The sequence below is a fragment of the Ruditapes philippinarum genome, unplaced genomic scaffold, assembly GCF_026571515.1.
Source record: "Ruditapes philippinarum isolate M1 unplaced genomic scaffold, ASM2657151v2 ctg4575_1_1_1_1, whole genome shotgun sequence".
Taxonomy (NCBI): Eukaryota; Metazoa; Mollusca; class Bivalvia; order Venerida; family Veneridae; genus Ruditapes; species Ruditapes philippinarum.
The window spans coordinates 1-108,136 of record NW_026857800.1 but is presented as its reverse complement, the minus strand read 5'-3'; the positions used below and the strand labels follow the sequence as shown (position 1 = coordinate 108,136).

General features: G+C 33.4%; 6 protein-coding genes across 7 annotated transcripts; 2 read left to right on the top strand and 4 right to left on the bottom strand.

The window, feature by feature from the left end:
* The first annotated feature begins 4,415 nt into the window (after positions 1–4,415).
* On the top strand, positions 4,416–21,090 carry LOC132751102 (N6-adenosine-methyltransferase catalytic subunit-like). The gene is made up of 15 exons (XM_060741215.1): positions 4,416–4,695; positions 6,747–7,005; positions 7,234–7,303; positions 8,623–8,669; positions 11,150–11,231; positions 11,534–11,660; positions 12,452–12,571; positions 13,081–13,136; positions 13,454–13,579; positions 14,198–14,385; positions 17,756–17,794; positions 18,411–18,519; positions 19,187–19,252; positions 19,794–19,906; positions 20,616–21,090. Exons 1-15 carry the CDS (start codon positions 4,527–4,529, stop codon positions 20,776–20,778), a joined length of 1,734 nt encoding a protein of 577 aa, XP_060597198.1. The 5' UTR covers positions 4,416–4,526; the 3' UTR covers positions 20,779–21,090.
* A 7,563-nt stretch (positions 21,091–28,653) lies between these two features.
* On the bottom strand, positions 28,654–37,694 carry LOC132751101 (uncharacterized). The gene is made up of 5 exons (XM_060741214.1): positions 37,247–37,694; positions 32,281–32,589; positions 31,582–31,728; positions 31,009–31,259; positions 28,654–30,661 (listed from the first exon to the last, which is right to left on the bottom strand). The coding sequence occupies exons 1-5, from the start codon at positions 37,323–37,325 to the stop codon at positions 30,257–30,259; spliced, it is 1,191 nt and encodes a 396-aa protein (XP_060597197.1). The 5' UTR covers positions 37,326–37,694; the 3' UTR covers positions 28,654–30,256.
* Positions 37,695–40,931: 3,237 nt separating this feature from the next.
* Positions 40,932–81,232, bottom strand: LOC132751100 (uncharacterized). Of its 2 annotated transcripts, XM_060741213.1 has the most exons (5): positions 81,143–81,232; positions 74,420–74,504; positions 68,953–70,941; positions 64,470–64,594; positions 40,932–52,317 (listed from the first exon to the last, which is right to left on the bottom strand). In XM_060741213.1, exons 3-5 carry the CDS (start codon positions 70,807–70,809, stop codon positions 45,558–45,560), a joined length of 8,742 nt encoding a protein of 2,913 aa, XP_060597196.1. In that variant the 5' UTR covers positions 70,810–70,941; positions 74,420–74,504; positions 81,143–81,232; the 3' UTR covers positions 40,932–45,557. The 2 variants fall into 2 exon arrangements, with proteins under 2 accessions (XP_060597196.1, XP_060597194.1); XM_060741211.1 differs by lacking the exons at positions 68,953–70,941; positions 74,420–74,504; positions 81,143–81,232 and adding exons at positions 65,814–66,480; positions 67,301–68,940.
* A 2,734-nt stretch (positions 81,233–83,966) lies between these two features.
* LOC132751099 (tyrosinase-like protein) lies at positions 83,967–94,328 on the top strand. Its single transcript, XM_060741210.1, has 6 exons — positions 83,967–84,155; positions 84,844–84,968; positions 88,276–88,512; positions 89,116–89,216; positions 89,504–89,771; positions 91,039–94,328. The coding sequence occupies exons 1-6, from the start codon at positions 84,143–84,145 to the stop codon at positions 91,720–91,722; spliced, it is 1,428 nt and encodes a 475-aa protein (XP_060597193.1). The 5' UTR covers positions 83,967–84,142; the 3' UTR covers positions 91,723–94,328.
* Positions 94,329–96,002: 1,674 nt separating this feature from the next.
* On the bottom strand, positions 96,003–99,816 carry LOC132751106 (tyrosinase-like protein). The gene is made up of 5 exons (XM_060741225.1): positions 99,528–99,816; positions 98,395–98,634; positions 97,944–98,044; positions 97,298–97,565; positions 96,003–97,053 (listed from the first exon to the last, which is right to left on the bottom strand). The coding sequence occupies exons 1-5, from the start codon at positions 99,687–99,689 to the stop codon at positions 96,208–96,210; spliced, it is 1,617 nt and encodes a 538-aa protein (XP_060597208.1). The 5' UTR covers positions 99,690–99,816; the 3' UTR covers positions 96,003–96,207.
* A 4,269-nt stretch (positions 99,817–104,085) lies between these two features.
* On the bottom strand, positions 104,086–106,025 carry LOC132751107 (uncharacterized; the record flags this gene model as incomplete). Its single annotated transcript, XM_060741226.1, has 3 exons — positions 104,086–104,522; positions 105,419–105,616; positions 105,839–106,025. Coding segments are annotated over 3 exons (591 nt in total), but the record flags the coding sequence as incomplete, so codon positions are not given.
* Between the last annotated feature and the right edge of the window lie 2,111 nt (positions 106,026–108,136).

Genomic DNA, 108,136 nt, shown 5'->3' with positions numbered 1-108,136 from the left:
TAATTTTATGAAACAGTTTAGCATAGCAGTTTCTAGAAAATTATGAGCAAATTTACAGGAGCACTTGTATGATTATATATGCAATTAGATGCCTTTTTTAATCAAGTTATATATAGATTGAGACAAAATGCACACAAAGATGTGGAAGACGGTACATTTTAAAATGATGCCTATAATTATGACTACTTACTTTTATGAAGAGAATTAGAAATTAGCCAAAATTAGATATTTTATTGTGTAAAAACAACAGTATTGTGATATCATGTATATTTCAAAATGAAATGGACAAGCTATTTCTATTTAATGACATTATAAAATGTGAACAAAAGTTCTGTTAATTACAATAAAAGTCATAATCTTGGCACCTTATCATGCATAGACTGCTTACCCACATACACACACCTTAACTACCAGTTTATATTATATGACTTGCAGGCGGGGGGAGGGGATGTAGCTTTAAATAGTGGTTGTCTTTTGGTCTTTGTCTGGTTTCAGTTTTTATTGAATATATTATATATTTATGTATGTAGCTATTTTTTTGTACAAGAAAATCCCTCCTTTAATGTTATGCTGTTGATTAACATAAGCTTCTTTATTACCATAGCTATATTTTGTATAATACTTTTTATATATTCTACGTCTGGTTGCTAGGACAATTTTGGAACATTATCTTTGTATGAACTTATATATATTGTATTGATGGTATACAATGATTGATGGTATACAAAGATTGATTAATGGTATACACAGATTGATTAATGGTATACATAAATTGATAGTTGATGGTATGCATGGGTCCATGGTATACATGGATTGATGGCATACACAGATCGATGGTATACATGAATTGATGGCATACATGGATTGATAGTATACATTGATGATAATTATGAAAATCTTTGGCTATCAAAAATGATCAACAATATTTAATTTTTAAGCTATATGAAACTGTGAAGCATTCAAATATAGTTTATGTGGCCAAAACAAACAAAAAATCAAAATCAGAATAACTGTTAATCTGCTAGTTGCCATGCACATGTCAGTTTTGTGAAATACACGTGTCATAAAAACACAGTAGTTTAAAAGTAAGATGAAAATTAACACCCTCAAGTATAGGAACTGTTTATCTGAAATGAATGGTGTGAGGTGACAAGTTAACTAGTGCTATAGAATCAAGATTTTAGCCTTATGTACTTATTGTTATTGCTTTCACCGTTGTTAAGATTGTTATAGTTTTGTATTTCATAGATCAATGAAATTGATGTTACACGTAAATTCCTTGTTTTTTTACCAATATAGACATTTTTCCTTGGGGAAAAAAACAACAACAACAACATTCGTGTTGCACTTGTGTTGCATTAGAAGGACATAAATGCTACTTTTTATTAAAGAAATCATCTGCATGGGGTAAAAATGAAATATAATAACATAGTGCCGTTTTTCATGTTTATACATGATTAAAGGAGTAAGGAAAATGGTTATACATGTACATTATTTTTAATTAATCAAGTAATTTTATGATAGTTTTCACTTGTTCACAGCTTTTACTTAAGTCTTGGTGTTATAAAGAGATCTGTTGAAGAATAAAAGAATCATCACTTGTTAAGCTAGCATTTTAATCAATGTGAACAGTCTATTTTTGTATGTGTTAAATTTGCTTGAAATATTTACTACTTGCTGTATTGTTTTCCCAACTGTGTTTGTTACCTCTTAGTTACCCAGCTGTGTTTGTTAACTCTGAGTTAGCCACCTATGTTTGACAAACTCTGAGTTAGCCAGCTGTGTTGTTACCTCTGAGTTATCCAGCTGTGTTGTACCTCTGCATTACCCAGCTGTGTTGTTAACTCTGAGTTACCAAACTATGTCTGTAACCTTTGCGTTATCCAATTGTGTTTGTTACCTCTGAGTTACTCAGCTGTGTAGTTATCTCTGAGTTACCCAGCTGTGTTTGTTACCTCTGAGTTACTCAGCTGTGTAGTTATCTCTGAGTTACCCAGCTGTGTTTGTTACCTCTGAGTTACTCAGCTGTGTAGTTATCTCTGAGTTACCCAGCTGTGTTTGTTACCTCTGAGTTACTCAGCTGTGTAGTTATCTCTGAGTTACCCAGCTGTGTTTGTTACCTCTGAGTTACTCAGCTGTGTAGTTATCTCTGAGTTACCCAGCTGTGTTTGTTACCGCTGATTAACCCAATGTGCTTGTTACCCTCTGTGCTACTGCTGTTGTTTTCCATTTTGTTAGTTACTACATATATAGTGTTGCCACTGTATTAATATAGTGTTTCCACTGAGTTAAACTTTAGATTGGTGTTACTATGGTATTACCACTGTTTTACCGCATAGTGTTAATGTGGCTTTACCACTGTGTTGACATAATATTACCAATTTATTACATTGGTGTTACCTCTGTTTGAGTCTGATACAAAATGGATGTGCAAAATGTACAATGTTTTTACCTTTCTGTTGATGTGGTGTTGACAGTTTTTTCTGTGTGACTGAGCTATTACTGGTACTAATTTGTAAAGGAAGTAATATCTTTTTACCTGTGTGTTATTAGGGTATTACCACTTTGTTTCAGTGAGATCATCACTGAGTTCTGGAAGTTTTGTGTAAGTGTGGTAAAACCACATTGTGTCTATGATGTTACCACTGTATTTCCATATTGTCATAGTAAACTGACATTAATGCTACAATGTATGATGTTTGTGTTTGTGTATGCATTATTACAAAATGCCTTTTGCAATTAAATTTTGATTTTAGTTGATTTTACAGACATTTGTGAATAAACATACAAAATTTTGATAAATTGATAATAAAATGCATTTCCATGCTTTAAATGACATTATCTGAAATGAAATAAATAAAACAATGAAATGGTAAATTTACTTTTTTTTATTGATCAAAAAAGGCAAGTATTTTGTCCTGAACAGAAACGTCCATTCTTGGGTCTTTTTTCAGGTATTTGATTGATTGCTGTGTGTTGTAAATTCTTTATTATTAATTGAAAAAAATAAATACTTATAAAGTTTTAACACCTTAGTGCTAGTGCCAGATTTTATGAAAATCTTTTTACTACAAAAGTATTTGGGGGAAAGTGATTTCTAACAAGATAAAAAAAATGTCTGTAAAATCATGTTTAGTCAGTAGCTAATTGTATTGTGATGTACATGTATAGTAACAGTAAATCATTCAAATAAATATGCTCTCCCAAAAATGACATTGTGAAATTCTATGAAGTAAATAGTATTGTAATTTTTGAAACTTGTTAGTTTTCTTTTCACCTGATGTGGGGATACAATGAACAGAGAGATAGTTCGAGTTGTTCTCTGCTGATCAAGATTGTAAGAAGACATGTATGACCATAATACTGTCAGTTTCACTAACATAATAAAGTGATTAAATGAAAGTCAATCACATGTGATATAAATGGTCTTCTTGTTAATCTGCTAGTGATATCACAATGGCCTGCTTGTTAATCACACAAGTGATATCAATGGCCTGCTTGTTAATCACACAAGTGATATCAATGTTTTGCTTGTTAATCACACAAGTGATATAAATGGTATGATTGTCAATCACACATGTGATATGAATGGTATGATTGGCAATCACACATGTGATATAAATAGTATGATTGTCAATCACACAAGAGATATAAATGGTATGATTGGCAATCACATAAGTGATATAAATGGTATGATTGTCAATCACACAAGAGATATAAATGGTATGATTGTCAATCACACAAGAGATATAAATGGTATGATTGTCAATCACACAAGAGATATAAATGGTCTGCTTGTCAATCACACATGTGATATAAATGGTATGATTGTTAATCACACAAGTGATATAAATGGTATGATTGTCACATGTGATATAAATGGTATGATTGTCACATGTGATATAAATGGTATGATTGTCAATCACATAAGTGACTTAAATCCTGTGTTTGTCAGTGACACAAGTGATATAAATGACATGCTTGTCAATCACACAAGTGATGTAAATTATCTACTTGTCAATCACTCAGGTGATATCAGTGGCCTGTTTGCCAGATACACAAATGATATGAATTACCTGCTTGACAATCACATAAGAGACATAAATTTCATGATTGTCAACAGACAAAACTGCACAAATGATATAAATACCTGCTTGTTAATCGTACAAGTGATCAATAATGGTCTGCTTGTCAAACCATGGAGTTTAATAGACTGGATGTATATAGATCTGTGGTCAAATATTGTCTATAATAAAATAAAATCTGATTTTTTTATACTTGTTACCGGTAATATATGGATATTATATTGCATGAATTACAAGATAAAACATATTTTAGGTCAATGCACCTTTGCTTAAATAAGATAACTCCGGGTCCGTGAATTAATACAATGATGACGATAACGATGGTGTTATTCGTTGAAATATTAGCTGACAATAATGGCGGCGCCCATGATGTGAAATTTGTCGGTTTGTAAATTAATCTTTTTTGGCAGAATCAGGTGATATTAAGAATAGAAACTCAAGATGACGGATGCATGGAATGAGATACAAGCATTAAAATCGAAACAGAGCAGCTTTAGAGCTAAATTAGCCGCCAGGAAAAAGGAACGAGAAGGTCTTGTCGCTGAGATATCGAAATCGACAACTTCCCCGAGTGTCCCGTCTTCAAAACCGTCATCAAGTGGAACTGAATGTATGTCATTATGAAACATATAGTTTTTGCTTTACTTAATAAAAGTTAATATGATTTTATGTCTTGAGATTGTGAGATACTTTCGTTTTGGTTTAGAATCTCAAATTATATAGGCCTATTCATAACTTTTATCAGTCAGTGTTATGTTCTTATGACATAAGAACATAACACTGACTGATAAAGGTTACATGAATACATCCTAGTCCATGAAGTCCATTGCTAACCAGACATCAGTCAGATTCTAGTCCTAATTATAAGACCTATACGTAACCTATTTCATATTTATCATTCATTAATCTGATATTTTACATTTTTCATTTTCCATGTTACGTTAGGTCTTAACAGATCTTTGCAAAATCGTGTAGCAAAAAAATTGCCATTAGACATCGATTTAGATCTAATGAATTTAAACAATTAAAACAGCAAGTATTTACATTAATTTTGACTTAGTTATGAACAAAACTAAAAAATGAATACCTTTTAACAAAATAATTGAACTGTCACATCCGAAAAGTCATTATTAAATCCTCTCATTAAATTAAATTCCTTGTACAGCCGATATACAAATGGCCGCCATAAAGTGCGCGAAATCTGATTGGCTAATTCAAATGCAAGCGTTTAAATGAGTCCAGAAGTTTCTAACGGAATATTTTTTCAACGAAATAATTGCCCATGCACCGTCAGTGTTTTCGAATATATTTTTCCGTTCAAAAAATTGGAATCAATCTGTAATACGCTTTACTTAACCAGTATGGCCGATGAGCGAAATAGACTGATATTTATATTTTATTTTTAATTGATAAGTACATTGTTTGAAAGTGTTTGTTAATGATAGACCATGCAATTGAAAGAACAGAAGATAAGCTTTTGAATAAAGCTTGAAAGGCAAGTCAACAGACATTTTTTTATTTTTTCAAAATGCTACGTGTTTATGAGCAATAACTATTAGACGTCAGGCTTGACCAACATAAAACAATAACAAGCCTGTAACGTCTAATCTATTGGACTAGTCAGATTCCAGCTTGAATATAGTTCCGAAGTATGTTCTCCCCCACACCAAAATACAATAGATCAAATTGAAAATGTTCAAAGAACAGCAGCCCGATGGAACAAGCTAAATTATGGTCAAACCTAGCTGTAGCGGCTGCATCACAGACTTGCAGTACTTCTTTAACTTAAGTCAAAAACTGGAACTGACATATAGATACTAGGTTATCCATTTTCTACAAGATTCACCATGGTCTGGTTGATATCCCCATAGATCACAAACATCACTCCGAGGCCATCCCCTGTGTTATATGTTATTCACAGCAACTTCAGACTATTATAAATTCTCCTTCTTTCCTTCCTTCCTAGAACTGTATACCACTAGAACTATCTAACCTCTGCAGTTGCCTGACTCCCTGCCACTGATCAGTTCAGTGCTGTCATTGCTTGCATTGAACATGTCTCACCCTAGTTTTCTAGCCCAACAAATTGTGCACTTTTAGGGCTTTTTATTATATAACGATGGTCGCCCTTGGCAATAAAGACAGACATCTATGAAATATCAGATTATAAAATCGGTCCGGTCTTGTAGTCGAAATATTTAGACTACCCAGTTTTCCAGCCCCGCAGTTTTAAACATTTTTAATATTCTTCTTTTATCCTTTTCTAATCAACCTTTTTGAAATTTCATGCAATTTTAACACACAAACTTGTCTACATCCCCATGTGGGGTTTGACATTAATGGAAAAAACATAGATATTCATTCTACTGTGGACATGTCTGTTTAATTGCTCAATTTATCTCAAATTTTAAGTCTGTGATCTATCTATCCAATACTATCCATCTAATCTTTTATTAATGTTAAACCCCTTTTGTGGGGATATTGACATGCCTGCACATCTAAATAACAAGAAAATTTAAAAGAGGATGAAAGAAGAATATAAAAAATGTAAAAAATATTAAAAAGGTGTATGTGGGGAAGGGGCTTTAGGTCTCAACTCCAAGTATCTGTATTTTCCCCAGACACAAAATAAGATATTTAGATGTCAGACCTTTTTTTCAGCTAAAGCAGAAGCACCCAAGAATCTGAGTTCTGGTCAATCACCTAAGAAGCTACCAGCATCTGTTGTGAAGCCTGTGCCTATCAAACATGACCCAGAAGTTGAGAAACAATTGTTGATTGTACTGTGTGATCTTGGTGTTGATACACCATGTACTTCAGATTATGTTTGTGAAATGACATCAAAAGCTCTTGGCAGAAGTGCCAATATAGATTTAGTTGAGAATCTCCTTCAGAAATTTGCTGCTCAGCAAATGATTGTGTAAGTTTTATTTATATAATGTTGTTAATATTAATTTACAAAAAAATTTAAATGTTTGATGGTAGAGATATATTAATCACTATCAGTTTGTAAAACAAAGGTTTTTGATGTTTTCAACTTTAAAACTTTTGGAAGATACGTAATACATCATAGGTTATTTAACTTTTGAGCCTGTCAGACTAGAACTGTTATATATATTTAAGGACTGTGATTTATATCTATTGACAGGGTTGTAAAAGATGAAAGCATAGCATCAAGAAAAGGCCATCTTACTGTTCAGTCAGTGGATTTGTCTAAGGTAATTTGATTAGTTAAGATGACAATTAAAAATAAATATTCTTTTAATTTTACAAACCAATACTCCCTTTTTGAAATAAGTACTGGTAAGTCAAATAATATATAATACTTACATATGAGTTGCCTTGTTAAAGTGGTTAAAGTTGCCAGCTTTTAATAACTTGTCTAAATGAATGATGATTTGTTTCAGGTAATAAAGTTGTTCAGCTAAGTCTTAAGTTGTAGTTTTTTTTAGAGAACAGAAGCATTCTGGTACTTAAAGTAATCTTGATCTCTTAGTGATAAGTTCAGTTTTAACCAACCAAACATCTTTAAAGTTACATTAAAGTTACATTAAATAAATATGTTAAAATATTTTTGCCGTCGGCCTAAAAACCAAGCATTCTACAGTTTCATTAACCTTTTTAACAGTATCGTTGTAAATCTCATCAAATATTGTTCATAAATTAGGATTTTAAATGGAAAACCCCACGGTAACACTAAAGTTCGTATACGAATTTTAACATGCAAATGAAGACTATAATCAGCTCGTGTATGCGCTACGTCACGGAGTTATAGTTGCTATCCGGAACACAGCAAATATAAGATTTTCTTGTGCAAACACACTTTTACCGTTTAAGCTTCACGGTGCACTAAGCCTGTGGTTCAGAAAAAATAATCATCTCATAAAAGAAATTAAATTTGTATGAAAATATCCGTTACAATGCGGAAATATACCGTTAAATTAGGACTGCTACTTATAGTCATGTTTGTTGATTTAATATTGATGTACGGATGATCTGAAGGCGGAGTTTCTCATGCAAACAGAAATTGTACTCCGAATTCGCCACAATGAGGTTGCACATTTGTATGCTCATTAAACTCATTTTGGTTGCCTGGACATCAAAATAAGATCTGGAGTCGATATGAAACCCAATTTATTAATGAAATGTCGCTATTTCTTTTTTTTATGAAATTTATTTAATGTAACTTTAACAAGTTACTTAATAAAGAATTGTTACATGTACATAAAGAAATGCTAAAAGTCCCTTGATGAAATAAGTTACTTAATAAAGAATTGTTTCATGTACATAAAGAAATGCTAAAAGTCCTTTGACGGGCCCACAGTGAATATTGAACTGCTCCATCTCTCCCTATATATCACATTAAAAACAACTATAGGTTTGCAAAACATAGGGAGAACATTTCTCAACAGTTATACTGACAGTTATTATCTTCTTGCTTTTAATTTTGTAAAAATTTGTTGATTATATATTTTACCACCTGTCAGACTGTGTCATATACATGCTTTTAAATTTGGAGATAATGTTTATTTTAAAGCTGTCGGCAGTTGCAGACCAGACAGGAGCTAAAAGAAAGAGAGATGAGTGAGTTTCAGTGTGTTTATTTACGTCCACCTTTGCTTTGTACTGATGCATGCTCTACTTAACTGCCAATGCAACTTAATTTCTAAGTAGGAACTTAAAGGCACATTATACCTCAGAAATCCATATTTTTTAATTCTTTAGAAATGTCAGACATGCGTTTAATGATGTTTCAAAAATAAATTTACAGTATCGTACGTGTTTATTTACTGAAGGAAGTAGCAATGAAAGTTCAGTAATGTGTCATAAAGGTAGCAAAATGTAAACAAAGTAGTATTTTGATTTCGATACAAAATTCTAATTCACTATAATTATACCAATTGCTGACAGAGTAAAATCAGCAAAAGATAGTTCAAGTTTATGGAAAATAATTTTTGACACTGTAAACAATATACTGTCCTAGGATGATAACTTGAGCCTTTGTTTACATAACAAAGACCAATAACAATGCGAAAAATAGGTTAGGCAGATCAATGCCACAACCTATAAAAATGAAAATAAAACTACATGTTATCATATGTCTTGTTAGCGCAGTAGGTAGAGCAACCGTGTCAGTAATGTTTTACCCGTACAGGCAGTTCGACTACATTTTTAGCTCGACTTTTCTATGAAAAGGGGAGCTATCCTACTCGCCCCGGCGTCGGCGTTGGCGTCACACCTTGGTTAAGTTTTTCGTACCACCCCACTTTATTTCAGAAGTATTACAAGTATGGCTTTGAAACTTACCATACTTGTTCACCATCATAACCTCCATCTACAGACAAGAGTACATAACTCTGTCAAGGTTTTTGACAGAATTATGGCCCTTTTTTGACTTAGAAAGTGTATTGAGCTTGGTTAAGTTTTTTGTACCACCTCACTTTATTTCAAAACCATTGGAGGTATTGCTTTGAAACTGACCATACTTGTTTACCATCACGACCTTCATCAACAGACAAGAGGACATAACTCTGTCAAGGTTTTTGACAGAATTATGCCCCTTTTTGACTTAGAAAATACATTGAATATGGGTAAAATCCACTTATTGCCTTAACCCTTTGAGATATTGCTTTGAAACTTTTAATGCTATTTCACATCATTACCCCCATCTGTACGCAAGAGAAGGTAACTCTGTCAAGGATTTGTTTTAAAAATTAAGGCCTTTTATCGACTTAGAATCTTGGTTAAGTTTTTAGTACCAGTCCACTTTTTGACTGAACTGTTTGAGATATTAATTTGAAAGTTGGAATACTTGTTTACAATCATGATTCCCAAACATGTCCAGGAGAAGGTAATTCTGTCAAAGATTTTATTTGAATTATGGCCCTTAACTGTCAATGTTTTGTATTATAGGCAAGCACTAAAAAACTTAAAAAATCTAAAAAAATTCATACCCTTGAATATTACAGCAATGTTTATATGACATAATTTATGGTAAAGTGAACAAGTGGATAGGCTATCCACTTGTTCACTTTACCATAAATTATGTCATATAAACATTGCTGTAATATTCAAGGGTATCAAACAACTAGTTCACTTTAAAAATACAGAGATTCTTGTATTGCCTTTTACTGCAAAAACTTTTTTTATTGGCAAGCAATAAAAAAGTCGAGCGCGCTGTCTTACGGACAGCTCTTGTTATTTTACCTCAGAACAGTCAATTATTCAGAAAACAAGTTTGAACGGTTTTTTCATATACATACATGAATATGAGATCGAATATTTTATTACACTGCGATCAAAAAATACAAAAACAAAATAGAATAGAAATAAAAAATATATATACTATAGAATATATATTATAAGAAGAAAATATAAAGGAAAACGAAAAATAAATAGATAATAATGATTAAAAAAAACAGAGCAAGAAGAAAAAACTGTGGTTATGAAATAGCACTACGTGGGGTTCGAACCTATGAGTACAAAACACTAAAAGTTACAATAATTTCGATCTACCGGCAGAGCCATAACGGTAATACACCAATATACTGTAAGAATAATGCTATATAGTATATGTAAGCGTTTACTTTTACAATATTGGATAATAATCAAGAAAACCCCGTTTTTGGACTTTCCCATGTACCGTTAAGACCAAATTATCATCCTAGGACAGTACCCCCTAAACAATACAATTGTGTAAACAATATACTGATACCCCCCCCCCCCACCCCCTCCAGAAAAAAAAAAAAAAAAAAAAAAAAAAAATGATGTCATTTCTGAGGCATAATGGGCCTTAAAGTTGTGTATATTGCTTTTTCAAAGCCTATATTATATGATTACTGTTATAGATATTTTTTCTATAATTGAAGCAAGTCTGACATTTGACATTTGTAGAACCACCATCTCCTTTTTTCTGAAAATAAAAAAAATCTTTTTTGAAAGTCGTATCTGAAGAGCATAGCGTGTTTGAGGTATTCATATGTTACTTATTATAATTATACATATATTGTGTGTAAATAAATTACTTTGTTAAATTATAAATGTACTAATGTATGTTGTTACAGAAATGCTGAGGATGAGGCCAGTCAACCAACTGCCAAACAAAGTAAACAAACATCAAAACAAGATTCTAGCTTTAGTGTGGAGGTATATATTTCTTCTGAATTATTTTTCTGAAATCATCTTGGGGTGTTATTCCATTGTCTTTCACAAGACGATGGAAATGATACACAGTAGATTGGGAAATACTTGCTATATTTTTTGTTTTCGCTAATATTTGTGAATTCACAATTTTTAACTGTCTACAATGTAATCAAAAGTTTTCATGAAGATTTTCTTTCAATTTTTTTTTAATTAAAATTATATAAAATTACTTGTTAACTGTGACTGTCCATAAAAACCAAAACAGAATAAGATTTTCAAATGATTAAAGTGAAAATATATTTCAGAGTTTATTATCAGTGCAGACAGCTAAAGAAAGAGAGAGTAAGAAGATGACAGAAGAGATAATGCAGATATTGAGTGCCCCAACAACTAAAGAGAAAAGTCTGATGGAGAGGTTTAAATCACAAGGAGGTGGGGTTATTTATATTTTGCTTGACGTTAAAGTAGTTTATTGTTGTTGTTTATTTTTGTTAATCTAGAAATTGACAAAAAAAAAAGATATTTTGTTGGCTGTAATGATATGACACGTTAAATGTTATTTGGCCAATTACTAAATCTAATTCAATAAAAAGAGTCCCAATTAAGTTATTTTAAGTATGTTAGACACCTAGGTCGGGCAGTTAAGCTGTATAGTCCTTATTTTGTATGCTAGCTTGTTATGTTATTCATCTAACAGAGTTTTTTACCTTTCTAGAATCAAACTAAAATTATAATAGATTATTGGCAATTATTTGACAGAAAGGAATCATTTTCCTTGAAGCAACAATAACTTACCTCTGTTACTAGTAAAGAGCGAGGCTAGCTGGCATGTTAACACAATCTGACCATATATTATACAAGTGGAAGCTCAGTTTTACTATTGTTTCTGTAGATATCAGTCTCTCCATGGACAGTTCTGATTTCAAAGCAATAATCAAAAAAAATAATAGAGTAATGGTAAATGTATCAATGATAAGTTATTGAAGGACAAGACTGATGGAAGTCATGCTCTGCAACTAATGAATCATTTTGACATACAGTCATGTTAAACTTTACTTGTAAAGATAATCCAACAGAAAATTGTAAAATTTATTTGTGTTTACAAATGGTCTTTTAAAACTGTGACGTTGAGCAGTAGTTGACCAAACTATTTGCCAGCATTTTACTGTCACATAAATTGTATGCACTGTTCAACCAATTAGGAGTCTTCTATTATTTTCCAGGTGCACAGTTACAGGAATTCTGTCAGTTTGGGACAAAGGAAGAATGTCTAAAACTTAATCAGGCTTCACAACCTTGTACAAAACTTCATTTCAGGAAAATTATTCATAAGCATACAGATGGTATTTTTATTTCTTTTTTTTTAATTGTTTTATATTCATTCTAATAAGATTGACTTATTTTTGCCCCACAGGAGGGCATGTTGATTTGCCTTTGTCCATTTGGTTATCCGTCAAGCCATTATTCATAGACGGACAAAAGAGTGGAATGTTGGGCATTAAGTGACCTATAGACACATTTTTAGCTGTAACTATTCAGGAAATGATTACAGTACATGAAAGTGAATGTCATTGTATTCTAAATGGTCTTTAAAAATTATCTGGGTAATATCTTATAATTAGTATGCACAGGTACACTTTCTGTGTTGCTTTTAATATGATAAGTGCTTCCTCTTCCAATAATTATAACTTACTGCGCCTTGATTTGTCATTTTAGATTGTTAAATGAGTCTGTTTAAACTCAAAGTGTTGGAAAAAAAGAAAACCTATTCATATTGGACAATGTACCTCTAGGTCCAACATTGTACTGTCCCTCAGTCTAAATACCCATGTTAATTTCATTTTGCTTTCAGAATCTCTGGGTGATTGTTCATTTTTGAACACATGCTTTCATATGGATACGTGTAAGGTGAGATTTTCTTACTGAATTCAAAAATTGAAAAGAACAGAATGAAAAGATTATTATGAGAATGACATATCTACATTATAGAACTGTCTGTGTGTCATAGATCAATCATCTTTCTTTGCATAAAGTAGAAACTGATATAGGCCTTTCTCCAAATGGACGAAACTGTTGAACATTCTTTATCTCCGAAGTGTTAAAAAATTATGATAAATTAAACACTAAACAATTCAGGTTAATAAAACTTGATTTACTTGTGACAATATTTCAATATTTAAGGGATGTTAGTTGCTTTGTAGATAGTGGATTATTGTTTTTTTCAGTATGTACATTACAAAGTAGATTTTCCTGAAGATTCTCAGAAGTCACAAAATTTAAGGAAAGAAGCAAACATGGCCCTGGCAATGTCTTCAGATTCCAATGAGCAAGTGAACATGTTTCCACCACAGGTATGTACATATGTACACTTAAACTTTTCTACCACATGTATCTATATATTTCCAACACAGGTATGTATATATTTTACATGTAAATTCATTTGAATAGCAGATTGTTTTATTTTGCCATCACATAAATATATAGCAAGTGTTGCTGGATTTTGTACCTTTTGGGTCTAATAGCAGACATATTACAGTAGAAAAGCAGACTGTGATAGAAATTCTGAGGAAAGAAGTTAAAATTTTGTCACCATATGTAGTATTATACAAAGTTTTAAGTTTGAATCTGAATGATAAAATATGAAAATAAAGATTGACAATGTAGTGCAAAATTTATAGAAAGCATCCGCTTATATATACAAATAAATATACACATAGTAATTACATGGAAACTAACACTGATATTACTAAGTGTCTACTTCTTACTAGGAGAATTTTATTTTAAGTAACATTCTTTTCTAAAAGCAAACATTTGTTAAGCAAGAGCTATGGATTTAATCATGTTTGTTAATGTTAAAGCATGTCCATTCTTCTTCATATGTAGCCTTAATTAAATTATTGATAAAGCTATGAGTGCAATCATTATTTGTATAACTGTTACAATAAAGTGGCTGAATTGAACAATTTCAGTGGATACAGTGTGATATTAGGTACCTGGACATGCAGGTGTTGGGTAAATGTGCTGTAATCATGGCTGATCCACCATGGGATATTCACATGGAGTTACCGTATGGTACCATGCAGGATGACGAGATGAGGAAGATGCCTGTACCATTAATGCAAGATGATGGATATATCTTCCTGTGGGTCACTGGCAGGTATGAGATACTATACATTGATTGTGGGGTTGGGGGAGGGCAATCTGTGGCCAAGTGGTAAAGATTGTTAACTTCAAAGCGCTTGACCTTCACCACTCGTGGGTTCTATTCCCTCCAGGGACTATATCTTATCTATCTTTCATCTAGGCAACCCTCTGATGTGGACCTAGACATAGGACTTTTTCATGTGAGGAAGCTCGCTGGCAGAATGTCTCAATCTCAATAATAAATAATCAATAAAGCTGGAAAGCCGCCATATGAAAATACTGTTGATAAAATTTCCTTGATAAATACTAAGCAACTGTGTTAAAAAGAATCATGTTCTAAAGGGTCACTGGTGTCTACCAAGTTTGTTAAAATAAAAGCCCTGGAGTCAAAATTGGCCCTGCCCCAGGGGTCATTGATTTTCCCTATATGCATATAGTAAAAACTTAAAAAATCTTCTTTTAAAGAACCCAAAGAGCTAGAGCTAAGATATTTAGCATAAAACATGTTCTAATGGGTGTCTACCAAGTTTGTTCAAATAAAAGCTCTGGGGTCAAAATTGGCCCCGCCCCATGGGGTCAATTATTTTCCCTATATGCATTAGTAAAAACTTAAAAAATCTTCTTTTAAAGAACCCAAAGAGCTAGAGCTAAGATTTTTAGCATGAAACATCTTCTAATGAGTGTCTACCAAGTTTGTTCAAATAAAAGCCCTGGGGTCAAAATTGGCCCCGCCCCAGGGGTCATTGATTTTCCCTATATGCATATAGTAAAATCTTAAAAAATCTTCTTTTAAAGAACCCAAAGAGCTAGAGCTAAGATATATAGCATGAAACATGTTCTAATGGGTGTCTACCAAGTTTGTCCAAATAAAAGCCCCAGGGGGTCATTGATTTTCCTTATATGTATATAGCAAAAACTTCAAAAATCTTCTTTGAAAAAACCCAAATAGCTAGAGTTTAGATATTAAGCATGAAACATCTTCTAGTAAGTGTCTACAAAGTTTGTTCAGATAAAAGCCCTGGGGTCAAAATTGGCCCTGCCCCGTGGGTCATTGATTTTCCTTATATATGTATAGCAAAAACTTAAAAATCTTCTTTGAAAAAACCCAAATAGCTAGAGTTTAGATATTAAGCATGACACATCTTCTAGTAAGTGTCTACAAAGTTTGTTCAAATTAAAGCCCTAGGGTCAAAACTGGCCCCGCTCCAGGGGTGTCATTGTTTTTAACTATGTGTACAGTAAAAACTTAAAAATCTTCTTTTAAAAAACCCAATGAGCTAGAGCTTAGATGTTTAGCATGAAACATCTTCTTATGGGGGGGGGGAAGGGGGAGAAAATCATTATTTTTTAGCTCACCTGTCACAAAGTGACAGGGTGAGCTTTTGTGATCGCTTTTCGTCAGGCGTCCGTCCGTCGTCCGTCTGTCCGTCGTCCGTCCGTAAACTTTTACTTTAAATGACATCTCCTCATAAACCACTAAGCCAATTTCATCCAAACTTCACAGGAATGTTCCTTTGGTGGTCACCTTTAAAAATTGTTCAAAGAATTTAATTCCATGCTGAACTCTGGTTTCCATGGCAACCGAAAGAAAAAACTTTAAATATCTTCTTTTAAAAAACCATAAGAGCTAGAGCTTAGATATTTGGCATGAAACATCTTCTAGTGAGTGTCTACCAAGTTTGTTCAAATAAAAGCCCTGGGGTCAAAATTGGCCCCGCCCTGGGGGGGGGGGTCATTGATTTTCCCTATATGCATATAGTAAAAACTTAAAAAATCTTCTTTTAAAGAACCCAAAGAGCTAGAGCTAAGATATTAGCATAAAACATGTTCTAATGGGTGTCTACCAAGTTTGTTCAAATAAAAGCCCTGGGGTTAAAATTGGCCCCGCCCCGGGGGTCATTGATTTTCCCTATATGCATATAGTAAAAACTTAAAAAAATTTCTTTTAAAGAACTCAAAGAGCTATGGCTAAGATATTGAGCATCAAACATGTTCTAATGGGTGTCTACCAAGTTTGTTCAAATAAAAGCCCTGGGGTCAAAATTGGCCCCGCCCCGGGGGGTCATTGATTTTCCCTATATGCATATAGTAAAAACTTAAAAAATCTTCTTTTAAAGAACCAAAAGAGTTAGAGCTAAGATATTTAGCATGAAACATGTTCTAATAAGTGTCTACCAAGTTTGTTCAAATAAAAGCCCTGGGGTCAAAATTGGCCCCGCCCCGGGGGGTCATTGATTTTCCCTATATGCATATAGTAAAAACTTAAAAAATCTTCTTTTAAAGAACTCAAAGAGCTATGGCTAAGATATTTAGCATCAAACATGTTCTAATAGGTGTCTACCAAGTTTGTTCAAATAAAAGACCTGGGGTCAAAATTGGCACCGCCCCGGGGGTCATTGATTTTCTTTATATGTGTATAGCAAAAACTTAAAATCTTCTTTGAAAAAACCCAAATAGCTAGAGTTTAGATATTAAGCATGAAACATCTTCTAGTAAGTGTCTACAAAGTTTGTTCAAATAAAAGACCTGGGGTCAAAACTGGCCCGGCCCCAGGGGTGTCATTGTTTTTAACTATATGTGTATAGTAAAAACTTTAAAAAGCTTGAGCTTAGATTTTTGGCATGAAACATCTTCTTATGGGTGTCTACCAAGTTTGTGCAAATAAAAGCCCTTGGTTAAATTGGCCCTGCAACGTTGGGGTGGGGGGGGGTGGGGTGGGGGTTGGGGGGCCTATATACAGGTGAGCGACCTCAGGGCCATCATGGCCCTCTTGTTATTATATGTGTGTAGTAAAAACTTAACATCATGAAACATCTTCTAATGGGTGTCTTCCAAGTTTGTTCAAATAAAAGCCCTGGGGTTTAAACTGGCCCCGCGCTGGGGGGCCTATATACAGGTGAGCGACCTCAGGGCCATCATGGCCCTCTTGTTCTTATATGTGATGTCCTTCAAATAATTTTTCACCTAAAACTTGAAGTATATGAAGACATTGCTGTGTTACAAAATCAGTGAAAGAAATAGCAGTCTGCCCATCCTATAGTGAGTGAACAAGCAAAAGTTTTCATTTTGCGATAATTTCTTTCAATTTTATAATTTACTTCACATGAATGATAAATAACTCACATGGCCCAAGGAAAGTTCTATAAATAGCTATCAGGAGTTACCTCTAACGTTCAATTTCATAAAAGTGTGAAACAGTCTTATATTTTAGGCAGATTTAGATTTTATCCTAAAATTTTTAATATAAGCAGTTGGTCAATCACTGTTAAAACAGTCATTCTTTTGTAATACATGTATATTATTGTTAATTCAGCTCAAGTTGACAATGAAAATATGAGCATAATATCACTTTAAAGCATTTTAATTTGTTATAAATTTTGTAGAGCTATGGAGTTAGGGCGAGAGTGCTTGGAACTATGGGGGTATGTTATATTTTATTTTTCTATACTAGTACTTTCCATATTGCTATACATCATATTAAAAGCCATAGGGCAAAAAGTTATCAGACTGAAAAAATATTTAGAGTAAAATTGCTTACTTATGAATATGGAACAATATCAAATACACAATGTTTTGTTCAGATAAACTTAAGATACTGATAAATTAAATTGTTCAGCAATTCTTTTGACAATTGCTTTGTGTCATAATTATACAAGTAAGAAAAGAGATATAATTGATGCATAATTATGCAAATTGTATGAGGTTAAAAAAAATTGGAAGATTTCTCTTTGTTTACTAGAATAGGAGTCATATTTTTATTTCAATTAACCATACATAACCTATACAGTGTTGGTGTGACAAGAAACCTAACAAATGTAATATTATTATTGAACTATTTGAGCCGCGCCATGACAAAACCAACATAGTGCGTCTGCGACCAGCATGGATCCAGACCAGCTTGCGCATCGCACAGTCTAATCAGGATCCATGCTGTTTGCTGTCAGTTTCTGTACTTGTAATAGGGTTTGTAAGTGCCTCTGGATCCATGCTGGTCACAAACGCACTATGTTGGTTTGTCATGGCACGTCTCATTTGTAGATATAAAAGAATAGATGAGATCATATGGGTGAAGACAAATCAGTTACAGAGAATTATACGTACAGGAAGAACTGGTCACTGGTTAAATCATGGCAAAGAGCACTGTCTTGTGAGTACAATCAGAAATTTTCTATGTAAATATCTGTGTGATATTCCAGTCATATATAGGTAATGTCATGAAAAGTAACTGATATTATGCTGGATTATCTACTTACTATGGAAGTTAAGTTGGGTCTACATTTAAATTTATGATAATCTAAATGGTACTGAAATCATGTGATGTATTTGTTTAAATTTGGTCTACATGATAAGAAACTATATTGAACTACATGATATAGAACTTGTCTTAACCTGTCTACATAATACAGATCTTGTGTTGACCTGTCTGCATAAAACAAAAAATATGTTTGAACTACATGGTACAGAATTAGACATAATATAGAACTTATTATAGTTTGATTACATGGTACAGAAATTGTTTGGTCTACATGATACTGAACTTTTTTATACTGTCTACATGATATTGCCTGTGTGATATAAAACTTTTACTTGGTCCACATTATACAGAGCTTATGTAAATGATGAATGTACATGATTCAGAAGTTACCTTGGGTCTACAATCAAGTACATTATTACTGTAATGCATGATGTATGCACAGTATTAAAACAAATGCTTACATGTCATATGACATTGGATATGACATTGATATCTGTTTCATAAACACAGTTTGATTTAATGACTTTGTGTTATTGTTGATAAAAATCAATGTTTGTAGGTTGGAGTGAAAGGGAATCCAAAAGGAGTTAACAAAGGTCTTGACTGTGATGTTATTGTAGCTGAGGTAAGCCAATACGCTTTCAGTTATTGTATTTGTTCAATCATTTCTAGCTTGACCATACTAAGTTCATATTATTATTGATTTTTCTTATTATTTTTTATGCATTTTGTATTTAACCAGATGAGCTTGCTGTCTTCCTGAACAACCTTTGTTTGTTTGTTTTAAATTATGATGTTAACTAGAGATTCTGTCTATGACAGCTTATCTTTGTATCATTGTTTAGCTGTGATCCTTGTGACGGCATTTTTCACCACTAATATTGTAGAACTGTGCCAATAAAGCTGATATATAGTGACAAGTTTTCTTGGGAAATTCTTTGATTTAAACAGTATTTCTGCTTCAGAACTTACCTTGGGTCTACAAAATTACAATACATAAATTTCATCCAGGATTGAGTAGAAAGCATAAAGCTCTTTTAAAACCTCTCTCCTGGTATTTTCTATATTATGAGATAGTGTATAGCACATTGTTTGAATATACATGCAAGGAATACTTTGTTGCATAGTTTATTTTTATTTTATTATATATTTTGAATTATTTGCAGGTGCGGGCAACAAGTCATAAGCCTGATGAGATATATGGTATTATTGAAAGATTATCCCCAGGCACTAGGAAGGTAGAGCTGTTTGGAAGACCTCATAATGTCCAACCCAACTGGTGAGCCTCATTAATTTTTTACTATTTCTGTTAAATGAAAGATGAATAGAGATAAAACAGTTGTGCTTATCAGTTTCAATGATACATACATTGTAAATGTACATTAGTTGAAAATTGCTAATTGTGAACTGCTCATTGTATATAAAAAGGATTTGTATATAAAAAGAATTTAAAATCAAAATGTTAAAATAAAGCAACAGCAGTGTCAGATAAGCTTAATGTTAATAGTGTTGGTGTGAATTTAAACCAAACAAAAAAATAATCTTGAAAGTGCTGTAAAGACATAAAAAATCCAGTTATGACTCAAAGATTCACTAAAAATAGACCAATTTCATTGGTTAATAGTTTACATTTAACGATTTGAATTAGTAAAACCGTCCAGTTAGTTCAATAGGTAGAGATGTTGCATTGTGAATAGGGCGACAAGGGGTTTGATTCCCAGACAATGCAGGTCTCTTTCATTTTGATTGATGTGAAATCCTTTCTACGGTCATACCCACTGTATGTCTGTTCTTGAATGTACAGAAGTTATCAGTTCCTTGCAGAAGTTAAGGACTAGTACTGGTAAGCTGCTTGACAGCCTGTCCTCGAACTGCTTGGCTGATCTATGCTCTGGTCGATAAAAAATGGCTTACTACCATGATCCCGAGTTTGAATTACTAGGTAGCACCAACTTATAGGGTAGTAATCTGTGTTTTTGATATTACAGGATTACACTTGGCAATCAATTAGAAGGGGTTCGGCTCGTTGATCCAGAAATTGTTAAACGTTTTAAGGAAAAATATCCAGATGGAAACTGTATGGGACCACCTAAAGAAAGTCCAGCAGATCGTGACCCTAGAGATAGAGATCCACGTGACTTGAAAAGATAGTGGAGTGTTACTGTATAATTTCTGGAAAAAAATCTTTCTTGATGTTTAAAAGCTTGATCATGTGATCAGTGTGAATAGATGCTTGATCATGTGATCAGTGTGAATAGATGCTTGATCATGTTATCAGTGCAAATAGATGCTTGATCATGTGATCTATTCATGAAATGTTTGAGTCCATGTGTGGTCAGAGGCATGAATTACATGTAATAAATGGTGACAGTAAATTTAAGGTCCATGTGCTCAAAAATTACTATGTATCGGATGTTTTATGTATAAAAATATTGTTAACTAGCTTGTTAAAGGCAAGTTTATGACTCAGCCTAGCCTACCCTTTTTGTAATCTTAATCACTGATGACATTTTATAGCATTTTTGTGCTTAGTTTTGATATTTTGAGAGTGAAAACTCAAAAATAAACAATTGATAGATCCAAGACTGGACAGTCCAGTATTGACTGTATATATTCAGTGGAGCGATTTGTATTTTCAGTTAATTGTATCTAAAAGATATACTAGCTGATCAATTTCTTTATCACATTATTATGGTACATTGGTAGGTATTTAATAACAACAAGAATGGCACCATGATTATGGAACACCTTGGTGTTACTTATGAGCAAAACACATTGCAAGTGAAAGAAACCAGTAAAAACAATTAAATTAGAAATGTGCAATCATTTTAAAAGAGGTTACTTCAAGTAAATCAGTGTGTATTCTGTGATTATGGACGAATATCCTGCATTAAGTTGTAGTATATAATTTTAATGTATATGTATGTCCTAACTCTGTATAGAGATTGACACACGAATATAATATAAAGAGCTTAAATAGAAATTCTTTGTATTTATTTTTAGCTCACCTGAGCACAAATTACTCAAAGGTAAGCTTTTGTGATGGCAGTCTGTCCATCCAGTGTCGTTTGACCACAGTTTCTTTGTGACGACTTTCCAGCTTTAATCTATTGGTGGAAAATAACCCCAGGTGCCCCATTAATAAGTAGAATCACATGAAAGAATCCAATGCCGCTGGCGTGATTCGAACCTTCAACGGGTTAGTGGTCTTAATGAGAAACAATCTGGTATTTTCTGGGATTGAGGAAGATGCTGATGAAACACCCGAGCGAACGGAAGTAATTTTACGTACGTTCTTCACGAAAGAAATGAAATTGGCACAAGACTTGGTCGATTCGTTAAAATTTGAGCGAGTGTATCGCATTGGAGAAAGGTCTTCTAATCACTCTGGTGTAAGAGTTCAAGGATTTCGGAATATAGTGGCAAAATTTACCTACTTTAAAGACCGCGAAAGACGCGCAAGCCCAGCATTGTAAAAAACGCTATATTACATTAACGAGCAATTTCCTAAGGACGAAAGGCACTATTACGAAAGCTTCGCGAAGCACGTGCTGCTGATAAGAAGGCATGAATCAGGTACGATAAGAAAATTTCAACACAAAAAATCAAAGCGCTGCACCGGTGGAATTATTGTCTTTATAAAACAGTGTTTACAAAAGGGCATTTCTGTTGTTAAAACATACCATGATGATATTATTTGGGTTAAACTTGATAAATACTTTTTTGGCCTAGACATGGATATTTTTTGCAGGTATTTATATATGGGCTGAAAATTCACGCGCTTATAACATTCTAAATACTGATTTGTTTGAATTGCTGCAACAAGCTTTTGTTACAGCTACTCTTAATTATGGCTGCAAAATTTGGGGATTCACTAAGTCAAAAGAATTGAACGGATCCATCCGAAGTTTTGCAAAATGTTATTAAATGTTAAATCTTATAGTACAAATATGGGTGTGTATGGTGAATTAAGGAATGTTAATTCTTGTAGTACAAATATGGGTGTGTATGGTGAATTAGGGAATGTTAAATCTTGTAGTACAAATATGGGTGTGTATGGTGAATTTAGGAATGTTAAATCTTGTAGAACAAATATGGGTGTGTATGGTGAATTAAGGAATGTTAAATCTTGTAGTACAAATATGAGTGTGTATGGTGAATTAAGGAATGTTAAATCTTGTAGTACAAATATGGGTGTGTATGGTGAATTAAGGAATGTTAAATCTTGTAGTACAAATATGGGTGTGTATGGTGAATTAAGGAATGTTAAATCTTGTAGTACAAATATGGGTGTGTATGGTGAATTAAGGAATGTTAAATCTTGTAGTACAAATATGGGTGTGTATGGTGAATTAAGGAATGTTAAATCTTGTAGTACAAATATGGGTGTGTATGGTGAATTTAGGAATGTTAAATCTTGTAGTTCAAATATGGGTGTGTATGGTGAATTAAGGAATGTTAATTCTAGTAGTACAAATATGGGTGTGTATGGTGAATTTAGGAATGTTAATTCTTGTAGTACAAATATGGGTGTGTATGGTGAATTAAGGAATGTTAAATCTTGTAGTACAAATATGGGTGTGTATTGTGAATTTAGGAATGTTAAATCTTGTAGTACAAATATGGGTGTGTATGGTGAATTTAGGAATGTTAAATCTTGTAGTACAAATATGGGTGTGTATGGTGAATTTAGGAATGTTAAATCTTGTAGTTCAAATATGGGTGTGTATGGTGAATTTAGGAATGTTAAATCTTGTAGTAAAAATATCGGTGTGTATGGTGAATTTAGGAATGTTAAATCTTGTAGTACTAATATGGGTGTGTATGGTGAATTTAGGAATGTTAAATCTTGTAGTACAAATATGGGTGTGTATGGTGAATTAAGGAATGTTAAAACTTGTAGTACAAATATGGGTGTGTATGGTGAATTAAGGAATGTTAATTCTAGTAGTACAAATATGGGTGTGTATGGTGAATTTAGGAATGTTAATTCTTGTAGTACAAATATGGGTGTGTATGGTGAATTAAGGAATGTTAAATCTTGTAGTACAAATATGGGTGTGTATGGTGAATTTAGGAATGTTAAATCTTGTAGTACAAATATGGGTGTGTATGGTGAATTTAGGAATGTTAAATCTTGTAGTACAAATATGGGTGTGTATGGTGAATTAAGGAATGTTAAATCTTGTAGTACAAATATGGGTGTGTATGGTGAATTAAGGAATGTTAAATCTTGTAGTACAAATATGGGTGTGTATGGTGAATTAAGGAATGTTAAATCTTGTAGTACAAATATGGGTGTGTATGGTGAATTTAGGAATGTTAAATCTTGTAGTACAAATATGGGTGTGTATGGTGAATTTAGGAATGTTAAATCTTATAGTACAAATATGGGTGTGTATGGTGAATTAGGGCGCTTTCTGCTTTACATTAACAGATATGTAGCATATTCCCCCCTCCCCGAGTTTTAATCAGATTGCCGAGTGTTTTGATGTTCTTTCTCTTTTGTATCATTGTCAAACATAAAAACACGTTCCCTGTTTCACAATATGAAACCCCAGAAAAAAAGAACATATGAACGAGCAGCTGAATATGACATTTCTGTCGCTTTCCCTTTCTCTGCCGTCACAATAAGTAAACCCCAGCTAAAATAAGCCAATCAATGGGCATGCTCTGGGGTGTGGGTAACTAATACCTGCACTTCAGTTAACGCACTTTGCATGTATATGCATACGATTTAACTCTGACACATTTTCAACAGAAAGGTCCCTAAACTATGATACAACATATGTTTGGAACAACCCATCCTGTGTTGATCTAGGTAAATTTCATCTACTTTTTAAAGCTCGGCTAATTTTACTTTTAAGCAAAACTGGTTCCAACGATTGCAAGAATGGGGAACATTATTTATGTATAAGCATTTTAAAACAGAATTTAGATTCGAACTATATTTAGATTTATTGCCATTCAAGTTTTGAAATGCTTTATCAAAATTTAGATTATCTTCACATAAACTGGCTATTGAAACTGGACGCTATTCTAGAAACAGAGTGGAACGAAGTAAGCGTTATTGTATTTTTTGTCAAAACAGAGATATTGAAGATGAATACCATTTTGTTATACGAACATTTTAGAAAACAATATATCAAAGCCTATTTTTATAGAAGACCATATATTATAAAATTTACAGAGCTTTTTAAGAGTGAAAATCAAGCTACAATAAGAAATCTTTCCAGATTTATTTACACTGCTTTTATACTTAAAAAGTCTTTGCTTTGTTAACTTTTATGGAATTTTATGGAAGCAATTTATTTTATTTTTATTTTGTATATGATATTGATTCATATATATGTAAACATCTTATTCATCCACAAACAACATGTTAACAATCATGAATGTAAATTGTGTTCACTATTTGTTAAATCACATGATAAAATTATGATATATATGTATATGCAAATGTACGTATGACAAAAAACTTTACTGTTTATGTCAATAAAATTATCTATCTGTCTGTCTGTCTGTCTATATGTCTGGCTGTCAGAATGTTTATTTAAAGACAAAATATTAGATTGTGATATTATTGAAAAGCTTCTATCAAATATATCATATACGGTATCAAATGTCTAAAATCTGTTTTAAATATCTCAATATTCTATAGTCAGTATGAAATAACTTAAGCTACCATAAAATTTCTTAATAATAAAAATGTAGATACATTGCATTATTGATAAGACTTTTTCTCCAGAGTTGCCATTTTTGTATTTTCTGATCGCAAGATCAGTAAATACAAAGCTAACATCCACGGTCTAACACAAAATTTCCTAACAGATCTAACAACGCAAAGTAGTTCTCACTCAAAACAGCTTAAAACCAGCAATTTAAAATAAAGAATGATTTTTAATGTAGGCATTTAACGAATTGCAGTGCATTAAAAGTTTAGATTAGTCAATAGAAATATGAGGTTACAATCACAAATTTCGCGGATGAATATCTTTTTTACCCAATGAAAAATGTTTATGGATTCAATGAAAATGCTATTTTTAGCTATGTCGATTACCGAATACTCCAGAGCGTAGTACACAAATAAATCTGACTGTCGAGTAGTGGAATATATACATGTCGGACTGTTTTGGCGAGAAGATTTTCGCTAAATTATTTTCATCAGTGTTATCGTGAACAAAATACCTCGAAATTAATAAGGTTTACAAACACGAAATGGAAATTACAATGTATCCCGAAACAACCAATTTTCAATCACAACCTAAACTCAAACACATTCTTGATTCTGTGGCGCTGATGTCATGTCTGACTAAAGTACATAAATTCACTTGTCGTATTAACTTCAACACTTGCAGGAATGCCATACTTGATTAATTGTCAGATGTTATCAGAAAAACAATAAGAAATTGTTTGTTTTAAGTGACACAATATAAATTGCCCAACTTAAACTATATCAAAATAGTCACTTGTTTAACATAGTGATAAAAAAATTTCCAAGCAAGTCAGTATTGGGTACAGGGTTTTACCATTTACCTCAGTTTTAGGTGTATTTAAAACATTTATTTATATGATGTACCACTAAATATTCATCAGACTTTACAGAGGGGTCCTTATTAATAAAATCTTAAATTTTAATCAAGATTTTTTAAGTGATGATTGTAAAATAAATCTTTTGTATGCGATACCATCTGGCAGATCTAGACAAGTTTCCATATTTGGTAATATTATAAAATGGGGAAGGTAAAATGGCTGTAAAGATTGAATGCATTTATCATTTTGCACTCGAAATAGCGTACTAAAAAGTGACTTCTTCTTCTTCTAGTTTATGCTTAATGAGGGTCCATCCGCCCTTTCGGGCACAAAATGCAGCTTGCGCTGTCGAGTACGGACCCCGGACATGTCACCAGTCATGTCCTTAAAGAGTTAATTTTGAAGCACAAAATGGTGATAATTTACCTCCATGCAATTTCCACGGAGTATTAGCCAAAGATATGAATTTTGAGCCAAAAGTAGGTCACTGTACGGCGGTCAATGAGAACCTAAATGTACAGTAACCTGTGACAATAGGAAAGGTGTTTTAGCCCTGAAAAGGGCTGTTGGTGCCAGCTATAGGCCTGCCTTACAAGCCGTCTATCTGTACTAGGGACTCACGCACCCTAGTACACCATCCTCGTCGTCTCAGCCTACTTTGTAGGGCCACTCCCCTCAGCATTAGTCAGGACAACGGCAGCTAACTTAACGAAGCAGCCGCCTTAAACGATTATAACTCGAACTTCCATCATCTGCCGATGCCCTGTGCCTTCTCAGCGACGTGCACGCTCCGAGGGGATGTGAGAAGCTAAAAAGTGACACCTTTAACTGCCCTTTATATACACATTAACAGTAGTCATACCAATGCATTGTACTGTACATATGTTATAACATTTAGTGTAAGTTTTTTAAAGTTGAAAATCGTTGAATAGACTGCTGTTAAATTTTCTACAATTTTTATTAGCCCTGATTTATCTTGAACAAATTCTTTAGTGGTGATTACACTGCTGTTTGAATTTAGGTTAAAATATTCCTGGGAGTGACCTGAGTGGGTCATATCGTTTTGATTGTTTTTCTAAGAAAGATCAAGACATGTTGAAAATGTTCCAACCTTAAAATGAATAAATGTTGATAGATGCATTAATATCTAAAATAAATTTAAAGCATAATTTCCCCTTTCATTTATTATTGGCTGAAAACAACTTAACTGATTGAATATTGGTTGTTCCGGGATATTTGTTTTTATTCAAGCTGCATACGCATTACTTCACCGTGGTGCAGAGATAGCGCTCTCGTTTAGGGTGTGAGAGGCCTAAGTCGAGGCAACTTTTTTTTGAAGTGTCTTTTTTAAGGAAGTAGCCACGATATGCAAGGATAAAGAATGAAAAATGATTTTTTGATGCAACTCATGCAAACTTCCATATGTATCAATCTCAAACTGTTAAAGAAAAAAAAATCTAAACGCAGTCGCTGCGTAAGATGAAATATAGTATATAAAAATAAACTTATACAGGAAAATACATACAGATAGTCAGTATGATTTAGATTGCAAAGATCAGAAAATACCACAGAGCTTGCAGCCTTTTGATTTATTTCGTTACCCTAGTTACAGTACCCACAGAAGCTTGCGATAGATTGATTGCACGTATTAGAGATACGATTTCAAGATGGAAAAAAAATATGTAAAAGGTAGAATAACAGCCAAATATAGGCCTAATAGGTTCTTATTAAAACATAAAGAATGAACTGTCCAAATAATTCTACTTCTAAAAATACTTAAAGAACTAGTTACATGAGGATTCAAATATGGTAGCAGTCCATACTGAGTATAAATTAACATTGTCTTTCTTAAAACAGATTGTATAATTATGCTGATAAAGCCAAGTCAAATTAGCTAGGGAAGGAAATAACATGCCAGACTGTTTTCACCCCTTAATAACGTAAAGTAGGGGAAAATGCTACCAATTTGAAAACACGTTTTAAAGTACAATCTTGTTCAAGACACAAGATAACAAGAGCTGTCAGGGAGACAGCATGCTCGACTATTGGAAGTAAAACAAGAGCATGGATAATGTAGAATTTTCTGAGTTCAATAAGGGTCATAACTCTGTCACAACCCATGTTAGAGTTATAGGCCTTGGGTAGTGACCTATTATGCTCTCAAATAAGTGTGTGAAGATTCAACCCATTTCCTTTAGTAGTTTCGGATATTCCAACTTGCACGACAGAACGCAAGGGTGAGTACAATAGCTCCCACTATTCTTCGGGTACTCGAGCTTAATTAACAGTGAAATAATTCAAGAAGTAGTTTCAAATTAATGTTTGAGATTCAGCGGCATCTGGCTGTTTATTGCTTTAATTTATAGATATGGATGGTCACCCCATAACGAAATTCTACCAGCCTTGCTATAGTTACGAAAAAAAGTATGTAGGCGTGCAGCTTTAACTTTGAATGTAATCAATCAGTGACAGATATATTGAAAAATGAAGATAAACTTTTCATTACTTTTATTGTACAAAAGACATAGAGAATGGATGAACACAGTGTAATTTGTAATTTATTGATGCAAATTTAATAAAAATAAATAATATGACCAAACTTCTACAGAATTAAACTGCATGTAATCTTTCTTAATTTAATAAGTCATATTCTGGTTACGAGTGATGGTGCAGTCTGAATCAAATAAAGGCTTGAATTGTAAAATATTAATCAGCAGTTTGAATCAATTTCGCGGAAATACAATATAAATCTGAATGCTTGCGATCTATTGTATATCCGTGAAATTGATCCGTATTTTCTTAACTGAAATGCCGTGTCTTTTTACAAATATGTGTAATTGGCAGTTTAAAGTTATTAGTTAACATGCAGTATATTCTTTAACTACGTGAAATAACGATAGATCAAGTCTCACAAACCTAAATGATAAATTAAGTGCAATGTGCTGCGATTAAAAGTCCCTGTTCCTCCCGATCAGTGTAACAGGAAGGTCACTCATATATACATGTAACGCTGAACACAATATAAATTATAAACAATGTCAAATAAGTAATAGAAAGAGCACCAAAACACGAGGCTATCTGATTTGTACGAGGGGGCGTAGTCCCAGAGTATAAATCAGATTGCCGAGTGTTTTGGTGATCTTTCTCTTTTGTATCATAGTCAAACATGACAGCACGTTCCCTGTTGTCATAATATGAAACCCCAGAAAAAAATAACCAATGAACGAGCATTTGAATATGATATTTCTGCCCCTTTCCCTTTCTCTGCCGTCACAATAAGTAAACCCCAGCAAAAATTAACCAATCAACGGGCATTATCTGGAGTGCGGGTAACTGATACCTGCACTCCAGTTACCGCACTGTGCATGTATATGTATACGATTTAACTCTGACACTTTTTCAACAGAAAGGTCCCCAAACTATGATACAATACAACTGTTACCGTTGTGTCTCTTCTCATAGATGTCGAGGGTGGGTTGTGGGCGTTGTTATAAACATTCAAGTATAATAAGTTGTCCAGATCAATTTGTATTTATAGCCGCTTGTTCCAATGGTACAGCCTCTTGTTCCAATGGAAGAGGTGAAAAGGGGTCTCGACTATAAATGTTTAGAGATTCATGCAAAAATAATATTTTGTCGAAGCTGTAACGCCTATACAACTTTATTTATTTAGCATACAAAGCAATCAGGATATTCATTTAGACGGAATCACTTTAATACAGTTAAAATAGAAAAAATCAAAGAAAAAAGGGCTGATGACAGCTGAAATTAAACAATTTTGAAAAACACTTAAAATTCACTCTGCATAGCTTGTTCATACAGGCGACATACAGCAATTATTCATTGATGACTTTCAACCAAATTACGTTTTCAAAGGAAACTTTCTTTGTGTCGATTTCTGTGCGAATGTAACACGTTTTTTTGTTTGTTTGTTAAAACGCATTGCTTATATATTATACACACTGACTAAGTCGACCATCTTGTGTACCAAGACATGTTATAACTTCATACACATCATATTGCCGTTAACATCTACAACAGTTGGTCTAGGAACTGGGGCATTCCTGCTATTTTTTTTAATAAAAGCGCATCGATATTATATCGAATTTCTATTATCGACTACTTCGAGACTGTTTGTTTTGGCAAGATCTTCAACTGGTTGGTTCGTTAATTTATGAATGTTCTGTTCAGACACATGAAAAGCCTCTTGATATAACATAACACATGCGTATGGCGGTGGATTATTTCCGTCTGTCTCTAAACATTTATCTAAATTTATCTCATTCGGTAGCGTCTCTTCTGTGTCTGTCGTCACTTCCGTCTCTTCTATTTCATTTTGATTTTCTAAAACCGGAAGTTGTGAATAGCTTGGCGGGGCAAAACGTCTATCTGACTCAAGTTGACTAATAGTTCTCTCGTAAGATGGCTGTGGTACACTAATGTTTTCACGGACTGGCGTTCTGCGATTCACATTTTCATACTGGTTTTGATAGTGTAGACGCTAGAAATGACAATGAAGAATAATTTATATACAATCGTTATGTTACACGTTTTCTGAATAAGGTCCTTAACGTTTTTAATTATGTAGGATATTATAAGTTTTAATCAGCAATTACAACTTTTTCATACTGTTCACTGGGAGAAAACTAGCTGGAAATGTAACAAGCAGCATATAAATCACGTACAGATTACGATTTACCTGCATGCCCGAAACTTCAAGTCCGAAAAATCAGTCTAAGATAAAAATACATGACCTAGATACATGTCCTATTTTGATCACAATTGTAAGTATCATTGAAATTTCAGAAGTCAGGAATTCTATCGACAACGATTTGGTTATATTCCTACCGTATGTTTATGACGTGCCTGGTAACACTTGTACACAATTATTGCTAGGACAACAACTACAAGAAGAGTTGCAGAAGATGCAATAATGGCGGCCAAAGTCACGTGGTCATTCTTTGGTACAGCGACCTCTTGTGGTGACACTGTTGTGAGACAGTCGGAATAATCACCACATGGGTTGTGCCCGTTGCAAACAAGGTCTTCCATTATGCAGCGTCCGTTTGAACACTGGTGCTCATATGATCTGCAAGTGCCTGTTAATAAAATTCCGCTTTAAGCATGTTTATTGTTAACTCTATAGTTATAACAATTTAAATCAAAATTACCAAAATAACTAAAAGTCCGTTTTATAGCACAGATAAACATCACTTTTTTTTAAAAAAAAGGATACTTTTTCTGCCCTTATACGAGAAGAATATAATATCAATTAATTGGCATTAGGACATACATGGCTAAGATTTTAACTGGTTTAGAATAATTTCAATTCAAGGAAAAAATAATGCAGATTTCTGTTCTTTTAAGATTTCTGAACGAGTATGTGTAAATACAAATGTATAAACACATGTCCGTACGTACCTCCATGAAAGGACACTATGATGACCCTTATCGACGTGTCTCTTTGCACCGTGTAGTTACCACGGAAACGCAATGTCATGTGCTTATCAGTTGTTACAAATGACCTCGTGAAAAGATTTTCTGGGGTACTGCACATATTTGGAAATTCTGAAATATTTATTTAAACATTTGCTGATGATGTATATTGGTTTTTGTAATCGTGACAATTAAGAGGGGATAATGTTTGTAGAGACTATTTAAATAAGAGCGTCTGAAAGAAAAAGTGGTTCATAATCTATATTATTTACTTCATAATCATTGTCAACAGTTCTCTTTTCAAGAAAATAAACTACATAATTGCACAGAGAGGCCCATTTGTGACTGAGGGTTTGCCTTTAAGGTTTGAGGCATTAGTACTGCAACCACCGTTTATCCCTGCCTGATCGAAAGAGTCGACTAAATGGGTTCTAATTAATAGACTCCATGCATTTCTAAGCTCCAGCAAGGTGGTTTTGACCCCTGCTGTTGCTTTAAATTTCTAACACCCGAGGTTAGCCAAATCATGTTTCCTGTGTTGGCGCAATATGACCTACATAGTGTTGGCGTGCCGTAAAACGAAACAAAACAAGCAAATACGCATTAAAGAGGTTCCTACGAAGACCCACTATTCACCTTAACTTCATACTGAAGTAAGCATTATCTTAAAATAGTAAAAAATACCAGTAACTCTTGGTGAATCTTCAGATGGTCCGTCAAAAACGTCAAACATTGTGCTAGAACACCCTTTATCCGAGTCCAATGTGATAAAGTTTTCAAAATGCACCATAAGTCTGTTCTGGAAACTCCACGACTCAAAACTGAGAACACAGTCGGCGATGTTTCTGCTATACATGCTGTTCCCTCCAAATACATTTTCCACACGACTGGTTTGGTTGTTAAATGTATATGATGGAATTAGTTCCACCACGGCGGAGAAAATGGACCTCCGGCGTAAATTGATGCTCTTCCCGCAGTGTTCATTCATGAAATCTAAGTGGACAAACAACAATAAAGTTTACATAAAAAAGCTACAAGCTACAACAATACAACATACTTCTACAAATAAGATTTGCTAATTTTGTCGTCTGCAACATTCTAAGCCTTTCTATTCTTATGCTGTATATACTTGTATGTCGAACACACGCCAGGTCTTAAGGGGCAGTTTTACTGTTTTATTAATTATAACATTTTTATTACTATTTCTATTACTGCTGAGAACCATTTTGGAGGTTCCGAGTTAGTTGTATAAAGTATTTGAAAAATACTTCATAAATGATCACTTGTTATACAGTATCTATTAGTTACTGATGATAACAAGTTATTGCAAATGTATAAATAAATTATGTAAAAGATGCTGAAAACATGATAGGTTCGTATCAAAGGATATATAAGGCGACTGACATTTATATATGATGAATTAAACATGTATACATCACAAAAATCATGATAAAATTGTCGTATAAAAAACATACATAACTAAAATAATGACGATGATGTGTGGAAAAAAACATTTGACCATTCCCTTTAAAATCAATATTGATTTACTTCACTAGAGTCGCCATCGGAACTTCTTGCTGATTTCTTGTTATGTTATGTAAGAAATACATGTAATACTATTGTGTTCGGGGTCCGTAAAAAGGGCCAAAAAGTTGCGATAATAGAGTCACTTTAAGGCCGTTTAAAGTTCCTGACCGCACGGTTTAATGCAGATAATCTCTGAAAGTTCTTTCACACTTTTATTATTTGATCGTATTAAAAGGGTAATAAACTGTGTGATTGATTTAAAAAACAAAATTGGACAATATCATTTATATTTATTTGTTGATTAAGGCGAGCAAACTAACCAGTTAAATAACAAGTTATAACCGATGTATCATTTTAATTTTAAAATATTATGTAACAGATGTTTCATTATTTACATTTATGTACATGTATATAGGTTGATGTGATACTATACTATCATATATACATTCTATTTTAATTCTATTCTAATGTATTTAAAAACAAAAAAAATTATATCAGATCGCAATGTAATTAAGTCGTTTTAGTTTTACAGCATAAATGAAGAAACAGGATGAATGTAAGACGTGGTTAATTTGGGAGTTCATTGGTCATTGTTCTATGTATCAAATACTGGTATCACAAAACGATCTATTCATATATATATATATATAGTGAGTATAAAATGAACTGTTTGAATAGGTAGAGCGCTGGACTGTGAATCGGTCGATCCGGGTTCGATTCCAGGACGATGCAAGTCATTTTCGTTGTGATTGATCATGAAACTAGCAGTGGTGAACTGCTTGAGAGCCTGCCCAAGAATGATCGATGTGCTTTGGTAAATTTATTGTGGCTTACTGCCGTGATCCAGAGTTAAAATACCAACGCCACCACCAGCATCACCACGGATAGTACGGCCGTTAAAGATGCCAGAGAATTTTGCATTTGTGTAGCTTTACAGGAAAATGAAGATTCTGACGGGGAGAATTTCACTTTATTTTAGTTTGTCCATGTTATGAAAATATAATTATTTTCATAAACATTTATCAAACATTATATAAAGATTTTGATATTACGTTATTTACTTTCTTTTAATATACATGTATGTAGTCAGCGCTTGTAAAAAGAGTATATTCTCCGTTCTATAAAACATAAACTGTTAAAAAAAGTTCATAAATATCAATCATAGTGGGCTACTTGTGTTTGTCATCATGACCAGTTTGTGTATTATGGTAAGTTATTTGTACTCACTGAATGTAACGAGGTACTTTTACGAGATATAGTTATAACTTACTGAGATCGATCTTCGTCTCATAAAATAAACGTATGAAAAATGTAAAAATAAAAAAGGCACATTATGGCTTAAAAATGTTGTTGTTTTTCTTCACTAAAGGCAAAAGTGTGTTTAAAATAAAATAAAAGATAGATGTTTATCTCTGGTAAAAAAGTAATCCTGAATGTGAAATCATTTGTAATAAAAGAAACAAAGCGTCATTTTGACTTCCATACAAGTATACTAAATCACTTTAACTGTATACTAATTTCCAAAGAACGGAAAAAAGCAAAAGGTGGTCAATTTTATGGCATATAAGTTTTTTGGAAACCTTAACTGGACAATTAATTAATCAGCTTTTGAGAAAAAAAATATCATTTTTGAGACATAATTGGCCTTAAAAGGTAAAATAAAGCGATTAAGGAATGATGAAAGACATAGGTAGAATTATGACGATGAAATTTGACAACTCGATAAAATTCTAAACTCTGTCTTCCTAAAATAAATGACTAATAGTATAATGTAAGCTATAAGACATTTAAAAAAAAAAAATTCCGTTAGTCTCCCGACAGAAAAATCATTAATTTAGTGGTTATAAGGTATCTATGTCACTAGCTAAAGTGACACTATGCTCATTTATTCGCTGTAAATTTGAGTTGAATTAGTATTATGTTTTAAGGGATTGACAATCACCAATAATTGTTCTTGAAAAATGTTTAGGATAAAATATAAAAACTACCTAAATTATAAAAAGACTGGTCCCACTCTTTTTTAAAAATTGAACGTTATCGATACATTCCGAGCGATATTTATAGAAATGCCCGTGGGTCACTGATTAGTAGATTACTGATTATTTTTGCATAGTAAAATTTAAATTGAACACAATTATCGCAAAATTTAAAGTTGTTTCGACTTTTACCCGTGGACTCATTATTTACATTTGGATGGGCATTATGTTACAACCGCGATAAACATCTTTTATAAAAACAACCTCTTAATCTCGACAAAACCATAAACCTGTTTAAAGGAACTTCGCTGAGGTCCAAAAGTATAAACACACAACATTGGAATATTTACAAAGATCAGGTGAGATATTACAAAACAGAAAAATATACAAAAGGTTATTAAGTAATATACTCGAAAATAAATTGCTAACTGTATATTTGTGATATTTGTAGCCCAATTTGTGTGAAAAGCGTTGCAACGTTTTTCAATTTTGGGCGATGTTTAATGATTAGAATAATTACTCTGGAAAAACTGAATGAACGAATGATCTGAAATTTTGCACACAAGTCCTTGGTCAAGACTTTCATCAATTGGAATATAAATCTCGAAACAAGTTCCGTCATGTTAACAAACCTCAGTACAGTCCCTTTAATGGAAGTTTTCAATGAATAGTGAACAGTGACGGCACGCACGGATGGTCCAGTTGATACTGGTCTGCAATGGTCACATAGGTAGAATCAGTAGCCTCTAGCAGGGTGAATGTCCATCTTGATATTATTTTGTCAATGTTATGTTTTGATATTAACCGGGCGTTACATGATGACTATAGTTTATTTCATTGAACCTTTCCTTAAGAAACCATTTCAACCGATAAATACATGAGCAGTTTTAATTCCATTTTTTTATCACCAAATGTAATAAAATGCATTGAAATGTGACATATATATTATACCACACCAAATTTCTTTCGTTGCTCATATGTACCTTAGTTAGCATTACAGACTGGAGTAGTGCCCGGAGAATGCGCAATAAAATTTACTGAAACACTAGTATTATTATTGTTATTATTATTATGTGCATACACCATATACAATACATATACATATTTTTGTATTCTGTCAAATGTTAATGGTCAAGCTATATATTATAACGGTCATGACCTAGCATATTTACCTATATGTACAGTCAGTCACCTCACAGGGTTAATATCGCATTTAAAGTGGCTCGCTTTACAATGATTTCTCGTATCCCGCGAACATACATTGAAGAGATAGGGTGGACAGTGGACAGTGATACAAATAAACCACTAAACTACTTATTTTTCAAAGATTGTATCATAAAATCGTTCCATGTAACGTTTAAAAACGTAAAAAAAATACTTTTCACAGTGGTTAGCAAACCTTAGCGCAACTAAACAAAATTATTCATTGTTAAAAAACGTAACGCAAAACTTAATATTGACTGTATACCAGGCGCTTATTCACTGCAATTTTTATTAGTTTTTTTTTTATAAAAGTAAAATTGGCATATAATCTTATTTATGTGAGAAGTGATAGAAAAATAAACCAAATTTAAGATATGGGGACATATTGAACACAATTCAGCTATGATGAAATACTGAACACAATTTCCGTATGTTGAGCCATGGAGGCATATTGAACACTATATACGGTTATACATCTATGTGAACATTCTGAACACATATTGATGTGAACATTCTGAACACATGTTCTAGGCGAACACATATTGAACAATATTAATCAGTTTTGAATAATTTTTGAACACCTTTATATCTATGTTGACATTTATATACAGTATGTGTATAATTTAACTGTGTATAAAAAAAACATTTGAACCGTGTCATGACAAAACCAACGTAATGCATTTGCGACCAGCATGGATCCAGACCAGCCTGCGCATCCGCGCAGTCTGATCAGGATTCATGCTGTTCGCTTACAAACCCTTTTACAAGTAGAGAAACTGATAGCGAACAGCATGGATCCTGATCAGACTGCGCGGATGCGCAGGCTGGTCTGGATCCATGCTGGTCGCAAATCCATTATGTTGGTTTTGTCGTACGCGGCTCATTTCATATCATAAATCATACATCATAGCTGCAAGATGAAAGTAAAACAAAGTTACACTTACATGTTGGAATATCATCATCTTTATGATCGGAAAAAACAAGTCCAAACATCAACAAAAACAATAACAATGATTGCTGCATACTCTTTACCCCTATTATTAAACACAATTCTAAAGCCTTTCTAACTTTCTAATGTCACGATTAGAGGTAATAACCTATTTAACAACTTGGACGCTAATCAAGAAATAAAACTATTTTCTATAATTTTCATGTATTTCGCAATTTATATGTTGTTAATCACTTTGAACAAAAAATTCCGTTCACTATATATACTCCAAGTTTACTATGTATACTACAAAATTCAGCTAACCACTTTGATTTCACCGCTTTCAAAATTTGAGTTTACATCTACGGAAATTCAATATCGTTATATCCCCGCTATTTGTTTACATTCACCGGATTAAAGAAGTTTTTATTCATTCTTAAAGTCGCGCTTAAACGACTTTGTGTATCGTGGGTAAACGAGGTATTTGTACCGCTCAGATCTTTATTTCACCTTTATTACTATCTGACATTTGACCTCATTATCAGACAAATAAAATGCATCGTTTAATATATATGTAAATAAAATTTGATATACATGTATTGGAAATAAAAAAAATCATAGAGGATATTTGTTTAGTTCAGTGTAAGATCGGAATATATTTCACCGAGTGAGCACCAAAAGGTATATTTCACGAGTGGCGCAGCCACGAGTGAAATATGAACTTTTGGTGTTCACAAGGTGAAATATATTTCGATCTTACACTAAACTAAACAAATTTTCTTTTTATTATATGCAAAGAAACGTTTTAAAAAGACATTAAACCTAATACTGAATGAAAAGCGCGCCATATAATAATATAACGTGACGTCATTTACGACGTCACGTCATTAAGTTGGTACCCAGTTCTGTGCACGCTGGTATTTCACTGAAACAACGTAAGGGGCTTAAATTCAAAACAGTGAAATTATCAAAGTGGTAATTTCACTGTTTCAAACAGTGAAATTACCAGTTTTTATATCACTGATATATTTCTATAAACCACCGAAAAGCATGTAATAAAATGTATTAATACATTGTTGTTCAATGAACCATCGAAATACTGCCATCATGTATAGTTATTATGAGGTTATGTACAATACTGAATTCCATTAGACGAGTACACGGCTGTCAAAACTATAATGCCGAGTCTGACCTGTGTTCGAGTCTAAATTGATCAGATTTGGTCCAATGGTTATTTCTCTATGGAACATCAAACCCTGAAAGTTCATGTTTTATATTAAATAAGTTTTGTAAAAACAAAGTTCTTTCATTGGGAGAATGGACATGGAGCGTATTTTTTTTATTTGCAATAACACATAATGACAAATTCTAACAAGAATCACATTGACAGTTAACGTGTCTATCTGCTATACTCAATCACCTCGGCGCTATTTTTTTCTAATAGTTCTTAATATCCGAAGTTTGGCGGAAAGTGCCGAGAAGATGTGCTTGAAATGTACGAATGTGTAATTTCTTTAGGTCATAGTGAACCCAATTGTACGCGGAGGTTAAGATGACTGCCTCTCAACTCAGGGATCGAGGGGTTCGAACCCTACTCGAGTCATGATCATGATTCCACATATGACACCAGTGCTAGTAAAATCAAAGAAGCGGACTGGAGTGATAAATATAAGTTGCAAGAACTTGTCTCAAAATTGAGCTGAAATAAATATGGTTAAACTAAACTAAGCAGAATACATGTATATCTAAGAAAACATCAATTTCTTGTACAAATATTTCATATTTCACCTTGACAGTCAAGGTCACTCACAGATTAAGATCATAAAAGGGTCGAGGGTGGAATATTCACCATGTCAGTTTTGTCATTTATATACTTTTGTCATAGACTAAATAAAATTTGTAAATAGGTAGCAAAGTTATATGAATTTGAGCAAATCACAATAATTTGACCTTAACGGTCCAGGTCATTGCAAGGCCCAATTCCCTTTTCCTGTTCAATTCTAAAAAAGTAAAAATGTCATTGTCATGGCCTGAATACCCCCGCATACCACTTTGTAAGAATCAATGGTGGTCATTAAAAACTCAAGGACAATTAACCTCCCTGCCAAATCTGAGGGTAGTAAGCCAGTGCATTGCTAAGTTATGTATTCTACGTACACGACTTTAGTGGCAAAGATCAAGTTGACCTATCTTTCACCTACTGATCTCAAAACAGAAACTGCCTCTGCATAACTTGAATAGTGAATACCCTTTCATGCAGCTTTTCCTAGGGGTGTTTTTATGAATATATAAAGCAAATTTTTGGCTTTTTTAAGATTTGAGCCCGATTACTTTAAAGTGGTAAAATCTTCCGTGACCCCTTTAACAGCCCCTAAAAACAAAAGGGGCTTTTCTATTAACCAAAACCCCCATAAAATTATTAAAATATGACCAAGCATTTTAAGCCCAAATTCGGACAAGCTTTTTGTACTCAATCAAAAACTAAATCAATAGGAGTCATCTACTAACCATGACCAATCTCAATACCAAATATGAAGACTGTGGGTAAAAGGAATCCTAAGTTATTGGGCTGACGACCAGCCAGACGGACAAGCCGATTCCAGTATTCCCCCCTTACAACTTTGTATACTAGTACATGTACTGATTAGTCAGTTGGGAAATTATGAAGCCATTAGAAGATATATCCAACTTGCCAGTTTAGGTATATCCATTTTAAAAGCGCTAATTAGGGCAATAAATTGAAAAGAGGGCAATAGTTATTTAACTTGCAAAGATCATGTACTTTGTATTGATTAGGAAGTATGTAAATTATGAAGGCATATGAACAGGTGCAATGTAGAACTTCAGATAAATCCAACTTGCCATTTTATGTTATCCTCGTCGGGACAGACGGTTCAATTACTATTTGACCTGGGACATAAAAAATAAACAATTAAATTGAAGATGGTACCAGATAGAGTTATAGTTCTTATATTCTTCTAAATGCTAATACTAAGTTTCAAGTCAATTTTGGGTTTGGACTGAGATCCAGACAAAGATTTATTATGAAATTAAATAAAGGGAGACAATCCAAAGCTGGATTGTACAGAGTAAATGGTCAATATTTTTTTTGCATTTCTAGATGCCATCTACTTACATTTGATTTCAATAACTTGAGAGTTTCGAGTTATGCCCCGGCAAGAATAAGGAAGCAGCGGCAGAACAGAATATTTACAATATCCTGCTATGACTTTTTATCAAGGGATGAACACTGTACTCGAGATCCCAGTTTGCAAAACAGTTAACAGATTACTTACAATGCAGTAAGTCATTAGGTCACACTGACGCTCGGTCATTTTAGACCCAAAGAGCAAGATTCATTTTTGAAGAAGTTAAGGTTGATGTAAACTATGTAAACCCATGGGTAATGCCAATTTTGGGAATAATTAATGTAACTTTTGTAAAGGACCAAAGCTAAATATCTTATCTCTCGGCATAGAAGTGGGAGTTCTAAAGACTTCATTTTTGAATTAACTTTGTATAGTTTAACAAAAAAAACAACAAAACAATTGTTCACACAAAATTTAGGACATTTAAAAATGTCTTAATTTGAAATAGCTTTCAAACTGAACTGAAAATTGTTAAGCATTTTTACATTGTATGACGAGAACACGCACACATTTATGATCAGATGAGCTATAAAAATCAAGAATAAATCAAGGGATGGTATGATGGTTTTATTTACAACTTATTTTTACAACAATGTCAACACAGAAAACAGTTTCTTAAAATGAACATTTAAAACAAGATCCACTGAAAACTGATTTAAAACTTATGAGTAAATTTAAAACAACAATTTGAAAAACTAAATGCAATATGACAACTTTGTGACAGTTGTACATGTATTTAACAATCATGATTTACATAAAATTAGACTGGAGAACTGATTATAAAACTGTTCTGCAAAGATGGACACATTGGACACAGATTTTATAATGATCTTTCAATATTTAGCAAAAATTTATGTCTTGATATATTAACAATACATTATTGTAACATATATAAAATAACTAAATGAAGAATGTGCACAAGGCAGGGAGATAGTTACAATCTTTAGTATCATTAAAAGAAATCTTGCATGGCCATGTAAAAAGAAAAGTATTTCTCTCCTTTTAAGTCAACAATCAAAATGTTAATACAAAACCACTATTCAACTATCAAGGGATATATTAATTTGTTATCTGATGTACATATAACGATTTACAAATATGACACTTAAAAGTTACAGCCATCCAAAAATATTGAAGTACTTCAATCTTTGTATATATTTAACCTGAAAATGATGACCAGTTAAGTGACCTGTCTTAAATGCCAGGATCTCATAGGCAAATTTACATAACTGAACAACATGTATATCCCAAGACTGATCTAAACAATAAACTTAAATGACTTTACAGGTTAACTTTGAAAATATCGCAAAAGTATAATAAAAGTGAATTCTGCATTAGAGATGATCTGATATCATCACATAAATACATCATGATTATTGCCCTAACAATACAGTATCACGACACAATGCTGAGGTATTGATACATTGCCGATACATTCTGCCATTGTCTGGTTAAATTTTTTTAACAGTTACAATGGTTCCATAGACTTGTAACTACTTATTGTACCTTTTTTTACTTATTTGAGGCCACAGGACAGTCCATATAACTTCTCATACTATTTAAAGTTTGTTCCGGTCAAGATACTAGTCCCTACAATTGTATAACAGAATAAACATATATAAAACAGCCTTTATTAAAATGGGTATTGATTTAGAAACTTAACTGTATTTACTAGAACTGATATAAGTATCATAATATTAATGTTATACATTTTCAGAAGTGATATATTAAACTCTTACATATTGAAATTATTAACATGATTTCTTCAAAACTGAATTACATTTCCCCCCTTTTTTTTGTGCTTAAACTATCCTTTCTAATTTATTTTGTAATTGTACTAGATGTATAACTTACAAGCGTAAATTATGCACAATCTTAATTACAACATATCAAGTATAATACAACACAATGTATGCCTCTAATACAATGTCTGTACATGTCAAAATGCATAATCATAGCTAAACAGATTGTTGTAATAAAGACTACGTAACCTTGGAAATATCTCATTTTAACAGAATATATAAATATTATAAGAGTATCAATACAATGGAAAATCATGATTAGTGGTATAATAGCCCTATATAGCAAAGAACTTACAGTAAAAATTTCAAAGTACCTTATACACTAATGTAATTATTACTATTTTTGAAATACTTATACAATTGTTATTAAAGTTGTTTCTTATAAAATGTTTGAAAAAGAAAAAGAAATGACTTGTTTTTTTTCCAATCATTTCCTCAAATATCTTTCAGATTCATGAATAACTACACTGGCAAAGGCTACTATATCTAAATGGCACCAATAGAACATGCTAAAACTTAATATGTTTAACGATTATCAACATGAAACTTAAGCTGAAAGTATAATACAAGCATTTCATCTGTCATTACCAATAGTTAAACATAAATCTTTAATAAATGATCAATTTCAGTATACATTCAAAGCAATTAAATCAATCTTCAGACAATTAATATAACAATGGATGTCAAAGATAAAAATTATAAAGTTACATACATAGTATAATAATTAAATTAGATGATTGAGAGTATTTAATTACAATGTCACATTTCTTTATCCAGAACTGTTAATCTACTAAAGGATATTCAAGATTTTCCTGTAAATTCTGCGACTAACAAAATACTTCTTTTTATGCCACTCAATGAAAATAAATCCTGTATTTATAGTAAATATTGAATATACTCTATATATTGCTTAGATGTCATCCAATTAAAACAAAAACTTGAACCTTTAGCGCTCAAGTGGCAACTGAATCTACCCATGTGACCAGTGAAGACCAAGGCCAGTCAGCACTTTTGTGCAGTCTGATCAATTTTCTGCATTGTTAGTTAATCTGAAAATCAGTCAGCACCGATTTGGAGATTTCCTTAAAAGGAATAGTATTGTCAAGTTAGACAACTAAGCAAGACCATTCAGTTTAACATCATTCATCTAAATTCTTTATAAAGCTTTCAACAGAATTGTGATTACCCAATTAACATATAGTTTAAATATGAGGTATTCTATAAATAACAATTAAGGATTATTTACAGAGTTTTTTGATCTCATAAGTCTCCTGTATTTTGCTAAGTTTGTATCACACTTACTGGCCTATGTAATCCTGCAACAGCAAAATACCCACAAGCTGAACTAGTGCCAGATCAAAAGGTCCTCGAGATAACAATATCCCAACATTTAACATACTAAAACTTTGGTGAAGAAAAATAGAAAAAAAAATCCAAAAAAAACCCCAACATCATTTACTGCAAAAAAATAAAAATAAAAAAAATCTGAAAAATTGTCACTATGCAGAAAAAAAATCTTATGAAATTTACAATCAAAGCCTATACTTTTTTAATTTTCACAAAAAACTAACAAATCAACTTAAAATTAAATCAATTAAATCCATTTCATTTGATCATATTCTAGTACTTTCCATTCACCTTTAGATGACATAAATGACTCAGTTCAAAACATAAATTTAAAAGTTTATTGCAACAATACGAGGTCCATACATTTATGATTCTGACAGCGAGTGTGGTAAAAATCAGTTATGTTCAAATGAAGCCTCATAGTTGTTTACTAATTATCAAAAGCTTTATAATTTGTATTTCTTACATAAAAAACAACAGTGATTCCAATATTCAAAAGAACATATAATCAACTTCCAACAAACAAATATTTAAACAACAATTTCCAGCTTCAATGGTACAAATAATACAATTTTTCATTTTTTGCCATCCAAAATTATATCATTGTACCTTTAAAGTTAAAAATGTTCTTATTGTACCTTCCAAACATTTAAATACAGGATTTACAAAAATCAAAACCAAACAATTTGCTTACATAGTTAGGGCATAAAAAAGATAAAACAGTTTTCTGACAAAAGAAGTTACAGGACTGTAAAAATATAATCTTTCTTTTGCTACAAAGTTTAGCATCATTTAGTAAAAACATAATTAACAATATAATGTTAAAGTTTTATAAATGACATAACAAATTCATTAGAAATGCAAATTATTCTACATCATAGCAAACATTTGTTATTAAATACCACAATTCAGAACATATATGTCCGATATTTTCCAGTTGCTATAGGAATTGTAATTAAATACTTTTACAATTGTTCAAAAATTATAGTTACTATGTTATGTTGACTTAAGTACACTCCATATTTAGCAAATATACTGTCACATGACAAACAGTTTTTACACCTACAATATCCAATCTTAAAACCTTTGACATACTTCATGCAAATGAACAATTATGCGACACTGTGATGTTTTCCTAAACAGTAAATATGCCGGTAGTCTAATTTTTCAATTTTTGCTTTTAATTTTTTCTATAAAAGCCAATATATCTCAAAATAAGTTTAACCATTTGATTAAAATTTCAAATAATTCTATTCACTGCTGACTTTGTGGTGAAATAAGCTCAGACTAGCACAAAAATTCATGCAAACTAATGCTGACCATTAATTTTTTTTAAACAATTTCTATTATAGGTCCATAAGCTGGTATTTTTTTTCATTTAATCAATCTCCTTTTAAATCTAGGTATCAAATAAGGCAGTTAATATGCTTTTTTCTGAAATACTTAATAAAGTATAAAAAATATGGACTAAATTGTAACAGTACAAATTATTCATATGTAGACAATTAGAATTAAAATAAGAACAGTAAACTGTGCGAGTAAATAACTATTGTATATACAATCATTTCCTTAAAAAAAGTTTTGTTCATTCTACTACATTTACCTTTGACAGAAAATATTTGAACACACAGGAAGGTAAAAATAACAATAAAACAAAATTAATTGTATAGAATTCTCAAATGCCCAATTCTTACGACATCCTTTGTATACATTTCTTTCTTCTCCCTTAAAAAAAAAACCCTGATGACCATTCCTTCAGAATCACTGTTCAATGAATATGAATAATTTACCGACATTTAAAATGTTAATATCCTGATTCATAACAATATATATCACCATTCTTACAAATTTCACCAATGATTTAGTACAGAAAATTATCCACTGCAGTATTTCACTGCACACTTCAATAATTATTATACCGGTATATTATAGTAGTTGACCAACTGGACTATGAAGCATGAGTCAGTAATTTGCTGCCATTCTGTGACAATATACAGTTTGTTTTTTAATTTTTATGTGAACTCACAATTCAAGAAGTATCCATCTCTTCTAAAGTATATTCGCTCTCAAACTTAACAGTCTCTGCCTCAATCGTTGCATCTTTGTTCTGAATTTCATCCACTTTTACATTTTCTCCAGTCTCAAAGTTTATTTCATCATTTTCTTTATTTTCTATAAACTCGCTAACTACTGTTTCTGCAACAGAACTTTCAGCATTGTCCATCTCATTATTACATATTTCTGAAACCACCTCATCATCTTTTTCTTTTATGTTACATATTTCTGAAACGATCTCTTCATTGTTTTCATTTGCTTTATTTTCAGAAATACTGGCACCTTCAATAACCTTACTTTCGGTTTCACAACTTTCAAACCCAGTATCTTCTACAGCTTCAGTCTTTTCATCTTCATTGCATATTAAAATATCTTGCTTTGACTCTAATTCCATGTCTTGAGAACTTTTATCTTCTCTTTCTTCACCATCCTCATCATCTAGCAATTCCTCATCATTATCATCTTGAACTGCAGCTTCTATTTCATTATCAATAGCTTCCCAGTCAATTACCTCTTGTTCTTTCTCAATTTCAGATTCCTCTGTATTTTCTTCATTGGTTTCATTACTTGTCAGATCCTTTGCAACTTCAGATTTATCACATTCTTCAATACAATTATCTACAGATTGGTCAGCAAGATTTTCTTCCACTACAATGTTTGCTGGAATTGCATCCTCTTTAGTTATTAGCTCATCATTGGCAGCATCTTGTTCATCACTTTCTTTTGGTTCATCTAGTAACTGGTTAGATTCAGAACTATCCTCCTCATTTATTATACCAATTTGATCTTTTTTAGTTATTATACCAATTTCATCTTTTTCAGTTATACCAATTTCAGCTTTTTCAGCAGTCTCTTCCTCTGATTCCATGTTTTCTTCATTTTCTCCCTGATTTTCATGATCTTTTCCTTCATCTAATTCAGCTCTTGAGTCAGCATCTTTATTCTCATCAAATTTGGTATCCAAAATTTCTGTAGTATCTTCATTTGCAGTCCAATCATCAGTGTTTTCTTTAGTAACTGGTTCATCTAAATTTTCAACTTCAGCTTCATTCTTTTCTATGCTTTTACCAATTACTAGCTCATCTTCAGTTTCATTTTCCTCAGTATTTTCACTGACATCAATAACTGAATTCTGCAAAAACTTTTCATACTCTTTAGTATATTCATCTGCATCTTCAGATTCTGCATCAGAGCTGCTTTCACCTGCATCATCTTTTTCAGAGGATTGTTCCTTATTTTGAGCCATGTTATCAAGCTTTCCATTAATTCTCTGAATAGACACTACTGGAAGACTTGATAATTTGTTGCAGGCAGATACATCATAAGAACCAACTGACAACAAATTTCCTATCATATCTTCGCTGTCATTTACAAATTCTATTACAGGGCTTGATGTGTCATCCTCGCCAGTAATGCCATACTCAGCTGCATGCTCGGGGTGTTCACTCAGCATGTGCTCATCAAAAAGTTTCTTTGTCCAGTAAACCATTGAACAAAATTCACACTTATGCTGAATTGTCTCAAATTCTGCATGCTTTGGAGACATGACATCAGCTGGTTCAGTCTTAATATCTCCTTCTCCCATTGCTTCCATCACCTGTTTGTCTAGTTCTAATGCATCTTTATCAGGGTGAAATTTTTTGTTGTGAGTATCATATTGCTTTTGACTCCAGAAAACTCTTGCGCATTGGTTACAATACAGGCACTTCTTTCTTTTACTATCCGATGATGAAGGTGAATCTTCCATCACAACCTTATGTACATTCTTTATATGAGTTTTCAATTTGAATTGTTTGGAAAATATCTTTTTACAGATTGGACAATCAAATCCGACTGTATTATTTTTCTCCTCACTTTTTTTCTTTGTAGATTGTTTGTCGAGCTTAGCACTTCCTGGACCTTTGCCTACACTTTCTTTTTTCTCATCACTTTTTTTATTTGCGGATGACTTCTCAGTTTTCTTTGGTTTATCAACATTCCCTGAACCTTTTGTAAGTATTTTCTTTCCCTGGTCCTCTTTTTCATGTACAGTTGACATATGGGTCTCATAAGCATCCTTCTTGATGAAATTCAAATTGCATTTCTTACAGAAACTGGACTGAGTTTTCTTCAGCTCCTTTTTAACAACTTTCTTTTCTTTCAACTGTGTTTTCTCTTTTGATGAGGCTGGTTTTACAGTATTTGTCTTTGTCTCTGATAGTGATCTTGACCTTGTAACTCTTTCCTTGGGAAGGGATGTTTTTACAAGCAGCTTTGTTTTGTGAACTTTTGAAACATGTGCTCTTAATAACAATGCTTCGCTGAATTTTTTGCTGCATTTCTTGCACTGAAATTTAAGATCCTTTTTAGTTTTGGTAATCACCTTCTCCTCACCAACTTTTCCTTTGCCTTTTCCTAGAATATTCTTTCCTTCAGTCTTCTTTTCTTTCAACTTATGAGTCAACTTATGGGCTTTTAACTTCATTTCTAGATGAAATGATGCAGAGCAAATGTCACATTTGTGTGGCATTACAGATGTATGTGACAACATGTGTTCTAAAAGTTTCATCTTTGTTGCAAAACTTTCCTTGCAAATATCACAAGACATACTACCCTTAGGTGGAGATTTTTCCTTATGCAGCTGAGCTACATGCATTTTGAGACTGGACTGTTTCTTAAATGTTTTGTCACATATTTTACAAGTTGGTAGCTCTCTTTTAGTTTTATTGTGTATTACCATGTGTTCCTTGATACTTTCTTTGTCTGGAAAGACTTTATTACATACTCCACAAGTCTGGGGATCAGATTCTGTATGGTAAACTTCTACATGGGACACAAGATTCCTTTTCCATCTGAACATTTTTTCACAATGATTGCATTTGTGTTGACTTGGTTCACTCTGGCTGCCCTTTGGTTCCTTGGAATCAAGTGGTTTTCTATGTGTAACCTTATGCTTTAACATAGCTTTCTGTGTCTCAAATAACATCAAGCAAATTTTACACTTCACTTTTTTTGCCCATTGTTTAGGATGAAGCTTTATCATATGACTTTCAAGTTGGTACTTTGAGATAAAATCTTTGTTACAAAGACAGCATTTGTATGGTTTCTCCCCTGTATGTTTTCTCATGTGTACTTCCAAGGCTTTTTCAGTGGCAAATGTGCTACTGCATATATTGCATACCTTATCTTCAGAGATAACCTCAACATCTTTTTCATCATGAGCAGACATCATATGATTACGTAGACTAGATAATGTTGAAAACTTCTGTATACAAACATCACAGTCATATACCAAATTCCCTTTTGGAGATTCAATTAAAGATGTGCTCATTGATTCTGGGGGCAGTTCAACGTTATGCTTCATTTTCATATGTCTTCTTAGATTTATTCTCTGATCAAATTCTTTTGGGCAAAGGTCACATTTTGATTCTCCATAGTTTGTACCTGCAGGCTTTGCTTTCACAGTCTCCTCCATTTTATGGACTCTCATTATGTGTTGCTTTAGCCCTTTCTCTTCAAGGAAAGTCTTGTTACATTTGTCACAATGAATTTGTTCGCTTAATTTTTTACTTTTAGTGATCATTCTTCCTGAATGACTATACTTTACAGATTGTGGGCTTTCCAGTTTATCGCCATCATGTACTTCACTTTCATGTTTAATCAGTCCTTTATAAGTATAATATACAGCACCACAGAACTTGCAATCATATGATTCTTTGCCATCCCTGTCAAGTTTCAGCCTTTTCTTTGCATTTTCACGAGCATCATCAGCAGCTTCTGCTTCAAATTTTCTTTTCTTATTTATTTTAGTTGATTCTTTTTCGGGTTTCTTCTTAGGAGAACTGTCCAATTTTAACTGTGCATCTATTTCTGCAATCTGAGCTAAAACGGTTTCTTCGTCAACTTCAGAATGCTTACTTCTTGTATGGTGAATCAAACCTAAAGCTGTGGAATACACATTGCCACATGATATACAAGTGTATATGGCTGGCTGCAAATCTGACATGTCTTCAATATCGGTTTTACTATCATAATCAATATCATCTGTAGCATGCAATGCGAGGTGTTTTTTAAGGGTAGCATCTCTACTGAATCCTTCCCCACACAAAGTACACTTGTGTTGCTTCTTCTTTACAGACTGTATGTTGCATGAATGGGTTTTTCCAAGATTGAAATTTTTTCCAAGGAAAGATGTAATATCTGTGGAGTTATCTTCATCCATTGATTCATTACTGTCATCTGATCCTTCACTTATTTTCCCCTCTCTTTTACCAGTTTTGGTAGGGGATTCAGATTCATCTCCATCTAATTTGATGTCATGCTTTGCCATCATATGTCTGGCCATATTACTCTTCATGGTAAATTCCCTCTCACATTCAGTGCATTTGAACAGTTCACTTGAACTTGGTGTCTTCTCTAAATATTTATGAACACCTCTTAAGTGTTTTCTTAAATTCTTCCTCGAGGTAAATCTTTTGTCGCATGATTTACAATGAAATGCTAATAAATCAAATTCTACTAATTGCTCACCTGACGGTCTTTCGGTATCTGCTTTGAAGTCAAAATCATCATGATCATTATGCATATGAACAACCAATTCATCAGTTGTTTTGAAAATTTCTTTACAAACTTTACAAATATGTACTTTTGAAGCTTTCCTCTTATTTGGAGTAGTATCAGATGAAGGTGATGGCTCAGCTTTAGTTTTAGGAAAGGGAAGTTTTAATTTTCCTGCCTTTCCTTGTTTTGGAGTTTTCACAATTTTTTTGAACGATTCTTTTGCTACCTTTTTGACACTTGCTGTAGGTTTGTATCCTTCTTTCTCCTCCAACTCAGCTCTGGCAATTTCTTCTTTTTCAAGATGTTTCAAGGCTTCCTTAAACTCATCCTTCTTATGAACTGACATGTGTTTCTCTAGAGCCGCTTTCCTTGAAAACTGTGCACTGCATTTTTTACATTCATAGTCTTTGTCCATTTCACGTGGTTCTATATTTGTAAAATCATATGGATCTTGCTCATCCTCACTTGAGTAAGACTCCTCTTCTTCAGTTTGTACTGACTTTCTCTTTGAGGTTACATGAGTCCTTAAATGGAAATTCAACTGTGTCATGCTACTGCATTTTTTACCGCAATGATCACATGTAACTGGCTCAGGTGGGTCTGCGATTTTTTCAAAAGTTGGAAACAATTTCAACATTTCGACAGAATCTCCTCCAAAATGGATGTCCCTCAAATGCTGCTTGTATAATGGTTTATTATGCCAGAACTCTCCACAGAGATCACAAACAACCTCAATATTTACACTACTCATAGATGGATACTGCTTCAACATGCTTGTCTTTTCTCTTCCAAAATGTTTGTTAATAAGATGGCCTCTCAGTTGTGCTTTGTGTTCAAAACCAGCTCCACAAATGTCACAAAGGTTGTTTTGTGAAGTGTGCTCCTTCAGATGATTCTTCAATTTCTGAGATGTTTCAAATTTTTCTTTACATTTGGAGCATTCAAGGGCAAAGTCATGATCTTTGTGCTGGTGCTCTTCAAGCATTGTTCGTTCAGGGAAATCTTCGTAACAGGTGAGGCATTGGTAATTTCCTGTGTGAAATAACTTTACATGTAAATCAAGCTTTCCTTTCTGTTCAAACTTTTCGTCACATTTAGAGCAGGTAAAAATAACATCATTATTGTGTACTTCCTTTATATGCTTCTCTAATGTGTTTAGAAGCTTGTACTTCTTGTGGCAAGCAGGACACTCATGACTCTTTGTAATAGAATGAACCAACAAGTGGGTTTCTAACTCGGACTCATCCTCAAACCTCTTGTGACAGATCGTGCATTCTTTACCTTTAATGTCGTCAATCAGCTCATCTGAATTAGCATGTTGTGTTTTTGTATGATTCACAAAAGCCCTTTTACTAGGTAAAACAGCACTGCATTCCTTACAATGATACATTAGATCTTCATGTTCAGACTTTATATGTTCGTAATATTCTATTCGATCCGTGAAAACTTTGACACAGTGAGGACAGGTAAATGGTCCAACATGGATTTTTGAATGCCGTTGTACATTTCCTTCATTCTTAAACATTTTTCCACAGATTGGACAGGGAACTCTAGGATGTTCTTCATGCATGTCTTTAATATGACGTTGCAATGCATTCACACTTGAGAAAATCTTTTTGCACTGTTCACACTTATTATTATTTTCAGCTCTCCTTTTTTCTTCCTCTGTTGATCTCATAGCGCCTTTCTTCTTATGCAGTTCCAAATGAGACTGGAGATTGACTTCTCTTGCAAAAAGACGCTGACATAAGTGGCAAGTGAACGTGACAGCCTTGGTATGAACAATTTCATGGCATCTGAAGGTCCTATAAAACTTAAAGGTCCGTGGGCACATAGAACATTTGTATGGCCTTGCTTCATTAACGGCTGGTGTACGATCAGTCGATACAGAAGTACTTGCCGTTAACTTAGTTCCCGACGTAGATGATGCTGCAGTTGTGATTGAGGCACTTTTACTGTCTGAGGTTACTGACTCAGTTGTTGGATTAACATGCTTACTAGTATTAATAGTTGCTCTGACTTCCTTACCATCCCCTTGCACAATGAGCAGCTCAATGTCAGTGTTTCCTTCTAACATTGACAAATCTAAACCTAGATCTTCTAACTTAACTTGACTGTAATTGGTGCCTGCTTTATCTCTTGTTACAAGTGTACCATCGGCAAATAGTTGGATAGTAACATCAGAATCTGGGACACTGGAAACAGAAACATTAAAATGATAATATAATCATATATCAAATGTAAACAAAAGGTTCATTTGGGCTTAAATTATTTTCTTAAGTAAATGTAAAATGGTATTTGGATGAAATTGCACCATTCAACAGGAAAACATGCAATATTCACAAGGACTTGAGCTACAAATCAATCCTGTAAAGTTCATTGAAATTGCATAAATAGTATAAGTAAATGTTAAATGGTATTTGGCCTGTTTCTAATTTCTCATGTAAATGGAAAGTCATTAGCCTTTGCATATCAATAATATTTGCAAAAACTGTTTCAAGAAACACACAAATGGCCCAAAGCAGGGCGCAGAAGGGGAATCATGACCTATGTCTTACATCAAGGCATGGTTACTATAAATCTATAAATATGGTTACAATAAATCTGTTTAGTGTTAACATTAACTCCTTTTTGTTTGTTTGTTTCATTTTACGCCTTTTCCCAACAGTATTTCAGTCATATAGGTGGGTTGTTTCCTAACCACCGTACCTGGAGAGTTACACCAGTACTAGACTATATTCCTTCGTGCTAAACTACCAAAGCATTTCCCGGAGATAGAACCCATGCCAGAGAGAGGTCATTGACTCTAACCCCTGGACCACGGAGGGGGTGTTACATTAACAAATACTATCTCATATAATTAGAAGTTTTGCTCCAGACAACATTTATTCTATATCCACTAAATGTGACCTTGACCTTTGACCTTCATGTATGTGACATGGCTTCACACAGCTGTGAACATTTCTATGAAATTTTATTAAAATCCTTCTATGTGTGTAGGAGATATGCACTTGAAAACACTGGATGCTGCCTGCCAGCTAGGGGCGTTCCCATGAAACATCTTTCAAACAAAAAAAATTCATGTACACAACCATCATTGCAGTCTTCAAAATAAACATTTTGAACTTACCAGCCAATCATCAAAGTTACTAGCCCAAAACTGACTTTACTTTCCTGCATAAATTCATAAATTTTCTTCTCTTAATGGTAAATAAAAGAAACAACAACTTAGACCTTAGATCGTACAAGAGCCCAGTTTGATACGGGTGATGCTCCCAGAATAGGTTTTTGACACAGAAAAGAACACCTCTTGTAGTTTCAGAGTTATGTCCCTAGACAAAGTTCAAAGTGCAATAATTCCAGAATAAGGCAAGGCAGAGTAACTGTTCTTTGCACTGGACTTCTAATAAATGAAATCTATCTACTTACAAAGTTTTTGTTGATACCTTTATGGTTTTTCAGAGTTATGTCCCTGACAAAGTTTAAAATATAAAAATGAACAAAGGACAATAACTCCAAAATAAGGCAAAACAGAGTAACGTTTCTTGTACACTGCACATCTACCTATTGAGATATATCTACCTACAAAGATTCATGTTGAAATCCCTTATAATTAAAGAATTATGTCTCAGACAAGATTTTTCTAAAAGGGGAAATAATTCAATTACTGGGCTAACCAGATTTATGGTTCTTTTGCAATGCACTTCTACTTAATGAAATCTATCGACCTACAAAGTTTCATGTTGATATCTTTGATAATTGCTTCGGAAATGAGGATGTTACTAGTAACAGAATACCTTGTAAAGAATTGAAATACAGTTATGGTTGTGGGCAATTAAAGATAGTTGTGGTTCTTGTATGTTGCATTTCCTTTCAATGCGGTTGGCCATTGATGAAGTTTTATTGGATTACTCTGTAATAAGTCCAGAAAGACAAGGAAAAGGAACAAAGGGCAATAACTCTATAAATACTGAAGATTGAGTTATGGTTATTGTACACTATGCACTTCCTCTCATTGCGCTTGACCATTGTATGAAGTTGTATTGAATTCCAACTACTAGTTTTCAAGTTATGCACTGGAACAAAGGCAATAACTATAATCAGTCCAAATAGAGTTATTGTTCGTGTGCACTGCACTTCATCTCACTGCCCTTGACTATTGTATAAAGTTTCATTGAATTCCAACCATTAATTTTCAAGTTATGCACTGAACAATGAAAAGTAACAATGGGCAAAAACTTTTAAATAAGTCAAAACAGAGTTATGGTTTATGTGCATTGCACTTCCCCTCAATATACTTGACCATTGTATGAAATAGTATTGAATTCCAACTAGTAGTTTTCAAGTTATGCTCTGGACAAGAAAAAAACAATGGAAAAGTAACAAAGGGCTATAAATAATTAATTACTCTGGATAGAGTTATAGTTCTTGTGCTTGACTATTGTATTAAGTTGTTTTGAATTCCAACCAGTAGTTTTCAAGTTATGCTCCAGACAAGGAAAAGTAACAAAGGGCAGTAACTCTGTAATTAGTCAAAATGGAGTTATGGTTCTTGTGCACTGCACTTCCTCTTATTGTGCTTGACCATTGTATGAAGTTGTTTTAAATTCCAACCAGTATGTTTTAAGTTATGCTCCGAACAAGGAAAAGTATCAAAGGGCAATAACTCTGTAATTTCTCAAAATGGAGTTATAATTCTTGTGCACTGCATTTCCTCTTAATGTGCTTATCAACTGTATGAAGTTGTATTGAATTCCAACCAGTAGTTTTCAAGTTATGCTCCAGACAAGGAAAAGTAACAAAGGGCAATAACTCTGTCATTAGTCAAGATGGAGTTATGGTTCTCATGCCCTGCACTTCCTCTCAATGTGCTTGACCATTGTATGAAGTTATATTGAATTCCAACCATTAGTCTTCAAGTTATGCACCGGACAAAAAAAGCAATGGAAAAGTAACAAAGAGCAATAACTCTGTAATTAGTCAAGATAGAGTTATGGTTCTTGTGCATGGCACTTCCCCTTAGTGTGGAAGTTCTTTTGAATTCCAACTAGTAGTTTTCAAGTTATGCTCCGGACAAGGAAAAGTAACAAAGGGCAGTAACTCTGTAATTAGTCAAAATGGAGTTATGGTTCTTGTGCACTGCACTTCCCCTCGATGTGCTTGACCATTGTATGAAGTTATATTGAATTCCATCTATTAGTCTTCAAGTTATTTTGCGGACAAAAGAAAGCAATGGAAAAATAACAAAGGGCAATAACTCTGTAATTACTTTAAATAGAGTTATGGTTCTTGTGCACTGCACTTCCCCTTATTGTGCTTGACAATTGTATGAAGTTGTTTCGAGTTTCAACCAGTAGTTTTCAAGTTATGCTCCGGACAAGGAAAAGTAACAAATGGCAATAACTCTGTAATTAGTCAAGATGGAGTTATGGTTCATGTGCACTGCACTGCCTCTCAATGTGCTTGACCATTGTATGAAGTTATATTGAATTCCAACCATTAGTCTTCAAGTTATGCTCCGGACAAGGAAAATGCAACGGACCACTGGACCGACCGACCACCGGGTGACTCCTATATACCCCCCCCCCAAAAAACTTAGTTTTTTGGGGGTATAAAAAAGTAACAAGAGGGCCATGATGGCCCTGAGGTCGCTCACCTGTATATAGGCCCCCCCCACCCCCCCCCACAAACGTTGCAGGGCCAATTTTTAACCCAAGGGCTTTATTTGCACAAACTTGGTAGACACCCATTAGAACATGTTTCATGCTAAATATCTTAGCTCTAGCTCTTTGGGTACTTTAAAAGAAGACTTTTTAAGTTTTTACTATATGCATATAGGGAAAATCAATGACCCCCCGGGGCGGGGCCAATTTTGACCCCAGGGCTTTTATTTGAACAAACTTGGTAGACACCCATTAGAACATGTTTCATGCTAAATATCTTAGCCATAGCTCTTTGGGTTTTTTAAAAAGAAGACTTTTTAAAGTTTTTACTATATGCATATAGGGAAAATCAATGACCCCCTGGGGCGGGGCCAATTTTGACCCCAGGGCTTTTATTATGAACAAACTTGGTAGACACTTATTAGAACATGTTTCATGCTAAATATCTTTGCTCTAACTCTTTGGGTTCTTTAAAAGAAGATTTTTTAAGTTTTTACTATATGCATATAGGGAAAATCAATGACCCCCTGGGGCGGGGCCAATTTTGACCCCAGGGCTTTTATTTAAACAAAATTGGTAGACACCTATTAGAACATGTTTGATGCTCAATATCTTAGCAATAGCTCTTTGAGTTCTTTAAAAGAAGATTTTTTAAGTTTTTACTATGTGCATATAGGGAAAATTAATGACCCCCCGGGGCGGGGCCAATTTTGACCCCAGGGCTTTTATTTGAACAAACTTGGTAGACACCCATTAGAACATGTTTCATGCTAAATATCTTAGCTCTAGCTCTTTGGGTTCTTTAAAAGAAGATTTTTTTAGTTTTTACTATATGCATATAGGGAAAACCAATGACCCTCTGGGGCGGGGCCAATTTTGACCCCAGGGCTTTTATTTGAACAAACTTGGTAGACACTCACTAGAAGATGTTTCATGCCAAATATCTAAGCTCTAGCTCTTATGGTTTTTTAAAAGAAGATATTTAAAGTTTTTTCTTTCGGTTGCCATGGCAACCAGAGTTCTGCATGGAATTAAATTCTTTGAACAATTTTTAAAGGTGATCACCAAAGGAACATTCCTGTGAAGTTTGGATGAAATTGGCTTAGTGGTTTATGAGGAGATGTCATTTAAAGTAAAAGTTTACGGACGGACGACGGACGGACGGACGGACGCCGGACGAAAAGCGATCACAAAAGCTCACCCTGTCACTTTGTGACAGGTGAGCTAAAAATGAACAAAGGGCAAGAACTCTAAAATTAGGCATGGCAGAGTTACGGTTCTTGTGCACTGCACAGCTATCCATTGAGATCTACCTACCTACAAAATTTCATGTTGGTATCTCTTATAGTTTTAGAGTTATGTTCCGGAAAAGATTTTTCTAAAAGGGGGGATAATTCAAAAACAGGGCTGAGCAGAGATATGGTTCTTTTGCATTGCACTTCCACCCGATGAGATCTATCTACTTACAAAGTCTCATGTTGATATTTCTTTATAATTTTAGAGTTATGTTCAAGACAAAGTTCAAAATGTAAAAATGAAAAAAGGGCAATAACTCCAAAATTAAGTATGGCAGAGTTATGATTCTTGTGCACTGCACAGCTACCCATTTGAGATCTATGTACCTACAAAGTTTCATGTTGATATCTCTTATAGTTTTAGAGTTATGTCCCAGATAAATTTTTTCTAAAAGGGGAGATAATTCAAAAACGAGGCAAAATAAAGTTATGGGTCTTTGACACTGCACTCCGCCTGGATGTCCTCTACCACTGTGTGAAGTTTAAACAATTTATCTCCAAGGGTTTTCAAGTTATGCTCTGGACAAGACATTGGACGGACAAGGCGGCGACTGTATGCTCTCCCTTCCAGGAGCATAAAAAAGTTCATTCACTGTTAATTGGGACATAAACAAAGCTTTTACTTAATTAATAAATGGCTTTCAATGTAGATGAAAGCATGCCGAGAAACAGTAACATATGGTGCACGGTTGTATACTTCTAAATTTAACTTTGCAAACGGCAATTCTACTTGCCAGTCAGGCTAGCAGAAATGGATTATACACACCTGGGCTATTGGGCTAGTGCTAATTTCAGGGACTGTCGTACTATTTTGATATAAGAGTAAAAGCTTCGCCTTTTTAACTGTCAGCCTGACTTTATATGACTAGTTTTCTTGCTACATATAAACTTTGAAAAGATTATCTTTTATCTCCAGTTATTGACTGGAAACCACTTTTCTATTTCAAGTAACAGTGACCTTGACCCTGGAGGGCCCAAAAGCAATACTAAAGAAGGTCTCTTTATAAGCTTATATAATAGCGGCTGAAAAGATATCCAATTTGCTGTTTAAGAACCACCTCCATGATCTTGACCTTAAACTGAGGAATCCAAAATGTTGATTTGTCACACATCTTTTGAATGAGATAAACTTTAACTAATGTGTAATTGGCTTGAAAATCATATGAAATTATTAAGTGGACATAGCCTTACTGATTAAAACCTTAACAAGAGCCATGTCAACATGGCCATCCCCCGCAGAATGTGTTTGCTCATTGGAAGAATGTATATGTAGTAGAGCGGAATAATTCCATTTTAAGAGGTCTTTTGGTAATGAAAACTGATGGCTATAGTGATTACAGATTTGAAACCTATGTGAATACTGATGGCTGAAAATAACAAAGGGCAATTACTGAAAAATAATGCAGGGTAGGTTATCATTCTTGTGTGCTGCATCCCTCCTCAGTAAAATCTATCCACCTATGAAGTTTCGAGTTGATACCTCAAATACTTTTTGAGAAAAAAATTGAATTGAAAAATTAAGTATGAAAAAGAACAAAGGGCAATAACACAACAATTATAAAAGGTAGAGTTATCATTCTTGTGCAGTGCACACCTCCTGAGTGAGATCTATGCACCTATGAAGTTTCATTTTGATATCTCAAAGGCTTTTTGAGTTATGCTCTGGACAAAAATTAATTTTGAAAAATAACAAAGGGCAATAACTCAAAAATAATGCAGGGTAGAGTTATCATTCTTAAGCAATGCACTCCTCCTCAATGAGATCCATCCACCTTTGAAGTTTCAAGTTGATACCTCAAATAATTTTTCAGATAAGCTCTGGACAAAATAGCATGAAAAAAAACAAAGGGCAATAACTCAAAAATTGTATAGGGAAGAGTTATCATTCTTGCGCACAACATTCCTCCTCAATAAGATCTATCCACCTATGACATTTCATGTTGATATCTCAAACACTTTTTGAGTTATGCTCCACTCAGGTGAAAAATTAGGTATGAAAAATAACAAAGGGCAATAACTCAAAAATTATGAAAGGTAGAGTTATCATTCTTGTGCACTGCACACCTCCTGAGTGAGATCTATGCACCTATGAAGTTTCATGTTAATATCTCATAGGCTTTTGGAGTTATGCTCTGGACAAAAATCAATTTTGAAAAATAACGAAGGGCAATAACTCAAAAATCATGCAAGGTAGTTATCATTCTTGTGCACTGCACTCCTCCTCAATGAGGTCTATCCACCTATGAAGTTTCAAGTTGATAACTCAAATACTTTTAGAGATATGCTCCAGACAAAAATGTCGGACGGAAGGACGGACGGACGGAGAATATTTCTATATCCTCCGCCGAAATTTTTCGGCGGGGGATAATAAGGAGCAGTAACCTTAAATTTAAGCATAAGAAGCTTGGTCTGTACATGTTCAGTTGTCTTAAAAAGATAAATATTCTACCACAGTAATTATCAATATTCTTCTAAGTCTTTCGAAACATAGACAATCCTAAAACTGCAGATGGACAAAGACAAAATTGCCTTCACACAATGCCATCCTTTGGGCAAAGAACAAGTTATTATTTTACATTAGTGGGGCGGGAAATAAGGTATCTGCTGTCAAAATAGTGCAAATTGTGATACAAGCATGAAACTTTCAGGAAATTATCTTTACACCATGTAGATTTCGAAAGTCAAGTGGGCCCAAAAATATCTCTGCTCATTCAAGATGGCCGCCATTTTCAAGATGGCAGCCATATAAATTTGATGTACATAATAGCTTATTCATTCCAATTTTTTAAACAGACCTGAAACTTACACCAAAGCTTGCATATAGTTTCCCCTTTACAAAAATTTAAATCTTCAGGCAATTTCTCTTGCAGATTTCTTCAGAATTCAAGATGGCGTCCAATATGGCTGCCAATTCTAATGAAAACTGATATATCTCTTTTGTAGTATAATTTTTTGCACAAGGTATGCGTATTTCCATATAAAATTGTGAAATATATTAGAAAAAAAAATCAAAATTTTAGGTTAACTACATTGTTAGTCATGTTTTTAGTTTTTTGTACAAAAAAATTCTTTAAAAAATAAAAAAAAAGTGCCATTTTTGCATTTTCCTCTAACATGGTTTTCTAGGTATATGTACAAAATTCCAAAAGTTACATAGTTAATTAAAGTGTATTTGATATTCAATCAACACTATGTTTTATTGTATAATTGTGACAAAAACAAACAAAAATGTGAAGATTCTATACTTATTAAAAGAGGGTGGGGTAAATTTATCAGACAATTGTAGTACAAAATAACGTTTTTTAAGAATTCTTATGCAAATATTCACTGTAAAGTATTTTATTGTATTAAGGTATTTTTGTTTTCCTTTAGGTCTAGAGGGTGTACTAAAATATCAATAAATGCAGATACAATCATATGTATACATTCAGTTATTAAATTTTTGCATGATATCAGTTGTTTCAATATTCCTAATATAATTTAATAATTGTACAGAAAGAAGACTGAATATTCATCAACGAACCATATGTTAGATAAAATCATGCCTGGACCTGAGTGAAATGTTGTCTATTTATGAATACAATTATTTCCTGCACAATTTAGTCTTTCTAAAAGCTTGTAACAGAATGATTCAAAGTTGTATTTACTTGCACATCATTGTAACCAAGTATAATTGAATTAGTACCGTCCATTTCTAATAACTTATGTAGACATGATATTTTCAAAAGAAACAAAAATTTAGGCGACTGATACATCATATTATCTAATGACTAGGTGTGTTAAAATAGGTATCAATAAAACAGCTTGACCCACATAACAAACATAGCTTATACTTTAGAATATAAACTAAATGTAGGCATACTTTATTTTCCCATTAAACAAGAGAGAATTGTTGACCCTAGATCACGCGCCTTAGACCCAATGCTGGAAAAGGTCTATAATTCTTTTATACTGAAGAATGCTAAAATCATATAAGGAGTATCTTTTTTTCACCAGTCATGATTTATACTATTTGAAAAGAATCATGTCAAATAACTAGGCACTCAGAACTACAAGAAGACTAATAGAACTTTATTCCAATAAGAGTCCATGTAAACTAAGTGATTTTGATCCTATGCCAATAGTTCATAATCTTTTTATATAACATCACAATGTTATGATATACATATTTTCTCTTCTCTGTGCACATAATTTCGGAGAAGAATTTTACTATATAAGTCAATGTAAACTAAGTGACACGGAAAGCCATTTTGGGCTGCAGGAACATGATTTAAAGGCCCTCACGAGGAACACAGTTTTTAAAGACTTCTGTAGGGAATCGCATTGAAGTTGTTTTCTTGTTGTTGTTATTAAAAAAATCAACAAACAAAAAAACTGAAATGCCTAGAGCTTAGATAGTCAAAATATAACCTTGCCAAGTAAAGAAGACCTCTTTAAAAGTTACATAAAACACTTTTGGATCATTAAGTGTACATGCAATATAAAAAATCTTCTCAAAATCAAAATGCAAAGAGCACAGGTACTAAGCTGGCATGTAGCACCACCTTGGGTCTCTATTAACACATTTAATGAATCATGCTCATAGAGCCACCTGGGTACACAGACTTGTATAGGAAAACACATTAAAACATCTAGTTTTAAAATATAATGACTAGAACTAAGATATTTGGGATGTAGACTGATATTACATGCATAAATTTGTATGATGGTTCTGCAGTCTAAAATAGTTTTGCAATGGTATCACTTAATTACAAAGACTACTGTAATAAGTCTGTTTTCTCTTAACCTACAGTATCCGATGCATATACATTAATCATGTATCATCATAATTATGTTATAATAATGATATATTCTGGACAACATGGTCCAAATTAACCAAACACTAAAGGTCACTAAGTTTATATGGACTCGTATATAAATATGGTTATTGAAGTCCTCTCGTGTGAATAAAAATGAAAGCAGATATTGAGCATGTTTCTTTAAAAGCAACCGGATTCAATTATGACACAAATCATGCGTGTTATGACATAATTGACACTCCCAAAATGATCTTGTTACCTTTTTTTCCAACAATGATCATAGGTGAGTGATCCAGGGTCATCATTACCCTCTTATTGAAAGATAAAAAATAAGATATGATTACTTTAGGAAATACACTTAATTTGTATCTTAACTTTTCAAAAAGTTGCATGCAGGCCAGGCCATATCATTGATATATCTGTTTCACATCACATACATTTTGTTGGCTTTTAAGCCATGTTTATATTATAATTATAAAATTGTGGAGGAGTCAAAAATATGCGTTTATAGACTACCTTTATACCTTACATTCATGTACATGTTTGCTATTTTAAGCATGTTTAGTTGATTTATTGTCTTCTTATATGTCTTTACAATTAACAATTAATATATGATATCAATTATATTGAAACAAGAATTATCATGCAACCAAATTTAATAACATGTACACACATGTTTGTAATATGTGCATTTCTTGCTCACCCACCAAATGGCCCGAAGGAAGAAAAAATTACTTTCATCCAATAACAAGAGCTGTCGGTAGGACAGCAACGCTCGACTATTCTTAGTGCTTGATAGTAAAAAAAAATGCTTGATACAATTACCTCCTGCTGTTTACAGGTTGGGGTAATGATGGTGAACAAGTGTGCAAAGTTTCAAAGCCATATGTCAATGGACTTTGAAAATATTTGAACTATTACAAAAACTTTAACGTAAATTCTAAGTCGAAAAAGGGGCATAATTCTGTCAAAATGCTTGATACAGTTACCTCCTCCTGTTTACAGATTGGGGCCATGATGGTGAACAAGTGTGCAAAGTTTCAAAGCCATATGTCAATGGACTTAGAAAATATTTGAACTATTACAAAAACTTTAACGTAAATTCTAAGTCGAAAAAGGGGCATAATTCTGTCAAAATGCTTGATACAGTTACCTCCTCCAGTTTACAGGTTGGGGTCATGATGGTGAACAAGTGTGCAAAGTTTCAAAGCCATATGTCAATGGACTTTGAAAATATTTGAACTATTACAAAAACTTTAACGTAAATTCTAAGTCGAAAAAGGGGCATAATTCTGTCAAAATGCTTGATACAGTTACCTCCTCCTGTTTACAGGTTGGGGTCATGATGGTGAACAAGTGTGCAAAGTTTCAAAGCCATATGTCAATGGACTTTGAAAATATTTGAACTATTACAAAAACTTTAACGTAAATTCTAAGTCGAAAAAGGGGCATAATTCTGTCAAAATGCTTGATACAGTTACCTCCTCCTGTTTACAGGTTGGGGTCATGATGGTGAACAAGTGTGCAAAGTTTCAAAGCCATATGTCAATGGACTTTGAAAATATTTGAACTATTACAAAAACTTTAACATAAGTGGTTACGCGGACGCGGACACCAACGCCGACGCTCGGGTGACTACAATAGCTCTACTTATTCTTATCGAATAGTCGAGCTAAAAAGTACTTTTTAAGTTGGAACATTTGCATAAGAATTCATAGAAAAGTAAAAAGGCAAAGAAATAGAATGAACTTAGCTATGTAGATTTTCTGTTGTTTTTTCTTTTACAATTATCATATAGAATTACCCCACCCACTTTCACAAAATATAAAACCTACAGATTTAATGTTTTTCTTACATTCTGTACAATAAACACATGATATTAATGGAATGGAATACATTACTTAAGAAAATCAAATTTGAAAAATATGAAAAAATTGGAATTTTTTCTTGATCTTTTTTTAAAGATATTTTTAGACAAAAACTTTTAAAATGTTTACTTTTATTGAGATTAACATATAATTTGATTATCTCTGATATGTTTAAACACTTTTTTATCATAATAAACATAATTTGTTCAACAAATTATATTATAAAAATGATATAACAGTTTTGCACAAAATCGACGGCCATATTGGACGCCATCTTGGATTTGGAAGAAGTATGAAAGAAACATTTTGTGAGATTTAAATTTTTGAAAAGGAGAAACTATATGCATGCTTTAGGTGTTAGTTAAAGGTCTGTACAAAAAATTGGAGTGAATGAGCTAGCATGTACATCAAATTTATATGGCGGCCATTTTGAAAATGGCGGCCATCTTGAATGAGCAGAGATATTTTGGGGCCCACTTCACTTTTGAAATCTACATAGTCTAAAGATGATTTCCTGAAAGTTTCATGCTTGTATCACAATTTGCACTATTTTCTCAATTTCCCGCCCCACTACATTACCTAAACATCCTTGTATGTTTCTTCGAATATGTATCAGTAACAACTTCTAAAGCCCAATTCCCATTCTGTAAGTATCAATTTTACTGTACCTTATATTAATAATACATTAAACAATCAATGTAATCATTTACTTTATTACTTACTCAATACTTTTCAGATTGCTGTCAGTAACAGTTGAACTCTGGGTCAATTGTTTATCTGATCCCTTGGAAGGTGTCGCCTCGTCTTTAGTCTTTGTTCCAGCATCCACCACTGCTGACTCGACCGTCTACAAAAAAAAATTCCTAAAAATTTATCAGTTATAATTTAATAGAAAACATATGAAGTTATTAGAGTAACTTACTAATTATTAAGTAAATTGGCACAACAAGCAGGTTAACTTTATGTTTACAGACTTGTATCTAGTGTCTTAGTAATTTAAACATTCTATCCTGAAAATTCAGTTAAAAGATGTTGTGTTTCAATGTATCACACATTTGATGGCAGTTACAGTTAGAAATCAATTATATCTGGTAAACCATACAAACAATAGCTGATTTGTTTGTCTTGCTGCATGCCAGATGCTAAATGGAAAATAATATACTAAGATTTTATCAAAAGAGAACATTTTCACAATTTAAGTATTCATATTCTTGTTATATACAATTTATGACAGATTTTGCAGTATTCACAGTAAAAGCTATTTTTTGCATATTTGACCCTTTTTGGGGTAATTTAGGTAGATTATAAGTGCTGTTTGCAATGTGTCTAGTAACCTGACAAAATTTTCATTTCAAATACATCTTCAAAATTTTCACACATATGAGCAAGAATCTAGAGACATACTGCTTTGTAACTCCATTACTTGTATAGGTCATATGGCAAAGTAAACTAGTTTGGTAATGATTTATACAAGTAACTTAAAATATTCAATGTTTGTTTAAAAATTCAGACAATCAATGTTTTTATCTTTTAAGAAGCAACCACAATAATCTTAAAACAATAAAATTTATATTACAATAAATATTTACTTACTATATTTTACCTGTAATAGCTTTAAACCCTTTAAACAAAAGATTTTTTTTCAGACTTAAAGCTAAAATCTTCACCTACCTGCTATTTTAGTTGCTTCAAAGAAGGTAATATTTTAAGAATGTGGTTGGAAACCTGCATTAAGAGACCACTTGTAAACCATGACCTGTCTCTTAATACACTTTTCTGTTTAACTTTAAACTAACAAAAACAATAAACATTACAGAACTCTTCTTTCTTAAGAAACTTTTCCCCAAAATTACAACATCCAAATAATTGATCTATATATGTGTAGTATCAAAGCGCTTTTTTCACCTTGATTGTAGTCATTTTTTTTTCTCTCAGTATTTCATCCATGTGGTCTTTTATCACAGGTTATCCATTTACAAGGAAGATGCTTGTTTTGTTTAAAGTGAAAATGATGCAAACATGATGATGGCAATTTCAAATCCTTCAAATTTCTGAGATTTACACACCTTTTTAGTCGTATCAATAGTCATTTGAATTGTCTTCTTTCTCTTTCTCTTTGGCCTCAAGTATCTCCTTTGTGTTCTTATATGCAGTGGCGTTAACCTCTTATTCATTCTTACTTTATGTTCCTTCCAGCTGTGTATTCTTAGAAGGTCATGATTGTCAAACACTTGGCCACACCTGACACAAAACTCTTTCACTTCTACATGTACTTTCAAATGGTCGGTCAGATCCCTCTTTTGTCGGAAACCTCGACAACACACCTCACAACTGAAGCGTTCAATATGCAATACTGCGTGCCTCCAGTAAGCATTGGTCTTTTTAAATGCTTTATTACATTCTGGGCATGTCAGAGGTTCTCCAACTAGATGTTTATCTATCATATGAGCCAAGAGTCCTTTCTCAGTTATAGGCTTCTTCTTGCAAACTTTGCATTGCGCTCCTTTTAAATGAACAGTAAGCATATGTCTTTTGAAACTTAATTCATCAGCACATAAGATGCTGCAAGCTGCACATTTATATGCCTTCATGAGTGGTTTATATGATTCAAGGCCTTCTGGGATATGACCACTGTATTCAATAAACTCAGAGAATGGTTTCAGCTCCTTGGATCTCAAACTGTCACTTGTATCTTCTGCAGCATGGGCTGTATTTAAAACTTCTTTAGTAATCCTGCAAAAGAAAATAATATAATTTTTATTTCAATAAAGTAAGAAATATCCATCATAATACAAATTTTTGTAAAAGGATTATTCTATTCATAGGTAGAATTTATATTTTGTAAGATTTTTTTTCAGATTTTAGAAGAAGTGTCAACTTTTAAACAAACTTTATTGTAGTCGTTTTGCAACAGGTAATTGACATTGCGGTAATTACAATTGCAGTTTAATTTTGTGAATTTCAACACAAGAAATACTTCCAACATAATAATATACATTGCAAAATGGAAGTTCATGTCCGGACTTAAGCAATATATGAAGGCTCCAGAATAATGAAATGGCCATGGATAACTTTCCATAGAAAAAAGGTAGAAATCAATAAGCACTCGCTACCGCCAGCAACATTTATCTGATGGCAAAAGAAAAATGAATGAGAAGTGTTTTCAATTACTGGCCTGGCACTAATATGACAGATTTTAGGTAAAAGTATATGTAGTTTATATATATTTGGAACTTTTTCCTGCATTAAATGGTGCTCTTAGTTATCTTAAACAAGGAAGTTTTACTGACTAGAATGTAAAAATTCACACATACAAGGAAGTTTCTAGGATACTTAACAAGTAATGAATGCTCAAATTTCCAACTGTTCTTTACATTCAAAATGTGCACAATATAAGATTCCCCTTAAAGAATCTCAAAGACATTAAACTTCCCTTAAATTGCATGAACAAAAATTCATGTTAGAAAACAGTGTCCCATTATACATGTACATTTCTAGGTAAAGCACTGAAAAATCCTTCATACAACATAAAAAGAAAAAGAGAAGAACTTACACTGAGCCATGTTGATCCATCATGATACCATATTCAGTGCCCAAGTTTTCAGGGTCTGACTTATCCACGGGTTTTAACTCTGATTTTCTTTTAGAAGGTTCCATTGGCACACTATTATGCAAAGCTTCTGGGCTTTTTTCATCAGTAAACAGGTAATATATTTGTTTTCTTCCAAGAATCTGTTCAATGTCAGTAGCCTTTTTATCAACAATCTTCTTCGCTTCTTTGCTGTTCCTGCTGGAACGAATGGTATAAGTCTTTCCAAAAATATATTTGTTAATTTTGGTAGAACCAGCAATACCAGTCATCATGGTTGACTTTGGATTTGGAATGATATCATGGACCATTTGTTGATGAAATCTAAGCCTTCTAACTGACAAGAAATGCTTGTTACACATGTGACACCTATGATGAGCTAGACCTATTTCCTTTTTTAAAGATCTATTCTTCTCTCTGTAGGATTCAACCAAGGCTAAATATCTCATTTCTTTGGCACTGCCACATTTTTGCAAATGTCTCTTTAAAATGTGTTCTCTTAAAAACCCAAACTTGCACGATGGACACCTGAATGGATATTTGTCTTTATGCAGTAAATACCCTCTTTTGGAAGTAATGATTTTACCACAATCTTGACAAAAATAAATATTTTTTGAATTTTCACGACACACATGGATGACTTTCTGCTCCAATGTTTTTAAAGAGACGGCACATCTAAAGCACTTGTCAGTACTAACTGGTAATTGGAGGTCTTGATGTTTCAGATAGAAACGTCTCAGGATTGATGTACACAGGCTATAATTATATTGATCACTGTCTTTGTCTGAGCCAATTAACTTACTGTCTGAATCAACATCATTGTCGTCCCCAGATAATTGTTCATCATCTTCACTTTTTAAATTCTTTTCAATGGTAACACGAGGCGTGCATGTACCTTCCATCACATGTTTCAAACGATCAACTTCCTTTACAAATGACTTCTTGCACTTGCCACAAGAAAATGTTCTTGCTACATTCACTTCATATAAATGTTTATTTAACTTTCCTTTACGAGTTACTGCTGTAGAAACTTTACGTTTTCTGGTTTTAATTTTTTCACTGACTTTAGAACTCTGTATTTTAGTTTCAGACAAATTTTCAACAGATTTTGATGCTTCTTGTGTTTTATTTAACTGATCTTCTTGTTTATCTAATTTCAGACACAATTTGGGCTTGTCTGGTATAGAAGCTTCTGTATGATTGTCTAATATATGTTGTTTCATATCAGATTTCTTCTTTGTCATAAATGAACATTTTTCGCATTTCAAAATCTTTTTAATGGGAAGGTTAAATGCTTTCTTTGCAGTTATCTTTTCTTTTACTTTTTTAACATCATTTACTTTCTGATTTTTTTCTTCCATTTCAGATGCTGAAATTTTAATACTTTTTAATCCGCTGCAATGTAGGTCTTCTTGCTTCTTTTTAACGCTGCTTGCAGTGCCATCATTGTTTGCATCATTTTCACTACCCATATTTGTTGTTTGGGCTAAAGAACTCACCTTCAAATTCTTCTTAACTGTCTGAACAGCTTCTAACAACACAGTGTTGCTCTTAACATTTTTAATAGTACTTTTATCTTGTAAATTATAAATTTTTGAAAAGCTGTTAATAGATACCTGTTTTGAAGAAGAATCAGACTTCGATTTTTCAGTCTCCCTTGTTTCATCTTCTTTTAATTTCACCAATTTTTCAACATCTGACTGTTTAGCTTCAGAAGGTTGCTGATCAATTTCCATCTTGCTTTCACTAGACTCATTAGATTGGGATTCAATGTTATCCACTGGTGTATCAAGGGATTCAGTGTTACTTGCTGGATTATCAAAGGATTCAATGTTTTTCACTGGTATTTCAAGGGATTCAATTATATTTCCCGGTGTTTCAACTTTTTCCTCACTTGGTGCTGGAGGAACAATCTCTTGCTCCTTTGTGAATGGTGTTGTCTCAGGAAGTGATGTTTCATTACTTGTTGGTTTAGAACTCTCTATAACTGAATTTGTAGAAACCAATTCTGCTGCTATGTTTTCAACAGCAACATCACACTCTGCTGGTTTTACTGTACTTGGAAAAGCAACAACAGTCTCTTTCACAACTGCAGGAGTTGCAACTTTTTTCAATGGTTGTACCGAAGAAGTCAAAATTTGATTAGAAACTTCTGCTTGTTTCATTGCCACTGATAGCAAATCTGTTTGCTGTTTGATAACAGCAGGAACTCTTGTTGTTCCTACCATTTTGGACTGCATCTTACTAAATGCAGGCTCTGTTCTCTGTGTGTAAGTGCTTGTGGTGATACTTCTAGTTGAAGCCGGTATCTGAGGAACAATAGGTTTATTTACAACAGGAACTGAGGTCAGACCATGACTTGCATTGGATTTCAATAAAGACTGAGGTTTCACAACTGTAGTAATCATTTTTTGTGGGTAAGTTTTTGTCTGATAACTCTGTTGTCCTGATTTAAGCATACCAGTATTAACACTTTGTTTTTGTATCTTAGGGTATACAATGGTATGTTTTTGGTATGGTTTTGGGTATACAATTTCTGTAGTTTGACCACTGGCATCCACTTGTTTAACACTGTGATAACTAGATGGAAGAAATCCTGTCTGACTGGATGCTGATGTAGGCTTTGAAAGAATGCTAGTTGGAGCTGCTCTAGACACTGGCTGCCTCATGATGTTTGTTCGTTGCCTATTAGTTGTTTTATAACTCAATACTTTTGGTTCCTCAGCTCTAGCTACTTCAGTGTTAACACCCTGGGTATCAACTTTTGTGGCAGTGTATTCAAAGGAAGGAGTACTTTGGTCATATGTTATGTTGATGTTACCAGTATCTACTGCTGGCTGGGTATAGGTTGGCAGCTGAGTGTCTACCTGACTGGTTTGTAAACTTCCAACTTGGTTAAGAATCTGCAGAGTGCCATCTTGAGTCTGAAGCTGTAGTGTTGCATCACCAGCATTCTCCCCCAACAAGGAGCTATCGATCTTAAGTATTTCACCTGTTTCAGTGATATAGTATGTGTCTGTAGATGTTTCACTCTCTGGCTGTTGGAAAGTTTCAGTGACTGTTGACTGTACTGCGGCAGGAACTTGAGGAAGATCAATGACAGGTTCTACGGCAAGGTCTTCCTTCACAGAACTGACTGGATTAGCATCACTGACAATTGTATCTCCAACAGCTCCTTGAAGCAATTGTGTATAGTCATTGTCTGTTTGTACATGGTACTGATATTGAACTTCAGTATTGGCATCTTCAATAACTGTCTCACCAAGTCCCTGGCCTGCTTCACTAACTGACAGAGTAATATTTTCTCCACCGAAACTAGAAGTATCAGCTCCTTCCTCCATAAACAATACCGTGACTGGTCCATTCTCAGTCTCAATCACTTGAACTTGCCCAAGAACACCCTGTGAGTTAACAGCTGATTGAATATTCTCCAGAAATTCAGGGCTGATAGTCATCTGCTCTCCCCCGTCCATTCTGCTTCTGTTTCACAATTCTTGTCAATTCATGATTTCTTTATTCAAATTATTCAGATTTTATTGTCACCAATTCTAATTACTATTTAGTTTCCCAGTCAGATTCTTCATTTGTCAATTTACATCTCGACTCTGAAAAATTAAGAATAGACAGTGTAATTAGTAAAAGATTTTAATGTTTTATATAAATCTAAATAGATATGCAGTAATCAAATAGTACACAGGAAAAAAACTGTTTATAAAAGAAGTTAAGTCACAGTGTGTTGGTTCTTGAAATAAGGAGGCCTTGACCTTTGACCTAGAGACCTGATTCATTCGCGAAACACAGCTTCTCACAGTGGTGAACATTAAATTTCCTCCATGTGTGTAGGAGATATGCTCTGAACGAAAGTGGACCCCGCCTGCATGTCATCCGGCATGTTAGTTTGGCCACAAGTGTTTCCTTGTCAAAATATAAATCAAATTTATAAATAAATTACAAAGTTATGGTCAATTTTAGCAGAATCCAACAATTTGGCGTAAATGTCTTAAGGTCAAATAAAACTTGGTAACAATAGTTCTGTGAAAATTTGGTTTAATCCCTTGAAAATTGCCCAAGAAATTTCTGTCAAGAATGATTACATCATAAAACCGGCAAGTTAAATTAAAATCCCTTGAGAAATTAAGGAGCTGTTGTTGTGTGGGTATTTTTAGCGATTTTTTTCCTTAACCGTAACAATTGAAAAAAATAAAAAAATATCCAAATTTTGAAATTTTTTCTTAAAAATGAAAATTTACCCAAATGACCCTTTTTCAGATATTCACAAAGAATTTACCACTCTTTGAGGTCATTTTTCGTTTGTTACACTTTAACCAGATATTTACCTTGTATTTATATCAGATTTGTTTGCAATGTCGACTTGAGCAGAATATGTTCTAAAAATTTGACCAGTTCTCTGAAAAATGTCTTTTATTATTCAGTAACCATATGACTGAAAGTATTCTAAATTCATTCAGCTTGAAAAATCCTAGTCCACAAAGTTTAAATAATCAAAAATACTGTCGCAAAATTCCCGTTAATTTTGATTTTATCTAAATGAAAGACCCTGATTTAACATATAGTTTTGACATTTTTGACATTTACTCGATTAAACTGTAATAATGTCTTTCATTATTCGGTAACCATAAGAACGAAAGTCTAATCTATATTCATTCAGCTTGAAAAACTTTTTGTCCACAAAGTTTTAATTATCAAAAATATTGCAGCAAAGTTCCCATTAATTCGGGCTTTGGCAAATTGAAAGACCCTGGTTCAGGGTGATTAGGGTGAAGAAGTTGCTTTTGTATGAGCGACTTCGCCTAAAACAAACTTCAAAGCGATTTTGAAGTCGCCTGATTTTTTTTAATGATCTTGCTTTTGTATGAGCGACTTCGCCTAAAACAAACTTCAAAGCGATTTTGAAGTCGCCTGATTTTTTTTAATGATCTGTCATACCGATTTACGATGCTAGGTCTGTTAACAATTTGTTTACTTCTCAATTACATCCAATAAACGTTAATCTGCTTGTTTAGAATGCGTGCCAACAAAATGTGATAGTAATACACGCCGCAATGTCACTATATTTATCTCTATCATTATGTAAAATGTAAATCGCCCAAACCATCAACGAAAAATTATAGACAACAACAAGTCTGACTCAGGGCACTGCTCTATCTGCAGTGAATAATGTTACCAACTAAAATACTCACTACATGTATACAGTCGGATGGCCCTAGATCGTTCAACTGATACATCAAACTCATTCGAACAATTACCTAGACAAGCATTCTGACCAAGTTTCACGACAGGTGAATTTTCTATTTTTAGCTCCTGTGACCTAGATTTCATCGGAGATTACCCATGTTCGAACTCATCTAAGCAATTACCTAGACAAGCATCCTGACCAAGTTTGATGTCAATTGAGTGAAAAATGTGGCCACTAGAGTGTTAACAAGGTTTTTCTATTTTTAGTTCTTGTAAACTAGTTTTGCATCCGAGATGACCTATGTTTGAACTCATCCAAGCAATTACCTAGACAAGCTTCCTGACCAAGTTTGATGATAATTGAGTCAAAAATGTGACCACTAGAGTGTTAATAAGGTTTTTCCATATTTTGGCGGTGTGACCTAGTTTTTGAACCCAGGTGACCCATATTCAAACTTGACCTAGAAATCATCAAAACAGTAGCCATTAGAGCATTAACAAGATTTTTCTATTTTTAGCTCCTGTAACCTAGTTTTTCAACCCAGATGACCTATGTTCGAACTCATCCGAGCAATTACCTAGACAAGCATACTGACCAAGTTTGATGATAATTGAGTCAAAAATGTGACCACTAGAGTGTTATTAAGGTTTTTTTCATATTTGGGCAGTGTGACCTAGTTTTTGAACCCAGGTGACCCATATTAGAACTTGACCTAGAAATCATACAAATTTCCAGAATATTTGGATAAAAACATGGGCCACTAGATGATTGAGTCAAAAATGTGACGACTAAAGTGTTAACAAGGTTTTTCTATTTTTAGCTCCTGTGACCTAGTTTTTCATCCAAGATGACCCATGTTCAAACTCAACCGGATATTATCTAGACAAGCATCCTGACAAAGTTTGATGATGATTGAGGCAAAATGTGACCGCTAGTGTTAACAAGGTTTTTCTATTTTTAGCTCCTGTGACCTAGTTTTTCATCGAGATGACCCATGTTCGAACTCATCCGAGCTATTTCCTAGATAAGCATTCTGACAAAGTTTGATGATAATTGAGGCAATAATGTGACCGCTAGAATGTTAACGTACATGTGTGGACGGACGACAGACAACAGACATTCAACGACCCTAAAAACTCACCCTGAGCTAGCTCATGTGAGCTAAAAAGTAATGGCCCGAAACATGTCCCAGGTGACGCCTTATGTGTCTCCTAACTTCTCCCTAAAGTCTCCTCACTTCTCCCTAAATCAGCTGGAGGGAGAAGTCACTTCTCCCTCAAATTTTGACCCAGCTCAAGCCCTGCTGGTAACATATAGTTTTGAGGTTTCGGACATAATTACTTGACTACATTGTAATAAAAATATCTGTAAATCAAATTGGAAGCAACTCAACTTTCGGTTTGAATATAGGCAGTAAGAGGACCTTTTAATTTTAAAAATACATCAATACAAACAAAAATTGACATTTTTTAACACTTATATTGTAAGCTTAATTTATGTAGATTGTGAATTTTTGCAGAATTGTGAACGAGTCCGTCAGACCCATTCTGAAATTGTGAAAGTCTCAAAGACCGTTAGGGATTGTGAATGGGTCCGTTATTCGGTACCACTTATATAAGGAAAAAAAATCGTTTTAAATTTAATATGTACCAATTAACAAACAAATAATATTCTTCATGTTACATTTTAAGACATAAATACATTCAGTCAATCAATTTAAGATTTTGAATTTAGAAGCCCGAATTCCAGTTTTGAATTTATTCTACTATATATTTAACTAAATTTTCTTAAAATTTTCACTGGCCCGAACTATTTTTCACTGACCATGGACCACCGGGCCAGTGCTAAATTCGATGACTGTACATTGGAAGAAACTTTTACACTACCTTAACTTTTCAAGTTAAATAAAGCACCATTCAAAAACACTTGTATCAAATCAGTCAATTCTTCAGGTTCACCAAAACGCACAACCTGGAAACAGAAAATGAAGGCATTTTAATAAAACATACAAACAAGAACATTTTAAATTCAAATTTTTCAACTTAGGACTCTAGAATATAACAAATATAACAAAGGACTTGAATATATATCAGTGTTTTTTTTTCACTTTTGGGGGAAGGGGGCCGATGCCCTTTGGAGGGGGAACAAGGGTGCCATAGTCACAAAATACGCCCGTTTACGAAAGCTTTAGATGGAGATGGGAGCATTATGGATAAGTGTTATCTAGCAAGCAAGTTTTTATTCCTGGCACTGTGTTGTTAAATGAACCTTAAAACAAATCAGTAGGGAAGATATGTACAGGATGTGTGACCTTGACCTTGGTCGCAGGGACCTGAATTTTATGCACTGCACTCAGCCTCACAATGATGAACATTTGTGCCAAATTATATTGAAATCCCTCTATGCATGAAGAAGTTTTGCTCCAGACAAGCGTTTTTTCTAGAGCTCTAAACTGTGACCTTCACCTTTGACCTAGAGACTTGGTTCATGTGCAGGGCACTACGTCTCATGGTGGTGAACAATTCTATAAAGTAACATTAAAATTCCTCCATGCATGTAGAAAATATGCTCCGGACAACATCTGGATATTTAATCATCTCCAGTGACCTTGACCTTGCAAATATTAACCTAAATTAAATGTGTCACACCTGTAGTCATGATAGTTACCATTTGTGCTACAATCCATCAATAAATGATGACTAAATGGTCCCTATACACATCTTCAAATTTTTATCTGAACTTTGACCTCTATGTGTGACCTTGACCTTGGCTGCAGGGACCTGAATTTTGCGTGCGACACTCAGCCTCACAATGGTGAACATTTGTGCCAAGTTATATTGAAATCCCTCTATGCATGTGGAAGTTTTGCTCCGGACAAGCGTTTTTCAATGAGCTCTAAGTGTGACCTTGACCTTTGACCTAGAGACCTAGTTCATGTGCGTGACATGGCTTCTCATAATGGTGAACATTTCTATGAAATTTCATTAAAATCCCTCCATGTGTGTAGGAGATATGCTCCGGACAAAATCTGGATATTTCATCATCTTTAGTGAAATTGACCTTGTATATATTGACCTAAATTATATGTATCACAGCCATAGTCTTGATAATGACCATTTGTGTTACTATCCCTCAATAAACAAGATATGTTTGTAAAACATGTATGCCCCCTATCAGCAGCCAATTAGTCATGTGATAAGGTTATTATGCATGACTTCTGACCCAGTGATCAAACAATTAATAAGGGTTATCAAGTATCTACTGTTCATGACCTTAACCTTTGACCCCTTGACCCAAAACTCAATAGGGGTCATCTGCTGGTCACGACCAATCATCATACAAAGTTTGAAGTTCCTAGGCCTAAGCATTTTTAGTTAATTGATCAGAAACCGTTTTTACCTACAAGGTCAATGTGACCTTGACCTTTGACCCCTTGACCCCAAAATCAATAGGTCATCTGCTGGTCATGACCAATCACCATACCAAGTTTGAAGTTCCTAGGCCTAAGGGTTCTTTAGTTATTGATCTGAAACCGTTTTAACATACAAGGTCAATGTGACCTTGACCTTTGACCCCAATATCAATAGGGGTCATCTGCTGCTCATGACCAATCACCATGCCAAGTTTGAAGTTCCTAGGCCGAAGAGTTCTTTAGTTATTGATCAGAAACCGTTTTTACTTCCAATGTCAATGTGACCTTGACCTTTGACCCCTTGATCCCAAAATCAATAGGGGTAATCTGCTGGTCATGACAAATCACCATACCAAGTTTGAAGTTCCTAGGCCTAAGCGTTCTTAAGTTATTGATCAGAAACCGTTTTTACTTACAAGGTCAATGTGACCTTGACCTTTGACCCCTTGACCCAAAACTCAATAGGGGTCATCTGCTGGTCACGACCAATCATCATACAAAGTTTGAAGTTCCTAGGCCTAAGGGTTTTTAGTTAATTGATCGGAAACCGTTTTTACCTACAAGGTCAATGTGACCTTGACCTTTGACCCCTTGACCCCAAAATCAATAGGCATCTGCTGGTCATGACCAATCACCATACCAAGTTTGAAGTTCCTAGGCCAAAGGGTTCTTAAGTTATTGATTGGAAAGCATTTTTACCTACAAGGTCAATGTGACCTTGCCCTTTGCCCCTTTAACCCCAATATCAATAGGGGTCATCTGCTGGTCATGACCAATCACCATACCAAGTTTGAAGTTCCTAGGCCTAAGGGTTCTTTAGTTATTGATCGGAAACCGTTTTTACCTAAGAGGTCAATGTGACCTTGACCTTTGACCCCTTGACCCCAAAATCAATAGGGGTCATCTACTGATCATAACCAATCACCATATCAAGTTTGAAGTCCCTAGGCCTAAGGGTTCTTTCATTATTGATCGGAAACCGTTTTTACCTACAAGGTCAATGTGACCTTGACCTTTGACCCCTTAACCCCAAAATCAATAGGGTCCAGGCCTAGACATTAACTTTTGAATCAGGTTGTCCTGTCGGGCAAGTAGTTTTTAAAACTACTTGCCCTGACCTAAGACTTACTTGTCCTGACCTAAAAATGGTAAAAATGTATAAATCAGAAAAATAAACAAGCTCATACATTAATACGTAGACACAAATATTTTTTGTATTTAGTAGTTTTTCTAAAACATCGGTTCATCTGTTTATTCAATGTGAATATACTACGGTCATGTACATTTGTTGATATAGGAAACGGAAGGAAAAATATGAGCATGCGCCGCGGTAAGGTAATTCCCCGTTCAATCATCAAGTCAACAGCCGTAAATGAGTCTTCATTGACTAAGTTCATAATGTTGTTATAAATATTAGATTAAACAATAAATCATTTTAAATGCAAAAACTTTATTTAACAATTATATTTAAAGATCAATATGATTATTTACATATTTTCAATGATATCTTTACATGCAAACATCAAAATTTAAACAACAGCATAACCCGGGAATTACCTTGTACAAAATTAGATATAGTCTATTATTAGAACGGGGAATTACCTTACCGCGGCGCATGCTCATATTTTTGCTTCCGTTTCCTATATCAACAAATGTACATGACCGTAGTATATTCACATTATTGATAATGATTCATGGTGTATTTTTGTTTTAAAGATGTTTATAAATGAAAAGATGTTATTTCTATTCATTTTGTACATGCATTTTGTCAATGATGCTTTTTATTTTCACTTGCCCTGTCGGACAAGAGCTTTTCAAAATAACTTGCCCGGACCAAACTTTTAGTTGTCCCGGGCAGTCGGACAACCGTTAATGTCGAGCCCTGGGGTCATCTGCTGGTCATAACCAATCACCATACCAAGTTTGAAGTTCCTAGGCCTAAGGATTCTTTTGTTATTGATCAGAAACCGTTTTTACCCAAGAGGTCAATGTGACCTTGACCTTTGACCCCTTGACCCCAAAATCAATAGGGGTCATCTACTGATCATGACCAATCACCATACCAAGTTTGAAGTTCCTAGGCCTTAAAGTTCTTTAGTTATTGATCGGAAACCGTTTTTGCTTATAAGGTCAATGTGACCTTGACCTTTGACCCCTTGACCCCAAAATCAATAGGGGTCATCTACTGATCATGACCAATCACCATACCATGTTTGAAGTTCCTAGGCCTTAAGGTTCTTTAGTTATTGATCGGAAACCGTTTTTGCTTACAAGGTCAATGTGACCTTGACCTTTGACCCCTTGACCCTAAAATCAATAGGGGTCATCTACTGATCATGACCAATCACCATACCAAGTTTGAAGTTCCTAGGCCTTAAGGTTCTTTAGTTATTGATCGGAAACCGTTTTTCCTTACAAGGTCAATGTGACCTTGACCTTTGACCCCTTGACCCCAAAATCAATAGGGTCATCTACTGATCATGACCAATCACCATACCAAGTTTGAAGTTCCTAGGCCTTAAGGTTCTTTAGTTATTGATCGGAAACCGTTTTTGCTTACAAGGTCAATGTGACCTTGACCTTTGACCCCTTGACCCCAAAATCAATAGGGGTCATCTACTGGTCATGACCAATCACCATACCAAGTTTGAAGTTCCTAGGCCTAAGGGTTCTTTAGTTATTGATCGGAAACCGTTTTTGCTTACAAGGTCAATGTGACCTTGACCTTTGACCCCTTGACCCCAAAATCGATAGGGGTCATCTACTGGCCATGACCAATCACCATACCAAGTTTGAAGTTCCTAGGCCTAATGGTTCTTTAGTTATCACTCGGAAACCATTTGGTCTATGGACCGACAGACCGACGGACCGACAAGTGCAAAGCAATATACCCCCTTTTCTTCGAAATGGGGGCATAATGATGACTAAATGGTCCATATACACATCTTCATATTTTTATCTGAACTTTGACCTCTATGTGTGACCTTGACCTTGGCCGCAAGGACCTGAATCTTGCCCGCGACACTCCGCCTCACAATGGTGAACATTTGTGCCAAGTAATATTAAAATCCCTCTATACAAGTGGAAGTTTTGCTCCGGACAAGCAGTTTTCAATGAGCTCTAAGTGACCTTGACCTTTGACCTAGAGACCTGGTTCATGTGCGCGACACTGCTCCTCATAGTGGTGAACATTTCTATGAAGTTTCATTAAAATCCCTCCATACATGTAGGAGATATGCTCCGGACAAAATTGGACGCCGCCCGTCCGACCGCCAGGGGCGTTCCCATAATATGTCCCGTTTTTCAAACGGGCGTATAAAAATGCAATAGGAGGGTGAATTTTATTTCTTCACAAATGAGGAGAAACAAAAAAGATCCAATGCATATTTTAATACACCACTTACCACTGTAAGATTTACTTTTGTTTGACATTTGTTTTCTTTCCAGTGAGTAGAAAAGGGGAGCAACTCTTGCAAGACAAGTTTAAAATACGTCGCTTTTTCTTAATATACTGATCTAAATTACCAGTATTGAAATAATTGTTGGGAAGCCAGGAGTAGCTCCCCTTACTACCCGGGAACAATTTGTAAACAACTTTGCTTAACAGTCTTACAGGCATAAAATAAAACATTTTTCGGCAGTAATATGCAAAAAAAAAAGAGTATTCATTGTAGGCAAATTTGGGCTGCCATATGAGAGGGAAATTTCGGCTTTGAGGGGGAAAAAAAAAACATACTATTTTGAGGGGGGAATGGGGCCGAATTTCGTCGAATATTTTGGTGAAAAAAACACTGTATATACATAAAAATGATTGATTATATGTGTAAGAAAACATTTACAGCTTAGTATACAACCAATTGATGTTATTCAGCTGATGAACATATCAGCCAATTATTAATTAAAATTAAAAAAAACATTGTCCACAATCACACAACCTACTCCTAGAATAGAATTTTAAGGGTAAGATGATTAAAAATACTTATGGTGAAGATCACACTGGAAGCAAGATTCTCTTTCAGCTTGTTTAAAGTTCAAACCACTTTATTCTTGTTACAAATTCATCCTATGAGAATTGAAGTGCTATTTCTAGGTCCCAAAAAGGGGTTCACCCCAGAGTTTAAACCAGGAGAATATATAGTTGGCTCATTCCATATTTGTAGTAAATTATTGAGTAAAATATAGACATCTAGGGTCTATTTCAGGAGATTGGCTTGATGCTAATTAATGGAAAACAAATGCAAGACAACGCCAGGCAGTAAACAGATATTTCAGCAATCTCCTTGGTTTTGACCCCTCTGTATATGTGAGGAATAAAACTTGTACATAAATTATAATAAATTAAATGGAATGAACCTATACTTCTGTTTTAGGCCCCAGTAGCCTAATTAATTTGGAGAGAATAGTTTGACCCATTTTACATACTTTTTTTTTCATACCATCAAACCGTTACAAAATGTCTTTTGGAAAAAGACATCGGCCGTCAAAAAATATCTTGATGTCTCTGACAAGTCTAATTAGTTGGACTAAGACCCCAGGGTCTATTCCAACATATAGCTGATGTTTCACCCCAAAAATTTACACCCCACAATCAGCTCCCAAACCAATCAACAGCGTTCTACTCTTTGTTTTCTATAATAGTTCTTTAAAAAAAGAAATAAATCCATGGAAGGTTGACATCTCCTCGGCAGGGGAAGGAAATGTTCTGGGGTAGGCCTACTTTAGAGAGGAAGTCTATAAATTATCCAATATAAGGTCTGTATTTTCTTTACAACAGTATCAGTTTTACTTCATACAGAAGAAAAATTTAAAAATTAGACTTAAAACTAATAATCGCATTCTTTTAAGACTAGTTTAATACTGTTTAAAAGCTGTATGGTCCCTGTCAAGGGGGTCTCCCATTAACAAAACGAGCAACAACAAACAAAAAGAATGGAAAGGAAGGCAATTTTCACCTTGGAGTAACTACATTTTAGTAAACCATTAAAGCTTTGTAAGAATATCAAACAGGGCTGCGGTAATATGCTTTGATTCAATATGGTCACGAGAAATAAGAAAAGGGCCCTTCGAGGAGGGGGCTTATGCCTCGCTACGCGGGAAAACAAAATAGGCTAAAAATACAAAGAGATCAACATCAAAGTTAGGCTAGTCAAATAAACTAACAAAAATACAAGTTATTTCATCATATTTCATTTATTACCTCAACAAAAAGGGGTCTAAATTCGGTAATTTAGTGGTGTTTTTGTTCCTTGGCGTGTTTTTCCGCTTTGGCAAAGTACCCGGATGTTCCTCCAGGTCACATAATATTATTAAAAACGGAAAGGTTATTACTTAAACACGAAACGAATCTGAATTCAACAAAGTTCAACGAACGTTTGCGTATATAAATAATTAATTATTGTCTGCATATATTGTAAGGGGTCATAAAATTTCAGAGTACTGCGAAATGATTATAGTTCTTACATTACACTTAATAATTTTTTTTTTCATTCTTATTTATACATTCAGAATAATCGAACTCCCGAAGTTTGACGGAAAAGGCCGAAAAGTTGCGAATGAAAAAAAAATCACAGTGGAATGAAAGGTTAGTTACAGCTCAAAGTCCAGAATAAAAAAAAATAAAATCCTTGAATAAAAACAAATAATTATTTTGTATATACAAGCTATAAGATTTTTTAAAGAAATTAAAAATCATAGAAAGTTGCGGAACCGATCGAGTGCCTATGGTTTAGCCTACAGTTATTCACGTGTGTTTTTGTACAATCATTTTATAAATTATTTATATATAAATGTATACAGTAGAGGAGAATAGCCTAATCAAAGACTATGTACTTTATGCCAAACAAATCTAATTGAGGATAGTATTTACAATGTTATAAGAACTGTTGTTTTTGGAAATGTACGTTATTTCAAACAATGTGTTTAACATAATGTCGGATAATAAAAATCTAGTTTACCCCGTAAACACCCACCAAAATAAAGTAATCAAATTGATTGTACAAGCATATGTATCCATATGAATTTCCTATATATATAATGTTAATAACATGTTAAAAATATCATACATGCTCAGATTATAATCTTCTGTTTAGGTGACTTATAGGTCCTATGGGCCGGGTGTTCATCTTTGTATATTTTTGTGTATGTATATACATGTCACCTAAACTATGGAATGCCGGTAGGGACATGTCAATTTGCTTATTTGCCAACTGCTGAATTGCTTATTTGCTAATTGCTGATTTGCATACTCATGTCACTATAATAAAGAATTTACTTACTTACTTATTAGAGCTACTATTAATATTATAATACATGTACATGCATATCTATAAAGTAAAGGCATATTGTACGCATTGTTGCTAGGAGTATCTCAGCGTGAAATATACAATCGTACTATCATATCAACTATTCTTGTGAAAAAAATTCCGATAAAGTTGCCATTTAGGCCTAATTATTATCTGATATCTAGATGGAATCGAATTTTGCTTAAGGTAGAACTATATAGTGGCGTTATGCGCTTACATGTAGGAAATTAAAGGGCGAGGTTGAGGTTATGGGAATAAAGGATTATACACTGCCACATAACCCCAGCTTTTAAGGAACTACATTGGCTTCCTGTGCACATCAGAGTCGAGTACAAACTCCTTACATATGTGTTTAAGGCGCTTCATGGACAGGCACCTACGTACATACGAAACATGCTAGACATTTTTCTACCCCATCCAGACAACTTAGGTCCCAGAATGATTGCTTAGCACTTGTTGTACCGCGTAGTAGGACTGTGACTTATGGTGATCGTGCTTTTATGACGACAGCCCCTAAACTCTGGAATGCCCTATCTAGACCACTTAAAATTTGTGAAACGAAACTCTTACAGTGTTTAAGAGAGCACTTAAAATTCACTTATTTAAGAGGTTTTATTTGGACTGATTATTTTTTAGGTTCTTACCTGAATTTTATTATTTATGTGGGTCTTTTTAACTTTTTTTAAACTACATTTGATTTGAATTTGTGACTTCAGCAATATTGATGTTTTAATTTTTTGTTTCTTTTAAATATTGTATCATTTATTTGGCTATATTGTACAGTACTTTTGAACGTGTCAATGTGCATGAAAAAAGTGTTTGGTATATAATAATAATAATAATAATAATAATAATAATAACATTATTAATTGCAGCTAACAGTGATGCCCTATCCTTGCCTTGTCCTGCCCTATTTAATTAGACAAAAAATACACAAGGGAAATAACCAATTCTGTTTTACTTGAAACAATAATACTATAGTTGTTTCCCATGTCTCTCAATAAAGAGACGGTTTATTTTTTATAAGTTATAATTAATAGACCGATAAATCTTAATTCAGCAAAATTCCGTTACGATTTGCACATTTTATAATTAAGATGAACGCCGATCATTTTAGAATATAGTCAATTGTGCGGAAATGCATGCAATATATTATGACTTCTGACTAAATTTACATGCAATTTATGAATTGTATATAAGTTTCGGGTAGAACCACTGATAAATAGCACAAATAATTACGCTTGGTTTAGAACATGCTTTTGTTATAATAAAGTTTTGTATATATCTGTATATCAATTAAGGTTAGATTCTACATTTAAGTAGTTCTAGCCCAATCTGATCTCGGCTATTATGCTTCGCAATAGACATCAGGCATGGGCAACGTTTGCAGAAGTTGTAGAAGACCAACAACAAACAAAGATTATAACCAGAGCGAATTGCGATTGTCTATTTGTGGTCTATGTACGAGACCACTTATCTGTGGTATACGAGAAAAGATTGATTCTAGGCAAGACTTTTCAGTCGCAGAAAATGCAAGGATGGAATAAAACTGATTAAAAATATCCAATCATATTCACTTAACGGCATGCGCAATTATATTCAATTCATTCAATTGCCCTATATTTGTAATTTAGGGTGCCGCATCACAATAAATAATATGTTAAACGTTAAGTATTTGTATGTATTATAACTAATATGTCACAAAGAGCAATGTTTTATTAGCGATTAAATGTTTATTTGCATTGCCCCGCGTTTGATAATTACAAATAGATGCGTTATTTTGAAATGATGAAATGTGATTGATAAGTGTTTGTCCCCAAACATACTTACATAATTATGTAGTTATGTAAATTGAATTTGAGGTGAAAGGACTTTTTTAACGGCAAAATAATATAATGGATAAAACTGGTAAGTGCTTTTCACGTGGCACGGGAAATCCGACCATTCTAGTGATGATCTTTTATCCGGTCCGCCGCTATACTGATAATAGACGGACGCTACGTGTTTATCTTTTTCTTGCGTCTTTTTTCACATAAGCCAGTCACAATTTTCAATTTAAAAATCGAAGGATTATGTGATTTTCTTCTTTTTATTTAAACTTGAGAATATGGCTGGAATAAAGCTCATAAACCGTTATATTTTCACCTGGACCTTGCAATTATAGCTGGCAATTATTCTGTAATAAGATCAAGTAAAGCCGTGTCATATGCAATTGAGACATGCACATCACAGAGTCTTTCTCTTGGATAGTTATGTCTACAAAATCGAAAGTGAGACCGTAACAACATCAAGCACAAAATGAAATAATTTTGAATGGCGAAAAATTGAAAAAATTGTTTAACAGTCAAGTTCACTATGACATATAGTGTCCTTATATTGTAGTGAATGAGAGAAGGTATACATTCATATTGCAAGGATTAAATAAAATGTTGACAATTCCGTCAGGGTTACAGTTAGGTTAGACACCCCAAATGAATGCGGCAAAGTTCGTTCGATGATGGTTTCTCATTTGCTTAATTTTACAAAATTTTGCAAATGTTGCTATAGTATTTATTTTTAAATGCATTTTTTGTTGTTGTTGTTTTTTTACTTTTAGGCTACAAACAGACACAGAAGATTTTTCTCTTTGTACTATTATTTGGTTTGCTAGGTGAAACTAGCCAAACGGATATCTGTTTGCGAGTTCCTGACGAAACCACTGACTGTTTGATGTCATCTGAGGTATTTGTATTTGTTTTTTTTTGTCATAAAATACAAAAATATAACAAAATAGGTGAACGCTAAGGAAAATCTATTTTGTAAACACAAAGAATTCTAGTAATTAACCGGAAGTGATAAGTCTGCGCGCATGCCAAGTTTTGTACTTTTATATGAAACTCCCTAAAACTTTAATGGAATCTTCCAAATTCAAATTAGTATCGATTCCATCAAAACTTTTTTCAGAATTATTCTTTTAATTACAATTTTCCTTAAAGAATTGCTATTCTTAACCTTTATTTTCTTATTTCTTGAGAGGTCTATATTTACACAAAACTTAAAAACATATCTACATCATATGATTATGCAGTAAGGTTTATGTGTATAACTCTTTAATAGACAAATGATCTTTGTCTTTAACATTACTTTTTTCTTCTTAAAGAAATGCTTGCAATGCATAGATACCATTTTCACAGATCTGTTCCACCAAAAGAAACCGGTGTAATGTGTATGGAATCTTAAAAGACATTAATTAAATATCATGTAGATTTTTGGCTATAACAGAATAGTACATATTTATATTGAATTTGCTTGGCCAGAGTTTCTAACTTGCATTAAGATATTATTTATGCTTCCAGTGTCTTTCAAATATTTGATAGACCCTGATGTTTCAAAATAACAACCATATACTTTTTTCATTTTATATTTTGACTAATGTCTTTAGAAAGGAAAATGATCTTATAACTAAATTAAAGACTTTGAAAATATCAGCATTCATAATATAATATGATACGGATTTTTTTAAAATAAAATCGTGTAGAATTAATATTGTAGACAACTCCAAGCAATCGTGTAGAAATTCCATACAATCGTGTATAGAAAATTAGAATTTATATGAATAAAAAATTTCATACAATTATGTAGAATTTCTAGAAAATTCCCATAAGATATCGTGTAGAATTTATTAGCGTTGAAAAAGTCTATCTGGAGAAACACGCAACAAATTGGTTTTAAAAATACGGAAGCGTCCTGGTGCCAATTTATAAATGTTCTTTAAAAATGATAACTCCTACGTAGGAGATAAAAGCTTAATTAGGAGTTTATAAGTACTACGTAGGACTTTATTACTCCTACATAAGACTTTTTAACTTTATGAAAACATATCTATTAATATCTCTGACAATATTTTATTTCATGTTCCTATTTTTATTTTTTTTATACTATTTTGGAATGAATTTGCAAAGGAGACTCGTACTTTGCTCCAAATACGTAGTGTACATACAAAAAAGTACATACATGAAAGTATATTGGGCTATATGTATCCTCATGCCAAATCAAGATTATGTTATGTTATGTTATGTTATGTTATGTTATGTTATGTTATGTTATGTTATGTTATGTTATGTTATGTTATGTTATGTTATGTTATGTTATGTTATGTTATGTTATGTTATGTTATGTTACAGTATAGAGTCGTAGCAAACATTTAATTATGTGAAAAATACAGATATCAGCACAGACCACATTGTTTTGACCGGTCCACGGGTCACATAACTGGCAGATTGTTAAGTTTCTTCTTTACCTGTATGTTGTACACGTATTACCTATTTGATATCTACATACATGTATATGATTTTTAAGCAGAAGTCTCTTATGATTCAGTAATTTAATGTACTGTAACAGATTTTATATATATTATTTGGGTATTTTTTGAAAGGAACATAATACATCAAACATGAATATTTTTTTTTATTCTGTAGGAGTTTATAACTCCTACGAAGAACAATGAGCTTTATAATCTTTCAATATTTTACAAAATGCAGATGAGGATAGAAGCACTGAATGTAAAATAGAAGCAAAATATAAACTAATTATTATTTTGATTATTTTGACTTTCATTCAAAATACTAAATCACTAATAATTAGCCGTTAAGTAAGCATTGATGAGTCCATAATAAGATAAAATATATATTAAATTAGAGATCTAAAACACAATAGAATATAAAATCATTTCGAGGCATATCCATCACAAATTTGCCGTAGGTGGTTTGAGGACTATATTTGAGCCGCGTCACGACAAAACCAACATAGTGCGTTTGCGACCAGCATGGATGCAGACCAGCCTGCGCATCCGCGCAGTCTGATCAGCATCCATGCTGTTCGCTTACCAACTCTATTACAAGTAGAGAAACTGATAGCGAACAGCATGGATCCTGATCAGACTGCGCGGATGCGCAGGCTGGTCTGGATCCATGCTGGTCGCAAACGCACTATGTTGGTTTTGTCGTGACGCGGCTCATTTAATGTATGACAATGAATGAGATTTTCAATTTTATAGTTTATGGTGTGGAGTCACACACTTCTGGTGTAAAAGAATTTAAGAATGTATTTGATCGTGACTGTAAAGCATGTCGTACGATGAAGGATATTTTCACACTTTTATTAGCTTTACCTTCAGGACAATCTGTAGCTTTATAATTTATTACTATGAGTTGCATTTTACTTTCAATAAAGGATAAAACAACGTGAAAAACATGCAAATTAGGGTAAAGTGAAAAATCACTTTATTGTTGTAACTGGTGTTTAAATGACGCTTTCATTACGAAAACAGCAATACAAACAAGAAGATAAGTAAATGAATGATAGATATGTATGTGATTAAACAATAATATACACAATTTAGGGTTTCGTGAGCGCTTCCACATTTTTAATTGTGATACTCAGAGTGCACACGTACTCAGCTATAGGTAATGTTCAAAAATCATATTGAAATAATACTGAAAACTGGCTAAAATATAAAACAATACATATGAAATGGCTCATAACAATACCCTTGTAAGGATCGAGAAGATACTTTCCAAGGGATACAGGAAAACAATATATCAAAACTTTTCATTTCAGTATATATTCTTTGTAGGACAATCTCTTTCAGTCCTGTAGAACGAAACTAAAGTAGAAAACAACAAATTTAGGAAAATACTAAAGATGTTCTGAGAATATTTCATTTGTCAGTTGTAAAATATTTTATAATTGTATAAAATAGCTTATTACAAAATGGTACGGCATGAAGACCACATTTGTAAGACCCGAGAATAATTTTTTCTCATATATAAGTTCCTTCAGTTATGAACAATGCGTGCGTGCGTGCATGCGTACGTGTGTGTTTTCTGTATGTTTCAGTACGTATTTTTACAGACTATATCTTAAATTTATTTTGTGTATAGCACAGACAGTTTTGCCTTCAAAAATTAATACTTTACATTATTTTGAAGAGGCTTAATGCATTTTAAAATATGAAAATAAATAATGATTGATTGTTGATATATTTCAGTATCACCCAGTGCCCCAGAATTCAGTGACACAATCATGTCTACAGCAACTTCTCTGGAACTATTCCAGTGACCAAAACATATCTGCTTTAAACGCTGATTACTTTAGAAATATATCTCGTCGGTTGCTAGGCAACTCATCGAATGTTTCTACTGATTTCCGGCAACGGCGAGAATACCGACAACTGAATGATCTTCAGCGTGAGAAACTACATAGGGCACTGCAAATTTTATATGATGTACGTATAAATCTTTTATTTATGCAACAACAAAATTTAGGTCATATGGCCTCGAAACAGGAAAGGTGATTTTGGCAAGTTGGATATTATAAACTTAAAGCAGCAACAGCGGTCAAATCCACCTCACCTTTCCGAGCTAAGAGATGCATAGACTCCTGTAATTCGAACCCATTTAGTCGCCGCTGACGATCACGCTGTTATAAACGGTGGCTGCAATTCTGATGCATCAACCCTTAAAGGCAACCCCTCAGCCACAACTATTCTTGAAAGTACAGATACTTTGTTCTGTCTGTGGCTTTTTGTGCTTTTGATAATAAGATGTTTAGTTCTGAATTTAAATTAGGACAAATTCATTACACAATTTAGGAGATTAAGGATTAATTTCAAAATGTTATCAATTCTCCTCTAAAATATACACTGCCTTATCATAAATATGTAATACCATTGTTTTGGACAGATGTTAACAAAGAAGATATTTCTACTGCATTAAACATTTACCAAGAAAGTGCTTCCACAAATCTGCACTAGTTTTACACAGAAAGTTTGGGTATCACTTGTGAAAATTATTATAAATGTCTGTAATATTTTAATTTTGCGTTTCAGGAGGGTACTATACATCGGTATGGCAAACTGTATGGATATGTGTATACCTCTGTCCGGAATAGTCCAAAGTTCCTCGGCTTTCAACGAATATTTCTGTTAGCGTATGTATACATTTTTCACAGCATAATTTCTAGGGTGACCGGCGAACAAGTTAACGGGTAAAATTCGCATTAAATCATCAACTGGTCAGTGAAATGCCAGTCAGAAATAATCCATACAAATGTTAGTCATGCAAGTAAATGCATCAGTCATGATAAAATGTATATACATCTTTTATTGGTATAACTTGCCTCTATTTATAGAAATATGGTAAAATGATTGATACTCACTGAGTAATTCGCCAGGGAGAAAGTGATAATTCAACGTTTTTTTTGTGTTTTTTTTTCAGTTTCGAGGAAGAGCTTCGTAGAGTGGATTCTGAAGTTAGTTTACCATATTGGGACTTTACAATAGACGCCCAAATGGACAACCCGATTAATTCTTTATTATGGTCCAGCAAGTACTTTGGTAACGGAAATGGCCGAGTTAAGCTCGGAGATTTTCGTGATTGGCGGACACCAAAAGGGCCACTCCAACGACGGTATGGCGAAAGTAATTATGGAAAATTAATGGATCGCGATGTAATTAGAAACATTGTTTCAAAGTGTAAATCGCAGGTACGTTATAAATGACTTTTACATGTATATAAATTGATCACTAACATCTTTATGGTTTTTTTTTATTTCTTCTTAAAATTAATTATTTGCAATTTTTAGTTTAACTTAATGACTTTAAATTTTTTCTTCATATTTGTCTACTTCTATTTCTTCTTCTTCTTATAAAACTTAGACGAGAGTATCCTAATTCAAGACCGACAATTACCCGCGGCGGTGAGGAGGGACCTACCGAGATGTTCACACATACAAAATGTATCTGAAATAATGTATTGACAAACATCAGAAACATTGTTAATCAATGTCACACGACACCTAAAATAATATAAAGACATACGGCCTAACCATAATAGGTTTCAGGTGGCAAAATATTAAAGCTAGCATAAAATGAATATTTATTTTCTATAATCAATCATTTAAAAATATATTACCAAAAAATAAGTCATAAAGCGTTCAACCTCCCCATAAACCACATCATAGTGTGATAATTAATTAAACATGGCACAGAAAAGACTTAAAATGTCACACAGAATAAGTTGATGTAAATCAGACAAAGAAATAATAAACTTCCCTGTATGAATGTATATATAAATACTTTAAGTCATTAACTGTCTTTCACTGTTGACTGATGTCATCATGAAATAAATCAACCGAACGAACATTTATAATCTTTTTATTAAATCTGTACCGCAATGTGCAAGTTTATTGTGACACTGAATTTATCCTTGTACAAGAAAAATAAACTTGGTCAAGATCAAATAACACCAATGAATTTCTTTTTCTATTTTGACAGTTTGTCGTTAGATCAAATACCTTTTGGAAAACAAAAATGTGTAATATAAAACATCTCGTCCATTCGACTAATAGGAAACAGAGAGCTGACTGGTCTTTTTACATTGTTTAATTTAAAGCAGCATGCTAGTTTTCATGAAAATTTTGAAAATGTATTTAAAAGTAAAATATTGTGAAGTGAACAAAGAAAGTAATTAACATATTGCAAACGGCACTTTCAATCAACGTAAACTAACAAAAAAAAAAGAGGTCAAAATATACATAAATACCTCTTACTGCGTTAGTAACGCAGTAGAATTATGATTATTGATAGTCCAAAATCAGTCAATAATCGCATATTACATATAAATAATTTATAAATTATTAAATTGTTTTACTTTTCTTAAAAATGTAATACATTTTTCTAAATATTGAACTTCTTGAAATATTTTGGCTCATTTGTAGCTTTAAAGGTATACCATATATTTTTATATTCCAGGACATAAATTATCCTGTAAAATCAGAAGATGACGAAAATTTTGTGCTGGAATATCATCATAATGGGGTTTTAAATTGGCTTGGAGGGTCTTCGGCTGATGCCACAACGGTGGCATATGACCCAGTATTCTACTTTGTGTCTGCATTTACAGACTTTGTATGGGAAGTTTTCCGGAAGAAACAGCAAGTCAGCTGTAATATTAATCCCTCACTTGATTATCCTAACAATACTACCAGCCAAGGTAAAGACTCTTCTGTCAAAATGATCGGGTTTTCGGATTTGTCTTACATTGATGGATATTCAAACAATTGGACACAGTTTTGGTATAATTATACACTAGCCCAAAATTGTCAAAACTGTAACTCGGAGTTCTTTTGGTGTGATTCCTACAAACAACTCTGCGTATCTCATTCTAGAAGGACTGATTACAACATTCTTACAACCGTTATTCTGACCAGTGATTCTTTTGAACCAGAAACTGAATATGTTCCACGTAGAGTTGAAATTTCTATATTTCCATCACCTTTAAACGACGGGAGAACAATGGCGTCTGCTAGACAGGACGCAAAAGCATACGTCACTGAGAGACAGCGTTCTTTAAGTAGTAGACGGAGGAACATGCTTGTTCTAAGTGCACTTGGACGATTCTCTTTATTATCTGATTCATTAAGCAGAAATGATTAACTCTTACACAACCGAAACCGAAAGTTTTTTTTTAGCTTTTGCCATCAGTAAAGAGCCAGACCAGCCTGCATATCCGTGAAGATTGACCAGGCTCTTATACTACTGGGTGCCTTACTTTAAACTTTTAGCTTGTCATTGGAGAGTCCCAAAAATGGATGTTTGGCAAGTAAATTGAAGAAATTCAGTATATTTTTGGATAATGATTTTCTATTAGACAAATAAAATGTTAATTAAACCAATCAATTTTACAGACTATAATGCCGTTGTTTAAATGGACTCCACTGATTTTTGTTTGACATGAAGGTATTTGAAATATTTTCCGAGATGTGTGCATTGTAACACCGCAAAACGTCCGTACCGCAAATCGTACGCGTGTGGACGTTTTGCGGCGCATATCGTACACATGTGGACGTTTTGCGTTGCATATCGTACTTGGTACGTTTTGCGGCGAGAGTGTGCCTTTGCGTCGCATATCGTCCATATTTTCTGTATTAAAATATATTCATTATAAACGTTACTTTTATTGGTTCTGTCACTTTCATATTGTTTCAGGTAAAGATATTACAAAATAAACATTAAAGTGCAATATTTTTGTGATCCTATATAATTCTTACTTTTTTTTTATTTAAAAAAAATGAAATATGCTTAAGCCGATGGTGTTTTTGAATAGATTTTTTTATGGAATGGAACCAAGCAGGAGCAGCAGAGATATAAAAACGATGATATTGAAATAAATGTAATCTTATATACATACAGAAAAGGACGGCTACACGGACGGACGAACCGGGGATTTGACTGAGTGAATGACAAAACTATTAAAATTAAGCTTTGCTTTTGACAATACCTTTTCATATAATTGCATCAAGATGTGGAAATGATTTTTTGTGTTCTTGTTGACTATGGAGGTTTGGTTCTACCGTTCATTTTTACGGGGGATGGATGGGGGCTTTTGACAGCGTAGTCATATTTGAGCGAGAGAGCTATATTGTCACGGAGATGGGGCCTTTAAGTCGCCTAGTCATAATTAAGCAAGAGCTCAAGCTAAATTTTGACGGACAGACAGACAGACGCATACTCAGGTGAGCTTAAATTTACACACAATAACACCTGATAATAACTGGTCAAAATTAACGAAAATTATATCAACTTTAAAATATGGACGTTATGCGGCAGGACCATGCCTTTTTGCCGCAAAATGTACGTCACAAAAATGTGGACGATATACGCCGCAAAACGTCCATAAACGTACGTTTTGCGGTACGGACGTTTTGCGGTGTTACAGTGCATCATTTGATTTTGTTCCGGACCAATAATCATTTTTATTGTGCAAATTGACGGGAAAATATGAAAAACGTTGCAAAATCGACATAAGAATCACACAAAAATGATATTTAATTGAAATCTTAGCATATTTCTTTCTTATCCTTTAATTCCTTTGTTATCTTTTGCTTTTTCAAGAAACATTCTTTAAAAATATCCAAATTTTATATTTCTATTGCTTCTATTATATTTGAAATACTTGTGGATAATGTACCCATTGTAGATAAATTCACTTTTCGGAAATAATAAAGGGACATGTAAAAATAAAAAACAAAAACAAAAAAACAGCTAGCCTATCCCTAGTTATGAATATTAACAAAAGATGTGACGTACTTCTTTAATGTTACATTTCGTATGACATACATGGCATGGAAATGGGAGCAAAGGTAACTCATAAAAAGTACATTGTTTTTATAACGTGTATTAAAATTAAAGCATTAAACTTTGATAGTCGTTGCCGATTGATTTCTTCCAGCATCACTTCACTTTGAATTCAAAATGTCATTGCATGAATAAATTTGACATACAATTGGCATATGTTATACGATGACTATAATAATTATTGTTATAATTAATAAAGTACTCGTTAACTTAAACAATGACTTGATATTCAGCGGGAGTTCACTCACCGTTGATAGTATTTTTATTTCTACTTTTGACTTTAGTAACACCGAATAACATATTAGTCTGAACGTCTAAACAATATTTTATCTATAAATGATCCATCTACATGATAAATTCAGATTCACAGGATTTGATTTTTACATTTCAAATTGTGTTTTTATGTGTATTTATCTATGCATAATTCATACAATTGTTTCTTTAAGCGAATCATTGCCGGAAAGTTAAATGTTCAATGAAACAATTGTGGTTTGTCTTAAATTGTTTATAAGGAATTGATATTTATGTATATTTAATACAATTGGTTCATTGAACGAATCATTAATCATCACTGTATAACTCGTGATTTTATCAGTTTTCTCAGAGAGGATGCTGTATTTCCAACATTACCACAAAATACATACCGAATTTTCTTTTTTTCGGCCGAAGGCCGGTCTAAAATAATTTTGACTTCCTGTAAAATTTGCAGGGAAGAACTGAATATAAGAAGAGTTTTCACTGGTCATTTTGAAATCACAAATAAAATCTTGGAATCTCATTTGCCAATCTAAAATAAAATGTAAAGGATAGTTCTTGTCAGGATAATTTTTGCTACTAAAGAAAAATGTGAAGGATAGTTCTAAAATAAAATGTATAAGATAGTTCTTTAACTTTCTAGTTAAATTGCTCAGATATTTAAGTTTTGTTTAACAAATCTTCCTTCCACAAAATATTTTATACTGCATTCAGATCTCATTACATTTTCTAGTTTATTTTACGTAAGAACTTACTGAATTTTACTGAATTTTACAAAAGATCTGAGTTTTAAATTTTATCCAAATAAACCAGAATAATATCAGAAATTATCAGGTACCCTAAGTTTATGATGTTTAATATATGACTAATATATAATATGATTATTGAAGTGTTTAATTGATATTATGTGTATAATTTTCATATATTTTTGTATATTAATCAAAACATAACAATAATTACTGACTGCGTAGATGTTGGTGTTAGAAATTGAGTTCATTTACCGAGACTCGACAGGTTCCTTTAAAAACAGATACATCTTTAATTCTAGTTAGTACGCCTCAGTATTTTTGTTTTGACCGTACATTAGGGTTAAAAGTCTCACAAGTCAGAGTGGTCTGTAAGGTTCCTTAAATTGGATCTAAGTATACCAATGACAACTAAGAGACTGTATGTTTAAACAGATAACGTTTATTCAAGCACAATAACAATAAATATAGCGCGCCGGTTACTCGTAACGATTTAAAAGGTCAACATTGAATAACATCAAAATCTTGCTGTAATTATATTCAAATGAAACTTGAAATTGATTACTTTTCTACGTCTAGGATCCGAAGCTCAAGGATATTTAACTCTAAATTATGTTGAAATTATCAATTAATGAGTTGCATTGTACTTACAAGTCTTTTGATAAACAAACGTAGTTTGGCCAAAACTGAGCTAACTGAGAAATTTTCAGAGCCTTTACATAAAAGACCGTTCAACCACAACCAAAAACATGGTAGAAAAGGTAAAGATCAACCAATTTGTTCGATTACTTAAAAGAAATGATCAATTCGCCCGTAGTCATAAAGAGTGAATCATCCAAAAAAGTGCGTATCAACCAACCATGACGGAAAAGCTTTCTAGCTTGTAAACTTACAAAAAATACCTGAAAAATACTAAGTGGGGTGATTTTCTGTCGCACCGACACAGTATAGGTCATATGGCGACGTTCCAGCTTTACTGGTGAAGGAAGATCTTAAGTGCCCTTCCGTGCATTATTTCAGGAATGAACAGGCACCTGAGTAGAACCTCCGTCGTTCCGTAAGCTAGCTGGATAGCTTTATCACATGAAAGAAGTTAAAGTCCCTGTCAGGATTGGAACCCACAGCGACGAGGGGCCATCGACTTTAACCACTCGGCCACGTGTTATTGTTGATACGTTCTTAAAGTCAGCTGTCGGATTAAAGTCAGCCTTCGTCAAGAGTGGAGTACATTTAGCAAAAGTATAATTGGTAAAACATAATAATTAGAGCCGAAGTTAATGAATTGGATATTATTGAAAGTGCGATTAAATAGGGAGAAATTTTGGCCTTCTTAGCCCTCTTTTCAAAGGATATTTTTCATTCGCATTTTGTCTGTTTTACCTATGTCATCCTACTATTCGATTTTGTTTTCAGGGACGAGGTGTATCTATACGTAATTTAGAGAATTGTTTGTTAGAAAATAGATTTATTAGCACTGACCAGATTATGTACTTCTTTAAAAATGACATTACAAAAAAAAGATTCACTATTAATCCAAACCGAAGAAAAACATATTATTAAATAAAAATAGACAAAATATAAATCATGTTAAATGTTTTATTAAAAATGAATGTACACTTGACGATTAAACGAACAACAAAATCATGCATAGTAATAAATTATATTTTAATAAAATATACAATAAGACACGGATTTTAATATACACAGATACAATATAACCAAGGTATAACAAACATACGCCACGTGTAAACGAACAGTTTCCATTGGAAAATTATAATGATCATCAAATTAATGAAATGAATTTCCTATGAGGAGGTCTTTGTGGTAATAGTTTAGGGTTATTTATGTAATTGTACTTGGTGATTCTATGTGAAAGATCACTGCTGCCAAAGACTTGAGCTAGATTGGGATTATTATTTACATTATATTGTGGGTGTGCATTTAGTGAATAAGGCATGCTGCTTGCAGGTAAAGAATCTCTTCGCACATGGTTGTTAATTGTATATGCGCTCCCTCCAAAATTCCCAGCAGCCATTGCCATTCTGGCATCACGTTCAGCCGAAGCTCTCGATCTCCCGTCAGATAACGGAGCAGGTTCAAAATTATTCGAAGTGCGTTTTGGAATATAGCTGATTGGAGGCTCGAATGGTTCAGCGACAACTCCGTGTTTGTTATAGTACTGTCCCGGGTTGTAGTCAGTTCTACGTGAATGACTGACGCATTTATTTCGCTTATGATCGCAGTACAGATATTTTGAGTTGCAGTTGGGACATTGTGGTCTACTCTCATAAGCATACCAGGTATCTGTCCAGTAGTTCCTCAATCCATCGATATTCTGTAACCCATCAAAGCCATACATAGGTGCACTCGGACCATGGCTTGGACCGCCTGTTAGTACAGGGTAATCTTTCTCCGGATCTACTCCACATACAACTGTCTGACGTTTACGGAAATCCTCCCATAGGAGGTCTATAAATGCATGCAACATGTAGAAGATAGGATCAAAGGCGGCAGTATCAACATCAGCCATATCCCCTCCCATCCAGTTATGACAACCATTATGTATATACTCGTAAACAAATTCCATTTGTTCTTCATTCCCAGGCATTTTAACAGGGAAAGAAACCTCCTGAAACAAAACAAAAATGGGATTTTATCTTAACCCAGCTTTTTTAATATTTGCTATGCCAGATAACGCTTTAAAATTTGCAATTTCGCTTAAATTATACTGATTTGAAAATAAAATAATACGACTTAATGTGTCTCCTTTGTTGCCAATTTTGAAGAGTATTATGAATACATATAGCATACATGTACATTATATAAAAAACTTTACTTTGAAAATTGCTAAAGCACAACTGTTTTAAACGTACCTCGTTGTGACATCTGAAAAGTATCCTCTTTATAGAAGCATGGCCAAATAGTCTCCCTCTTGGATGACTACCGTATTCTCTCCAAAGTTTACCCCGACTTGTGTACCAATTTTTAAAAGGACCGGTAACAACGTCACCATAGCAGTTGCCTAGCAACTCGCTCGAGCAAAGAATGGAGTTAACAGGGTTATCCATATTATGGTCAAGTTCTATGTCCCAGTATGGTAAGGAAACAGTATTGTCTTCAAGTCGGAGTTCGTCTTCAAACCTGAAATAGAAACGTTATCAATCTTTTATCCTAAGTATATTAAGTAATATATGCTTCCAACATGTATCCCTAATTGTTTTCATAATATAAACCTTTCTAAAGACAACGGACAATGACGTCATTTTAATGTACAAATGTATACTATTTATTTATGACTTTGTAAGTTCGGATGAGTGTATGAAACTGACTGATTTTATTATTTTTTATACTGACATTTATCATTGAAACAATACATCAAAGGAAACCTTATCAAATTAAAAATAAATAGATAAATAAATAAATAAACACCATTGTGTGCCATACAAATTAAAGTTTACATCTATTTAGAATATTTTTACAACTCATTTACTTGATGATTTCATCAGAAAATATACTTACATTGCTAGAAAGGCTCTATGCCAAGCAAGGAATGAAGCACCGTCGTGATGCAGGCGTACAGCTGTTCTATGAAGTAAGCCATATTTTCTTATAATACCTTTCTGAAATAAAGAATGTAACAATATTTGCGATGTGCAATTCCATTTTGATTAACTTTATCATAATATTAGTCTGATAGTTTACTTAGTTGGTGGTGTTTATTAAAGTATGTAAGATCTAAACGTTTGTGCTTTAGTATATTATCAAAACTTAACTATCTACAAAGCGAAATCATCACTGCAGATCTCTCTTAAATATTTTAATTATGTGAAAAAAATTTGTCGCCATTTCTACAAATCTTCGAACTTAGTCATCGATATAACAATTGGTGGTTCATGTTTAGGAACTACATAAAATATAATTCAGATCAGCAAACACAAAGTTCAGTTATTTTGAAACAAAAAATATTTACCTGGTAAAGTTTATTGAAAGCCATATGTAATCTCATACGCTGATTATCTGTCAATGTTCTGTACTCTTGCCTCTTTCGGAAACCAGTTTTTGGATACGGATGTCCCAACTTCCAGTTAGTTTGGGAGAGTGTAGAAAAATATTTAAGATCTGCTGGAGTAAGGTTCGCTTCTGATTCGTGTAGCCATAACAATCGTTGAAGGCAGTCGATCTTTGCGGCTCTTGGTGAAATCGGTTGGTTCTGCAAAAATATGACGTGAAACATGATTCAATTTTTATAAGAGCACACGTGTATGACATATAATCCCTAAAGATAATTAAATAATTGTTAGTAAAAAGTAAATTCATATATTTATATACAGACGCCGAGATCTTCTTACGCAGAAATCAAAATCTATTTGAGCCATGCCATGACAAAACCAACATAATGGGTTTGCGACCAGCATGGATCCATGCTGTTCGCTTACAAACTCTATAACAAATAGAGAAACTGATAGCGAACAGCATGGATCCTGACCAGATTGCGCGGATGCGCAGGCTTGTCTGGATCCATGCTGGTCGCAAACCCATTATGTTGGTTTTGTCATGACGCGACTCATTTCGTGTGTACTTTGATAAATAATGTAAAAATCAGAAACATAGATTACAGTGATTGGTTCAAAAACAAAAGTGACAATTGTTGACTTTGGGTTTTTGAATTAATTCAATTAAATGTGTACGGGAAAAGTAATACACTTTTGTTTATATAAATGTACTAGTACATCAAGCATTATCAGCTGAATTTATCGGATATATATCATTTATGTCTACTTTGCACTCTCGGTTTCCCTCTCTTATAAGAAGTATAACTTTTTTTCTTTTTTTTTTGTATATAACGGTCCTTACAACTTTCAATACTGTTTAAACACAACATTTGAACGTATAGAAATCAATCGCAGAAATCAATCGCATTCCAAATGAAAAAGAAAACTTCTAAAATTATACAGATTTGCGAGGCACTTTTAAGAGATGTTACTCCAACAATGAATGATAGCTATTGATTTTTTTAAGCAAATAAGTAGCAAAAAATTAGATAATGAAATTGCCTAAAATCTAAAGAATTTAAAAATTATGTAATGAAAACGTGTGACTTACGAGCGCTTCCTTGTAACACTGGTCAACAGAATACGGCACTTTCAGGCAAACCTCTGTGACACTCGTATAGTTCGCGTTACCCGCTGGTATATGGCATTGTCCTTGGCCAAAGATTAATGAAAACACAAATGCTGTTACAAAAACAGCAAAAGACATTTTCATACCTTATTCTTTAGAACAAAATAAATACTTTCAAATCAGTATAATATCCCTTTCAACAAAACTAAGAACTTATCTACAGAAAGTAGACAATTTTCAACGATGCACAGTCTGGAAGAGATGAGAGGGATGTTTCTGCGTTTGTTGCGTAGGTTCGGTTTATATAGCCGTGCAAGCGGCAATATAACACTTATTAAAACAAGGTCAACTTCACCTGTCAAAAATAATGCCAACTTGTACTTTCATATAGCTCGCAATTCGTCTTGTTACAAAAATTGCTTTGACACTGCACTTAAAAAGCATTAATCAATGCATTTAATGACACACTTCTGTATGCCTTATATTATTCTTTAATAAGACTACTGACATTTAATCGTGATGGTAATAGTAAACAATATTGACACATTTATTGTTTTATATTTTTGCATATATTTTATATGCAGATTCTATTCTAATTCTCTCAAAGTACATAAAAGATTCACTGGGTGTTTTGTTGAGTCACGTTTTGTTTTCACCAATCAAAAACCCTGGAAACTGTTGCAAGGACATTAATTACTTTATTGTACAACAGCGAAGGTTCTGTCATATTTTTATCAATTATCTAGTGGGAAACCGCAAAGAAAACCCACAATAAGGTAACTAAGGCGTTTGATGCAACTGAATAAGTCTGTAAAGATTATGCTACTGTACTGATTATATTAAATAAAAGACAAAGGAACTAATTAAGTAAACAACAAAACGTTCTGAGGTATATATGGAGCAATTTATAAATTTACGTATAGTTTGGTATAATGTTACTGATTATATTATGTAAAAAACATAGTATCTTATATAGACAGACAAATACATATCATTAGGTGTTAATAGGCATGTTGTGCTTAAAAGGAAGAACCGACCATTAAAATTAGCTTAGGACAATATTGTCATTTAACCTCAATTAATATTTATTTCATACAATTTCAAACATCCTTGAGTGCAATTGAAAATTATCATAATTTTGTTAGGGGTTTATATCTTACAATTTTATTAAGCATTTACGCTAGCATCGAGAACCTTCCCTAAGGTCAAAACAACAACAAAAAAATTAAAAAAGTTAATAACTTAACAAAACAAAAGAAAAACAAAACAAACAAAGAAAAAAAATCTAATTTAGTAAACGTTTACTGATCTTTTTTTAATAGTTTCTAATAATAAATGTTATGTAATAGAAAGAGCATCGAAACACGAGGCTATCTGATTTGTACGAAGGGCATAGCCCCCGAGTATTAATCAGATTGCAGAGTGTTTTGATGTTCTTTCTCTTTTGTATCATAGTCAAACATAAAAACACGTTCCCTGTTGTCACAATATGAAACTCCGGCAAAAAGGAACCAATGAACGAACATCTGAATATGATATTTCTGTCGCTTTCCCTTTCTCTGTCGTCACAATTTGTAAACCCTAGCAAAAATGAGCCGATCAATTGGCATGCTCTGGAGTGCGGGTAACTAATACCTGCACCCCAGTTCACGCACTGTGCATGTATATGTATACGATTTAACTCTGACACATTTTCAACAGAAAGGTCCCCAAACTATGATACAACAATGAAATAGAGTGCAAAGTATATATGTTTTGTAACATTACAATATCTGCTTTTAAAGGTTTAATTCAAACTTTCACTGATTTTTTTGATCATTCTGTGAACTAGTTAGAGTAAATTCTGTACCCAGGACAACATCCGGACTCTTGTATCACATGTGACACATGTAATGACAGTTTTCATGTTTGGTTAACGACAAGTAGAATAAAGATTTTACTTATTATGCATGTATGCCACTCTTAAGTTCCTAATTTATTTGATTACCGTTGCATAGTCTTTGTTTTGTATTTTTATGACTAATAATTCTGCTTGAATATCGTTTAAATTCCTTCACATTAAATTGTCAAATTGGTAATTGTCTTAATTTTATGCAGCGAATCTTTTGATTTGTCTTTGACAACAGTGACGTGCAATCAACCATTTATTGTTTTCACTTATTATTGTATGCATATTTTATCTTTCAGGAACAGACTCCATTTTTCATAAAATTACACAAAGGTTTCATTTAAGTTAATATAAGTATTTTTCGGTGTTTAAAGTAACCATCTCATCAATGAGATTGTAATTCATAATGATAATAAGGTATACGCATATGTACCAAGAGTGTACTAAGATTGAGATTAATGAATTAGTTACAATTGTGAACATTACCATCAACCTATAGCTTTGTAAAATGTCGAAAAGCAAGGTCAAAACATTTACTTCTTGGAATAGAACTTAGATCGCGCGTAGTAAAAGACCAAAGTCTTGCTAAGTTATAAGTACTATTACAGTATTTTTGTTATTGATTGTCCCAATTCCCCAATATATTCTAGTTCTCGGCAGAATGCTGTAGCATATATCGTTGTTCTTTAAAAATTCATTTATACTGTTACTTTGTTATTTTTTCTTTGACTTTATAAATTACCCTTTTTAAATATGCCTTGTAATTTGAAAAAAGGAAAATTATAGTACGTGATTCTACAGTCTCAATTTATATCTTGACTTACGTACATAGAAAAAGATATATGAGCCGCGTTTTCGTCATGACGCGGCTCATATATGCTCTTAAGATATATTTAATGAAATGTTTATATATCTTCATCTGTTTGATGAATATATAGTTAACTTTATTTGTTTTTTATACTACCAGAATACTTTATTTCTTAGAATTTCTATTCTATGTGTACTAACATAACATTTTGAATAGACAGACTATATTTAAATGTAAAAAGAATCAAAAATAAGCATTGGATTTTTAAAGACGGAAAATCAAAGTGTTTGGTAACAATCTAACATATATCTTAACATACGTGTAGTAAAGAAACATATTTTGACATGGAAGCTTATCCGGTAATACAAAGCCATAAAAAGTTTATTGTATTTGTGGTGAATAAACAAATTATTAACTTGAAGGACATCGACATCTTACCAATTTGTGGTGAATTTATATAATTAAAAGACATTTGCGGTGAATTTATGATTATAAGAAATTGACGGTTTTATTAAATTTGTGGTGAAAAGTTTGATTTAAAGACATGTTAAGTCATTTGCGGCCTTGCTTAGGTGACTGGCAATAGTGTAATTTACGTTATCAAAGTGACCTTATATATAGCTACAAAATATTCTTTTGAAATGAGCAGAAAAATAACTGAGATTGTTACCCATTATTTTTTATCTTTTTGTATGGTATGAATATTAATTGAGTTTGACTGAAATGTACCATTACAGGAAATCATGTTTTGATTTGATGGTATTTCTGATGGTAAAATAAGAAGTGTAATTATCCCAAATAAATAAAAAAAGTCTATATATAGGTTTCCCAAAAAGGATACATTGAACATACCGCAGGCTCGATTCGATTGAGCCTTTTTATTGACGGAAGTTGTAATTGCAAGAAATAGTCCATGCCCCCTCCCTTGCATCTGCTTGATCTTTACATGTACTTGTATATGGCAAAAATTAAATTAAGAAACACCCGCAGATGTCTTCACACAGTCGTTCACCTATAACGATCAAGCCATTTCATTTAAAGCGGCATATGGTACCGAAAGTACCCTAAACGAAAAAACATAGGCAAAACAAAATAGAATGAAATATTGAAAGTGGATCAGAAGTTACAAAGACGGTATATCATAGACAGTATGAAAAAGCATGCAGCATATCTTAAGGGGATTTTACAGTATTCAAGTAGGAATACTACTAAAAAGATAAAATAGAAGGAACTAAACTACCACAACACAAACGTGATGCCAAATGATCCTCAAGGATCGAAAATTTGACATCTTTAACACCGAGCAATTGGAGTCATTTTAAAGCTTTTACTTATAATATACTAGTATTCATTCATTGTTTTCATAGAATATATCCGTCCATTATTCAAAGGCTTATTAAGCTTCAAACATGCAGTCATGTTTATTTTTAGTGTCATGTTTCAGTTTCCAATACGTTATTTAGTGTCCATATAACTGAGGCATCCGCTTTGGCAAATGCAGGGTAATTAAAATATTTCTATTTTAAAGACCCTGGCAAATGGTACAGTAATTGTACATAAATATATTGAATGGAAGTTAAAATACTAATTTGTTTACATTTTGCTACCTTTATCACAAAAAGAAATCACATTCAACGCTATTTTCCTCAAGTGATAAATATTCCAAAGGTATTTAATCCATCATTACAATTTCATAAAACACATGTTTGCCCTCTCTGAGGCATAATATGCCTTTAAGCAATTTTCTCCATTTACTTTATTGTTATTGGTGTAAAAATAAAACAACTTTAAACAACAGCATATATTTTCAGCATATATTTTATCACCTTACAATATATGACATTGAATTTAAGACAATAGATACATACATTTTTTTGTAATATAATTTTCTTGTCTACCATTTACGCAGTTTTTTTCTATTTTTATTATGTAGACATCTTTTCAAGTTATAAAGGTAAGTTTTCAACGACATATTTAGAATTACGTTTAATTACAGGACTGCATCTGGTACAACGCACGCAAAACATTCATTAAAATAATAGTAGCACTGAGTATTTACGACATTTTAGTAACGTTTATTTATAATACCCTTTTTGTGGCGCCACAAAAGGTACAAATGGTCTATGCATCGAATTATAGGGATACAGCGCATGCGCGGGCTCGTAACTGGGCGCATGCGCGGGCTCGTATCTGAACATTGGTGGGTGTGACATTATCCCTCTGGAAAATGGAGGTGGTTTTGATGGTTGAAATCTTGGAAATGGACTATCATATGCGTTACCTATCGAAATCAAAGAAAAAAACATATCGTAAAGAAATATTCTAAATAAATAAAGAAAGAAAAAAATAAAATTTTAATATATAAATAAATAAAATTTTAATAAATAAACAAAACAAATAGTAACTTGATATAAATAGAACTTAATAATTGAACGGTGTTTTAGAATTTCTCATTTCATGTATACATTCTAAGCTTGAGTAGAAAAAAAACAACAAACTTGTAATCGACAAGTTATGGAATACAATAACACCAGTCAAGTTGAAGCTCTATGGAAAGGTTATCAACGAACCAGTTTAAAATACCTTTGGCTACAGTGCAACTGTCCATAAATATTCAAATTATTTGAAAAAATTAACAGACAGAAATCTTTCAATTTTGTTCAGTAAAGTAAGTAAATATTTATTGACTTATTTAAGCTTGATTTGCGCAGTCATTGTTTGAAACTTGCGATTGTTTCGCCGGATCGGTTGGATGAGTATAACATGTTTAAACATGTATACATGTGTGGTGACCAAGATCATCTTGATATGAAAATTTGTATGTTAAGATAGAGTTATATAATTATCATTGCTGTTATAGTCGTAAATATTGTTATAATTATCAACAGTATTAAGATTAAAATCATTATAATAAGAAATAATATTGTTTATTGTTATTGAATCATCATTATTATTGTTTTGTCATAAAAGTACAGTCAGTGTTATCAATATTATGTTATTATTAACATTATACAGGTAATCAGCAACACCATTGGGATAATATTAGAAATCATTATTACTATCAAAGTTATCTTAATCATAATTATCAGTAATTATAGTTATCAGCATCATTTTAGCAATATTATAATTATTATCGCAATTGCGAAATGTAAATGACACATCACAAAAGGTCCGTACCTATAACATGTGGTAAGGGTCGTCTATAGTGCATGTCATGTGGACCATGTAAGGCATTATGATGAAGGAAGCCTCCAAACCCACCGAAGCCCCTGTGAAACTGGAATGATGGACCTTGTCCTCGCCAACCAAACATTGCTGGAGCATTGGAGTACACCGGTGAAAATGGAGATCTAAAGGTGGAGTATGGCCTTGATCCTACAGAAAAACAGCACCTATTACCTACGATTATTTATTACTTTAGTTTAGTATAAATACTTCTAACCGACCGATTTCATTTTAGCAATTATATTCTTACTTAGAAGCAATGTCAAACAGGTAAGTTTATCATTCGGAAGAAACATTCGTGAAAACCTCAATGAGGAATTAAAAACTTGGCACGGAAGTATTTAAAAACGGTTAAAACGGCAAACTACTGACCTCGGCCCTCTTCTTGATCTTGTATAGCACGTGCTTCGTCATACGACATGTCACGATGACGTCTGTCGCCCTCGTGATTGTTCGGGAAAGGATGAACATTCGGGAACTGAATCAAGCCTGGCGTTACTCGGCCAGTGAAGCCAACGTGTACTCCCTCGAACCCGCTTCCTGTGTACGTATTTCTTCCCTGATTGATAAATAAAGTACCAAAATGGCAATGACTTTTGAATAAAGTACATAATTATCCTACTGATTAATATTACTGTCGTTTGAATTGGAACGATCTTTAAAATAACCGCAGTTCCATAAATTACAATGCATAAATAAATGTACATACATAAATCAAGCAATTGAAGCAATTCTCTTGTAATATATCATAGTCAAGAATATCGAAAAATCTATTGTAAAACATTAAGATAAAATATTGAATATTTTCCTATACAATTTTACAGTTTGTGCTTCTTTAAGGTGACAACGGAGTCAATTATCACTGAAAATACCTAAAATGAGATTTTTTGCTAAGTAGATTTATCAACCTTTTCTGAACACATTCGTGATTTAATTTTGGAAGCAGTTAGTCCAAAAAATGTGTTTTTAAACGTTTTAAAACGGTACCTATACTATTTGTATCTGCTATTCGCGTAACCTGTCGATTATCGATAACGCTCCGCCCCCTGTTGAGGCATCAATGAGGGAAATCGGTAGTTCCATATATCCGTGAATTACAGGTCCATACTGGTCCATACTACTGGTAATACATGTATCGTACAACTACCGTACATCTTTTATGAATATCTCAACATTTAGCCTTTTATATAAATTAAGAAATTGTCGGCCAATGTACGTAACATAATGTATGAAACAAATAATTAAGCATAGCGGCAAATCGCACGACCACGGGGTTGATTAAAAATGTAGTTGCTAAAATATCCATAATGTGTGAGAATAATTTGTCTGTCCCGTTAATCTGATAGATATTACATTGAGTTGATAGACTTTTGTACGGATTCAAGGGCTTACTTTACATTCAACCTCGTTTTCTAACAATGTCAAGTAAAACAACAACAAAAACAGACAATATTTTTTATGTGAACGCCTACATGACTTGTGGTAAGGTGTCCCTGACAAATTTCTAAACCATTTTAGATTGTCTAAGGATGATTATTTCTCTATGAATAAAAAAAAAGATATTAAAATATATTCTCAGTGAAAATAAATTGTTCGCCAGTAAATCGGACACAGTACTAATACATCTGGGACAAAGTTTGAAATTTATTGTCTATCCCGGTAGAAAATGGATCTCTATGCCGTGCATAGATGATATTCATGATAATAGAAGTCAAGAAGGCCAGATCATAATGATCGAGTAATACATTTTATTTCTATTAAAATATGTGAAGCATTATCAATTTGGTGGAAAAATATATAATATCCCTTTTTTATTTGTACATCTACCATGGACTTTAAAAGACTGTCAGAAGCTCAGTTTTTTGTTATTTTATTTTATATTTTAACGGAATTTCATACACGAATACACAGGCAGAGTGACACTGGTATAATACAATAATAATGCTGATGATAATAATAATAAACTTCAAAAAGGAAACAATTAAATACCCCGCTAGCGGTGCGCAAATGCGTTCCATTTCCCCCCACTGAGTGCCTCAAATTTTACCGATAGTCACGTGACATGTGCGACAGATACCAGACGGACAGTAAATCACGTTAAGAATTGAAGAAATTTCGGCTATAAACTGATATTAATCAGCAGCTCAGATGTCACTGGGTCATAAAATGTTGTTAGAGTATGCTACCGCAATTTGTGATTCAAAGTGCCGATTCAAAGTTAGTCCGACCCGCATCAAACGAAGTGTCATAAATCGGCTGTTCTCTCTCGGACCCCTACGTTTCACGCTAAATAATTGCATAATACACAAATATCGCACCAGAGAGGGTCACAAATTGCGGTAGCATACTCTAACAACATTTTATGACCCAGTGACATCTGAGCTGCTGATTAATATCAGTTTATAACCGAAATTTCTTCAATTCTTAACGTGATTTACTGTCCGTCTGGTATCTGTCGCACATGTCACGTGACTATCGGTAAAATTTGAGGCACTCAGTGGGGGGGAAATGGAACGCATTTGCGCACCGCTAGCGGGTATTTAATTGTTTCCTTTTTGAAGTTTATTATTATTATCATCAGCATTATTATTGTATTATACCAGTGTCACTCTTGCCTGTGTATTCGTGTATGAAATTCCGTTAAAATATAAAATAAAATAACAAAAAAAT

Excerpts from the sequence above, each read along its gene's own strand:
- LOC132751102 (XM_060741215.1), top strand. The coding sequence starts at position 4,527 with ATGACGGATGCATGGAATGAGATACAAGCATTAAAATCGAAACAGAGC. Across the intron at positions 11,661-12,451 it reads GAGGTTTAAATCACAAGGAG|GTGCACAGTTACAGGAATTC; the intron begins GTGGGGTTATTT and ends ATTATTTTCCAG. Across the intron at positions 14,386-17,755 it reads TTCCTGTGGGTCACTGGCAG|AGCTATGGAGTTAGGGCGAG; the intron begins GTATGAGATACT and ends TAAATTTTGTAG.
- LOC132751101 (XM_060741214.1), bottom strand. The coding sequence starts at position 37,325 with ATGCAGCAATCATTGTTATTGTTTTTGTTGATGTTTGGACTTGTTTTT. Across the intron at positions 31,729-32,280 it reads AGATTCACCAAGAGTTACTG|AATTTCCAAATATGTGCAGT; the intron begins GTATTTTTTACT and ends TAAATATTTCAG. Across the intron at positions 30,662-31,008 it reads AGGCACGTCATAAACATACG|CGTCTACACTATCAAAACCA; the intron begins GTAGGAATATAA and ends TGTCATTTCTAG.
- LOC132751100 (XM_060741211.1), bottom strand. The coding sequence starts at position 68,808 with ATGGGTAGTGAAAATGATGCAAACAATGATGGCACTGCAAGCAGCGTT. Across the intron at positions 64,595-65,813 it reads CTATTGATACGACTAAAAAG|ACGGTCGAGTCAGCAGTGGT; the intron begins GTGTGTAAATCT and ends TTTTTTTTGTAG. Across the intron at positions 52,318-64,469 it reads AGCAATCTGAAAAGTATTGA|TGTCCCAGATTCTGATGTTA; the intron begins GTAAGTAATAAA and ends TTCTGTTTCCAG.
- LOC132751099 (XM_060741210.1), top strand. Across the intron at positions 84,969-88,275 it reads ACTGTTTGATGTCATCTGAG|TATCACCCAGTGCCCCAGAA; the intron begins GTATTTGTATTT and ends GATATATTTCAG. Across the intron at positions 88,513-89,115 it reads CACTGCAAATTTTATATGAT|GAGGGTACTATACATCGGTA; the intron begins GTACGTATAAAT and ends TTTGCGTTTCAG.
- LOC132751106 (XM_060741225.1), bottom strand. The coding sequence starts at position 99,689 with ATGAAAATGTCTTTTGCTGTTTTTGTAACAGCATTTGTGTTTTCATTA. Across the intron at positions 98,045-98,394 it reads CTTTCAATAAACTTTACCAG|AAAGGTATTATAAGAAAATA; the intron begins GTAAATATTTTT and ends TCTTTATTTCAG. Across the intron at positions 97,054-97,297 it reads TTTTCAGATGTCACAACGAG|GAGGTTTCTTTCCCTGTTAA; the intron begins GTACGTTTAAAA and ends GTTTTGTTTCAG.